General features: G+C 34.9%; 1 pseudogene; it reads left to right on the top strand.

The window, feature by feature from the left end:
- The first annotated feature begins 22,429 nt into the window (after positions 1–22,429).
- LOC150020820 (N-acetylaspartylglutamate synthase A pseudogene) lies at positions 22,430–24,366 on the top strand (annotated as a pseudogene).
- The last annotated feature ends 119,813 nt before the right edge of the window (positions 24,367–144,179 follow it).

Below are 144,179 nucleotides of genomic sequence, written 5' to 3'. Positions count from 1 at the left end.
AAAACAAACAAATAAGCATCTTTATTCTGCAGCCATTGAAATACATACATACTGAAAGAGGCAAAAGTAGGTTTACAGTTCTGAGTATGCAAAACAATGTTTATTCTTGTTATTATGTATTAATCATTGTATTATTTTTCCATACAAACAATGGTAAACTTACTTTGCACCACTCTGCATATAGATAGATAAAGTAGATAGATATATTGATTGATTGATGATAGATCTGCTTTCCTGAAAAAAATGCACACAAATATTATAATGCATAATATTCTATGTCTGTCCAGAAAGTATCTAGCCATGCAATATGAAAAATAGAGACATTTCTTGAAGAAGATATAAGATACAAGAAACATTGTACATAAGAAAATGATGCCTCAGGCCCCTTTAAAGTAGGCACCTTGGGACCTCACACAGTTCTCCCAGCATCATTAGCAACTGCAACCTTATGTTCCTTCTCCTCTGGTAGCAGAAGCCACAGTACCAATTTTACCATGACATGTTTCATACTGCCAAGATTCTGCATGAAAATCTCAGACATAGTCGTGTTTGGAATCCCCGGTTATGCTTGTAGTTCTCACACTGTCAGTCGCTGATCTTTGTTGATTGCAGCCTGTACACATTCAACATTCTCAGGTGTTCTGCTTGTTGCAGACCTTGCAGAGTATGGATCACTTTCAACAGATCCTTGACCATCTTTGAAGTGTTTGAACCACACTTTTACTTACACTGCACTCATTGCATCAACCCTGGCTGGTTTGGCTCAGTGGATTGAGCGTCGGCCTGCGAGCTAAGTGTCGCTGGTTCGATCTTCCAGTCAGGGCACATCAGAGAAGGAAAACTCTGACTCCAAAAAACCTCCGCTGCCTTGCGGCATACCTCTTCAGGGGAAAGGCTAAGGGAGTAAACCCCGACAGAAAATCCGGAGCCGGAGTCCCTAAGGCGGTTTGACGTTGTAGTCAACACCGGCAACTCCTGCGGCGCACCTAAAGCCAAGCTGTATTGACTCCGTCTTTCCCTTGGACCCTTCAGCTGCGAAGAGAGGGGGGATCTGCTGCATGGGCAACAGCAGACCCTCCATATCACTCTGCCCAGGCTCTGTAGCTTCAGCTTCACTGGAGAGGACACTCCAGCGCCATCGCAAGATGTCGATTCAACACGGGAGGAGACAGATACCGTGTCACTCCCGAGTCGGACTGCACAACCATTCTCGGCGGTGCAGATAGACTCTTAAGAAGCTACACCATCGTCTCTCGAGACGGACGGCTGCCGACGACGACTCATTGCATCACCCCCAAAAGCCTTCTGAATTATCTGATCAGTTTCCATGGAGGAAAATTCAAGCTTAATGCAAAATTTGATGCAGATTTGTTCCTGTACTCACTCAGTCATTTTCAATGTGATAGCCACACAGAACACTTGCTTACTCAATGGCCTCCACCACCCCTCCTATAACTGTTCTCATTATATTAATAATGACTGGACTTTTTCCAGAGAAACTTTGTATATTGGTCTATTGTATTATTTCATAAAGAAATAAATTTGGGAGTTCAATGGCACTTTTAAAGTGCAGCAAATTATATATATATATATATATATGTATATATATATATATATAATATATATATGGCACAATATTTCCACTGCCAGAGTAACTTAATTTTTTTATCTTAAAAAAAAATTTGTTGTATTTTTTCCATCATCATTTAGTACCCCCACAATCACCACACTGTTGTCCATGTCCATGAGTCCTTTTTCCTTTTTGCTCCATCTCTCAATCCCCTAACCTGCCATGCTCTTAGCTGTTACTCTGCTATTTATGCATCTGTCCCTATTGTCCTCATTAGATCATTTTGTTCATTTGATTCCATACAAAGTAATGTTACATTAAAAAAAATCTTCAGTGAATTCAGGTTTACCACTATGTGACTGAATCTATAATATTTTCTATCTGGTGGTCCTCTTTGGTTTCTGGTTTCCTGTTAAGATTTCAATGTTCTTTTTTTACTTCCTGTTAATTTCTTTGTCCACCTGTATTCCAGAACTATAATCTGCTTATGACTATTCAGTATTAAGTCTATTTATCTATCTCTTGCATATTTATTCAGTTTCTTTAGCAGGAAGAAATATCAGGGATAATATTGACAGAAGAGATCAAGTGTTTTTGTCTTTCTTTTGTCACATCTTTTCTACCTCACCAAGAGTCAGGCTTCCCAAATGCATTCAGAATTTGAAAGAAAATATGTCTGTGAAATATAAAGCATATGTGTTAGGTAATTTTTATACTTTGCTTTCTTTTATAGCATGGTTTGATGGGTAATCTAAGATAGATTTAGGGTACCATTTCAGTTAGTGGCCTAAGGGAAATATATGCAGCCTCAATCAAGTTCATAATTTTTATACCATTCAACCAGGAAAAAGAAAATTGTGTGACCTTATGTATGTATGACCATAAGGAAACATGAATTTTTTAACAGAGGTGCCTTCAGAATTATATGACCTAGAGTGATGATGGACAGATAGACTGAGGAAATTAAATAAATTATTGTTAAAAAGATAGAAATAAAAGAAGCGAGAAAAAAGGCAAGAAGAAGGAATGGAGAGAGCAATAAAGGGGAAAGCACGATTGTGGAAGTGGGTTTCAAAAAGCTTCTAACCAAGTGGCATTCTTTTCTTCTTGCCCCTTGTTGGAATGACTTATTCATAATAATTTTTCTCCTCCAATTATGCCTATTGTGGTAACTGGCTGTGGCTTTCATTACCTTCTCAGTTCCTGTTACTGGCTCTGCTCTTCTGACCACAAATTTATTCTGTAGGTTGTACCAGTTTCCTGGAATTCCAGGATTTCAGTTTTATCTTTATACACTTACAAATATGATTATTCAAGCCAATAACATCCCTTACAATTGGTCTAAATTTTGAAATATTGACTCTGCTGAAATAGGATATAGTAGAAATAATAATTCCCAGTACATTTTGGTTCACATACACAGAATATGAAAAGTTAAGATTCTGATTTATACAACTCTAATATCTTATTGAAATTGTTTCACCATTTATTTCAATTTCATTGTTATTTGTTCAGAACTAGATCACAGATCAATGCAATGAAATAGAGAAATTAAATAAATAGTAAATCATGTGCATCATATTAAAGTTTATATTATGATAAAGCTAAAATTTTAATAAACGATTACATAAGTTAGTATGCTTTTTCAATTGGTTTTTAATGTGACAAAATTTGTTAGAAGAGTTGGTATTGCTGTTCAGGAAGATCTCCTTTTAAATAAACTAAAAGCTTTTCCTATTTTAACATTTTGCCTTCTTAAGTAGAAAATTCAGTGAATGTTTCTTATTATATTAAAGACAACTTTTTTTGAAATTTATGAAATGTCAAAAATTAAAATAACACACACACAGCCAGTATTAACACGGTGTGTTATTTCTTTCCAGTCTCTAACTTTACATATCTGGCTATAATTTTTGAAATTGAAACTGAGCCAATAGATATGTAATTATTGTTTTATATTTTTAACTCAGAATTCTAATTTGAGTGCTTTTTCTTTAAAATGATGATTTTCAAGTTCTTAGTTAACCTATATAATTTCTCTTCAGAATTTGACGTTATCACTGTTTTTTAGTATTAGTCATTATAAATAATTATCTTTTGATTTTTCTTCTACCATTTTGAATGTCTGTATTCATTCACTTTTGCATTTGCTTCCTTCTCCATCCATTTAAGTATTGTAGTCCTTCTGGGTTTCGTGTTTGTTTCTTTGTACATATCACTTTAGAATCTTTCCTTGAATGACTTTATCTAGCATCCTGCCTTTAATTACCACATATATGCTACTGAGTAGCTCCATATATGTCTTCTGTATACTTGTCTAAAACTAACTCAGGTTTTCTGAAAAGCAATTATTGACTTCCTTCTTAAGATTCCCCACTGTCTTCAGATGTTTATATTATTCAGTATATCACATAAAGCCTTTCAAAATCTTATCTGCCTACTTTCCCAATTTCCATTCTTACCCTCTCCATTCTCCCTCTGTGTACCAGTCTACTTCAAGTTCCCAGGATTTTTACACTTCTATATCTTTGAACATTTCCCCCCATGAAATGTTTCCCTCCCACTAATTGACTGCCTCAGTAATACTCTTATAACAAGTACTTCAGTTAAATTTCTCTAATCATTAGATCCTGAACCAAATATGACAATACTCCAAGAATGAGTTCCAAGTTAATTCTTTCTGCTTCCATAATAGGCTTCTGTTATATTTATCTTAAGTACTATAATACGTTGATAATACTATGTATTTATCACATATTATTTTATTTGTTGGCCTCATCACTAAAATTGTACTTGGCAGAGAATAAACACAATATTTTTGTGGTTGAATAAAGGGATCAATGAATGTTTTCTTATTTTCACTAACTAAAAATATCTTAATGATAAATTAACAGTTTTTTAAACCATTGACCAAAAATTGAATATTAATTAATTTTAAACTTACCAAATGCGCTCCAAAATATTTTTAAGTTATAGTCATTATCCCATTAAAACAAATTCATTTTAGACAAAATAATATGTATATAATTTGAACCAAATTTTTTTTTGGTGGGAATAGAAAACAAGTAACTTAATCAAACTTAGTCTTAGACAGTCTAGAAATACTTTCTGGAAAAAAAAAAGACTTTATTTACAACGATATTTGTTTTATTTACTTTTAGTTCCAACTCTCTGTTGGAAACATTGAGAGAGTTTAGAGCAGATGACTTAGCACGTACCCAATAAATTAGTGCTTAATCAAAGAAGTACTCTTTTACTTTCAATCTGTGGTGGAGAAACTTTAGAAAAGACTCCAACAGAAGAAATTAATCAAAGCCATTACATATCAAAATCAATATCAGGAAGATAATGGTAAGCAACTGTGTTCCATTTTCCATTAAGTGGTAGAAAAAAACAATTTATAGCACAAGGAATTTGAAGTCCTCATAAAAAGCAATTGTTTATCAATCAATATTAAAGCTATATTGAGAAATATTACTGTGTAGACATAAGCATTAGCATTTTAAGAAATAAAGTTACTTTAACAATAGACTTTTCAGTTCAATTTCAGAATAAAATGAATAGATTAAATAATCACTTCATTCTTTTTATGTGTATAGTTCCACATTCTCATAATTCTCCATATAGGCTTATAATTAAATATTGTACATAGAGTAGAATACACTTTTAAATCAAACTGTTCTTTTTTTCTTGCCATGGTGGATTACCTTTATTTTTTATTAAATAACTCAGTTGTGTTCTAAATCAAATCAACATATATTCTCTTATTTTGTTGTCTTAAAAGAGCATTGTGTTATACAATATCTACTCATTGTCAGTAAAGGAAACCTGAATTCTTAACATTTTTGTCACTGCAAATTTAAGTGTTTTTGTTTTTTGTTGACATGTGTAAGATAAATCTTAACTGTATCACTATTTTTTTTAGTACTAGAACTCTAATCTATGTAAATTAATTTATTCACATTCCAATAAAGTTTTCAAGAAACCTCTTAATAACATATTTTGAAGTTTTTAAGAGTAAGAAATATATATTCATTTAATCTTGATTTAAAAAAAGGCATATGCATTATTATTTGGTATGTGAATAAAAACTCTTTCTAGAGTTAAAAACTTCCTCTAACTCAGCAAGTAGTAAGAAATCAGGATGTGAACTCAAGACATTTAAAACACATTCAGAGGACTTCCGGCCAAGATGGAGGCTTAGACGGACACGCTAGGTCTCCCTCTACAACTAGAGAGGAATACAACTACTTCAAAACAAAGGATAACTAGAAATTCCAGAAAATAAAACTACACGGAAGCCCAACATATGAAGTTATAAACCAGCGGTGCCATTTGGGCAGGTAAGAGTTAAAGAGGGCAGTGCTGTTTGCGGTCGCACCTGGAGCGGCGGGGCGCGAGGAATCCCGGCTGCGGTCAAGCCCCTGGCGGTGCGCGACCCCGGCGCTGGGGAGAGCGGCCGCCGCATCGCCTTGAACAGTGAGGCCCAGGGGGGCGGGAGGACGGATCCCGGTCTCCTAGCTGAATAACTGTGTGAATCCATCTTGGACCCCTGCCCCCAAAGAAAGCACCACAGGGCTGCGAAATAGGTCGCAGACAGGCGCCGGTCGCTGACTTGTGATGCGTACACAGGCACTGCTCCTTACAGCCGGCCCAAGAAAACAAAACGCATCTGTCAAAATGAGGCAGACAACTATAGAAATCCCAGTGGCACAGCTCACCAGACAACAGATAGACAACCTGACAGATGAACAGATAAGAAACCTGTCAGAGGCTCAGTTCTGGGCCATTGTTATCAGGTGGCTTACAGAATTCACAAAAGAGCAGGAAAAAGATAAGAAAGAAGCGAAAAACATTCATAACGAAAGGAACAAAACCACATACGAGACAGATGGTGAGGAAAAAAAATCCAGAGTTCATTTCAACAAACTGGAATATGGAGAAGGAACAAGCAGTCAACCAATGCAGAGAGAGGAAATGGGAAGCAACAATGAGAGGATCAGAAACCTCTGGGACAGCTATAAAAGGCCCAACATAAGAATCATTGGTTTGCCAGAGAGCGAGGAAGATGAACTAGAACTTGAAAAATTGAGTGAAAATATAATAAAGGAGAACTTCCCAGACTTGGGGAAGGGAATAGACTTGCAGGTCCAGGAAGCAAGGAGAGTTCCCAAGAGACTGGACCCAGGGAGAACCACTCCAAGACACATCATAATCAAAATGTCAAAAATTAAAGATAAAGAGAGAATCTTAAAAGCAGCAAGAGAGAAGAAAAGAATTATGTACAAAGGGGTCCCAATTAGACTATCAGCTGACTTCTCAAGAGAGACCCTACAGGCAAGAAGGGACTGGCAAGAAATATTCAAAGTAATGAAAATCCAAAACCTACAACCACGAATACTCTATCCAGCGAAATTGTCATTCAGAATAGAAGGACAGAGAAAGTGTTTCCAGGACAAAATAAAACTGAAAGAGTTCATTAGATCCAAACCACTGTTATATGAGATGTTAAAGGGACTGGTTTAAAAAACAGAAGCTAGGGAGATGAAACAAAGGCAAACTAAACAGGCAACGAGAGTGGAAAAGGAACTGTGGGTATGGGAAGCATATTGGGGGGAGGTCAACAGGGAGGGGGAGTGGGGAGAAGGAGGGAGATGATATAGGAATTGGGAATCATGGTAGGAGGGAATGGAATAGACGGAGAGAGGTTGGGAGGAACTGTATGCACAACTAATGGACATAATCTAAAAGGGGGGGACAACTGGAGGGAGGGGGGCCACCGGGTGGAGGGGAGCAGAGGGAAGGGAAATTGGCACAAATGTAATATTTTAATCAATAAAACACATTAAATCTGAAAAAAAATAAATAAATAAAACACATTCACTTTTCAGTTTATAAAACAAAACTCAATGCTTTTCACTGTTTCAAAATTCTGTGATTTTATTATATGCTAACATTTTTGCTTTTTATGTTATCTATTTATTTTTTATATCAGTAATAATATTATAATAATACAAGATTTCTAATTATAATTTCCCAACTATACTCATTATTAACTGAGTTATTATCCATAAAGGTATATTTTGAGAAGTCCAAGGAACTCTTGGTATGGCCTCTGCTTTTTGTTTTTTTAATTTCTAATTTTGTGTGTGAGAATATCCTCCTAGCATTTCAGTGCACTCAGTTCTCTAAATCTCTGCATAAATGTTCACAGGAAAATAGCTGTCACCTTTCTTATTCTTTAATGTCAGTGAGTTCAGCTTCTTAATCTCCATTCATCCAATGTGTTCAATTAAAAAAAAAATTTCACTATTTTACTGAAAAGAACAGGAATTTTCATTGATATCAGTGCATTGTACAAATTATACAAATCATAAAAGCAAGTGAGAAATTTCTCATGTAATTGTGAAAAATCTTGCCTTCTAAGTAGCATATTGCTTAAGAAACAATACAACATTACTTTCCAATGTGTTTTCTCTCTTTTTAAATTTATTTTTATTGTATTTTTCCATTATCATTTATCCTCCTTATCCCTGCTCCGCCAGTAACCCCCACACTGTAGTCCATGTCCATGTTTTCTCAATCACAGGTATACTGCATCCCTGTTGCCCTGTTGATTACAAATAAGTACATTTCATTGTTTAACTGCCAGACAACTGATGTTTAAAGCTTATGTTTTAATTGGAAACTCTAAATATATAAAAATTCAAGAAAAGAAAAAATGTATATCATCTTTGAGACTTAACTGAGATCATTAATAAGTATATTTATTTTAATGATATTGTATGGAGAACATCAGCTCATAATTGACTGAATCACAAGAAACATGTAATAGCTAAATCTATCTTCAAAATGTACACATTTAAGTAAAACAAGTATGTATGTATAAATAATATTTTCACCCAGAGAATGAGCAAGATATTTTTTAAAAAACCAAATGATAAAAATAACTGGCCTTTTTACAAATATTCCCTCTGTCCCAAAAATTAGTCCTTTGGGGTTTGTGTGTGTGTGTTTGTTGGCAGTTGGGGGCACAAATTATATTTGTGAAATAAAATAGCTCTTAATAGCTTATTAATCATATAAACATACTAGTGTGGTAAAACAGCTCATTGTGATTGATTTACATAATTACATGGATATTTGCATGTTAATACCCATGTTACATGATATAGTTTAAAAATATATATTCTAAAAGGGCAAAAATACAAATAAATTAAAAATTAACTTACTCAGATATATTAAAATATACTTTATTTTCACAGACATTTACCTTGATTGCTTGATCCCTTATTTAAATTTATATATCTATAATAAATAACTCCATAAAACACGATTTATTAAACTACTTTTTATTTTATTAACCATAAATAAATTACCATGATTTGAATGTTTTAATAATCTAATACATATCTTATCTATATAAAATCATATTAGTGTTTAGGAAAATATTTAGAATCAAACCTTAAACTATTTTTCTTATTACAAAGCATGCCTAGATTATCAGTCATAATTGAACCAAGTGAATATATATGACATATGGGTTTGATGCAGTTGCATGCAGATCTTAAAAATCAATATTTTTAATCCAGCTTAGTAGTATTTTAAGCAGTCTACCTCAAATGTCAAATAATATATAAATTTGTGGTTTCCCTAAATACCACATTTTCCTTTTTGGAAACACAAACAATATTGCTAAGTGGTTTAAAAATATGTAAATGTAAAGCCACAAAATAAGACAATTTCTGATTAAATATAAGAAACCACCACTAATATTTCTGAAAAAGTCATGGTATGAATTTCAAACTATTATATTTTGCAAAGTTGTCCATTTTATTGCGAATTTTTAAAACAATGAGTACATTGTACTTTATTATAGGGTGTATTTGAATAATTTATGGCCATCAATCCTTTAGGTGTTATACAACACATTTGATTTAAGTATTATAAAAACCAATCTTTAAAAGTGAGAATTTTATTTGGGTTGCATTTACTTTATAAGATTGTATTTTCCTGACAGCTAAAGGCCTTTTCTTTTTTCTTTTTCTTTTTTCTTTCTTTGCAACACATTTTATTTTATTTAGGTGTTTATCAGGCTTTTCTGTGCTTAACCTCAAAAACTTTAAAACACCAAAGCAGTCAACATTGACTAAGACATAAAACATGCTATTGTTTGTCTTTGCTTTTCAAGTTCTTGTGTTTTTAATCTGTGATTTCCTGAAGATAATTTCAAAGGCCCTATAATTTGAAGGCACTAAAATTCTCTTTCAGAAGAACAAGCTATAATTAATTAATTAAATTCTAAAATGATTTGATAAAATAAAGCACTTGTTTTAATAATTAAAAATAAATATATGTGGTAGGTGGTTGTTTCAGAGTTTTGTACACAGCAAATTAGGCTCTCTTATTTTTGGCTGTATTTCCATCACACAGTTATCTATATGAGTTTTTATATTGTTGGTCTTAATAAGTATTATTTGCTTTACCTTCATCAACAGAATATCTTAAAAGCTCATAAAATATACATCTTAAAAAAGATAATAGATTGCACTATATCCTTGTGGTTTCCTTTTCGAATTGTGGATAGCCAGAGGCTCAGGAAATGTGGGAATGACATCCATCTGCTATATTTTAGACACTGAGATATTTTGAAAAATGAGGAAATGCCAATAGATCAAGCTAAGAAGGTCAAAAGAACAAGGAAACCAACACCACTAACCTATTATAATTTGCTTTTGTAATGTATATTTAAGAGTCAAAGATGTTTGTTGCATGGAATAATATACAATAATAAAAATTCCTATGCCTACAAATTTTTTATGATCCACCCACCAAGAGATCACCAAATGTATACTATTGCATGACGAAGGGAAAACCGAACTCCTTTGTGTTTATACTAAAAGATGTTGAAGATATCTTGCTACTTTTACATTCTGAAAAGTGAATAAACAATGGAGCTCTAGGCAGGATACAATAGAAGTGAAGTGCCATTAGGAGAAGGATCTTGCAATTTGGGGCTGTACATTAGCAATTAGGAGCCACTGTGGTAACATTTCTCATGTTGGAAGAGGTCATTTACTAAATAGACTGTGAACTGAAAGAGCAAATACACATTCCAAATGTTAGCTGGTATTCCCTTCTCTCAATGAGGATCAAGAACAGTTTGAACACATTTCAACTACTTGTAATTTACAATTTACTTTTAATGTTATGTTTCTTTTTTTAAGAACATTTATCTTCGTAACCTGCATGAAACATTTTGATTTCAGTAGGTAGGTAAAAAATAAAAGAACAATTACATTTTAAACTTAACAAAAATGATTGTGTGTTTTCATATAGTACAGATTTAAAGTAATAATCTAACAATATAATGTGGAATGTTATAAATAAAACTTTTGTAGGAGCCTAATTTACAAATTTTAGAATAACTTTTCTTTGAAAAATGAATAATAGTAAATAAATTCTCTTTGAAAATATATTTAATGATATTTACAGTTTTATTACCTCCACTATACAAAAGAGAAAATTGAATCTCAAAACCCTCCAGTAATGTCGACATAATATTCTATCATAACTTACTAAAAAGGCAGATAGCTTTTGGTTTTATGATAATTTTTCACAGATGATTCAAAAGAAAATACATTTTTAGACCAATAGATAAATATATTTCTTGTTATATACTTATTTCTGAGGTATTAGAGAAGGTAGGAAAAATCTTGGGTGTATTCCTTGGCAACTGATTACCTAAAAATATTTAGAAAAAAAAATTTGCAATAGCTCTATTACTTTATTTTTTTTTAATGTTTTTTATTGATTATATTGTTACAACAGTTCCAATTTTCTCCCCCTTGTTCCCCTCCCCCCAGCACCCCCCTCCCCCAGCGATCCCCCCCAAGTCCATACCCCTGGTTCGTAAAAATTAACTATCCCCCCCCTCTCAAATATTAGGACCCTTTGTAATCTTGTAAAGGACAATGGGCGAAGGTCTCAAGCTCCTCTAGCTGCTTCAAGCTGGACATGGTCGTCGTCCTACCTACTCTTGGGTCCAGAAAACCCTAATATGAGTGGGGGTGTGGAGGGGAGGGTGGCCTTCCCAAATGGGGAAGGATCGTGCAGACTCCAGGTCAGTTGGCTGCCTCCGGTCAACGGCGTGCTTGGTTCAACAGGCTGGTGTCCTTGTTGTGTTCGTTGAGTCTCAGGAGGCAGCGCTGCAGAGAGGATTAAGTGAGGCTTATGCGTACAGATAATCACTCAGGTAATGCGATCATAGGCTTATGTCCTCTGGTTCAATTTTGCTCATTTGTTTGTGTTGTTCATTAGTTTCCTGTAATAGGTGACAACATAAGGTATTTTTCTTTTGTTGCCTGGCTTATTTCACTAAGCATAATTTTCTCTAGTTCCATCCATGTTGTTGCAAATGGTAGAAGTTCCTTCTTTCTTTCTGCTACATAGAATTCCATTGTGTAAATGTACCACAGTTTTTTGATCCACTCATCTACAGATGGGCACTTAGGTTGTTTCCAGCACTTGGCTATTGTAAATAGTGCTGCTATGAACATTGGAGTGCATAGGTTCTTTTGAATTGGTGTTTCGGGATTTTTTGGATATAATCCTAGCAATGGAATTGCTGGTTCAAAAGGCAGTTCCATTTTTAGTTTTTTAAGGAAATTCCAAACTGTTTTCCACAGTGGCTGCACCAATCTGCATTCCCACCAGCAATGCACCAGGGTTCCCGTTTCTCCGCATCCTCTCCAGCACAAGTTGTTTGTTGATTTGTTGATGATTGCCATTTTGACTGGTGTGAGGTGGTATCTCATTGTGGTTTTAATTTGCATCTCTCTGATGGCTAGTGATGTTGAGCATACTTTCATATGTCTATGGGCCCTCTGTATGTCTTCTTTGGAGAAGTGTTTGTTCAGGTCCTTTGCCCATTTTTTAATTGGGTTGTCTGTCTTCTTGGTGTTGAGTCGTATGAGTTCTTTATATATTTTGGAGATCAATCCTTTGTCTGAGATGTCATTGGCAAATATATTTTCCCATATGGTTGGTTTCCTTTGCATCTTGCTGATGTTTTCTTTAGCTGAGCAGAAACTTTTTAGTTTGATGTAGTCCCATTTGTTTATTCTTTCCTTTATTTCCCTTGCCTTAGGAGATATATCAGTGAAAATGTTGCTACGTGGGATATCTGAAATTTTCCTGCCTATTTTTTCCTCTAGGACTTTTATGGTGTCACGGCTTACATTTAAGTCTTTGATCCATTTTGAGTTTATTCTGGTGTATGGTGTGAGCTGGTGGTCTAGTTTCATTTTTTTGCATGTCCCTGTCCAGTTCTCCCAACACCATTTGTTGAAGAGGCTCTTTTCATTCCATTTGATGTTCTTTCCCCCTTTGTCAAATATTAGTTGACCATATGAACCTGGGCTTATTTCTGGGCTCTCTATTCTGTTCCATTGATCTATATGTCTGTTTTTATGCCAGTACCAGACTGTTTTGATTACCGTGGCCTTGTAGTATAGTTTGATATCGGGTATTGTGATTCCTCCTACTGTGTTCTGCCTCAAAATTGTTGTGGCTATTCGGGCTCTTTTTTGGTTCCATATAAATTTTTGAAGTATTTGTTCTAGGTCTGCGAGATATGTTGCTGGTATTTTAATAGGGATTGCATTGAATCTATAAATTGCTTTGGGTAGTATGGACATTTTAATGATGTTGATTCTTCCCATCCATGAGCATGGTATACGGTTCCATTTATTTGTATCTTCTTTAATTTCTTTCTTCAGTGTTATGTAGTTTTCTGTGTACAGGTCTTTTACCTCTTTGGTTAAATTTATTCCTAGGTATTTTATTTTTCTTGTTGCTATGGTAAATGGGATTTTTCTTTCAGTTTCTATTTCTGAGTTTTTATTGTTGGTGTATAAAAATGCCTTCGATTTCTTAATATTGACTTTGTATCCTGCTATTTTGCCGAATTCACTTATTAGATTGAGTAGTTTTTTTGTGGAGTCTAAAGGATTTTCTATGTACACTATCATGTCATCTGCAAATAATGACAGTTTTACTTCCTCTTTTCCAATTTGGATGCCTTTTATTTCTCTTTCTTGTCTGATTGCTGTGGCTAGAACTTCCAAGACTATGTTGAATAGGAGTGGAGAGAGCGGACATCCTTGTCTTGTTCCTGATTTCAGGGGGAATGCTCTCAGTTTTTGCCCATTGAGTATGATGTTGGCTTCAGGTTTCTCATATATGGCCTTTATTATGTTGAGGTATGCTCCCTCTATTCCCATTTTGCTGAGAGTTTTTATCATAAATGGGTGTTGTACTTTATCAAATGCTTTTTCCGCATCTATTGATATGATCATGTGGTTTTTGTCTTTCATTTTGTTTATGTGGTGTATCACGTTTATTGATTTGCGAATATTAAACCATCCTTGCATCCCTGGGATGAATCCTACTTGATCGTGGTGTATGATCTTTCTAATGTGTTGCTGGATCCGGTTTGCCAATATTTTGTTGAGGATTTTAGCATCTATGTTCATCAGCGATATTGGTCTGTAGTTTTCTTTCTTTGTTGTGTCCTGACCTGGTTTTGGAATTAGGGTTATACTGGCTTCATAGAACGAGTTTGGGAGTCTTCCCTCTTCTTGTATCTTTTGGAATAGTCTGAGGAGGATAGGAGTTAGTTCTTTCCTAAATGTTTTGTAGAATTCACTTGTGAAGTCATCTGGTCCTGGGCTTTTGTGTGCTGGGAGTTTTTTGATTACTGCTTCAATTTTGCTAGCTGTTATTGGTCTATTCAGACTTTCTGCTTCTTCTTGATTCAGTTTGGGCAGACTATAGTTTTCCAGGAATCTGTCCATTTCTTCTAGGTTGTCAAATTTCTTGCCATACAGTTGTTCATAATAATTTCTTATAATTCTTTGTATTTCTGTGGTATCAGTTGTGATTTCTCCTCTTTCATTTCTGATTTTATTTATTTGGGTTCTCTCTCTTTTTTTCTTGATGAGCCTGGCTAAAGGCTTGTCAATTTTGTTTATCTTTTCAAAGAACCAGCTCCTACTCTTGTTGATCTTTTGAATTGTTACTTTAGACTCTATGTCATTTAATTCTGCTTTGATCTTGATGATTTCCTTCCTTCTACTTGATCTGGGTTTTGCTTGTTGTTCTTCCTCTAGTTCTTGTAGCTGTAGGGTTAAATTTTTTATTAGAGATTCTTCTAGCTTTTTTAGGTAGGCTTGTATTGCTATGAACTTTCCTCTTAAGACTGCTTTCGCTGTATCCCATAGGTTTTGGGTTGTTGTGTGTTCATTATCATTGGTTTCCAGGAACTTTTTGATTTCTTCCTTGATGTCATTGTTAACCCATTCATTATTTAATAGCATGTTATTCATTCTCCATGAGTTTGAATGTTTTTGAGTTTTTTCCTTGAGGTTGATTTCCAATTTTAAGGCATTGTGATCTGAGAAGATGCTTGATATAATTTCAATTTTCTTGAATTTATTGAGGCTTGTTTTGTGTCCTACCATGTGGTCTATCTTTGAAAATGTTCCATGTGCACTTGAGAAATATGTATATTTTGCTTCTTTGGGGTGTAAACTTCTATATATATCGACTAAGTCCATTTGATCTAAAGTGTTGTTCAGTGCCTCAGTATCTTTGGTGTTTCTTTGCTTTGATGATCTGTCCATTGTTGACAATGGGGTGTTAAAGTCCCCTACGATGAGTGTGTTGCTGCCTATATCTTTCTTGGAGTCTTTCAAAAATTTCCTTACATATTTGGGTGCTCCTAAGTTGGGTGCATATATATTTATAAGGGTTATATCTTCTTGATGGATTTTTCCCTTAAGTATTATGAAATGCCCTTCTTTGTCTCTTTTTATGGACTTTGCTGTGAAATCTGTTTTGTCTGATATAAGTATTGCTACCCCGGCTTTTTTTTCATGTCCATTTGCTTGGAATACATTTTTCCATCCCTTTACTTTCAGTCTGTGTAGATCTTTTGTTCTAAGGTGGGTCTCTTGTAGACAGCATATATGTGGGTCATTCTTTCTAATCCATTCAGCTACCCTATGTCTTTTAATTGGAGCGTTTAATCCATTTACGTTTAAGGTTATTACTGATAAGTACTTATTCATTGTCATTTTCCCCCTTTGTACTCGTGTTCTTCTCTGTTTCTCTCTGTTTCTTTATCTTTTTAGAGCAGACCCTTTAGCATCTCTTGCATTGCTGGTTTGGTGGAGATGTATTCTTTTAGTCTTCCTTTGTCTGAGAAACTCCTTATTTCGCCTTCCATTTTGAATGAGAGCCTTGCTGGGTAGAGTATTCTTGGTTGTAGGCCTTTGTTTTTCATTGCTTGGAATATTTTTTGCCATTCCCTTCTTGCTTGTAGTGTTTCTGCTGAGAAATCTGAGGATAGCCTTATTGGAGTTCCCTTGTATGTTATTAGTTGTTTCTCTCTTGCTGCTTTTAGGATTCTCTCTTTGTCTTTGGATGTTGCCATTTTAATTATGATGTGTCTTGAGGTGGGCCTGTTGGGGTTCATCTTCATTGGGACCCTCTGTGCCTCCTGGATTTGCGTGACTCTTTCTCTCCTCATGTGAGGGAAGTTTTCTGTCATTAGTTTTTCAAAGAGGTTTTCTATCCCTTGCTCTTCTTCTTCTCCTTCTGGAATTCCAATGATACGGATATTGTTACATTTCATGTTGTCCTGCAGCTGTCTTAGAACCTCTTCAGTCTTGTTCAGTCTTTTTTCATTTTGTTGCATTGTCTGGGAGTTTTTGTGTACGTTGTCCTCCAGCTCGCTGATCCGATCTTCTGCTTCCTCTAGCCTGCTTTTAATTCCTTCTACTGTGTTCTTCAATTCAGAGATCGTATTCTTCATTTCCTCCTGGCTCTTATTGATAGCTTCCATGTCTTTTTTGATGCTGGTATAATTCTCAGTAAGTTCCTTATAGTTCTTCTGGAGTTCACTGTAGTTTTTCTGGAGTTCTTTGTAGTTTCCGCTGAGCTCATTTAGCTTCTCCATAATCCATGTTTTAAATTCTGTATCTGATATGTTGCTCCCCTCTATTTCATTTAGCACTCTTTCTGGGGATTCTACCTTTCCTTTTGATGGGGGGTTGTTTCTCTGTCTCCCCATTTTTGTGATTCCTTTTGTTTGTTGGTGCTTCTTAGAATGATCAGTTCTTCCTGGATCTGCCTCTGGTAGCGTCAGATCATGTACCAGACTGGCCCTAGGCAGCCTGTTGGAGACTTCCAGGGATCTACTGCCTTTGTCTCTCTTCTTTAGTTGTTACTATACTCAATCTGTGATCAGCCGTCAGGCTTAAGGACCGTGGGTGTGGCAACTTAATTCCTGTAGGCAGGGCTTTTATTTCCCCTTAGTATGACACCACTTGGAGGGGGATGGTCTGCTGCTGTACTGGGGCTGAGTCAGCACTGGCTGGTCCCTGGAGGAGGTTAGTGTAGCTTCCACTTACTCCTCCACCCTCCTGGATCTCCGTCTGTGTTGTCCTTGATGATATTTCTTTAATCTGTCTGGTTGTATTTCAGCTACTTTTTGGTGGATCTTTTTCTCTGGTTAGTTGATTGAGAGTCACTCTGCCCACCTTGTCTTGAGATCTTTTGTGAAGGTGCTGCTAAAACATAATTACACAACCCAGGCAAGAAACCCACACCCTCCAATGTCTCCCCCAAATACAATCCCTCTATAGGCTGCAAATGAGCCCGTGTTAATATACTTGTGGAGATACTGGGACTCTTATTTCGTAGGAGAAACAGAAAGGAGTTGTTTTAAATGAAGGAAGGGTAATTTTTGAGCTGGAAGTTGATAGAGTATTAATATTAGCAATTGGGATCAAGGTTATGTAAGAGAGCAATTAACACTTACACTGTCTGTTTGAAAAGGAGGGGAGGGTTACAGTGTGGAGAGAGAAAGTGGAAGTGTATAGTATTAGGATTATATAATCGGTATATACTATATGATTAGCGTGGGAGGTAGGGTAGACACAACAGACATCCAGGTAGACAGACAGCCAGAAATTGAAAGAGAGGGCTGGGGAGGTTAGAAGGTAGGAAATAGATTGAGAGAGAATTTTTTAAGGATAAAAATACAGAGTAGAAGATAGCAAGACAGGAAGGGAGAGAGGAAAGAGAGAGAGAAAGTAGAGAAGAGAAGGGTAGGAGAGAGAACAGAAGAAGAAGGGGAGGTAGAAGAGAGGGGACTGGATTAAAATTCTTTTTTAAATTATATGTTATAAAAAAGATTAGGAGATTAAAACATGATATAAAGTTGCAAGATAGAGAGAAAAGGTGAATATAGAGAGAGAGGAATAGGAGATAGGAAAGCAAGAGGATTTGGGAGGAAAAGAGCTCAGAGGAGGGAAGGAAATCAGGAGGAAGAGGAGATATTAGGGAGGGGAGGATTGAAATTGAAGAGTTGGCAAAAGATAGGATGAAGGAGAGAAATACAAGAGGTAGGGAAAGAAGTGGGGGGGGGGGGTAGAAAAAGAGAAGGGGTAAGAATAGGAGAGTAAAGGAAGAGGGTGATAGATTAGAATTATAATTTGAATATTAAGAGATTAGAATATAAAGTGTAATAGGGAGAGAGAGAGATTATGTATAGGGAGAGAAGGAAAATAAGGACAAGAGATGAAATAAAAATGAATGTAGACTGAAGGGGGACAAAATAAAGAAAGAAATTTAATAAAGTTGAAGGTGAGTAGCGCAGAGAAAGGAGAGGGTGAGAAAGGGAGAGAACTTAAAATTATAAAATTAACTGAGAATAGGATGCAGGGGAGAATGCTAAGGGGAGAGAAGGGGGGAAGGGGAGGGGAGAAAAGGAGCGAGAATAAGAAGGGACTGACAGTAGGGGTAGTTAGAGAGAGAGTGAGAGATAAAAGAATGAGGATTTTAACTCAATTCAACTTTTATGCACAGTCTCTGGGTGTTTTTGGTTTGTTTGTTTTTTGGTTTTTCCTTGCTTCCTTCCTGAGTCTGCTCCTATTCAAAATTCCATGAGTTTCAAATCTTTTCTGGTTGGTTGGCTGGCTGTGGGAGGGTTCTGCTTGATTCTGGGGTTGCTAGTCTTTTTTTCGTAGGCCTACCACCGCTCTGCTGTGAGCTGCCTTTAGTAGTCCCCTCCTGAGGCAGCCTCAGCCCTCCTCAGGCTTGTCCAGCTACTCCTTCCCTCTGTTGGTCCAGCCTGTGCCTGCCAGCAATCCCCGCCCTGCCTCCGGTCCTGTCTCTATTCCCAGGCTACAGCTTCTGCTCTCTTTCCTGTCTATATGCCTGCGCACCCCACCTCTCTCCCTGTCTCAGGATCGTCCTTTTGTTCTGCAGGACTCTGGCACAGTCGGTCAAAGTGCTGGGCCCAGTGGCCCTTTCCTGCCCAGGGCCTCTCCCCTAGTCTGGAGCTTTGCAGTGGCTTTCCCGCATGGGCTCTTCTCCTTGCCCCAAAACTGTCTCTATTCCGACTACAGCTTCCGCTGGCTTCCCTGTCTATCGGCCTGCGCGCTCTATCTTTCTTCCCGCCACAGCACCGTCCCTTTGTTCTGTGGGACTCTAGTGTGGTCGGTCGGCGCAGCACTCTCCTACCCCGGAGCTCTCTGCCGGTCTGGAGCTCCGCAGCAGCCCTTCCCTGCGGGCCCTTCTCCCCGCCCTAAAACCGTCTCCCCTCCAGAACCTCCGCCTCCGCCCTCTTCCCTACCTACACACCCTGCGCGTCCCACCTCTCTCTTAGCCCCAAACCTGCCCTTTGTTCTGTGGGATTCTAGCGCGACTAAAGAGCAAACACTGATTTCAAGACCACAGTTCTCCCCCGGTCCGGAGTTCCAAAACAGCTTTTCTGTGCGGCCCGTCTCCTAGCCCCAAAACTGCTCCTTTGTTCTGTAGGGCCCTAGCGCTAGTGCTGGGCGCGCCCGGGATGCCGAGCTTTCCGTCGGAGGTTGCAGCTGAGGATGTTTCTCTCTAGACTCAGGTCACACAGTTTCTCCCAGTCCTGGTTGTTCACTGTTCTCTCCCTCCTCTGGCTTTTTCGGCCAAATCCTCTCCCTAACTCCCTACAAGAACCCACTCCCGGCTAGTGAGCTCTCCGGCTTGATACTGCTAACGCACGGAGTCTCAGAATGACTCAGCCTGCAGTTTGTGACAAACCCCTCCACCCTCCTCCATGCTGCTCCCACGATCTCCTCCCCGTTCACGTTATCAGATATTCCCACTCACTCAGTCATTCCTCCCCGAGTTTGTTCCTCCTGGATTGTCTCCTTAACAGGAGCGAGCTGAGAACACTGTTCCTACTCCACGGCCATCTTGGTCCCCCACAGCTCTATTACTTTAAATTGCTGTCTGCCTTAATATTTCAATTCTATGTGAACAAATTTTGTCCCCTTTGTTCTGGCCATCACCACACTGTTGTCTGTGTTTATGAGTTATGCATATATGTTCTTTGGCTAATCCTTCACCTTCTTTTATCCAGTCCTCCCTATCACCTCCCCTCTGACAGCTGTTTGTTCCATGTTTCCATGCCTTTGTTCTTATTTTGTTCATCAGTTTATTTTGTTCAGCACCCTTATCTTCATATCAACATTATTTACAATAGCCAAGATCTGGAAACAGCCCAATGGCCCATAGTAGATGAGTGGATTAAGAAATAGCCTATGGTACATTTACACAATAGTATACAATGCAGCCATAAAAAAGAAGACACTCTTACCTGTTGCAACAGCATTGATGGAACTAGAGATTATTATGCTAAGTGTAATAAACCAGTCAGAAAAAAACAATAACCCACTGTGATTTAATTTATATTTTTCTTTTGACTAGTGATGTTGAATATATTTTATCAGTTTATTTGCCATCTGTAAAAGTGTTTTCATAAATTGTTCAAATATTTTGCCCATTTTTATTTGAGTTTTATTATTGAGTTTTAGGAGTATTCTCTGTGTTTGTATACAAGTTCTGATAAGATATATGATTTACAAAATTGTTTCCCAATTCTTATTTTGAAGGGCAATATTTTTAGTTTCCATGAAGTCAACTTACCAACTTTTCTTTATTGATCATGTTATTGATGACACAGCTAAGAAGTTTTTGGCTAAGACAAAGCCAAAAATGTTGTCTTCTCTGATTTCTTCTGGAAATTTTATAGCTTTATGCTTTACATTTGGGTCTATGATTCACTTAAAATCAATATTTGTATATTGTATGAGGAATGTATCAAAGTTTATTCATGTATGGATGTCCAATTATTACAGTACTCTTTGTTGGAAAGATTATAATTTTTCCACTAAATTGTCTTCACTGTTTTATCAAAATCATTTGTTTGTATATTGTAAATTTATTTCTGAACTTTATTTTGTTCTATTGGTCTATTCATCTATATATATCTATCTATGTCACCTAGAAAATTAAAATACACTATCTTAAAGATGTAAATAAAGTCATTGCATAGCTTAAAAATGTGTCCATTAGCATTATTAAAACAAAATTGAAATTTTAATATCAAAATAATAGTGTTTGAAGCAATGCTTAGTAACAACTTTAAAGCATTGAAACAATTATAGAGCATTTGTTACAAATTAGGTATTCAAGTCTTTTTTATTGCTATGATTTTCCATGAAATTTCTACTTAATTTCAAACAAAATTCAGAAGCTTATTCTTCTGGTCAGTTTTATTTCTGTTCACCTGAACACAGACTCTCTAAAATATTTTGCATTGATTTTTAAATGATTTTGCTCTCATAGAAGATACTTAATGGCTATGGCCTTGTGCTTTCATGGGAGACCTTTTGTCACTGCATGTACCTTGTTGTTCCCTTAGACCTGAATCTGCTGTTTTTCTTTTTAATGTGTTCTAATCATAACCTTCAGACAATATGAGCAAAAATGTTTGCTAATTAGGTCCCTCAATAGGAAGTAAGTTCCATGCTGAACTTCCAAATGACTACCCTATTATAATTTTGTAAAGCTTGCTTGAAATAATACCTTAGTAAGCACCACTTTGAACTATTTTTTATTTTCAAAGATTTAAATTTAGTTTTAAAATTCCCAATATATTTTAAATCTCAGCATTCTAAGACACTTTACTAGGAGAGTTGAGAAGTAAAGTTAATAATTGTATATAGTGATGTTTCAAGATATGTGGTAAGTGGTTACATGGCAATATAACAGCAATAATATATTCCCATAAGAAAAAAACAAGAAATAATCATTACTCTATATGTCATCCATATGCTGGCAACAACAAATAGGAATATATACATATTAATCCCACCACTAACTTTGTAATCTCCTTATGAAATACTCCTTATTTTTTGAATGAATGAATACCTAGATAAAAACCAAATTTTATAAAATTTGTTTTTATTATGTAACAAGAAAACTGATTAATTTTAATAACATAACATAGGTTTGATGACAATGCACATATATAATTGTAGAGAATCTTTTACCTTTCTACTATTATATATTTTTACTTAAACCTGTATAAATGAATATATATGTATACATATACCCTTTTGATATATGTAATCAAAAGCTTCTCATATTTTCTGCAAACTTTTACTTAATAGCTGTAAATATCTCTAATTTTCATTTGGAAAATAATTTGCAAGTTAAATCTTTATCTATATTTAGAAATTATGTAGCTAGACATTTACTACATTTGTCAAATTATGCTAAGTGAAATACGCCAGTCAGAGAAAGACAAATATTGTATGATTTCACTCATATATGGAATCTAATGAATAACTTGAACAAGGAAAATAGAGACAGACTCTAGATACAGAGCAGGATGATGGCTAAGGAGGAAGGGGAGTTTAGGGGGTGGAGGGATCAGGCAAAAAGGAAAAAGAAATTATGGACATGAACAGCAGTAGAGTGAGTACTAGAAGAGGGGGATATAAGGAGACTAATGGCAATGAAAAAAACAATTAAAAAATATAACTCTATAGCATCACTAAAACCAAACTCATCTATTGTTAAATTATAATCTTATTATTTATAATTTAACAATAGATGTGAAACAGAGATCAACAGTTTAAGCTTGACTCAGCCACTTTGAAGCTTTTATTTTTTAGCTAAGGCAGATCATTATATCTCTCCGTGTTTTTGTTTTAATGAAGCTGATCATGTGTAAGGCTCAAATTTGAAATCTTCAAGATTTATGCCGTTAATTGAAATGTTATTTCTTGCTGTTTCTCCCATTGTTCTTAATAATATGTTGAGAAAATAATGTTATCCATGTCAGTTTCTACAATTAAAAATAGAAGCAAAACTTCTTAAATTGTTTATGATCAAATTACGAATGTAAATAGCTGAGCAAAAAGTGATGATTTTATTAAGTGATGAGATATTTTGGTTGATCTTTATTTTTAATTTGTAAAAATTTCTCCTTTAAAAGATGAGTAAGTATGTTTCTTAAAATTAATTTAAATATTATATGTAAAACTTCAAGGGATATCATCTGATATGTTTAACGATTAATAACTAGTTCATTTTAATGCACTTGGTTTATTTTACGTTTTTTTGACATTTTGTTTCTAGAGTTTCAGGCTATACCAATCTATCCTGCCAGCCAGAGCGAGTGGCCAGGGGAGCCAAGGGGATCCGCGCCCGCCGGGCACCTCTGTCCCAGCCGCCACGTGCTCCCAGCTCTGGATCCTGGGGGACCGGTGCATCGGTGAGGACTACCCGTAGGTGCAGATCCTGCGCGCCCTCCAGCAGCGCTGCTCGGAGCAGAGTATGCACTTTCGAGCAGTGTTCATGGACCAGATCGCTGTCGCCGTTGTTGGTGGCCACCTCGGCCTCCAGCTGAACCAGAAGGCACTCACCACCTTCCCAGATGTGGTGCTTGTTCGGGTGTCCACACCCTCACTGCAGTCAGACAGTGACATCACGGCCCTGCGACACCTGGAGAAGTTGGGCCGCCACACACAGAGCATTTTAAATTGCATCAACAAACCTTGGACATCCCAAGAGCTGACCGGACACCTTCTCCTATGGTGGGCATGAAGACTTTTCAAAGATGATTGCTGAAGCTGAGCCCCTGGGCTCCCCAGTCGTGGTGAAGAGCACATGAGGACACCAGGGAAAAGCTGTTTTTCTTACAAGAGATAAATGTCACCTCTCAGACATCTGCCATCTGATCCTCCACTCCATGATGTGCCCTACCTGTTCCATAAGTATGTGAAGGAGTCACACAGCAAAGATACCCGGGTGGTGGCGGTCGGGGGCCAGGTGATAGGCTCGACGCTTCGCTGCTCCACAGATGGACGGATGCAGAGCACCTGCTCTCTCGTTGGTGTGGGCGCCATGTGCCCGCTGACGGAACAGGGCAAGCAGCTGGCCATTCAGGTGTCCAACATCCTGGGCATGGAATTCTGTGGCATTGATCTCCTCATCATGGACGACAGCTCCGTCGTGGTGTGTGAGGTAAACGCCAACGTTGGTTTCCTCGCTTTCAACCAGGCACGCAACTTAGACGTGGCTGGGATCATTGCAGACTATGTCATGTCCTCGCTGCCAAATATGCAGACTGGGAAGATGGCCATCTTCCCAGGACTGTCTAGTCCCAGGGAGAAGAAAGAGCCAGATGGCTGTGCGTCAGCTCAGGGGGTTGCAGAGAGCATCTACACCATCAACAATGGGTCTACCTCTAGTGAGAGTGAGCCTGAACTGGGAGAGACTGGGAGAGGTCCGGGGTTCCTCCGCAAGCACCACAGGCCCCCCCGCCGCCCACGCTGTCCGAACCCAGCTACAACATTAACAACAGGATTGCTTCCGAATTAAAACGGAAGTGAATTCCTGCATTTAAAGCATTTAAAGCAAATCCTACTGTTTTCTTAGTAGTTTTGAATGAATAAAATCTGGGCTAATGTGATTTCATTTGCACAGAAACTAGAAATCAAAAAAAAAAAAAAAAAAAAGGGTACTAGTTTTGAGTTCTTTAACAAAAAAGATCATTTATCTCAATATTTCTTTACATTACTTTGGACACACACTACACTTTAGTGAGAGATTAACAAATGGGTTGGAAGCAGGGATAAGAAAGGCTCATAGATATAGGAATACTTGCTTTTTTTGTAGCAATTTAAGAATAATTCTAACTTATAGTACACAATTTAATTTCATTGAAGATATTAGTCTTATTTGTTTGCTTTGCTTTGTTTTTCATAGAATAAATTCAAAAGAAAAGGTATTGATTAAAATAACTTATACCCTTCATGAATGAAAACAATGATTAAAGTGTATTGTAATAATATGACATGGTCGCCGATCTTTTAGCTAAATAGAAATAAAAAGAGTCCCAACTTTATGTAATTTAGCAGTGAGTAAAATATCTCTCAAGGTAACACTGTAAGTAAAAAAGTAAACTATGAATTATCATAATACAAATGCAAATTTATTTCCAAAATTTTTTAGCAGTTTTGATTCTACATTTGCAAGGAGTTCCAAAAATAAAAAAGACATAAAGTTGAAAAAATATAGCTCTTCATTAAAGTTTTCTTTTATAAGTTTACAACTTAAATTTATTCCTAATACTGTGTTTTATACTTATTTATAGATATACTTATTTTAAACCATGATGAAAAGTGTGTTTTAAAAATTTTTACTTAAATATGTTTCATCAGAATAATTTTTATTTGTTCCAGTATAATAAGAGTTACCCGGAGAGGGTTAAGTTACAAGTTGTACAAATTACATCACATGTATTTTTGACAACTTGGATTAAATATTTGTTTAATTTTAAAAAATTAAGGAATACTCAATTGACTCAATTAAATCACCTCTCTTATTCTGTGTATGAATCTACTGCCTATATAAGTCAGTTAGTTGTACTTTCCTTTGGGGTTGTTAGCCTCAATTACCTACTTAATTCTAAGGCAATAACCTGGGGCTAGGTGTGTTACTTTAAAAGCACAATTCCATTTCTTCATTATTTCTATAAAATTTTGCTTAAAAACTTCCCAGTTCTGTTTTTGAAACTATTTTTATTGAAAGTCCAGCCAAAATAATTTTTATGATCTTATTTCATAATTTAAAAATATCAGTGACAATATAATATGTTGGGGGAAAATTAATTTTTCTAAAGAAATGTATCTTTTCCCAATCATAACAGATTATTTCATATAGGGTTTATACCAAATAGCACATTTTTATACACTTTTACATTATGTAAAAAAAAGAAGCCCCATAAAAGAGTTTTCTAGTAAATATAATAAAGAGTACAGTATAAATATAAATACCATAGGAGAATTCTAAACATGCTGAAATATATGTATTGTATATATACATGTATATATGTACATATATATGGTATACCTGAAAGCCATTATACTTCGTAAATTTATAAATGGTACCATGGTCATAACTATATGTAACTAATTATATGTCATTATCTGTCAGATATATATGGAAAAAAGTTAATGAAAATAAACACAATTTATATAATTTTCTGAATTATTCAAAATTAACTGAGATGTTACAAACTGTCAGATTCTTTTCATGGTGTGGCTACTACATCATGAACAATAAATAGATGTTGTTCTTAACTTTAAACCAAAAATTATTAAAGAAGCATAATGTTGGTTGGTGCCATCATTTATGCAAACATGCACTCAATGTGCTTTGTATTGTGAAAGAAAATACAATTTCATAATCCTGCAGTTTTAGACGATGGAATGCATGAAACATTGCATGTAGAGAACTGTTGCCTTAAGAAAGAAAAGTAAATAGTTTCTCAAATATTTGATTTAAAAAATCACAGATTTGGCAATTTATTATCTGATTTATTTTCATCAAGCCCATTCAGAAAAGAAATAAACAATGAGCATTACTTTCTATACCAAATCTCCATAATGGAAAGTTTACCACCTATCTTGACAATTTATACAGATTTCTAAAACTAAATATGATTCCATTTATCTTGCTCATTAAGCTTTCTTGGTCAGTCTCCATATTTCCAATTTACAACTTTGAAAGGAACATTTATATTTGATATCAATTTTTAAAGAGCTTGGGATATGCTGCACTGATAAATCATGACATTGTATAACTAACATCACTTTGAATATTATGAAAAGTTAAATTTAAATTTATGTATGAAAATAGATTTAAATTTAATCTTTTAAATTCCTTAAATGTTTTATTTGACTTGTGAGGTTTAGTAGATTCAAACATTTTATCATAGTTTAATAATGTTAATGAAACAATAATCTGTCAGGTAAATGAAAGCATTTTCAGTAAAAGTCAAATAACTAATCTGTCAATTAAAAACACAGAAATGTCACCTTTCCAAACAGAAATGCAAGAAAGGAAGTAAAGGTATACAATTTAAGTACTAACAATAGAGAGTTATTGGTTGTATTTGTTTGTAGATGGTCATTCCCTAAATATTTTGGGTCCTTAGTTACTGTTCCTCTCTCCAAACCTACTTCTATTATAATTCTGGTAATTTCAATTTCTATGCAGATGATCTTTCCAAAAACCAGAAGCTTCTCTCCTCCAATGAATTAGCCCTCCATCTTGACAGGGCCAATAAATCCCATGAATATTCCACTAATCTTGTCATTGCCACCTGCATCTTTATAATCTCAGCTTTGAATTTCACTCTGTGCACCATCTCTTATTTTTGCATCTCACTGCCTGTACTACCCTTTGTCTTATGTGTGTTGAAGAATTTCAATCCATCTCCTCCCACTCTCACTCAGAAACTTATTTCTTTTCTTACCTTAGAGTCCAGATCCCATCATTATAAACATTTCTCTCACAGGTATACTCAACTCCTTTGCCCTTTATTTTACAATTTTTCTAGAAATAACTAGGCCTAGTTCAGTCTTTGTTTTCTTTGTTATGTTATTGAACAGATGAATGTGGTTGGAGAGAAACACATAGTCATGCTGATTACTGTCACTTTAAATTTAAAAGTCTTCATATGATACCTGGTAATGATTTTTATGAATCATACTATATTTTCTTTTTTCACTCATTATCTCATTCCTTTTATAACTCCCAGAATTTTTATTCATAAGCAAATTTACAAAACTGTGAAAACTAAAAAAATTTTATACCTTATCTGGTTACAAAATTTGACCTGACCTGAACTAAATTCATTTAGCAAAACTTGACTGAAATGGCAGTATAACCATTTATACTCTTCTTATTCTAATTAATGTGAATATTCATTTATTTCCTTGCAGACCTCTTAATATTTTGATTACAGGGTGTTACTTAATACTTCACTGGAGATTTTCCTAATACATGAAAAATATATCACAGCATTACTTGTCCATAATCCAAAAAAGTTTATATTTTATAACATATCTGGCTACAAAGGTCTTCGATAAGAGATTATGGACTCATATTTGCTTCCACATTACATTCTATCTCTATGAAGGAAATCGCACTCCTATATAAAATCTGTATCTGCTTCTGTATACTCTAGAGGCAAATACAAATTAAAAATGAGAGGTTTTATTTTTCATATTGAAAATAAAGAAAGAACACTTCTCCTTTTTTTAGGGCATTTACTTTAGGACACATGTAATTTTTTTCTGTGTCTTTAAAATGCATGTAAATCTTTCAAAAGCTAAATAAATCTCTTGCCAGCTTTAAGATTCAGTAATCTCTTTCTCAAGGACCTGGAAGCCATGTCTTCGAAATGTAATCACTGAGGAAGATATGCTGGAGGGTACAAGCCTAACTTCAGTGGGCACCACACTCTAAGTTGCCCAGGTTCCTCCTTCCATAAAGATATGAAAAGTTTACTTTCCTTTGGAAAAAGCCAATTAGCAGACACAGATGGCCACCCCAATCACAAGGTGACTCTGGGATGAACTATGTGTGACAAATGGTGCTGTCAAGTCCTCTTATTTGAGGACTAGTTATTGTTTATTTTGAGAACACCTATGTCAATGATTTTTAGAAAGAAAAACAGCAAAATGGAATTAATATTGTCAAGAGAGCAATCTAAAATGGAGCTGGGAGGCCTTTGGGAAACTGGGCTAACTCACCCCTCCATGTAAAACTAAACTTTTGAACTGGGCTAAGCCAAAAGTGTACATCTTGATATAGTTCCTGGAACTGGCTCTACATCCCTGAGCTCTCTATTAAACAATAAAATTTTCACTTAATTATAGACAAAAGCAATTAATCATGTGTAACCTAGTGTAAGTCCACTTTCCAGCACAACCTACAACTCTATCAAAGCAGCTTTGTATAGTCGTTTTGAAAACTCCTTCTGCCTTTAAAAACTCAGTCACTTTCTCACTCAGGACACAGCTGGGGTTTCTACCCAAGTCTGTGTCTTCTGGGTTGCAACTCAAAATACAAACAAACAAACAAACCAAAACTCTCCAAAGAAAGCCTTTGTTTGCCTTGCAATTGTTAATCAAAATTTATTGACAGATCTACCTCTTTGGCTATGTAAAAGGGTAAGATTTCTTTCTTGTTTAAAACTTATTCAATAGTAGAAGTGTTTTCTTTCTCATACATTTTTGGAGAGTTTTTCTGGGTCAGTTCAAGATTTTGTTTTACTGATATTGTCTGAAAGTAATTCCACCTAATTTAAAGACATTACTCCAGAAAGTCTTCCCTTTCTTTCATGACTTTTAAAAATATTTTATTTCTTAGTCGATCTTTGTCATTAGCTACAATTTCTTCCTCCTTGATCTTGCAGTTCCTCTAACAATGATCCCATCTTTCTATTATATTTTGAATGAATTTTCTCCTTTCAAAATTAGACATGCTTCTCCTGGTGTGTCATTCCTGGTAAACACTCTTATTGGGCTTTTGAAGGCACCACTAACCAAAATTATTTTTTTAACATTAGCAATAATCACCAACGACAAAACTTTAGTCTTCACATTTCTTTGCTATTAGCAATATTTGACAGTGACCACTTCCTCTAGCTTAAAGTCCTATCTTTTTGCTTTAAGACATCACTTGACTCATTTCTACTACTGTATTTATCTGATGTTATTCACTCTCCTTTTTAAATTCCTCCTATATCACAAACTTGAAACTGTGGACTGCCCCTAGGCTCAGCCTTGGTTTTTTTATTACCTTGGTCTACTCCACTTTTTCTTTTTCTTTTTTTTTTTAAATTTTAAGTTTTATTTTTTTATTTTTGGTTTTTCAATTACAATTGTCCCCTTTTCCCCCAATAACTCTCCCCCACCCAACCCACACCCTCTCCCGCAATCATATCCCTCCCCGTTGTCCATGTCCATGAGTCTTTTATACGGGTTCTTTGACTAAACCCTCCCCTTACTTATCCCCCTTCTCTTCCTCTCCACTTTTTCTGATGGTTGCATTCAAACTCATAGCTTTGTATATAAACTTATACTGATACCTTCTAAATGCATTTCTTCAGTTTGGACCACTCTCCTAAAATCCAGGCACATTTCCAACTGTTTATTTGACATCTCTTAAATTAATGAATTTTGTAAGAGAGATACCTAAAACTAAATATTTGAACTAAATGTGTGTGTGTATATATATATATATATATATATATATATATATATATATATATATATATGTTACTATTCTTATTCAGAGAAAGAAAACTCTGATTCCAAAAAACCTCCGCTGCCTTGCGGCATACCTCATCAGGGGAAAGGCTAAGGGAGTAAACCCCGACAGAAAATCCGGAGCCGGAGTCCCTAAGGCGGTTTGACGTTGTAGTCAACACCGGCAACTCCTGCGGCGCACCTGAAGCCAAGCTGTATTGACTCTGTCTTTCCCCTTGGATCCTTCAGCTGCGAAGAGAGGGGGGGTCTGCTGCATGGGCAACAGCTGGCCCTCCATATCACCCTGCCCAGGCTTTGTAGCTTCACTGGAGAGGACACTCCAGCGTCATCGCAAGATGTCACTCAACATGGGAGGAGACAGATACCGGTTATAAGCTCATCCGATTGGCGAAGGAAACGAGCGCCAGGGGTCTCCTCTGACGGTGGGAGAGGTCATCGCACCTCACTGGACAGCTACCGCCCGCCTCAAGCTGGGAAGCCCCCAGCCAATTAGGTGCTGTCTCGCCATGGCTCGCCTGCCCCACTGGGTGCGTGGGGATCAGAGAGGCGTCTCTCGAAAAGTGGGCCACAAAACACTCGCACCAGGCAATTCCAAGCAAACAACAAGAAAGAAGCCTCCGGCTCTTCGCCTCGCTAGCTGGAACATCAGGACCATGTGTCCCGGACTTACTGCAGACCTTCCGTGGATCAATGGTGCCAGGAAAACCGCCATCATCGACAGGGAACTGGCACGACTAAACATCAACATTGCGGCACTACAGGAGACCCGGTTGGCTGACAACGGAACTATCAGAGAAACCAACTACACCTTCTACTGGCAAGGGAAGACTCCGGACCAACCAAGACAGCACAGTGTTGGGTTCGCTGTGAAGAACACACCTGTTAACTCCACAGAGCCACCCACAGGAGGCACAGAGAGATTACTTACCCTCCGATTGTCAACAACTTTCGGCCCAGTCAGCATTCTTAGTGCGTATGCCCCAACCCTCTGCACCACCACCGAAGAGAAAGAACTGTTCTACCATGCACTGGACGAAGCGTTATCCAAGATCCCCAGAAGTAACGCTCTTTATCTCCTTGGAGACTTCAACGCAAGAGTAGGAGCCGACCACATGGCCTGGCCCAACTGCCTCGGAAACTTTGGGAGAGGAAAGATCAATGAGAATGGTCAGCGACTGCTTGAGCTTTCCTGTCACCACGGCCTGTGCGTGACAAACACATTCTTCAAGTGCAAAGAGATCCACCAGGTGTCATGGAGGCACCCCCACTCCCGCCACTGGCACCAGCTTGACCTCGTCATCACCAGAAGAACGGATATTGGCAGCACCCTCCTCACCCGCAGCTACCACAGTGCAGACTGCGACACGGGCCATGCCCTCGTGGTAAGCAAGGTGCGCATAACGCCGAAGAGGTTGCACCACTCCAAGATGAAGGGTCGCCCACGCATCAACACCAGTTGTGCCAGCAACCCAGTTAAGACCCAGCAATTCATCAACAGGATGGAAGATGCACTCGGCGAGGGAGTGGCGGCAGATGACATTATCGAATCCAATTGGCCACGTCTCCGCGACGCCATATACAACTCCGCCATTATTGCTTACGGGAAGAAAGAGCGGAAGAACGCTGACTGGTACGAGGCTCACTGGGAAGAAATGGAACCCGTGATCGAGGCTAAGAGGAAGGCCCTACTGGCTTACAAGGTCACGCCCACTCCCAGTACACTTCAAGCTCTACGGGCTGCCAGGAACAAAGTCCAGAAGACCGCCCGCCACTGTGCCAACACCTATTGGCTAAACCTGTGCAGAAGCATCCAGGAAGCCGCCGATATAGGCAACGCACGAGGAATGTATGAGGGTATCAAGAAGGCAACAGGCCCAATCCCCTCCAAGATCGCCCCCCTTAAGTCCAAGACAGGTGAGGTCATCACTGACCAGGAATAGCAAATGCGGCGGTGGACCGAGCACTACCTCGAGCTGTACGCGACGAGGAACACCGTAACAGACACTGCTCTTAACGCCATCCCAGACCTACCAGTCATGGAGGAGCTAGACACCCCACCTACTGCGGCAGAGCTCGGCAAAGCCATCGACCGCCTCGCTTGCGGGAAAGCACCAGGAAGCGACGGAATCCCTCCAGAAATCCTAAAGAGCAGGAAACCAGTCCTGCTACAGCCGCTCCACCATCTACTCTGTCTCTGCTGGAAGGAGGGTTACATCCCCCAGGATATGAGAGACGCCAACATTATCACCATGTACAAGAACAAAGGAGACCGCAGCGACTGCAACAACTACCGGGGCATCTCTCTCCTCAGCGTCGTCGGCAAAGTATTCACCCGGGTCGCTCTTGCCTGCCTGCAGACCCTTGCTTCCCGCGTCTACCCAGAGTCCCAGTGTGGCTTCAGAGCTGGCCGATCAACAGTGGACATGATCTTCTCCCTACGCCAGCTGCAGGAGAAGTGTCACGAGCAGCATAAACCACTCTACCTCGCCTTTATCGACCTCACGAAGGCATTTGATCTGGTCAGTCGAAGCGGACTCTTCAGCTTGCTACGGAAGATTGGCTGTCCACCACATCTGCTTGCTGTGGTCATGTCCTTTCACGACAACATGCACAGCACGGTGTCCTACAACGGCGCAACCTCTGAGGCCTTCCCAGTCAGCAGCGGAGTAAAGCAGGGCTGCGTCCTCGCGCCTACGCTGTTCGGAATCTTCTTCTCCATGCTCCTCCAATACGCCTTTAAGGACTGCAGCGACGGTGTCTTCATTCACACCAGATCCGATGGCAAGCTCTACAACCTGGCCTGTCTACGAGCCAAGACCAAAGTCAAAGAGGTGCTCATCCATGAGATGCTCTTCGCCGATGACGCAGCCTTGACATCACACTCTGAAGAGGGACTCCAGCAGCTAGTCACTTGCCTTTCCCATGCATGCAAGGAGTTCGGACTAGCCATCAGCCTGACGAAGACGAACGTTATGGCTCAAGGCACGGGGACTCCCCCATGCATCACCATCGACGGATACACCCTGGAGGTTGTCAACGATTTCACTTACCTCGGGTCCACCATCTCGAGCTCTCTGTCAGTTGACTTGGAGGTCAACCGGAGAATCGCCAGGGCAGCCACAGTTATGGCCAAACTGAACCGGCGAGCGTGGAACAATTCCAGCCTCACTGAGAAAACCAGACTGCGCATCTACCAAGCCTGCGTACTCAGCGCTCTCCTCTATGGCAGCGAGACGTGGACCACCTACGCAAGGCACGAAAGGAAACTCAACAGCTTCCACATGAGGTGCCTGCGACGCGTCCTGCATGTCACCTGGCAGGATAAGGTCCCCAACACCGAGGTGCTGAAGCGAGCCAACATGAGCAGTTTGCATGCAGTTCTTAGTGAGAGACGCCTCAGGTGGCTTGGCCATGTCAAAAGAATGGATGCAGGCCGTATTCCCAAAGACCTCCTCTACGGCGAGCTAGCAGAAGGCCAGAGGATGACAGGGCGCCCCAAACTGCGGTTCAAAGACATCTGCAAAAAGGACATGACACAATGCTCCATCAATCTCAGCACATGGGAAGTTCAAGCAGACGACCACCTAGCCTGGAGGCTCGCGGTCAGGCAAGGTACGTCACGCGCAGAGGCTGCGCGCAACGAGGAGGCGGCCCAGAAAAGATCGAGGCGGAAGCAGCGTCAACAGCAGCAACAACAGCCATCTGCCTTCACCTGTAACAAGCGCGGCAGGGATTGTCACTCCCGAGTCGGACTGCACAGCCATTCTTGGCGGTGCAGATAGACTCTCAAGAAGCTACGCCTTCATCTCTCGAGACGGACGGCTGCCGACGACGATATATATAGTATATTGTATATATCTAAAATCTACGAATCTAAATTTCTGAAATCTAAAATCTAACCACTTGCACCACCTCTGTTTTGTTATTATCCTGTACCAAGGTATCACCTCCAACATGGATTATTACTTTCACTGTGGAAGTATGATGTTGGTATATCACTGTTAACTATAGACTATAGACCTTACTCAGTTGTCACCATTTTAACCTACATTTTTGTGCAACATATATAGTTCTTCTAAGCAATTTTATTCCATTTAATGATTTGTGCAACTACCACAAATATCAGCTGTTTTATGACCACAAAGTACTCCTTCTTGTTATGCCTCTCCCATGACAGCCATTAATCTGTCTTACATCTCTGTAGTTTTGTTCTTTTGAGAAAGTTATGTAAATTGAATCATACATAATGCCATGTCTTTTAATTGCTTTGAAAGACTCTTGAAAGCAGGTGGAAGCGGATGGCAAAATAAATGAAAATTTTAACCATGAGATGCTAATTGTCCAGGCTAGGTACAATATACACAAAAATTCATTATACTGCATTCTGTATTTTGAAATACTTTTGATATTTCCCTTAGTAATAACTTTTTTAAGTTATAAAAAATGAGATAAAAATGTTAAAAGCAATGGATATTGAGAACAGGAGAAAGTAAAAAAAAATGCTGTCAAATCCAAGAAACATATCAGAGAGGAAAAATCATTTCAAGGCTGAAATAACAATAAAGGGCATGCATGATGATTAACTTCAAGTAGTTATTTTTAAAAGGAGATGGAAATCAGTGATATAGTTATAAAATTCATTATGTATGGAAAACAAGTAAAATACATTAAATAAGTTCAATTGGTAATCTTGAAAAAACAATGAAAAAATAAATTTTGTCATATGTATGTAATAGATTCCAAGGTTTTCCATAGGAAGATCACTTAAAAGTAGAATTGCAGTTAAATTTACTCTTAAAAACAATAATTATTATAGATCAGGGAACGATTAAAACAAATAAAATTAGATGATGATGTAAGAAATATTTAGGAAAAATTAGCCAGTACTGTATTGAGGAGTACTGAAAATAAACCAAGGTTACTCAAAAATAATACTCTTTTGAAGTGTAACTTTAAGCCAACTGGGCAGGAATTTTTAGCTTAGTGATGGCAGCTAAAGCTTGGATTTGTGACTCAATGGGACCAAATATTGAGGAATAATTTCCTTTAGTGTCATTACTCTAGAGCAGCTTATTCCAGTAGAATTTTCTATAATGGTAAATTTTTTCTATATCTGGGCTGCCCAGAATTTTAACCATTAGGCACATATGGTCATTTAGAACTTGAAATATTAACTAGTGTGAATGAGAAACTGGATTTTAATTTAGTTTAACTAATTTAAATAACTACTTGTACCTAGTAACTACAATATTAAGCAAGACAAGTATGGAGAAATTCATAAATTCCTTCCTTTAATCAACCCATTTCAACCACCCAGAGTCTGAAATTAGTCATGGGCCTGACTTAATATCCTACTCCAACATACCTTAGAAATCTGTCCTGTTATACAAAAGGGATTATTATATAAGCATATTTCCTATTTCTTCCTCCCATAGGCCCTGATTAGTTTATATTTATATTACCCAATTATTGCCTAAAAGGCATGTCAATGGCAAAACCTATTTAGCTGTGCTCCTAAGTTACATATAGTCATAGGGAGAAAAAAAAGAAATTAATGAACAAAACTTTACTTGAGTCTTTTCTTGAAGGGGGAAGAATATCCATGCTCATTCACTCTAAACAACTGATTTAAAAAAATACATATTTTAATAATGACTCTAATTCTACTTAAGTATAGCTCCTGGCATCTAAGCCAAGAAATTGGCTTATGTTCTTTATTGATATATTAAGGCACTCTTGAACCAACCTGATCCAATTTGGCTGAAGGAAGACATTCAACCATGGGGATTTTGAAGTAGCTTAAGCAAGCAAAACTTACATTCTGCTATTATCTGCATTTTAAAAAAGTGCTCATTACTTAGCTTCTGGGAAAATATAGGAGGCTAATTACAATACTCCAAGAAATGTATGGTTAAGTTTCAACTTTCCAGTCTACCTGCATCATCAAATGGAAACTTGATTAAACAGATGGGCCTCACCACATGACCCTCAAAATCAGAAAAGAGATTTTGGAGAAACAATAAAAGAAAGTGCCGAAAGGTGTTCTTTTGTCATGGAAAAAGCCCTAAGGCACATAAATATGCTAAAGCTGAATCAGCATAACACTTTGAACTTGGCAAAGTCAAAAGAAACAACCCTGCAAAGAAACTTCATTATGGTTCTTCAAATCATAAAATATAAAAACTAAAGCTATTTATTTTAACACACCAATGAGTTAGATAAATTTAAAACCACATGGATCTACATTGCCCTGAAAGTTTTTTTCATTATTGAGGTATATTACAAACTAAGATGAGGCATTGATATAAACCATACTTAATGTAACAATTTAAAAACCTGAAAAATATAGTCATGGGGATGTAAAGTACAGTGTCAGAAATATAGCCAATAATATTGTAATAACTATGTATGGTGCCATTTGGCTACTGGAAATATGAAGGAGAATTTATGAAGTACATGATTGTCTAACCACTATGCCATACACCTGAAACTGAAGAAAACAGTATGAAATGTAAACTGTTGTTGAATTTTTTTAAATAAATAAACAAAAATAGAAATAAAAATCTGAAGACAGCTTAAGATAAAAAACAAATAATGGAGATATCATACAACATGTCTTGCATTTCAGTTTATACATGGCTTAAAATTAGCATCAATAGCAGCTTAATTTTATGTGGACAAATATTTCACAGGCTGGAGTAGGCCTTCTAATATTATCAGTTTCCAAAACCAAACTTGAAAATATATCATCTAAGAGAGTTTAAAGAACTTAAAATATATATCTTAAATTACTAAATTCTCAATAATTTTTATTGAAGAAAAAAATATTAGAGCTACAATAACCTTATAACATTATTATATTATCAACCTCCAAACACAATAAATAAATAAATAAATAATACTTGTGTGTATATACATGTTTATCTAGATAGGTTGTTTTGAGTGATAAGACTAAAGGACACAGAGTAGGATATTTTTTGATATATAAACCAGAACTCCAACGGTTGTTACATATTTTTCTCTCAGCCATGCATTCATCCTTTCTTTCAGAAATTCATTTATGCATTTATTTATTTAACACATGATTATTAAATATTTTCTGTGTTAGGTATAGGTGAGGCCCTAGAAATAGATTAAAATAAATACTATCACTTACTACAAACAGAATGATGTGTTACGTACCTTGGATGGTAACAAGAGATGCATACGCAAGTATGAACTTTCTTCTTACAAGGAAGTTATATACTAAATAAGTTGCTCATATAAATTTTACATTACTCTTCTTTAAATGACTTTCATGAGTTTTCAAGTTATGTTTGAGTCTCATTAAATGTTGTTGCAACACAAAATATGAAACCTGAAAACACAAATACTATAGAGAGAAAGTGTAAGACACAGAAATGGAGACATAGAGATCACTTAATTTAATAATCTTACTTTGTTTCTCTGAGAAAAAAGTCATACCTTGAATAGAATATTTATTTGTAAAATTTATATTCACAAGCACCAGCTAATGAATCTTTCTAAGTTGTTTATCTTAGAGAGAATATAATTCTATTGCATTGCCAGTTGATCACTTGTTAAATATCACATATTTAATATTGTGATCAAGAACATTGTTGCTACACCTGATGGAAGCAGACAGAAAGCAATAACTAACCTGACACTTCGATTGTCACAAACAGCTTGCTATTACTTAGTGCTTCGGGTGTGATAGAAGCCCAGAGGATTGGGACAACGACTAGTGCACTGTTAGTGGCAGCTTTTTGTCTTAAACTCAATGTATTCTTTAAGTAATCTGCACTACAGAAAAATTTGAAATATAAGGTGTAGGGGAAATTTTAAAAGTTTACCTCTGTCCTCTACGGGTTCTTTGGCTGGGCCTGAGAATTAGACTATCATAAAAAAATAAAAAAATTAACAGGAAAAGAGTGTAGACATGTATATAAGCTTTACATGACTTGTGAGCCCTTACAAAGAAATGAAGACTCAAACCAATAATGACATCTACTTGCTTTTATATTAGGTTGAACAAAGAGTGGCAATTGTGGTACAGTTAAATATGTCAGGAGGCTAAAGGAAGATAAGAGTCATTTGAACAAGGTCTATTTGTACAGAATTCTCTTAGCTTTCCCTCACCATTGAAGAAGTTCCTCCTTTCCTGGTACATGAAGGGCATCTTCCTTATGAGAGTTTTACCCCCTGTTATCAGAAAGAAAGGGGGAGATTAGAATGTTCCTTTCATATCTGTCATTTTTTAAATGTCTTTAGCAAAAAATAATTCTTATAACAAAAGGGCATATTTTGGGGTGACATATTCTGCCATGTTTCAAAGGTCTTTTAAAAAAAAAAAACGAAGCCAGAAATACAGCCTAGTTAAAAACCCAAATCAATAGCCTACCTCTCTCTCTCCCTTCCTGAAATCACAATGTAGCTTCAAATCTATAGTTACTTATCATGAATTCAACCAACTTTTAAAATAGCTACTATTTACCTCTACAGACATTGAATAATAGGTCAAACTGTTATCAATTAAAGTGGGGTTCTTGCAATATCTAAAGGAAAATAATTTCCTGAGACCCACACAGGAAGATGTGGCTCTTTGGAATGATTTATTGGTGATATACAAACAATGGGGTACCCATCCTGACTTCCCAATATTCCACCTCCATCCATCTCACTATGGAAAAAGTTCAATCTTGTTTTTAGTAGGGCCAGGATGAAGGCCACTGCTAAGAGTTTATGCACCATATTAAAGTACAGCCCAGCCAGCATCCAGCTAGCTTAGCATGTGTTTCCAGCTGTAGTCTATTTCAGGCTTCCTCCTGGATCCGATATGTGAAGTTGCATGGCCATGGCCACATGGCTGCTAGGGCCACACAGCAATAGGAGAGAATAGAGGAGTGCATATGAGAGAGCAGGTTATGCACGCGCGCGCATGAGCGAGCGAGAGAGAGAGCTTCTTTGTTCCTTCCTCTAGGGTTATAACCAGGAGCTTAGATTTGGGATGAACCAGGTACTTTCTTAAAATGACCAATCAATTCCCCCAAATTCACAGGCTTTGAGTGGGTTTACACTCCTTAATTAGACTGACAGAACTACATAGTCCAACACCTCCGAGACACCACAACACTTTCATACCAGAGGTGGGGAAGAAGAACTGTTAATCCTTTTGATGGAACACAATGCTCTGGTCCCTGAAGCTGGAGCTTCCTGGTGAAGCCAACAGGCTCATGATTCCCATTTTATTAAGCTCAATGTCTAAGTTCCCTTTAGCTCCCCTTTTCAATATCTAGTTGAATACTGGTGTTAACAAAACATCTCTCACATGATGTATTTAGGTAGTGGATGCCTCTCAAAATGGCAGACATAGAACAGAAAAACAAACTCAGAGAAACCTCACTAGAACTGCAGGTGACCTGCCTTCCAAGAAGGAGCAACTTTTAGGTTGTCCTATTTCCACCAACTTTGCCATGTGACCTGCAAAACAGGAAACACCACAGTAAACCAAATTCAAGGAATTTCAATTGTTTCAGGCCTCTCAAGATGCTAGGTCAAAGTTTGAGATAGTTTTCCTTACTGCCTAAAAAGTACGAATACCTAGCACTTCGAACCCATGGCACATATCAATTCTTATCTCAGAATGAATTAAAAGGAGAGACATAGAATGATGAGAATCTTCAGGTCTTTCCAGATACCAAATTCAGTAAATGCAAACTGTGACTTTTTAAAGGAATTATAAGCATTATAAAAATAGTATTAAATATATGATACATAAAATAAGGTGACACAAAAAATATACTGGTCTTTTGAACCAGCGACTCCACTACTAGGATTATACCCGAAGAATCTTGAAACACCAATTCAAAAGAACTTATGCACCCCTATGTTCATTGCAGCACTGTTTACAATAGCTAAGTGCTGGAAACAACCTAAGTGCCCATCTATAGATGAGTGGATCAAAAAACTGTGGTACATTTACACAATGGAATACTATGCAGCAGAAAGAAAGAAGGAACTCCTGCCATTTGCAACAACATGGATGGAACTAGAGAGAATTATGCTTAGTGAAATAAGCCAGGCAAAGAAAGAAAAATACCATATGATATCACCTAATACAGGAAACTAAAGAACAACACAAACAAAGGAACTAAATAGAACAAAGAGCAGAATAGCAGTCAATAGGGTGGAGGGGAGAGGGAGAGAAGGGGGATAAGTAAGGGAAGGGTTTAGTCAAAGAACCCGTATAAAAGACTCATGGACATGGACAACGGGGAGGGATATGATTGCGGGAGAGGGGGTGGGTTGGGTGGGGGAGAGAAATTAGGGGAAAAGGGGACAACTGTAATTGAAAAACCAAAATAAAAAAAAAAAAGAATACTGGTGATTGTTGTTACTCTAAACTCAAATTTATATATATACATATATGTATATATATGTATATATATAACAATCTACTATTGCCAATGAGAGAGATTAAAAATTTTTAAATATATTTTATTGGTTATGCTATTACAGTTGTAGCAATTATCCCCCTTTACCCACCTCTGCCTAATACCTCCTTTTATTCCAGCAATACTCCCTCCCTTAGTTCATGTCCATGAATCATGTTTATAAGTTCTTTAACTTCTCCATTTCCTATACTATCCTTAACATCCCCCTGCTTATTTTGTACATAGTTATGTTACTTGATCCCTGCCCCTTTTTCCCATTATCCCCCATCCCCCGCCCCACTGACAATCCTCCACATGATCTCCATATCTATGGTTCTGTTCCTGTTCTAGTTGTTTACTTAATTTGTTTCTGTTTTTATTTTAGATTCATTTGTTGAAAGTTGTGAGTTTGTTGTCATTTTAGTGTTCATAATTTTGATCTTTTTCTTAAATATATCCTTTTAACATTTCATATAATAAGGGCTTGGTGATAATAAACTCTTTTAGCTTTACCTTATCTAGGAAACACTTTATCTGCCCTTCCATTCTAAATGGTAGCTTTGCTGGATAAAGTAATCTTGGTTGTAGGTCCTTGCTTTCCATCACATTGAATACTTCTTGCCAGTCTCTTCTTGCCTGCAAAGTTTCTTTTGAGAAATCAGCTGACAGTCTTATGGGAACTCCTTTGTAAATAACTTTCTTTTTTCTCTTGCTGCTTTTAAGATTCTCTCTTTAGCTTTAACCTTTGACATTTTAATTATGATATGTCTTATTGTGGTTCTCTTTGGGTCTAGCTTGTTTGAGACCCTGTGCTTTCTGGACTTGTGTGTGTATTCCCTTTGCCAAATGAAGAAAGCTTTCTTCATTATTTTTTCATAAACGTTATCTATTACTTGCTCTTCCTCTTCTCTTTCTGCCACCCCTATGATTCAGATGTTGGCATGTTTAAAGTTGTCCCAGAGGCCCCTAAGCCTCTCCTCATTTTTTTTCAATTCTTGTCTCTTCATTGTGTACTGGCTGACTATTTATTTCTTCCTTATGTTCCAAATTGTTGACTTAAACCCCAGTTTCCCTCCCTTAACCACTGGTTGTAAGTGAATTTTTCTTCACTTCACTTAGCATAGCCTTCATTTCTTCCCTTATGTGTTTTGTGTATTCAATCACATCTATCAAGTATGTAAGCATTGTTATCACCAATATTTTGAACTCTGCATCTATTAGGCTGTCTATCACCTCATTGCTTAGTTATCCCATTGGAGCTTTGATCTGGTCCCTGTTTTGGGCTGTACTTCTCTGTCTCCTCAATTTGACAGGCTCCTGTATTTGCCTCTATGTCTTAGGTAGAGCTGTCACACCTACCTGAATGAGTATTGCTTCTTTATATCTTTGTTTGTTGGACTTGCATGCAGTTCGGTTTTCTGACAGTTCTGGTTGTTTTCAGTTTTAAGGTATATGTAATCCTTCTTATGGTTGTGGAAGGAGCAAAGTGTGTCTACCTATACCTCCATCTTGGCTTGAGGTCCTGAGAGACTAAAATTTAAAAGAAAATTAAAATAGGCCCTATTATATTTCTCTTTCTCTTGCACTGACCACTTAGAATTACAGGTAATTATCTACAACATCACATATTAATATAATAAATTTCTATCATAAATTCTATATCTAAATCTATATGTTTTTCTGTCCTATTATTAATGCATAGTCATTTTTGAAAGCATCACCATATGGTAAATAAAGATTATTAAATATTGGCATCTTTTAATTGCTATGTGTTTCACAAAAAAACATTTTTTCTTATCTGTCTTTGTTACCTAGTCTTTCTTCTCAATCTCCAGATGTTTGTAGCCTAAACTCTACTTTTACTCTATACATATTAAGAATATTCTCTTACTCTTGTTTGTTTTATATTTTTAAAAATTATCAGAAATGTCCATGATTTAAACAAGAGTATTTCACACTACTTGGAAGTTATACAACAAAGTTTGCAGAAATATGACTAGCATTTTCAGTAAAATAGGACTGAATCTCAAAATTTCCATCATTGTCCTGTTGCTATTCCTGCTTATAGTACTAAGCACTCTATTGGTACATTACTGAGTTCCTTTTTAATGTTCTATTGAATTAACAAAGTTACCTGTATATCTCCTATATGCTTTCTTATATTGTCTTTGAGCAAGCTTATGTAACCTCCTTATATAAGTTCTTATTATCCAGGTAATCACATTCTTCTATTTTATTTCCTTAACTTATGCAATATGTTACCATTTAGCTAGACTATGGGGTCCCTAAGAGTAGAGATTGCTTTTGACTTCTCTCCCATAGCCTCTAAAGCTCTCCTTGATTTTCTGAGCAAACAATAGTTAATTAATCAAGAGAAGGTTAATAAAATATAGTTATATAGATATAAAATAGTACATGTTTGTTCTAAAAATACTTTATATGTGGTAATATTTCCAAAATATATTTTAGTTATTTTTTTGCAAATAATTTTATTAGATGGAAAAGGAATAATATAGTATGATAGGCTCCAATATGGTACTCAAAAGTTCAACAGAATAAACATTTTATGAAATAGCTATCAAATTATTAAATATACATGTATATTCCACATTACAATTTATAATATAGTTTACATCTGCAAATAAAATTGTCTTTCTTGATATTAACCACTCCATTGTGAGTGAAAGTGACAAAAGTTATTGATATCATTAAGAAACACAACACCTCAGTGAATTTTATAGAAGAAAAAAATAAATCAGAAGCCAAAAGATTTCCCTTGGATTTTAAACTGGTTTCCAATTCAGTGTATCCTACTTATTCAAAATTCTCATTCTTATATATTAGTCCTTTGAATGGCATATGAACTGAATGTCTGAGGGATTGATTTAAATCTACTTCCTCACAGAATCTCCACTGGATGGACACAAAATATCATTCTGTTCTGACAACATAAGATACGTCCAAACCCATATGAATTTTTATGAGTTTATTTGAGCCAAGCTCACAATTGCCTGGATTTTGCTCCAGAGAATAACAGTTTTGCACCTAACTTTATACATTACAACCAAAGAAGAATGCTTAAGTGGGTTACATTAAATACATTGGTGTAGGCCCAAGAAAGCAAATGGGAAATTAGGGGAACCACTGTGGCTGTATTAAATGTACAATGAATGAATCAACACTTACTTCTTTTACATGGATGAGCATAGAATAGTTAACAATTAACAATTAACAAGATAACTATAACAATGAAGGGCTCTGTGGTCTCCTGCTCTGGTGGGAGGTTGTGCCAAGAAGGGTCTGTAAACAGGAAATTACCCTGACATTCCAAACGTATGTTATCTTAGATGCAGAAAGACAATAGACAGGCTCAGTTAAGGTAAAGGTTGACTTTTGCAAGAAAGATACCAGCCCAGGACATTATTATCTGACATAACCTTATTTTAGTTAGGAATTTTTAATTTTTGAACATCCTATGTGATTATTTTCTGTCTCAAAGTTTGTGCCCACCATGCAGGCCTCCCCTGAGCTTGTCAGGTGTAATCTGTGGCCCCTTGTTTGTCCACGGTTCTCAGGATTGCTGAGCAAGAATATACAAAAGGCCTCTCTTAAGAGTAAAATTCCCATTTGAATGGAGTCCATCATAGATACATTAAGAGAAAGATATTGGATGCATAACTTGATAAAATCCATCAGTGTAGTCTTTGCTGAACTTCTCAAGATTCTCAAGGGACTAACCTGGAGAGGGAACACAAATGCAACATATTATTAATTCAACCTTTTGCTAAACTGTAAAAGGAAGTAGGTAAATGTGTGTAAAAATATATAAAGAACTATAATCCATACTAATTAAATTAAGAAAGGCATTGGTGTATATGTATCTACTACAGAAACCACATTTTGAAAAACATTATCATTGTCATTTCATTGCATATGTATTAAATAAAACTATAACTAAACAAACAGGTTAAAATATTCCTTTATCTGCCTTCACATGCAAGAGACCAAACGTTACAACTACTTCTCAATTCAGAGTCATAGATGGTAAAGTTTTTCACCTTGATAATTCCTCTGTGTCGTCTTCAGGAGCACTGGATAAAAAAATCTATAAAACAATTTGAAGCCATTGGTACTAGACTTTTAAACTGGCTTTGCATTTAAGCACAACTAGTGCACTTCTCCTACTTCAAGAATGTATGTTCGCGATCTTGTCCTGCCTCTAAAAACAAACAAAATATCCGAAAAACGTTCCTAAAGTCTAAGAGTGCTCCACTGTTCACTTCCAGATTACTTTAGTAATTGTAAAACCTCATTAATTCCATAATAAATCTCAATTTTAGAGATGTTAAAATATGAAAAAAAAAATAGAATTAAGAACTATGATATTTGATTCCAGGACATTTCTTGTGCCAATAACCACAACGCAAATCTTTTGCTACATAATTCTTAAATCTGCTTTATTTCCTTACCCACCTGATTTAATGCTGCCTATGTCAAATCATCCGAAACAACAGATTTGTTAGAAAGCAAAACACTTAATAGCATCCTTTGCTTATGCAACAAGGCTGAGTCTTTATTAACTAAAAAGTCTTGTTCTCTTGTCTTTCTAAACACCTTTTAATCATGTTTGCTACCGTTTATGGTCCAGAAGCACTTGATTGGTCCTATACACTGAGTCCTTTAATGTCTGTTTAGAAATAAACTTTTTTCTAAGCATATTTATTTTTCTGTAATAACTTGCTAAAAGCAGAAAGTAAGTGTAAACACAAATTGATATTCTAGCATTTTCCAACTCCTTATCATAGAGATATAGTAGGAAATTCAAAATCTGTTTTCCAAGTTAAAACAGGAGGCAGTTTTACCAAATGTTTGCCACAGGATAACATAACTCAATTTTTTCACATCACAATATTCTCCCTGATTCCTGCTGCAAAACTGTCAACACAGTGCCCCATATTTGTTTCTTTTATATTTAGTTATTATTTATTTATTTTTATTTTTTATTGTATTGCTTTCATTATCATTCAGTTTCTCTATACCCCCTGCAATCATTACGCTGTTGTCCATGTTCATGAATCCTTTTTCTTTTTTAATTTTATTTTTTGTTTTTTTAATTACAGTTGTCCCATTTTTTTCCCCATTGCTTCCCCCACCACCCAGCCCACCCCTCTTCCGCAATCATATCCCTCCCCGTTGTCCATGTCCATTAGTCATTTATACACGTTCCTTGACTAGACCCTTCCCTTACTTATCTCCCTTCTCTCCCTCCCCCTCCCTCCTATTGACTGCTATTCTGCTCCTTGTCCTATTTAGTTCGTTTGTTTATGTTGTTCTTTAGTTTCCTGTATTAGGTGATATCATATGGTATTTTTCTTTCTTTGCCTGGCTTATTTCACTAAGCATAATTCTCTCTAGTTCCATCCATGTTGTCCTTTTCTTTTTGCTCAATCCCTCCAACCCCCTAACCTCACCTTCTCTTTGCTGTCATCCTGCTCCTGAGTGTCTCTTAGTTCAGTTTGTACATTTAATGGTTTAGTTTCTTGTTAAAGCATTACTCTACTAACGGGTACAACTAGATGTATTGGTCAAAAAGTTTATTTAGTTTTTTCTGTAAAATAAAAGACGAATTTTTCATTTTTAACAATACCTTTACTGATTTGAATATTTTGAGTATCTTGGCTATCTCCTGCGTGGTATAACAGTGATCTCAATTAATGTCTCAGTTTGATTGCTATCAATTTCCACTGATCTACCTGATCATGGAGCATCATCCAGCAAGAAATCTCCAGCACAAAACTTGCAAACCACTTTCGACATGTTTGATCAGTTACAGCACGTTTCCAATATATCATGCAAAACCTTTTTTTTTGTTTGTTTGTTTAAGTTGTGTTTTTAACTTTCTTGGAATAACAAAGCATAATATGCCAAAAATGTTGCATATTTTCTTTCATCCTCAATATTAAAATGGCTACACAAAAATTCACCAATTTGATGTTTTGTGTTTTATTTTTTAACTGCACACTGATGTGACAGCTGTCACAATGTAATCTAACAAAATTGTTTCAAATAAACTTAAAGACAACTAAGCACTACCAGAATCATCTCATGGGAAAAAACAACAAATGAACTTTTTGGCCAACCCAGTAATAAAATGTGCAGAATTATTTTTAATAATTAGCTCAAGAAAGGGCTTGATATAATACATGTTTGTCCTTTGCTCACAAAAGTATACAAGGTAGTGTCATATTGGTTGGTTGGGGTACAAGGTGAAGGTCAGAGTAATAGACTCTGTACCACAGTGATCCAGAATGATGGAGACTCTATTATCTTCAACATGTTACTGGGTCCCAATATTTGAGTCTACCTGCCTGCATGTACAGTCCAAAATAAATACATGAACAGGAATTTGCAGCATTAAAAATATATGAATATTGAACTAGCTAATTTGGGGTGGAGAGAACTAATGTTCTAAAGACTTGACTTCCTGATGGCATGTAGGTTACAGATTATATACGGCAAAATCACAAGACTTGATTGGTCAGAGGTCAAGTAAGGGTAATAAATTACTTCTTGAGGTCTCAAGAACACCTCTGAGGTCTTTTCTGGTATCTCTCTGCATGGTTTTATAGGACAGTAGCCAGGGGGTTATGCAACCTTAGGACTCAGGAATTAAAAATAACAGGTCAATAGCCAGAGTTGAAGACCTTGTGACCATAGTCAGGTTCAAGCTATTTTCTTCTGCTGCCTCTGGGGTTGCTGATTATCTGGATGATAAGGGTAGAAAAAGAGAGAAATAATTTCTAAGTCCAGAATTTAATGTTAAATGTAATAAAAATCATAAGGACCGTTGGCCTCAGGGAGCCATTTGAGCACTGACATTCTGATATGGAGAGAACTGATCAGATTACTAGGGAGGAGAAGAGAGGGCCCAGTAGGAGGAGCTTGCCCAAGGCCATGGTCTGTTTTAGGATGGGACTGACTGAGAAGCTGAAAGCCTCCAATGCACAGTAATTATGAGACAGAGGATTTAAACAGAAGGAAGACAAAGAGTCTTGCTCTTCCTCAAGGATGCCTGGATGATTGAGCTGTAGCCACCTGAATTTTCCAAAGATATTTTAAATGAAAGAAGAAACTCTGGGCACAGCCTAGGATCGGGCTGGCCTGGCAGAGGGTGGCAGCATTATTTTTCTTTGGGTGTTCTAAAGGTGATGAGCTCGGAGGCAGAATGAGGACATTCTTCCAGAATTGTGTAGGTTTTGTATCTCATGTTGTTTTAGTTTGTAAAATAATATTATAAAAATAAGGTTATTAAAAACTAGCAAGAAAAATGACAAGGAAAGTCAAGAGTAAAAGATTTTAACCTTAATTGATAAGCGTTAGTGATTGAAGCTGAAACTCAAGAGTTAAAAAGATTTCAGCCTAAGTTGATAGGCTTAAGTGGCTAAAGCATGTGGAAAATTGTTATTCCAAAATTGGGTAGCTTTTGAATAAAGAATCCTTTCCTATTTTCACCAAACCTCTGCCTCCAGAATTTTGTCTAGAGGGTGGTGGTAGGCAGTAGGACCTCACTTGCTGTTCGACAACAATTTCTACCAGTGGGGTGACTGAATAAAAAAGACGGAGAAGCAGGAATGGGAAGTTTTGAAATTTACACACATAATTTGCACTCATCTCCTTTTGCTTAGAACTCAGTCATATTAGGTTATAAGAAAGCTTATGAGATGACATCTAATTGTGTTTCCAAGATGAAAAGGAGGATAAAATTCAATGGAAACCCCCCAGCCTTTACAAAGAAATACAATTTTGATATCTATTACTTGAGCCTGACTTTTTTTAAATTGGAAGTGATTTTCTCAGTGTAACATTTATATAATTCTGAGAATTAAAATGATAATATGTCTTAGAGTACTTTATAAACTATGAAGCATTAACAAATGTTAGGTATTATTAAATAGTGACCGTATTAGGTATAGTACAATTTTTACATTGCCAAAATATATACAGTCTCTACAATATTTTATTCTCTTTTATAACATTTCTCAGAATATCCTGGTTATATAATTTTTAAAGAAAAATTATATCTGGCATTTTCTATAAGGTACCTAGCCTTCTCACACTAAATAATTAAAATTACTTTATAATATATAAGACATATAATGGTTTTGGTCAAGGATGTTTTCCAAAACAGATGAAACTTATGACCTCCATTTCCAGGAAAATAATTGTGTATAAATGAATACAAATCAACATTTGCAAAATCTATATATTAATGTATTTGAAGTATATTTTATTCACAGAAACCAAAAAATTCAACTAAATTCATGTCAATTTTACTTACATATTTTTTCTTGCAAAATTAACATACTATTTTCAAAACAATTAATTAGAAATAAAAAATCAAAGCATAATTCTCTACAAAGTACTATGTAATAAAAATGTGCCACAACTGTTTAAGAAATGGTCTTTAATATGACAAAGCACAACACCTTTGATTTTATTATTCATTTTAAACTTTTTAATTTTTTCCAGCAGTTGTTATAAAGGAAATTTACTAAGTTAACCAGTTGCATGGAAGTTACAACTCTATTAGTTTTCTTTGGTAGATTATTGTGGTCTCTTGTCAAGGAACACCAAAATTCTCTGAATTTTATATCAAGCCCTCAATTTTATTATTTTTTTATTTTGTCAAATCAATAAAGTAATCCTTGGCAAATTTGAAAAATATTTCTCTGTATCTACTAACAATGTGTAAAAAGTTACAGAACTATATATTTTTTAAGCGTGTCAGTGTAGGTGCTACATGAGAAGTCTACAATGTCTCCACATGTCTTCTCAGTTCTGCTTTCACAGAAATGGGCAAGTATTTATCTTTTCCAATTACAGCTAGCAAAAGTATTTCCCTCAACACTGGAAACTTTGCAGTGTCAGGCTCTTCTTCCAGAATGGCAGCACACACAATGATGACCCCAAAGTCCTTAATTGAAAGATATTTCTCATTCTATCAATAAAAAATATCTTCCAATTCATTTTGAATGTCAGATATCCATTTGACATTCTAGTATTGAATATTAAATTTCCTGAGCTGAAATTTCCTTCACTCACAAAAGAAATAATATCTGTGCAAAAGTTGAAGCAAGAGAGCTCTACCTGAAACAATGAAATCCAGAATAACTTTTTGCTCACATTGCTTAACAAAATGTCTTGAAATAGAATGAATGGTTCAAAGAATTAGTTAAGAAGAATCAGACAACAATCTGTTCAGACTTTTGGAACAGTCTTCAAGTGTAGTGAGTTCCTACATAGAAAACACAAGTCATAGGTATGTGTAAAGATTCTTTCTAATCCATAAAGTAGAATTCAGGTTATTTCCAACAATAGATATGCTCAAACTATGTAGACAATTTCAATTGACATTTTTCCAGGCAAAGACATATTTTGTAATTTTGAAGGTACAGATATTTTTCAGCATTCTTATTGTAGTTTACACAGTAGGATTTCCTAGTTCACATGATTCAGTGGCCCAATAACAAGCCAAAACCCAAGTCTAGCTGTAATGACAAACATCAATGGTTTTGTCTAGTTGTACACTAATCACAAATCCAGTACCTGCCAGGAACAACTTTGAAATCTTAAAATAAATTTTATCTATTTTGAAGTTAACAATGGCATCAGTGGAGTTGTTGATGCTTTGACTCTTACTGCTTTTACAAAACAAATCTATAATATTCAAAATTTCTTTATTATAACTTAAGTCAATTAATTTTTTAAATTTTTTTGACTCAGCAATATATCATAGAAACAATTTTTAAGACCCTCCTGTTCAATTCTTTTATGTTAGTGACAATTTCAAGTTTATTTTTTTATTTTAATTTTTTATTTTATTTATTTATTGTTAAAGATTTTATTTATTTATTTTTAGAGAGAGAGAGGAAGGAAAGGAGAAAGAGAGGGAGAGAAACATTAATGTGTGGTTGCCTCTCACATATCCCTAACTAGGGACCTGGCCCACAACCCAGGCATGTGTCCTGACTGGGAATTGAACCTGCAACTCTTTGGTTCGCAGGCTGGTGCTTAATCCACTGAGTCACATCAGCCAGGTCAAGTTTATTTTTTAATTTGTGACATTTCAAAAACAAGTTATGTGCTGATGTTGCCCTTTTACTGCCGATGGAGTTTTGATATAGACATAAGGTGGGTTTTTTTTCTTGCTTGTATTAGTAAGAACTCTGCCACACTAGAATGCCTGGGCCTTATTTGTCTTTTTAAAGTCAACAAAAAAAATAAAAGTATAAGGATCTTTATCATGTTTTCCATTTTTTGACATTCTCTTTTTTAGGCCAGGGACTGATACAAACAAAAAACAAATATGCATAATGTTAATGGAGCACTACATTTTCTTTAATTTCTATCAATAAAAAGTCTTTGACCATAGTATATAGTGTATGCCTCTTTAAAATAGCTTTCTGTAAAAGAACTTCATCAACTGACATACACATAGTTATTTCAATGCAGAATATTATCAAACAAGGTGAGGGATAAAATGTTTTATGTGACTCTTTCATGTAGAAACAAAACTAATAGAAATAAAAATTTAACAATTTGTACTCCAGAAAAATATCAAAATTATAAACTTCAAGGACCTGTACTTTTTTAGATACTAAAATATTTATTTATAACAGCTTAAATTTCTCTTTTATTTTAATGAATAATTAATGTTTCTATATTTACAATTATCAAAAATGCAGACATTTAAAAATTTAACATTTGAGAACTTTATTAGGCTATTTAAGATTTCTCAGAATGGCAATGATCATAGTTTTTAAAAAGTGCCTCAATCAAATATTTTGTTGTTGCTTTATCAGCTTTTAGTTTTACATGTGGTATTTCTTCAGTAGCTAATGTGCTTTTGGCAAATGTGTACAGATTATTTTCCTTAATGGTATGAGTACAGAGATTTTAATATTCTAAAATTAGTTTAAGTATTTCCCTTACAGACAATTATTGTACTTCCATTTGGAGAAAAATGTTTTTGCTAAGATTCATAAATGTAGTTTATCTTGATGAATCCTTTATATATTAGAGAAAAGAATGAATATGGGCATGCCAGTGATTAAATCCACATCCTTTAGTTTTAGCTTATTTGGTGAAATGTTTATTTAATGTACCTATGGGAAGGGACTATGTTCTTTTTACTTCCCTCTCTAGTAGTACAGAGTTGGGACCACCATATCCACAGAATATATATTTAGTGAGTACATTTATTTACTTATTTTAATTACCTCTTTGTCATTTGTCATCCCTCAGTCCTGAATATTTTAAAACTATTACATATTTTAAAATGGTAATGATTTTGCAACCATGTAATTTTTCCAGCAAAACAATATGTAGTATATTTATATATGAATCATTATTGTTACTTATTCAAATTATAGACTTGGTTTAAATAAGGCAGCTCCATCGTAATGGAAATAACACATGGTTTGAAGCTAGAGGGCTTGAGCCTAAATTCTATCCATTCCTGCACTAATTCTTGTGGCTCTGGGAAATAATATATATATTGTATCAAGGGAGTACATTATATCAAGAATATTAATGAACCAAAATGTCAGGAAGACATTATCAAATTCCATTTTATTCAAACTCATGAGTAATGATGATTTTGGGAATTTTTATAAACAACTTAATTTTACTTTATCTCCAAATATGGATAATAACACCCACATTATAGTAAAAATGAGTTGAGGTAAATATAAATGAATCATCAAATAACAGAAACAATGAGATCTCAACAGAGGTTCTTTATCATTCAACACTGTGTTTCATTCCATCTTTGAAACTTAGTAAAGCATAGGTTATGAAACCTTTGAAATTTAGAGGACTAAGTTAATTTCTGCAAATCTCCTAGAATTGTCATATATTTTATAAGATCTGAGTATTTTCTATTTTGTTTTAAAAGACATATTGCAGGAAAAAATCAGATGCCTAACCTGACTAAAAAAATAATCCATGCACAAATTTAATAGGTGTTTATTAGAAGCCTATCAACTGCCAGATACCCTATTAAGGAAAGAAAATTGTGATAAACAAGAAAGATACATTTGCTGTGCTTCATGTATCTTTAAATAGTATGAACATATTAAATACAAGTAAAAAAATGAAAAATAAACAAATTACACTTAAGTTGTGATGGGCTATGAAATGAAGCAGAGAGAACAGAAACTGGAAATAAAAGAATGTGCCATATTATGGTTAGATGGGCTTCATAGAAATTCGTAGTCAGAAACTCCTTGAAATGAAGAAAAACTAATGATGCAAAGAATGGGAAAAAGAGCAATGCAGGCAAAAAGAACACCATGTGAAGAAGCTATGAAAAAAAATGTAGAGTTTGACATCTTTAAGGAACTGAAAGAATGCCAGTGTGCCATGGTTTAATGTGCCAAAAAGGATTAAAAATACAAACTTGAAGAACTAGGGAGAAAATACTGTGGGACTTGTATACTATAGAAAGATTTCTAGATTTTACTTCAAGGGCAATGGTATGCCAGTTAAGGACTTCAAGTGAGAAAATGACAGAATCTGTTTTGTATTTGAAGGTTTCCTTGCCAATAAATGCAGTGAAGGGAAGCAGAAAAGTTAGAATGCTCTTTCACTAGTCCAGCAACAACAACAAAAGGATAGTGGCCTAGACCAGGATGTTAGCAATGCAGATAGAATAAATGGTACTTGTTTATGAATTAGCAAAAGAGAATAGGGGAAAGGAAGATTCCAATGTTCCCACCATGGACAATCTCATTCATTGAGATGAGAAACTAATAGGGATGGAGTAGAGAGTACATTTTGATTGCTAAAACTAGACATTATTAAAAAACTAATTCCAAAAAGAGATTTCAGATAGTTAACTATTTCCTTTAAAAATAAAGTTTGTAGTGAATACCATATTTATGAATTATTCCTAATTTACTAGCTAGTGCATTTTTATTATATTTCAAATAAATTATATATATAAGAAAATACCTATAATATTCTGAGGAGTATTATTTATTTAAACATTTTATATTGAGTTTTACACAATATAATGGGGTTCATGAAACTTTTGTTTTTTACCCATTTCTGTTTCTAAATTTGCTTGTGACTTAAGCTATTTTATCTATAACATTTTTAGATCCTTGAATTGAGGTTCTTGTACTAAATGTATTGCAATTAACTTCCCTTCCTGCTCCCATATCCTGAGCACATGATATTATATGTCTGCCTATCTATCTATCTATCCACCCACCCCACACACAATGTACTACAATTAAAGTATATATAATTGCATAAACCATGTGATTGGTACATTGATAGTGTACTAAGTATTCATAATGCAAAATTTAGTATAAAGAGAATATGTCTGAGAACATAACAAAGAAAACTAAGACAACAAAATATTGAGTTTTTTAATACCATTTAATTCCAGAAAAGAAGGTTAGAAAAATTAGGTAAATTGCCTAATGTTATAAAAATTTTAGAGACAGAATTGTCTTCTTAATTAATTTAATTCTAAAATCTATGCTATTAACCATTGTACACTACTGAATTTATAGTATTCAGATAAAATTAGATTTGCAGTGATTTCTATTTTTTGTATTATATGTGTGTGTGCTATAGGCCTATGTGTGTTTGTGTGTGTGTGTGTGTGTACCTATCGTATGCACTAAATAAACTTATTTTACAAATATTGGATCCATTTCAAACTCTAACCAAGGAACATAATGACTGGTAAATCAAGCCTTATCAGTGAATACAGTTTTAAGTCTTAACTTTCTTATCTAAACTTTAAAAGAAAAAATATATACATACGTACATAATTTGGATAAAATCTAAGTCATCTTGTAACTACATATACATTTTTATACAAGTGTATGTAGACACATTATACTTTTATTCAAACGTAGGCAGATATAATAGGCCATATAGAATGTATCCAAGTGGGTATAACTTTTGAGTCACTGGTTATTGCAAATCGACTCTAATTTATACTTACTAGATTAAAATACTTTCTTCAACAGAGAGTAAATTGAACATTCTATAGGACCCGGTATATACGCTCTTTTCACCATGGATTAATGAGCAGGTAATTAATTAATTTCTTTTCAGGTTTTTTATTTTTTCAACATCATAAAAAGAAAACAATTAGCTCAGCATAAACCATAAATTCAAGTAGAAAAGGTTTAACTTGTAATAGAAAGAAAGCCAGTAGCATAGGGAAAACCACACTTTTAATAATGGCATATGCAAACCAAAGTGTTATATAAATGTATAGACAAAATCTACTTATCCAAAAGTTTTATGAATGCAGAAATTTAAATGTCACTGAATTATATATTTTTAACACTTAAAAATGTTAAATTGCATAAAATATCAGTAGAATTAATCTTGAAAAATGTGTACTATATCTTCACTATGCCTATGGCAAATCATTGATATTTGGTCTACCAAAAGCTTTTAGCTTCCTCCTTCCCTTCCTTTAGAAATATAGTTATGTTTACTTTATTCATAGTTATGTTTATTTTCTTTATTTATTCATAGTTAGGTATATTATATTGTAAAATGTATGGCACAAAGTTTCTAATCTTAAGACCTTAGACCACACCTTGACTGCTGTGACTCAGTAGGTTGGGTGTTGACCTGCAAACAGGAAGGTCACCGGTTCTATTCCTGGTCAGGACACATGCCTGAGTTGCTGGCCAGGCTTCTGGTTCGGGGCATGTGAGAGGCAACTGATAGATGTTTCTCTCACACATCGATGTTTCTCCTCCTCTCTTCCTCACTCCATTCCCCTCTCTCTTAAAAAAAAGGAAAGAAAAACACAGTTAATATGTAAGTCACCTGTGTTATGTTGGCTAAGTAATGAGGAGACAGAGAATAGTTTCTAAAGTGTTTCACAAAATGTTCCTACAATTTAATGGCATGGATAAGGTTTAAGGGCTTATCTTTACCTTTCTTTTCTTTTTATTTTTATTTTAAGACACACATTAAAGAACGGTCATCTCCTTAACAGATAAAAGTAATGTTGGATATCATTCCTTGTTAGTTGCAACCATTGCTTTTTTTTGTAAAGGTTCATTTATAGCTAACTCCTTGCATCTTTCTCCTTATTTAGAGTTACGAAAACACTGGAAAGATTTATTATTTTTGGTTTGTTCAGAAAAGAAATGGTAACTTTTAAATATTTTCTCAAGTTTTATGTGGTATTAGTACCACAAGAAAGAAAAGTGTTATCAACATTAATGGAGAGCCTACTTTGTGTAAGATACTGTGCTAGAAATTTTCACAATCCTTTCCATAACTCAGTGTTTTTAAGTATAAGTTTTATAATAAGGAAATCTAGAATGAAAATGGAAAACTTTCTCAAGATCATATAGGAAATATCAAACATGGTTTCCTGACTTCAAACCCATCTTTCCTATCTCACTACTTCATATTTTAGGAAAATTTGTTCAAGTAATTATTTCAAACAATTAAGGCATTAATAATAAATTATTCATGTTAAAATATGCTTTTCATTTAATAACCTCCATGAAAACCCTGATAAGTCTTTTCTATACCCAAGGGTTTGTTAGTCTTTCAGTGCTAAGCTTTTGGCTCCCTAAAGTTAGAGAATAGAATGCTGAGTGGCCAAGACTGAGCTAGCCTATAACAATGTTAATTTTTTATTTTTATTTTTTAAATTTAATCTTTATTGTATTCTTTCCATTACCATTTAGTCCCCTTACATTCCCCCTCCCTTGAGCAGTCACCACACTGTTGTCCACGTCCACGAGTCCTTTTTTCCTTTTTGCTCTACCCCCCTGACCCCCCCCCACTAACTGTCATCTGTTCTCCATCTATGAGTCTGTCAGTTTCATTTGTTAGTTCAGTTTATTCATTAGATTCCACACATGAGTGAAATCATATAGTATTTGTCTTTTTCTGACTGGCTTATTTCACTGAGCATAATGTTCTCCAGGTCCATGCATACTGTTGCAAAGGGTAAAATTTTCTTCTTTTTAACAGCTGAGTTTGGCCCTGGCTGGTTTGGCTCAGTGGATTGAGCGTCGGCCTGCGAGCTAAGTGTCGCTGGTTCGATCTTCCAGTCAGGGCACATCAGAGAAGGAAAACTCTGACTCCAAAAAACCTCCGCTGCCTTGCGGCATACCTCTTCAGGGGAAAGGCTAAGGGAGTAAACCCCGACAGAAAATCCGGAGCCGGAGTCCCTAAGGCGGTTTGACGTTGTAGTCAACACCGGCAACTCCTGCGGCGCACCTGAAGCCAAGCTGTATTGACTCCGTCTTTCCCTTGGACCCTTCAGCTGCGAAGAGAGGGGGGGTCTGCTGCATGGGCAACAGCAGACCCTCCATATCACCCTGCCCAGGCTCTGTAGCTTCAGCTTCACTGGAGAGGACACTCCAGCGTCATCGCAAGATGTCGATTCAACACGGGAGGAGACAGATACCGTGTCACTCCCGAGTCGGACTGCACAACCATTCTCGGCGGTGCAGATAGACTCTTAAGAAGCTACACCATCGTCTCTCGAGACAGACGGCTGCCGACGAACAGCTGAGTAGAATTCTATTGTGTAAATGCCCCATAGTTGTTTTATTCACTCATTTATTGATGGACACTTGGGCTGCTTCCATATCTTGGTGACTGTAAATAATGCTGTAATGAACACAGGGGTGCTTATGTTCTTTCGAATTAATGATTTAAGTTCCTTCAGATAAATGAAGTATTATCATTTTTCAAAAGTAAAGAACTTGATATTATCTTTAGTTAAATTTAGCTAATAAAAAAACTGTATTCTCAAAATTCATAACTAGGATCTGCTTTCACAAAAGTTACCTTAAAGCAAAAATGTGCTCCAGGTGATTCAAGATTATAACGAACAACAGTGAAACCAAACTGGATTAATAACAGCTTTTTAAAAGGCAAAACATCTTTATTTAATAGATGAAAAAATATACATCCATAAAGGTTATGTGATTTATTCAGTGTGACAAAGCTAATGCCAAGTGGAGACTTCATTTAAACTAGTTTTTAAATTTTATAAATATTACTTTTTACCTATATGTACAGACTGAAGACATTTAGCATAGGGCACAGTTTAAGACCTAAAATCATAGGCTAGAATAAAATAAAGTATTAAAATCTCATTAATTAGCCTTTTTTATTCAATCTGTGCAATCAATGGGTTATGCAAAAATACATTTGCAATTTCATCTTTACGTAGTTTATACAACTATTTTATCTTGTATACTACTTTACATGATGCCTTAAATAATGTTCTGCAAGCATCAGTTGGGTGCTATGTTCTCAAATTAGACCGAGTTTCCCTGGTCATTGTCAACTCCATTAGCAGTGGTCAATGTGCAACTTCAAGTCTTGTGGAACTCCAAGTAATTTTTCCAGTCCTCCAACAAGGGTCAAAATCAAGTCCCACAAACACCATATGTTTTCACTTATATGTGAAACCTAATGAACACAATAAACTAAGGAATAAAATAGGAACAGAAGCTTAGATACACTAAACAGACTGACAACTGCTGGAATGGGGGGTGGGATGGGCTGAAAGATGGTGGAGGAAATAACCAAAGAACATTTATGTACAACCCATGGACAGGGATAACAATATAGGGTTTGACTTAGGGATGGGAGAGGCTGTGACTGGGTAGAGGTCGGGAAAGAGAGAAAAATTGGGAACAACTGTAATGGAATAAACAATAAAAATATATTTAAAAAATCAAACCCTATATACTGGATCAAACATGACAGCTACCTAGTTCTTGTAGTAAACATTGACGACATTTCACCTAGTCAAAGGGAGCTCATTCACCCAGAACAACACTCATCTTCCCAAAAGCTATCTCTTTGCTTCAATTGCCAGGGTTCAAGAGAAAATTTCAACTACCCAATTCCCCTATTTCTTAATAGTACTCGACATACTGTTAGCACTACCTTCCTTCAGTCATCTAATGTGAATTGCACTCTGTCTTTAGCACTATAGATCTAGTCACCATATAAAAGTTTCAAGACTCCAAAGTCATGTCTTCATGTCTTGAATTCTAATGTTATACTGTACTTGCACTTAGCACAAAATCATACTGTGTATTAAGAAAACAACACATAAAGCAACATAGTAAGCGGGGTTCAGTACTCATCTGCTTCAAACCATCAAATTGCTTTCAGATAGATGCAAAAGAAGCTGGGGTAGCATGAGCATGGAGGAGAATGGTAGAAGGTGATGTCAGAGATATAATGGAAGGCTCAATTGTAAACCTATTGTAAACCACAAGAACTTTGCTCAATGTTGTCTCCTTGCTGATTTTAAAATGCATGAGCTACTTTCCCATCTCAGAGCCTTTAAACAATTTACCCACTTCTTAGAGTGCTCTTTCCAAGGAGGTGATTCAATTATCTCTGCAATTCTCCTTTAAAAGGCCACCTCTTTAATGAGGACTAGCCTCACTTAAATTTGCAAGTAAATTTTCTAATGAAATACAAAATAAGGAATAGGCTTTAAGACAACATGGTTGAGTTATATTCATATCTCTTCTACGCCACCTCAAAACCATGTGACAATTAACAAGTCAATTAATTTTTTAAACTGCATCTGATGCTATTTTATTGATAGTGTGTTTGTGATCACTGCTTTATGCTTTCATTTCAATAGTTCCTATTTGCACAGAGAAATGTAGTACTTCTCTGTAAAAATGTAGCAAAATGTCATGGTGTTAACAATGCTTAATTTTAGATGAAAGGAACACAGATGATTACTATTTTATTTTATACTTTTAAATGTTATTTAAAATATGTAATTGCAAAGCTTTGTGTGACTATATAAATGCTTAAATAAAGCTTAACTCCAAGTCTTGTGTTCTTGTCCTAATTCTGTGACATAGATATTATTAATTTTAAGCAGTTGTTTCAACTTTCATAGGGAACTTTTCTTCATCTGTAAAACGGGGTGGTTTGATTGATACCCTCTTGTTTCCCCTAGGTCTGAGTTCCAAGTTGAGGATCTTGCTAGGTATACTGCACATAAATGAAAATGTAAATGAAAGTGAATGATTCAAAGTATTAACATTGGTGGTATTAAATGAGATTGATCTCTTCAGATAATTACTCTAACTTACTGGGAATTTACTCAGTAATAATTTTTTGACCATTTGTAATAAATTATTGGAAAGTGATGGACTTATAGTTTCAGGTGTCATGACTCCAACACTTAGTCATGAATAGAAAGTCATGCATTTCTATCATTCTTAATTTTACAAAACAAAAACAAAGTAAAAAATATGTACACATACCATAGGTTATACTTATAACAAGAAAACACTTCACTTAATAATTGCTATTAGAGAGGAATAACATTTCCCCAATTTTCTTTGTTACTTGCCCCTATATTGAACTATTACACACAAAATTGAGAGACGTAAAAATACCACTTTGAAATAAGTTAAAAAAATATCACTTTCTATACTCAGGTACCTGAGTTTTGTTTGCTTGCTTTTTGTGGGTGTTGTTTTTCTGGGAGGAGGTGGTTTCAATCAGTAATTGCCCAAAGAGACATGAAATCTGAGACTATACACCTATATTCAGTTTCTATTTCTAGGTAACAAATTGCCTCAAATTTAGTGACTTAAAAGAACACACATTATCTCTGTTTGTGGGTCAGGCCTCTCAGCATGGTTTAGCAGGGTTCTCTGCTCAGGGTCTAACAAGGCTCTAATTAAGATGTCAGCCAGGCTACATTATCACTTGGAGCTTCATTAGTGAAGAATTTTCTTCTAAGCTTATTGAGGTTGTTGGCAGAATGCATTTCTTTGTAGCTCTGCAACTGAGAGCCCAGCCTCTGAATTACTGTTGAATAAAGGATGTCCGTAGGTCCTGTAGGTCCCCCACCATTTCCAGCCATGTGACCCTCTCCACAGCAATTTCACAACATGGCTGTTTGGTTCTTCAAGGCTAACAGAAGAATCTCACATTCTACCCTGCTAATATGAAGTTATGCAACGTAATATAATCATGGAAGTGATATCCTATCACTTTGCCATTTCCTACTGGTTAAAACAGGTCAAAGATTCCAAATGCACTTAAAGGGGTGGAATTAGACAAGCATCTCACTCATTGGAGGATCACCATACACTACAATTCTCTAAAATGCCACAGACCATAATTTTGATTTGAAGAATATTAGAGAATTAAAGAGGTCAAGCCCATATAGGATCCCTAGTCTAAATGCTAATATTTCAAAAATTGGGAAACAGGCTCAAGGACATAAACAATAAATTTAATGCATTTAGGTGGAAGAGTTGATTTGAAACCATAGTTGTCCTGACCCTACTCTGTCCACTCCTTGGATGAGGGCAGTAATTAAATTACCCCTGAATCAATGGTAATGCATCACTAATTATTAAATATGTATTAATAAAAAATAAAGGTTTTCACATATAGCATTTTATTTCTAAACAAATTTTAGAACCCAGTAAATAAGTTAGCAGTAATTTGTACTGCTGAAGAATTTTATTCTAGCCTGAACCTGAGCAGTGAACATTTTAGCTATTATTGAAGATAAAGCTTAAACACTGACAGTAACCATAGTTTAATCCTTCTGCATTTGACTCTTAAACAGATGCTCATTATTCAAATATAATGTTGTAAGAAGTAAATATAGTTAATCCATAGTAAGTATATTGTTAAAAGAAATGAGGTTTTGGGTTATGTATTTAAAATCTTATTTTTATGCCTTTTGAAATAGAAGTCACTAATAATATTCAACAAGCAACAGATATAGCGACTTTTACATTAATATTACCAGCTAAAAAGTGACATTTTAAATTCTCCAGTGCTTTATTTTTTTCTATCAGCCCAGGCTGATGTGGCTCAGTGGATTGAGTGCTGGTCTGAGAACCAAAGGATCGCCAATTTGATTCCCAGTCAGGGCACATGCCTGGGTTTCAGGCCAGGTCCCCAAGTGGGGGTGTGCAAGAGGCAACCACACATTGATGTTTCTCTCCCTCTCTTTATCCCCTTGCCCCCTCTCTCTAAAAATAAATAAATAAAATATTTAAAAAATAGATATTAAAAAAGTTTCTTTTAAAAATTTATTGATTGATTTTAGAGAGAAAAGAAGAGTGGGAGGGAGGGAGAAAGAATGAATCTGTTTGATTGAGGATCAAACCGACAGCCTTGGCATATCAGGTTGATACTCAAGTCAACTGAGCTACCCAGCCTGGGCCAAAATCTGTTTGTTTTTATATATCAACTGTTGTGCAACAGGGCAAGAAGTCGCCACAATGATAATTAGTCTCCAGGAAACAGCTTTATTCTGCATTATAGCAGAAAGATAAACTTTCATAACAAAAAAAGTAGTTCATAGCAAAATGAACAAGGAATACAGTCTTAAAAAGTCAAATTTAAATTTCCCTATATCAATAAGCCATATGACTTGCTCAGATTTAGAGATATTTATAACTACAGTGTTGTCTCTGGAACAGCGTCTTGTTTAGCTCAGTGGTCATCTAGAGAAGTTCTATATTTACCTAAGATTGTGACAATAATTTTGTCAAAGAATGAGAATGCACAAACTTTTAACTTTCCTTTCTGCATGGCCTAAGAGAATAAAATTTATGTTGCTTCACAATAATTTAATCTGTCATGTTCTTTACTCTCAATCATATTCTGAAATAACTATTAAATTTTATGCAGCATATTCAAACAATTCTTAAAATAAAATTAAAAGTTTAAAAATTAGTTTAAAAATGTTAGACATGTGTCAAAAATAGCCACACATCTGATTTATAATGTAATGGAAAACTTGGCGTGAGTAAAAGATTTTCACGATTCTTTTCACTGGTATTGATTTGAATATTTGAGTACCTTTTCTCCTTTAATGTATATGTTTTCTGTCAGATGTTAAGACTTTAGTGCATTTGTTGGTGTAAATAAATAATAAAAATTATAATTGTATTATAATTCTAAATATGAAAACAGAATGAGTTATATGACTCATTAATTTTATCAGTTAAAATTTTATATCAAGAACTATAAAAATAGCAGGCTATTTAAAGTGGGTTAACATAAACATTTTATATAACATTTCATGCTATTGGAATAGAAATAATACCTATTTTATGAAAATACCCAAAAAAGTCAAATATTCAATTTTTAATTAATTTTAACAATATATTTTTATCATATCAGTTTATTTTCAGTTTAATACAGTAAAACATGCATGTCTAGGATGTGAACTAAGGTATAACAAAGATGTATTAAACAAAGCTATTCATTGTTTCCCTATATCCTACCATCCATGTTTCCAACCTCTGATTTAACCAACTTTACACCACATAGTGCATTTACTTTTACAACTTGTTTTTAGCTGTATGTGTGTTCTTGTGTGTACACAGAAAAAACTTAGAATTTATCTTTTAATGAATGGACAACTGCCATATATTATTTCCTCATTCATGAATAGATTATTTTGTCATTATAAGTTCTATGGTTTTAAGATAATAGAAATATATACAATAAAAATATGAATGAAAATTAAATTTCATGTAAATAATATTAATAATTTTAGCTAGATTTTATATGGTAATAAATACATATATATATGTATATATATATATATATAATAAGAGGCAATAAATGTGAATTTAAAATAAAGTTGGGAACTGTTTCTATTATATAGAACCTGAAGAACTAATTAAGGGTGGAGACTATATTTTGTGACTAAACTGATCATATGTCTTTAAAAATTCTATAAATATCGTAAACAAGATTTTCTATTGTCACTGTCTTTGAAAAAGTCATACTATAAGCCAAGAAATAGAGATAGTTGCCTGAAAGAAAATCATTATTCTTAGAAATATTTTAATAGTTATTACTAAAATACTTTTTATAATAATTTCACAATTTTTTTCTTAGTATATATCTTACTTTTTAATTGTATATGTAATGTATCTCCATTTTAGGGAAAAAAAAACAACAAATAAAAAATACAAGTAAAAATGACAACTAAAATAAAATTTAAATCCCTTGCAATCCCAAAATTTAATTACCATTTAATATTTGATGAAATATCACTTACTGAGTCAAGTATATGAAAACCAATACATCTAGAAAGGTAGTACATTGCTCTCCTGCATTAGTACCGTCCTCCTGATTTGCATTCAGATTTTAGTTTTATGCAGGATATCACATTCTCTGTTTACTCATAGGTGATGCAATTTAATACAGTTATCTATTACATATATTTAAATAATTTAATTATTTGAATCAGTCCTTATTTGTCAGTGTCTAAAATGGAATTTTTTAAATTTAGTTCATTACCTATATAATTAAAAGCATGCATGCTATGATTTAACTTTGGATTGGAACAAACCAGATGAAGTTACTAAAACATTATTTATCTGTGCGAATACACTTATAAATATAAAATAAAAGTGTTTTTACTTTCAGGTATAAGTTATATAACTTACTTATTGTTCATCTTCAACTTTACTAAAGCTCTTTTTCTTTTCTTTATCAGGTGTCCCTCTGAGTTTCAAGAGGTCCTATATATTCTTCCGTGGTAGAGCAGTAATAAAACTGTATTGAAATATATATATATGGGGGACCCCCCAAAATGGAATTATTTTCTCAAGGGGGGGGGTTCTCGTAGTACAGGCATCTCCCTATAAGTCAGTCTGTATCAGTGTACCAGCTGGTATTATTGTGAGAGGCTGCATTTGGCTCCAGTAAATTTTTTCGAAGACTCTTTCAATGCTTTTGCCTATTTCAAATGGGTGATTTACGAGTGCACCTACACACACTGCACTGTGTTCAGCAGTTTTTTACCCAAAATGACATTACCCCATTGTCCCACCCTTTTTATTCATCCGATCTCAGCCCAAGAAACTTTTATTGTTTGTTTGTTTCCCAAGATGAGAAAAGTCCTCTAAGGGAAATGTTTTGCAAATGTGGAAGAGGTGAAACAAAAAATTGCAGAAGCACTAAAGGTGTCAAAATCAAGTTCAAAAACTGTTTTGAGCAATGGAAAATGTCTCAAAAGATATATCAAATAGAGACTACTTTGAAAGTGATTGAAATTTAACCCCATAAGAATAAATACACAATTTTTTATCAATAAATTTCAGGGGTTTTTTGGTTCCCCCTTGTATATCTCATTTTGTATATAGTAAGTGACCTTATTCCTCAATAGATTGTAGCATTCTCTTTGAAGCCTCATCACCCATCTGTCTATTAAATAATAGATTGTAAGAGACTATAGAATTAGGGTTTAACCATAGAAAATATATATATTTTTAAAACCTTTAAGGTTATTTAAAAATATATGTATAATATAAATTTATGTTGGTTTTATTGAAAATTTCAATTAAAATCAATTTCTCTCCATGAAATAATTATATATAAAAGAAATATGAGCTTTGTTGTTAATTAAGTTTTCTTGGAAGCAATTTTTAAAAGCTGTTGATTTCTTTTTTATTTAAGAAAAATAAAACCTTACTTGAATTTTATTTTTACTTATGAAAGAGGTTATCTAAGTCACAGTTTTCTGACAACTCTCAGGGTACATGTGTGGAGGTATATAGTAAGTGTATTCATCTCAACTCTAAAGGTGGAAAAAAATGTCAAGTCTAAAACAAAGATTTAAGAGGAATGTGCAGCTTGTTGGTGTTGTTATAGTGTAAGATAGAGGAAAAGGAAAATAGACAACAGAATTTTTTGCAAAAGAAGAGCATTTATCTTTTGCATAACTTGTGCCAACATAGATAAGTGAACAAAAGAAATAAAAGTAATGTTTGGGACTGAGAAAACTAAAAATTAATGTCTCTAATCCCACTTGATGATAAGTACTTAGCATAATAATTAAAATGAATTCATTAAAGATTGGCAGTAGTAAGTTTTTAATATATCACTATAAAGCTTTAATAATTAATTTCAAAGCAATTCTAGTTTTAACTTGAATTAATTTTAATCGTATTTTAATTCATCTTATTAAGAGAGTTGTTGCCTTTGGTAGGTTGAATATTTTAACCTGGATTCTGGAATATGAAGACTACCTGGAAATATTAAAAGAGTAGATGTTTCTCTCATAAATGAGGTTCTTGCTTAATATCTTGAATATGACCAGCTCTACAAATAGGACATGTAACTTTCTCAAAAGGAACTATGTTTCTGGGGTTATAAACTATTGCTGATCTTATAAAATTATATTGATTAGGTAACAACTACATAAGATATGCATTAAGTTAATAGTGGGAGACTGAAAATAGATTGCATGACAAGAAGTAATAAACACCCTCACCCTCTTCATATCTAATATTAATTTAAAATTTTCTAGGTTAATATTACCTATATTTCAAAGACTATATATTGTTCGCAAACTTTATCCAAAGTACTATGAATTATCATTTTACTCTATCATTAATTACACAAAATATAGGGTTTAAAAGTAGTAAAATGGTCTTAATATACATTATTAACTAGCCAATTAATTTTCCTTTGAATAATAAGAATGATAATAATTATTAGTTTAGACACTTATCAATAACCTATACCTTAACACTTTCCTTTTTAATTCCTACAACATAGTTTTAGTGACCCTATTATCTGAACATCAGTTTGTTTAATAACTTATTTTATGTGCTGTTGATGGTAATCCATTTCATTCTAATGGACTTTCATTGCTTCCTCATTAAAATATAGCACTACAGCCCTGACTGTAGTAGCCCAAAGGGTAGCAGGTTAGATTTCCAATCAGGGCACATGCCTGGGTTGAGGGCCAGATCCCCAGTTGAGGACTCATGAGAGGCAACCACACATTTATTTCTCCCTCTCTTAATCCCTCCCTTCCTCTCTCTCTGAAAACAAATTTAAAAGATCTTTAAAATTTTTTTTTAATATATATAACATTACAGATCCATTACATTCCAATGGCTAATCATTGATTTCCTTCTTTCTTGCTCACCTTCAACAGGAAGTTTATTCAGGATGAATCATCTCATCCTCTACAAAATGAAATGGACTATTCCCAAATGTATTTTGTACTTGAAGAACACAATGTACCATTTAATGGACTTATAATAAAATGTATTTTTTTCTTTCTAAAGATAGATACGTTTGGGTATAAAAACAGATTTGCATGATAATGGTTCCCATCTCTCCTTGTGAAATTGATATTCTAATGGCCAGTGAAAAGACACAATTCAGATTTTATTGATTTTACTGTTGTGTATCGAATATATTCTAATTACTGTTTCTGCGCAATATTGACTTTATGGTTTATATAGTCAAAACAAATACTCTTTTTCTTACCTCAGAATCTATTCTTCTACTAAACACTATATATACATATGTTTATATATTTAGTGATCATATATAGTGTTTGTATACAATGTTTATATATGTAAATTATGTATGTCTATGTATGTATATTTATACACACACAACTGCATTACTCTTAAAGAATTTTTTTAAATTATCATACAAAGTTTATCAATCATGAGTACCACCAGAAACTAAATCTCTAGTTTAGAAAATATTACTTGTGAGTTTTTGGTCTGATAGTGGAAACTAGCGACAGCTAGAGCTGCTGCATGCAGTTGTTACTACTTCATAAATTTTGATCTATAGCATAAGAAGGTAAAAATATATTGTTTTTTGACTTGTATAAGAGAAATAGATGACTAGATCATATAATCTTAAGTGCACAGTGATTTTAAATTCTCTTTCTCTGTTAATTTCAACATTTGTGTCAAGTCTTAGTCTGCGTCTTGCTTTCTTCTTTAGGCTATGTCTTTAACTGCTCTTGTCATGCTTTGCCTTTTTTTTTTTAAGATATTGAAAGCTTTGTGTGATATATAGGTAATAGAAATTGAGGTAAATAAGTATTCTGTGTGAGATTTATGTAAATCTGTCAAGCAGTTGGGTTGTGTGTTTAATGTTTGTTCTAGCTACAGGTGCCAGTCTTAAAACTTCTCTAGTGTTTAGGGATATTTTAAATTCTTCCTCTGTTGATTTTAAGCTAAGGCCTGCTACTGTGAGAATCTGTGTTTTATAACTCTTTCAAGGGGACCCCTGGTGACATGGTGGTAAAGTACAGGAGAGAGGAGCCATTTACTGTTCTTCTGAGTTTTGACTTTCACAAGTGTTCCTTAACTCTCTTTACTCATGCTCCTAAGATAAAACAGAAAACCCAGAAGTTTGAAATGGACAAATTTTTATTTACCCAGGTGTAATAAGCTCTACAAGAGTATTTACCCTGGAAAGTAGGCCTTTGTTATAGAGACCTCTGCAGGGGTCTTTAAGAAAGGTTCATTTACTCCTCCCCCTGCTGAGACACCAGATTTCTTTGGTTCTTCACTATGAGAACATGGTAGGTTCTTGCCAACAAAACACATGAAATTGTTGGGGTCCCCTAAGACTGTGGATCTGAGCAGTTTTTCACTCTCATGATAGTCCACACTCACCCTCCAGCAAGTCATTAAATTTGCCATTTGGTTTTCCTAATCAGTTTATGGCTCCAATAGCTTCTGCTCCTGGCTGTAACTCTGTGGATTTCTGTTTCTTCATATTTTCAGTTGATGGTTTGCCCTTTACTCTCAGTTCTTTGATGAATCAGAAAAAGAAAGAAAGTAAAGTCACTACTTTTCAGTGTGTTCAGCTTTTTGTTGCTGTTGTAAGGACAAAAGTGACAATACTGAGTTGAAGCAATTACTGGAAGTCACATTTGACTACATATTAAGCACACAGTTCTCTGTCAAATTCCCTTTTTAAAGATATTTTTGTCCCCTAAATATTTGAAACAGGTGACTGAAATGAATGTTTTGCAAATATATAAATAAGAAATACCAAGCTATTTTCCTTCTTTCTCTTCTATCTTCAGAAAATGAAGACAATATTCAAAATTTGAAATAAAAACACGATTTGGATTTCATTTAGAATCAAATATTTAAAAAATATTTTAAAAATAGATACAAGTAAAGAACTATTGTTTTTTTCATAGCTCTAATCAAATAATGTCTATAAATTTAATATCAATGGGTCACCTTCAGATCTATTTCATGGTCAAATTTTTCTCTTTTTCTTTTCTATTTGTATACCTTTGTAATCTTTACTGGCAGATATTTTGTATTAAAATTTGAATATTGTTCTGATCAAGGTGACTCAGTTGGCTTGAGAATCATCTTGTGCACAAAAAGGTTGGGGTCCAATCCCTGGTCAGGGCACATACTTAGGTAGCTGGTTCAATACCCTGTCAGAGCACATATGGGAGGCAAATGAATGATGTTTCTCTTTTACGTTGATGTCTCTTCCTTTCTCTCTCTCTCTCTTCTTCCCTCTCTAAATGTAATGGATATATCCTCAAGTGAGGATTTTAAAATATAAAAACATTTATATTTTTATAAATGGGCTTTTCCTATAGAGAGATAATCTTATTTCCTGATAGGTGGCCTACGAGCAGGCATATTACTTTAATCCAATCAAGGGCAGCCTCACTTGAGGTTGGGTTGTTAGCTTTGTAATGCTCAATGGACTTTTGTTTTACTCTGTGATGTTTCTGTATGTCTTGTGTCAGCCTTTGTTCCAAACTATCTTCTTAAGTATGTTTGTAGAACTAACAGCCTTGGCAGATAAAGATAGTATTTCTCCATGCGTAAAAGGCAGAGCTTTTTGATCTCCAAGATAATATTGATAATGCTTCCATCAGGGACAAAAGTTTCCCAGAATTGGTAACAGGCCCATTATGAGACGGGCAGGGTTCTAAACTCAAAGCGTCTGCACCGTGACCCAGACTCACCATGTGTGCAGCGTCCCCTGACCTGATTTTACATCTCCCCTATGGCACTTGAGGGGCAAGGAGAACCAGGGCAAATGTGCTGCCTGCTGTGCTTTTAGTAATAAAGACCTTTGCCTCTGACTCAGGAGTCTTCTGTGTTCTGCCAGCTTGTGAAAGTGGAGCAGGCTAGCTTTTAAGGTAAAATTTCAGACCCCTCACCTTTCTTGACATTTTTCAGATTAAGTCTTCATAGGTCCCAAGTGGGAATTTGGCAATTGTAGTACAGACCCACCTCCTGAACTTTAATTTTAATCTTCTTAGCAATGTGAGACTGCAGAAAATTTTGCCCTGCTTTTCATTGACTTTCTGTTTAACTTCTTAACCTCTGGCCCCGAGTATCTTAAGAGATCAGCTAATGCTTTGAGGGGAAAATCCTGCTGAGGAAGAGTTCCTCTGTTCTCTCTGGATTTTGTCCCCTCAAGTCTTGTTACCTAAAAATCTCTCAAAGCCAATTTTTATTCTATCACAATAAACTTTCTCTAAATTCTCTTGGCTTAGTTATCTTTTAAATGTAATCTTCTGCCTGAGTTTTCTGACTTGTACTGATAGAGGAACTCAAGAGTTAAAGATTTTAGCCTTAGCTGTAGTTGAAAGGCTTAAGTGATTAATGCATGTGGAAAATTATTCCAGGAACTGGAATGCATGACCTATAGGAGGTCAGCAAGCAATTCAACCTATGTTCCTCAGGGGGTCTGCAAGTGATGGGCATGGTAGCTGGGCCATTGCGTTCTAAGGAGGCAAAGCAGATAAAGAATTGTTGACCAACAGATAAAACTAAGAAAATCCCACAGGACTGCAACTCTTATCCCATGAACCTTTTTTTCAAACCCGCTACCTACCCTTTATTCTCCTTATAAAAATACTGGGTTGAAATGAAATGTTAATGTTACAGAACCCCATGAGCTGTTCAGTGATGAGGGGCCCAATGGCCCGCCACCGGAAGCATAACTCTCAACACTAGAGTTTGGTGAAAAGAAAAAAGATTGTTTATTTAAAAATTATGCAGATTTATATCTGTGGAGTTCCTAGTTTCCTTGCAAAGAAAGCATGGATGTCTCCTCTATCTCTCTGCAATACTGTGTGATTCTCTTTCTCTCCCTTTCTCTTTGTAAACTGCCTAATTCTCCTCCTCTGCCAGCTGCATGGAACTCTCTTCTTCTCTTCCTCTCTTCTTGTCTTCCTCCCACAGCTCTTTTCTTTCTCTCCAAACATCTGCCGCCCTCTCCTTAAATCCCTGACTGTGGCCTATGATGCAATAGGTGTGGTAACTGGTTCTGACCATTCATAGAACCTTCCTCAGGCCTTGCTTATTCACTGCTCATTATTCCTTGGAGCCATAGAAGAACCAAAGCCATTTACATAATTAAGACCCTAGCTACCAGCCATAGACATGCAAAGGCATCTCGAAAGCTGTTTGCCTTCCCCCATCCTCCAAACCACAGGCTCTTGGGTTTTTCTGGGGGACCCCACTCTGTAACATTAAGATAGTTTTTGAGGATACATAATGCACCATCTTTTCAAATCACCAGCATTTGAATAAAGTTCACATAAAGTTTCAATCCTTGTCTCTACTTACTAGTTCAGGGTGTGACAGGCTGCACAATGCTAACTTTTCTGGTTTTAGTACCTTACACAAAATTAAGTACAATCCCTGATAAAAATACCTACGCATAGAATATTGGTTCACATCTATTGCTCTATTCTCTCCAGGCTCTAGGGTCAAGTCCTCTTTAACTATGAGGTGCTTTCTAAACAATTGTTTTTTTCATTTTTTTGTTTGTTTGTTTTTTTTAACTTTTCTTCATTTTTTTGTTTGTTTGTTTTTTTTTAACTTTTCTTCTTTTCTTTTATGTTTTCTCCTCCTTTTTTCTCTCTCCTTTCTTATGTCCCTCTATTCCTCTCTATCTTATTACTTTTCTAGTTTTGAGGTAGGTGAGTAAGCCAGGACAAGTAGAATAGAGAAACTGAGACAGAGAGTTAAACAACCGGTTTACAGCCACCTAGTAAATCACAAAATCTTATCTTCCCCAACAAAGGACACTTAAGAGTAAATGGGTTATACTCCTCCTCCCAAACCAGATGGCAAATAGCTTAAATCACCCTCCTCTCTGAGATAGACACAAAAATTCAATTAGTGCAATTTGTGCCAAACACACCCAAAGACAGATGAAGTTAAATCTCATTTTGGCACTAAAGTTGATGAATATTCTATTGAGCCCTTCGCCTAAGAATAAAACCCCTCAAAACAAAGAAAATATCCAGTGCTCTTCATGGAACACACCCACTCAAATCTCCATTTTGAGTAAATTTTTTTTCTCCTAAACCCTAAGGGTCTCCAGGAGACTTGCTACCAGGGGACCAATGGGTGGTACAGCTTGTCCCAGGTTAACCCGCTGGAACTGTCTCCAAGGTCCCCTTTTCTCTGACTTTTCAGTAAGCCAACAGAGCCCTGCCTCAGCTCACTTTTGTCACTGTGACTTTTACTCCCCAGTGAGCCAACAGCAGCCCTGCCTCGGCTCACTTCTTTCCCATAATATCTCTAGAGAGACAAAATGTTACAGGGTGGGGGTCTCAAAAAATCCCCAGAGCATGTGAGTTGGGGGATGGGGAAAGGGGAACAGCTTTTAAGATGCCTTTGCATGTCTATGGCTAGTAGCTAGTGTCATAGTTATGCAAATGGCTTTGGTTCTTCCAAGGCCCCAAGGAGCTGGGAGGGAATTTGACTATGAAATAGTGAGGAAAGAGCACACAGAGCTTGTGCAAGATTCTGTGAATGGTCAGAACTGGTTACCACACCCACTGCATCACAAGATGCAGTCAGGGATTTTAAAATAAGGTGGCAACCATTTTAGATGAGGAGAGGAGATCCACATGGTTTGCAGGAAGGAAGAGAACCCCGTGTGGATTTGAAAGGGAGAGAGAACTCCATGCTGCTTTGAAAGGACAAAGAAAGAACCATGTGTGATCCAGTGCAACATGGCACATGTTTTCCTGGACTGTTGTATGAAGGCTGATGATATCGTACCCCAGATCCTGAAAAACAGAGCTGACGACAGATAAGGATGGGGAACGTCTGGGAATGTTTTTGACTTCTAGCCTTTTGGGGTGCAAGGGAAGTACTGGGTCCTGTGGGAGAACAGGGCTCTGAGCTGAAGTGCTCACTGCCCTCCCCAGGTTGGAATACTGTAAATAAAGGCCTGTTTCTGTCTACACTAGTTGTTGGGTTTTACATCAAGGTGTCACGTGCAAAAACCCCCTTTCGCTCTGTAAAAGTTTCGGCGACCCCAGATGGGATTAATGGAACCTGTAGCCAGGTTCGCTCTGTAACAAAAGCATAGACTCTCTCCTGTTGCTTTTCTATATTAAGCTCTTTTTTTGTATCACTGTCTTTGGCTTTAATAAACATACTCTCAAAATCACATGGACTTGTATTATAAAATTTTTCCTGCATGAAGTCAAGAACCCAAACTCTATAGGCTAGCCCAAGGCAGACCTGCTCCAGGCCTGTTTCCTGCCCACTAACAGTTCCACTGTAACAATGCAGAATTGTAGCCCACCCCACCATTATTTTAACATTGTTTCTCTAAGTACTGGCTGACTAATATGTGCCTTATAGATGAACAGCATGTTTGTATAAGAATCCTGAAACCGGAAAAACTGGTGTTCATGCTGCCTGTCATCCACAAGATCCCATAAGCAGAGACAAGGATTGAATCTTTATGGGCACTTTATTCAGATGGTCGGCGATCTGAGAAGACAGTGGGTTTGTACCCTAACAGACTGTCTTAAATTCCATTATAAACGGACCCTTTTTATAAGGAGAAGAAAAGTGTAGGTAAGGGGTTTGGAATCAGGGAAAAGATTACTCAGATAAAAGCTGCAGCATTTTTTCATCTGTGTCCTGGGTAGTGGTCTTTGTGCCCTGGGCGGTGGTTGGTGGTCTCACTCTGGAGCACAGTGGCTCAGATACAACTTTGATTGCTTGCAGTCCTCCTGAGGCATGAAGGTGGGACTGTTTATGGTTTCCTGGAGTTGAGGTGAGTCATACCTCCAGTTCCTGAAACAATAGCTTTTTACATACATTGATTACTAAGGTTATTGGGTGTTACCGGAAACTAAAATTTTCCAACATTTGAGTCACTCATCAATTTTTTAGTATAATTTCTCTATTGTTGATAATATTTAAAATTAGAACTTCTGACTGATACAGTTATTCATTATGAATTCAGGCTTGCATCAAAAGAAATGAATCTAAGAGTAGCTTTGATCAGCCAGGTTCAAATGAAAAAGGATAAGAAGTCAATAACACAAAGAGACACTGATCTTTAATATTTAACAGTTATTAATCCTTTATTCTTTCAGTTCTTTCATACTCTTACTTCTAGGAACTGTATCCCTGATTTAGAGTGCAATTTCAGTAAGATGGGGAGATAGAAGGTTTTGAAAAGAGATTAATGTGAAGGAAATTTGCTGCTAGAAGGGAGAATTTCAACAGAAATGTTAGAAAATATTAGGGTATCATTAATGGTTCATTAAATTATCCATTCACTCAGTAAGTAACGTTATTTCTCTCAGGTAGCAAACGCCATGAAAAGTGCAGAAAATATAAGGTGATTAAATCATTGTTTCTACCTTCAAGGGATCTTATAATCTAGAGATGGAAACCAAAAATGTAAAGAACCAGTTAACATACTAGACGATAAATGTTTATTTAATGTGAGCTGTAGGAGGACATATGCTAATGGAATTGAATTTAGAGTTAAGGGAAATAAGAAGTGCTAAAAGGGATGTTAGAGAAATTTATCAAGAAAGAAGTGATGTGAATTGAACCTGGGAATACAAAATAGGAAATGTTCAAAAGATGTATGGAAGCCAGGTTTGAAGCGACATGAAAAATGTACTGGATGCATGAGCCCACACAGTTATACCCACAATTGATAGGTCCATGGATCCAGTAAGCCTACTGTGAACTGAACCTTAGCTTGGCCAATTGACAATGAACTTACTAGATCCAGTACTAGATCCTAGATTTAAGCACTAGGAATGTATGCAAGGTAGCTACTAAGAATCTGGGTCATGGGGGGTAGGTAGCTGCTAAGAGCTGAAATGAAGGGAATTAACCACAATTTACTGTTCAAGGAAAGCCTGGGAGTTCCAATTCTTCAATAAACTTCAGAGTTGCAAAATAGGTACAATTTGTGCCAGTGCAATTGTTGTCTAGGTGAAAAGACAACAAAATGATCTTGTTACAGAGTGGGGGTCTCCAGAGCCTGCAGGTTGGGGGATGGGGAAAGGGAAACAGCTTTTAAGATGCCTTCACATGTCTGTGGCTAGTGGCTAGTGTCTTTGTTACACATATGGCTTTGATACTTCCAAGGTCCCAAGAAGATGGAAGGGGTTGGGACACAAAGAGCCTGCACAAGGTTCTGTGAATGGTCAGAACTGGTTACCACACCCACTATGTCAGAGGACACAGTCAGGGGTTGGTCAGGGGTTTAAAAATAAGTGGCAGACATTTTAGCTAGGTTCTCCGTTTGGTTTTGAGAAGGGAGCATCTCCTTGTGGCTTTGAAAGGGCAAAGGGAGAACCATGCGTGACCAAGTACAACATGGCACATGTTTTCCTGGACTGTTATATAGAGGCTCCCGTGTTGCCACAGCCACAGAGGAGGAGACAGATACCGTGTCACTCCCGAGTCGGACTGCACAGCCATTCTCGGCGGTGCAGATAGACTCTTAAGAAGCTACACCATCGTCTCTCCAGACGGACGGCTGCCGACTATATAGAGGCTGATAATACTGTACCCCAAATCCTGAAGGAGACAGCTGACAGATAAGGGATGGGGAACTTCTGGGCATGTTTTTGGCTTCTAGCCTTTTGGGGAGCAAGAGAAGTGCTGGGTCCCGTGGAAGAACAGGGCTCTGAGCTGAAGTGCTCACTGTCCTCCGCAGGTTGGAATATTGTAAATAAAGGACTGTTTTCATCAACACTAGTTGTTGGGTTTTACACCAAGATGCCATGTGAAAGAACCCCTTTCGCTCTGTAACAGTTTCTTAGACTCCAAAGCTTCTAACCTTGCATTGTCACATTCTGCTTTTCTGGTAAAAATGCCTCATGCCACAAAACTATAATCTAGAAAAAAATAAAATTTTGACCTAGATAGTAAAAAAAAGTTATTAAGATCACTAAAGAGAACTAAAAGGTAACACCTTTCTTTGCATTCAAATTTGAATAAAGCATTAATAATTAACTGTGTAACAGTAATAATACTGATCACTTGGATTGAGATAAAAAGAAATTTACATTTAAACTACTGAGTTAGAAATAGGCCTCATCACCACCAAGAAGAAAACAATGCACACATAATGCAAATCTTCAACATCCTATCAGTTCTCTTACAGATGTTTATTTTTCAAATATTTAATATATATCACATTCTAATTTGAGTGTTTCATTTTTGTCCTCTAGCAGGTTTTTTTTGTCATGATTCAGCTCTCTGTACTCTATATAAAATTTTTAATCTAAAGTAAAATACATTAAATAAATAAACTAAATGTATCTTATTTAAAATTAAATGTTCTTTTATTATAGAAAAAAATCACACCTAAATTTTCAAAATTATTCTTCTAAAATTGTTTAAAATATTCTAGTGGCAATGACATGCAATTAATAATAATGAAACTGCATGAAAGGGATCTCTGAATTCATAAATTGCTCAGCAGAATCATTCATTTTGATAGGATTCTAGGAACAGTTTCTAAAGTAATTTCACACTATGATGCAAAATTTTTACTAAGTTTGTAAATTGCCTTATAAGACATGATAATGAAGAAGAAAATATAAAGAACTAAATCTTTTATAAAGACTGAGAAAGTATTTTGGTCACTGCTTAACAACATATGTGATTGTTATTTAAATATGACAAAGATGAAAACAGCCTCTCCTTTGAAATCAATTGATGGTATAAATTCTAAACAATACGCTTTTTATTCCTTTGTGTCACAAGTATTGATTAAATTACTTTGTATTTAAGAATTTTGAGTACTATAAGATGACAAGGATTTATCACCTTTTTTTGTGTAGATCATGATTTGAGCTCAGTTTTCACGCCTAAAAATATATCTAATATAATGGGGTTGACTTAACTTGATCAACGTGTGACTTAATATGTTTTTCAGTCTACTTCAAATTATATTTAACATTTTAAACAAAGGAGAACATAGTAATTTATAGTTATATTTTTATTAGTGTTAAACTAATGAACTATATATGCAAATATTTAATTTACTTATAAACTCTTCAGAAATACTATTTCAGGTAAAATATGGAAATATATACAATGATTCTATAGCATAAGGAGTACAGCATTTATGTGTAATAAAAAATGGATATTTTTATTCTTCTAGAACTGGATACTTGACATTATTTTGAAAACTGATAAAGGAAGGTCTACATATTTTTATCATTTGCATATTGAGACTTTACTATATTTGCTAAGCTCATAAACAGTCATAATTTTGGCAAATATGTGAATAAGATTGCAAAATAATAATAAAATATGAACTTACATAGACACCCTGAAGTAATTTATTTGCTGGTTTAATAATATAAATATGTCAGAAAGCAAAAATGTTTGCCAAACAATAGTTTCTGCTAAGAAGTAAAATAACTACTTTATTTAAAGAAATTGGGACATATATTTATTTACTTTGACATTAAAATTTTTGAGTAGATTAAAACAGATATTTATAAGAGTAAATGATAAACTTCAATCATATTTATTGATTTAGGATATAAAAATTTTAAGGTTTTACTCCAGACATTTGGTTCATAGCAGATTTCATATAGTACTCTTTAAATTTAGAAAACAATTTCTAAGATACCAAGAGATTTAAGAAAAAAATAATAGTTTCAGCTACTAAAAAAAAAAAAGAAAAATAGAAAACTTGTTGAGAAGTTAAGGATTCTAGGTTATTTTTGGTTGTTGTTTTCGTTGTTTGTTTGTTTGTTTTTATGCTAACAAGAATTTGATAGAGGCAAGTTACCTGACTTCTCTGGACCTAATGTCCCTAGTCTGTAAACTTAGTTTATTAAAGCACATAACATCTAAGTTTATTTAGGATTTAAATTCTATAATTTAAGTGTCAAACTATAAATTTTATAAAGCTTTATAAGTGACTTTTATAGCTACTTTCCTAAAGACCTAAATATATAGGCTATATTTATTGAATAATTAATATTCTTATTCATTAATTTTTAAAAATAAAACTTCGTGACCAAACAAAACAAATGAAATCTAACAAAATCCTTTGTTTCAAAATGGCAGCCATGGTGCAGCAAGCATGTTTTGTATGCTCTTTAGCAGTGTATATATAAGCAAAATTGTGATACCAGGTCAAATTAATACAGCTTCTCTCCCTCATTTAGTCATTAATTATTTCTTCCAGCAAACATTAACTTAGTGCTTATTATTTGCCACTAACTCTGCTTACTCTGAAAATAAAAGAAGAAAGTGTAGGCAAATATACTCAAGGTAAAACACATGGAAAGAAAGAAAAGAAGAAAGGAAGGAAGAAAAAAAGAAAGGAAAGAAGGAAGGGAAAAAAGAAGGGAGAAAGGAAGAGAAAGAAAGAAAGAAAGAGAAATATGGTCACAATGTCTCTCTTAGGAATTGTGGTAAATTAAGGTTAGATAACTTCACTTAGTATATGACCTAAACTTCTTTCAGCACTGGCTTAATATTATTTCAGGAGGATGTCCATATCCTTCTTCCTGAAACCTGTGATTATATTATGTCACAAGGCAAATATGAATTAAGGCTGTTGATAAAATGTAGGTTGCTAATCAGGTAACAGTAAACTAGTGAGATTAACCTGAGTGAGTGCGTCTGACATACTCAGAAGAGTCTTTGCATGTAGGATCAGGAGGCAGAATGAGTCAGAGTCAGTAATGCAATGTGATAAATACTTGGCCAACTATTGCTGGCTTTGAAAATGGAAGGGGCCATGGACCAAGGAATGCAGATGGCCTCTAGGATTGTTAACTGTAAGGAATGGATTCTCCTTTAGAGCCCCTTGAAGGAACAAAGCCCTACTGATTCCTTGACTTCTGTTCAGTAAGACATTTCAGATTCCTCACCTCCAGAACTGTAAGATAATAAATTGTGTTGTTTATCTCACCAGAAAGTTTTGGGTAATTTGTTACAGTAGCTATAGAAAACTGATACATATTTTGTTACTGGAATACTGATATAACAGATACATGCAAATGTACAGATGGTTTTGGAATTGAATAATGGACAGATGCTGGACAAATTTCAAAGAACATGAAAGAAAAAAAGCTTAGTGTGCCCTTAAACAGCCTGAGTAGATATAGATGTCAAGAACTTTTCTAGTGAGGACACAGAAGAAACTTAGGATCATGGCAGAGAAAACACATATTGCCTTAGAAAATACTTTAAATCATCATGAATAGACTGTCGGTATTGATACAACCATTAAAGGGGCTGCTGGAGAAAGATCAGAAGAATTGAGGGATGTATTACAGGAAATTGGAGGAAAGGAAATTCTTGTTATATAGTGGCAGAACACATCAAAATTGTGCCCTGCAGTTATTTGAAAAGAACTCATAAAGAATGAAATTGAACATTTAGCCAAGGAGACTTCCAAACAGTGTTGAAGATAGGCCCAGTTACTTCTTTCTGCTTATAGTAAAATACAGTGGAAAGACATAAACTGAGGACAGATATGTTAAACAAGGATAAAATAGGGTTTGATGATTAGAAAACTCTCATATAGATTGTAAACAATACTAATTAATGTTAAGATACAGTCATGCACTACACAATGACATTTTGGTGAATGATGAACCACATATAGCATAGTGATCACTTAGGTTATAATTGAGTTAAAAAATTCCTGTCACCTAGGGACATCATAGCCGTAGTAATGTTGTAGCACAACACTAACTCATGTTCATGGTGATGGTGATGTAAAGTAACATACTGTTGTGCCAGTTCTATAATTACAGGCTGTATCACCAAGGTTTGTATAAGTACACACTGTGATGTTCACACAATGACAAAATCACCTAATGATACATTTCTCAGAATGTAGCCCAGTTTTTAAGTGATTGGTGACTGTATTCACTGCTTGAAGATAATTCTTTGTTTAAAAAAAAAAAAAGTTAATGCATGTGGCTGGAATATCTTTTGCTAATTCTTAAGAAAGATTAAAGAGCAGAAGATTGAGTTACATAAAAAGCTCTTTGGAAAGATTAATCATATGACTCAGATCCTTTTAACCCCCTAAGCAGAGGTCAAAATATAGGTAGGATTATGTAAGAGCATCATGTCTAAAGGAATGAAGTACTGTGATAACAAAGGAGATTTATGAGGCTCTTGAGAATGTTATACAGACAAAAATACTGTTAATTTTGACTGAAAAGTACAGAAATAACACATTGAAAGAAGGCTGTCATGCCCAAAATTTTATAGTCAAGAGCACGCTGATAAGATCACTTACACGGTGGAGTCGTGCAACACCAACAGTCATTCTCTGGCCTTGACACTGAATGGAGTTTCCCCCAGCTGGATTTTAACCTTGTGTGGAACAGTTAACACCTTCTTCCCTTCCATGTTCTCACTTGGGGATAGAAATGTTTATAATTGGTTCCTATGCTTGTTCCACCATTTTATTTTAGATGTAGGTATGAGGTTTCTTGAATTTTACAATTCACAGAGAGAAATTTTACCCCTAAGAAATATACCTATAGTCTCTGATTTATATGATTAAATTTAAGATTTTTGAAATGATGAATTTTAGATAATTTAGGACTTTAAGTTGCTGCTATCATGGATGAAATTTTGGAGATGTTGGAATGAGGTGAATGTATTTTACATGTGGGAAGGATGTAAATCTTTGGAGGGAAAAGGACAAACTGTGGTAGACAGAATAATTCTCTCACAAAAAGGTCCCCATTCTACTCCTAATGTTACAGAGTGGGGTCCCCCAGAAAAACCCAAGAGCCTGTGGTTTGGAGGATGGGGGAAGGGAAACAGCTTTCAAGATGCCTTTGCATATCTATGGCTGGTAGCTAGGGTCTTAATTATGTAAATGGCTTTGGTTCTTCCATAACTCCAAGAAATCGTCATCGGCAGCCGTCCGTCTCGAGAGATGATGGTGTAGCTTCTTAAGAGTCTATCTGCACCGCCGAGAATGGTTGTGCAGTCCGACTCGGGAGTGACACGGTATCTGTCTCCTCCCGTGTTGAATCGACATCTTGCGATGACGCTGGAGTGTCCTCTCCAGTGAAGCTGAAGCTACAGAGCCTGGGCAGGGTGATATGGAGGGTCTGCTGTTGCCCATGCAGCAGACCCCCCCTCTCTTCGCAGCTGAAGGGTCCAAGGGAAAGACAGAGTCAATACAGCTTGGCTTCAGGTGCGCCGCAGGAGTTGCCGGTGTTGACTACAACGTCGAACCGCCTTAGGGACTCCGGCTCCGGATTTTCTGTCGGGGTTTACTCCCTTAGCCTTTCCCCTGAAGAGGTATGCCGCAAGGCAGCGGAGGTTTTTTGGAGTCAGAGTTTTCCTTCTCTGATGTGCCCTGACTGGAAGATCGAACCAGCGACACTTAGCTCGCAGGCCCACGCTCAATCCACTGAGCCAAACCAGCCAGGGCTACTCCAAGAAATAATGAGCAGCAAATAAGCAAGGCCTGTGGAAGGTTCTGTGAATGGTCAGAACCAGTTACCACACCTATTCCATCACAGGCCACAGTCAGGGATTTAAGGAGAGGCCCTGGCAGACGTTTGAAGAGGAAGAAAAGAGGGGAGAAAGAAAAGAAGAGAGTTCCACGTGGCTGGCAGAGGAGGAGAATTAGGCGGTTTACAAAGAGAAAGGGAGAGAAAGAGAATCACGCGGTATTGCAAAGAGGTAGAGAAGAGATCCATGCTTTCTTTGCAAGGAGGCTGGGAACTCCACAGATCTAAATCTGCATATTTTTTAAATAAACAATCCTTTTTCTTTTCACCAAACTCTGGTGTTGAGAGTTATGCTTCTGGCAGTGGGCATTGGGCCCCTCATCACTGAACAGCCCACGGGGTTCTGTAACACTCAGAATCTGTGATATGTTATTGTACATGGTAAAAGAAAACTAGGCTGTGTATGGATTTAAGATAACTGATCAGCTGACAGTAAGAAATTACTCTGACCCAAGAATGCTGCCAGCTTATAAAAACTAGCAGGAAAAAATAAAAAATAAAAAGGGAATACAGTGTAGGGGAAAAGTAGGTTTGTTATGTAGGCAAAATTCCAGAGGCTAAGGCTTGGTGGTAAAGGAATAGTCTTTATTCAAATGCTACACAATTTTGACCCTGGCTGTTGTGCTCAGTGGATTGAGTGCCAACCTATGATCCAAAGGGTTTCCAGTTCACTTCTTGGTAGGGCACATGCCTAGGTTGATGGCAGGTTCCCTGTTGGAGGCTTGGAAGAAACAATAAATTGATGTTTCTCTCCCTCTCTTCCTCCCCCCCTTCCCTTCTCTCCAAAAATATATACATAAATACATACATACATACATACAAATTCTTTTAAAGACTGCACAATTTTGGGATAACAGATTTCCACATGCATTAGTCACGTAAGCCCATTAATTAAGGCTAAACTCTTTAACTCTTTAGTTAAAGCTTAATCTAACTTAAGTCTATCAATTAAGGCTAAACTCTTTAACTCCTTAGTTATAGCTTTAATCACTTAAGCCTATCAATTAAGGCAAAAATCTTTAATACCTGAGTTTCCCTATCCTTTCCCCCTGTTAGTTTTTAATTATCTTATTTCTACAGGATTGTTTTGCAAACTAAAACAACAGAAAATACAAAAAGCTACACAATTTTGGAAGAATGGCAGACCTCTGCCTCAGAGATTGTCCCTTCTAGAACCCACAAAGAAGAATAACCCTGCCACCCTCTGCCAGGCCAGCCTGATCCTAGGCTCTGCCCTGAGTTCCTTCTACCATCCTTTGGGAAATGCTGGCAGCTGCAGCACTATTATGCAGGCATCATAGAGAAAGAGAGCCAGTCTCTGCCCTCCTTTTATTTTAAACATTCTGGCCCATAATTCTATGTGTTCTGGAGGTGTTCAGCTTCTCAGCCAATCCTGTCTTAGGCTGCTTACCATTGCCTTGAGCAACCTCCTCCTACAACCCCACCCTTCTCCTCCCCAGTGATCTGATCAGATCTCTCTATCAGTTTTACAGTTATGAGTACACAAAACACAGTTTATCTTGTATTATTATTTATTAATTATTATATTTTTTACTTGTAAACCTAAATTTTGCCCCACCCAATGAGACATATTTCTTATTTCTAACCTCAGAATTCATATTATTTTAAACCAGTAAGTTTGTGTGGTAATTTTCTATAGCAGCCATTAAATATAGCATTTTACCCCAATAAAAGATCTTCTGAAAGTCAAAACTAGAGTTTTTTACTTTTGTACAATAAATTACTGTTGGTGGATTTCTTATATTATCTGTCTTTAACTGAGAAATCAAATTAATTAATCATTGTATACTTCTCTATCTCCTTAAAATTAGGTGTCAGCTTCAAATAATTTAAATATATATTTTCCCCATGATTGCTTCAGACATAAACCACAGAAACTATGAAGTATATAGTAATCATATTAAATGTGAGTTATTATGACCAGACTGGTTAATTAGTTTATCTGTGTTATGAGTTTCTACAGAGAAAAAGCAAAAGGCTGACACTAGAATTGAACTAAGCTTACCATTATTTCATGTTTAAGGAGATATCAAGTAGGTAAGATTAATGAAGCAGAGAAATAAAGAGGTAGACCATTTTATAAACCCCTGATTTTTCTAAACATCACCACATTTTTTGTGTTCTATAAATAAACATTCCTATGGAAAGGATCTTCTAGCTTGAAGCAGGTAGGAAATATATAACAACTACTTAGAAAAAGACGATGGTGATTAATATAGTAAAAATGTCAACAAAAGGCTTTGGAGAAATATAAATGAAGGATAAATATTTAGAATTTATAGATTTAGGAATTTATGTTAAGTTTACATAGGTCACCTAGTTGCTATAATCTTACACATATATACAGGGAATAATTATATTTTGAAATGGATAAAATTATTATTATTATTTTTAAATATCTTCTCTGGAAGAATTAGATTTTTTCATACATTTTAAAATAATTTAGATAGAATAACTTCTGCACATCCTCTTCCTCAACAATTTACATTATTAACTACTGTAGGGAACCACTCCTCATTGTTTAGGGAATTGTAGCCCTGGTCTGAGCATGACTGCTGCCGGCATCCCGGCTGTGCTTGTCTTTAAGTCTCAACATAAGGCTGCATGTCAAACAACCAAAAGCCACTCAGAAGGTTGCCAAGGGAATTAGATTTAAAGAATGCTTATTATGCTTTAGAATTTGCTCTGCTTTCTTTATCTATAATATAACATAAACAATCTCTAGCAAGGAATGTATGAAACCTTGCACCTACTGCCAGTGTGGCGTCAAGATGTTTGATAGACCCTGACGCAGACTGGTCACTGTACCCTCTGTACTAGTGCATGTAATCTGTTACTGTCAACTGTAATCCTAATGCCTCCAAGCTATTGATGATTCATGAATCTTGACCTTGTATCTCTCATGTGTATCCTCCTCAATAAAAGGCATGAGGGAAGAAGGTCTCATTGCTGTTCCCCACTAGAGAGAACAGTCACCTTCCTTCCCACAGACATAATGAAATGTCCTGGGTAAAAGTTTGTTCATTAGACATAATAAAGTGTCCTAGGTAAGAGTTTGTTCTGTTGTGGTCACGAAGACTCTGCTGGACAGAGCAGATTCCTACTGAGCCTAGGGTGTGTGAGGCACATCCACCTCAAACTACTAAATCTCTTTCAAGTTTCTAATAATTCTGGTTTCATCTCTGCTAGGAAGCTTTCTTACAACCCTTTGTGAATAACCATTGGAATAATCACCGGAATGCCCTTCATGGTCTTAGGACCATATCCTGGACTACCAGACAGAGGATTTATGGCCTTTCCTTAACTCTTAAGTTTTGGAGCTCAAGAGCAAAATATTGCTAGAACAGCTCACTCAGGAACAAACTACAATAGTCGAACATTTTTGTTGTTTGTTTTTGGATACTCTAGAATACTTCATTAATGTTCTAAGTGCCATTAATATCACCAGATAGTGAAAGACTCATTTGGTTTTAGTTGTCTGTTGGTATCCAGGAATCAGGATGTGGAAGCGATATTAAGAGTTACACAACTACATTGCATAGATGAAGATTCATGCAATTCATTTTCTCTCTTTCTTCCTCTTCTTTTACACACACTAAACATCCTCAAGCAGTTGGGAAGTCTAGACTGCATCTCCTGTCAGAACGTACACTAGATGGAAATTGACTTTGGCACCAGCCACCCAGCTAATTGTTGGTGGCTTATCAAGCTGGAGCCATGCCCGTCATCTTTGCTTCATTAAATTCTGTTTAAATGAAATTTACATACAATAAAATATATAGATCCTAAGTATAATTTGGATACATTTGACAAATATCTTTTCTGTTTTCTTCTGGAATTTCTACTTTCTGTTTTAAATACAAACTTTGAGATTCAGAACTTTTACCCTACTTCAATAAATTTTGTATATGGTGTAAGAAAGATGCAAAAGTTCCTTCTACTTTTTTTTAAATGTATACTTAATTAATTTGTTTAAAAATGTTCTTTTCTACATTGGATTACCAATAAGAACTTATTAAAAGCTAACTGAGCAACTAAATATGGCTCTTTTTTCTCTAGTCTATAATCCCTTCCATTAATCTTATTATATTTCCATAGGCTAAAACAATACTATCTTTATTAATAAAATTTTATACAAATAAATTTAATAACATGAGTCTTCCATATTTTTCCTTATTATTATTATTTTGTTTTTGCTTGGTTTTCCTTTTTTAATACTGGTATAACTTTTGTATAGATCTTTGGGATTTCTATGTAAGATTTTAGTCAACTTTGACACTTCTATCAAAAAAAAGTCTGTTGAGATTTTGAATGAATTTTTTGGAGTATATAGATTAATTCAGGGAAAACTGGCATCTAAACAATATTAATTCTGACTCTGTGACCATATCTTCCATGACTATATGACTATATATATCTTCTCTCTATCCATTCATTTAGTGCTTTAATTTCCTTTGACATTGTTTTGGAATTTATTGTGGAGAGGCTTGACACATCTTTTCTTGGATTTAGTCCTAAGAACAATATATTCTTACATTATAATGAATGGTGTTTTTTCTAAATTAATTTCTGAATTGTTTCATGATTATATACAAAACTACAATAGATTTTAAAGAAAAATTTTATTTTATTAAGATGTAATTGACATACAATATTGTATAAGTTTAAAGAGCACAAGAGAACATCATAATTTTATATATGTATATATTATAAAATGATTGCTACAATGTTGTACCTCTAATCAACTTCACCTAATTATCCACCCCTCTCCCCTTGCCTCTGGACATCACAAATATAATCTCTGTTTCTATGAGTTTGTTTGTTTGTTTGTTTAGATTCCACATATAAGTGAGGCCACACAATATTTCTCTTTCTCTGGCTCATTTATTTTACTTAGCATATGCCCTCAATGTCTGTCCATGTATTCACAAAGGGCATGATTTCCTTCTTATTATCGCTAAATGAGATTGGAGCGTATATATACACCACATTTTCTATATCCATTTATCCATGGATAGACACACAGGTTGTCTTCCTGTCATGACTATTGTAAATAATGCTGCAATAAACATGGGGGTGGTGCAGACATCTCCTTGGGATACTTTTTTTTCCTTTAGATAGAAGGAAACTCTACAGGAGTAGAATTGTTGGCTCATCGGGTAGGTTGTTTTTAATTTTTGAGGAACCTTCATACTGTTTTCCATAATAACTTGCCTCAACTTACATTCCCACTAACAAAGGACATGGTTCCTATTTCTCTACTTTCCCACCAACATTTGTTCCCTAGTGTTTTTGATGATAGCCATTCCAAGAAATCTCACTACCATTTTGATTTGAGTTTCTTTAATACTTTCTGATGCTGAGCACCTTTTCATGTATTGTTGGCCAATTGAATAGCAGTTAACTGCTGTAGATAATACTAGTAGATGAGTAAATGCTTTCTCCCATGCAATTTAAACACCTTGCAATGGAAGCGTAAAGATGTCTTTCCAGATTCTAATGTTTGGTCCTGACAGACCATTGTATACTGCCTAAAATGTTGAAGCACTGCACTTCTGCCATTTTCTATGCTATTCTCTTAATAAACTTAGAGCCTTTTGCCTTCTATGTGGGCTGCTTGGTCACTCCATTGTCATTTGCTTGAGAAGAACTCTGGTTCTTTTGTTTGTTTGTTTTAGATTTTACTTATTTTTAGATGGGAGAAGGGAGGAAGGAAGACAGGGAGAGAAACATCACTGTGTGGTTGCCTCTCTCACGCACCAACTGGGACCTGGCCTACAAGGCAGGCGTGCGCCCTGACTAGGTATCAAACCAGCAACGCTTTGGTTTGCAGGCTGGTGCTCAATCCACTGAGCCACACCAGCCAGGGCAGAACTTTGCTTCTTATTCTAGAATATCTTTTTACGATATTCTCATAAAGTTAAAGAAAAATGATGCATATTTGGTTAAATATTTCACCTCTCCTGAACCCAGTCTTAAATAATAATGATGGTACATGCTAAAAATACATGGCATTACAAATGTAGCACAGATAAGTAGACTGTAATACAATATTCAAATAATCAAAATAACACACATTCTTATACTCAAAAAAATCCAGTAATATTCACAGGGCATCAATTTTATATATCAAGTGAATCCCCAAGAGACTCATGGCCATTGTTTAATAAAAGAAAATGTTTTAAACATAATTTCTCTTTTTGTAAGAGAATCATTTATAATACCTATAAGACTATGATAACCATTAAGTTTTATGCTGTTGAGTATGATTTCATCCCATTTTGAAAGAATATTGGTTTTGAACATAGACCCTAATCTTTACTTCTAATGTCCACTTTTGCTTGGAAAGTAAATTATCACATTTCTTTAAAGAATATTATTGTTTCATATTCCTTTTCTTATGCCATAATGCTTGATAGAAACTGAAATGTCAAGAATATTACAAAACTACCTTACTCTTGTTTCAGTTCTACAGTTAGCGATTCACATAATTATGATTATATTAGTCATAAAAACCTCCATGTTTCTTATATAAACTTTAAAGTATATAGTAAGGTAGGCAGCTTAAGCTCTTATGATGCAGGTTTATTCTGTGCCCTGTGGATAAACATAAAACTCCTACACCAAGACTTATTATTTAATTAGCCTTAGAGGCTCATTATGCTTTTAGTATAAAATGTCTGTGCATCATAAAATGTAATTAGTTGTAATAATAGCAGCTTTTTTGTTGTTTTCTTATCTAAACATATTTCTTGTCATTAGACAATATCAAAATTAGTATGTACAGACAATATTAGAAAGCAAAATGTAAGTACATAGAAAAACTTTAACTAATACAAGGCAAGTAAATGTGCTAGTTTAAAAAAAACAGTCGAATACTTATGATGCCAATAGATTCTATATGAAATTATTGTATAAATATTTAGGAGGTGAGAGTAAAATTTAACATTTAAAGAAAAATATTTTTAAATTTGCTATATTCATGTAAATAAAGTAGTGAAAAAATGTATACATTTTTAAGAATTTGGAAAGGAAACTTTATCACATACTTCTAAGAATTTTGTTCTATGAAGCACCTAATTTATTTATACAAAATGCCAGTTTTCTTTTAAAAAAGAAATGTATCTATATTGACATTATATCTCAGTAAATATTTTTTTTAAATTTTCTAACTCTTTGTATGTATTTGTAAATATATTTATATTTTTTATGTGTGTTATTAGAAAGCCAGTTCATCAAGACAAGAAACCATTGGCTTCTTTTTCAGGATCCAGGTTAAAATTGCACTGTTTTTAAATTAATTTTATAACTGTATAATTTTATAATTAATTTATTATTAATATTTAGCTTATATGCCACGTTTTTACAAATACATTTAATGAATAAATTATTGGCATTTAACATATACTAAGAACATGTGGTGTATTAGTCACTGCTTAAGCCTATAGAGTTTCATACCTAATTTACATCTCATAACCATCTTTAAAGTTATGCATCGCTTTCCAGATTTACTCATTTGAAACCTGGAATTCAGACTGATTAAGTACATATCATACAGCAAGTTGACAATCTAGTTCCAATCATAGTCTCTGAATCTCAGGCCTTCTAATGTAGAAGAGGTAAGTAACAAGAGTCATCCTGTAGATATTTATAAACATGCGGCTACCACTTAAGTCATTGATGGAGAGAAAAAATTTTACTCTACCTTTCTAGGTTCTTCTGGCTGGTCTAAAAATTAAATGAACAGGAAACAGATCAACAGAAGAAAATAAAATTTGATTTTGTGTATACAGAGGTCTCAGAAATATGGGATGTAAGAAGTGACCAAAGCAAACTGTTTATATACTTTTTATACAAAAAGCAAAACAAAACAAAATAAAAGCAAACAAACAAACAAAAACAATTAATTTGTGTTTGTAAGGGACCGACAAAAAGGAACTTAGGCTCTGATACCAATTAGTGAAGAAACTAAGCGGAGTTTGTTCATATTTCCTTCTAGTCCCTGAATTCCTATCGTTGGTGATAAGGACATCTACCTCCTGGAGCAGGAAGACATGGAGACTTATTTCCACTTTCAGGGATACAATGAAGTGGGCCACTGTCCTTTTTTTACTGCATGTTTTTCAAGTAACTTTAATTCAAAATCAATATGCTCTTTTGGTTCATTTTGGGCTGACCTTCCCTGGCATCCCAGTATCATCTGGGTCTAGGACAACAGAATTATTTGATCCAAATTTAAATATTGGTCTTTGCTATATAATTAAATGTCATTAATTCTCATTTTAATTCCAACCTTCTTCTCTAAAGAACACAAGCAAGCAAGAAAAACTAATCATATGATACTTTGCTCTGGGCACTAACCCTCATTAACTCAATATTCTACGAGAGAAAACTTCTATATTTTATCCTGGCAAGCCCTGCGCGCACTGCTTTACAACCCTCCATTATAAACTAAACCAGCTCTTTAAGTTAATTATCCTTTTGCTGATATTTTCTGTGGACTGGAAATTTTTACCTAAATTTCTTCTAACAGAATTCAGGCCATCCTTATACTTCACTAGAGTCCTGTATTGGTTTGCTTTTCCCACCTGTCACCCCTCCATTTTGCAGGCCCCAGGGATCCCCATTTCTACAGGTTAGGCTGAAATAACTCTTGCTTCCGTATAGGACTCATATGGAGGCCACAGACAGACTGCTTTTTCATCTCCTTTATAAAACCATTTGAAGACAATATTTCTTTAAAACAGGAGGAAGAGCTGACCTAAAAAGTGTTAATTCAGAATATAATAAATGACCTAATTGAAGATGGCTACATGTCATTCTCAGGCACAGTGTGAAGTCTTACCAAATTTACAGCCTTAATTTTTCTATAGAGGCTTCAATAGGGTTAGCCAAATTAGGATGCGTGCATATATGAATGAATGCATTTACCGTATTACTTAGCACAAATCACCTAGACTCAAAGAATCAAGTATTTGGTACTCTCTAAACAGGAAAAGACTTTGCTTTTGTCTCCTCCCAGTCTCAGGGGGATTGATTTTTGATTAATGAAAAACTTCAATTTATTGCTCATCTTTTATGATTACCAAACTCTGATGCATATATATATATGTATATATATAACCAAAGGCTTTTTTATCATGACTTTCCTGGAAACAAAGCTGATATTTAATTAGAATTGTTCTAAAAGCCTGTGGGTTAAATTTGTATTTTTCCCTTTAGCACTGCTTTATAGGTGATCTGACTTATAGGACACATTTGTTTTATTTTATTCATTAAATTATATTCAAATGTTTTTCTGAAAATACTAAAGAACCCTATGGTGAAACAGTAAATACAATACATAATCTAATATATCTTTTGAGTAATTAAAAGTTCAAGTTCACATTTGGTTTAATTAAATTGAAAGATACTTGCAAAATTCCTATTATTTTTGGCTTAATGGTAAACCATTGTTTTTGTTATGTAAATTTAGAGATAATGATACTGGTACACCGGTAGCAGATTCCCTGTCCCTGAGCAAGATGGCAAAAGAGGGAGGCATTACGCCGAGCATGTGCAAAGCTAGCAAAAATAATTGGGTAAGGGAAAAGCTCTCCTACACCATTCTGGTCCTTGATTCGGGGTGAGATAAAGGGAAGGCAGGCATATGTGCCATAGATGTCAAAATGGCAGCAGGGTGAGGTGCTGTGCTGGAAAACCTGTAAGTCTAACTTGCAGAAAAGAATGACTTAGTTGGGGGACAGACCCTCCAGGAAGGCATGGAACTTTGGGTTGAGAAAAACCATCTGGCCAGCCCACACAGGTAATTTACATGAACACAGGTGAAGGAAGAGAGGGCTCTTGACTCACCTTGGGAATGTACTGGCTGGTGCATTTGCAAGATCTTATTACCCTGGAGCCATGTGGCCAATGGCGGCAATAACAACACATGCAGACTCCAGGGGGGAGCCTGAAACCAGCAGCCACCCACTTAGCTGCCTTGGGCTCCAAAGGACAGATAAGCATGTATCTGGAATTCTGTGCACTATCTTGGATATTGGTCTTGCTGGAACAGCCAGGTTTTGCCTGTGTTTTGCAGCAGAGATGAGCATGATGAACCTGGAAATGGGGAATCCCTCATCTTCCCAACTTATGCAGTATTTGAATAAAGACCTCTTTCCCTTCTCAACAACCTCTGCCTCCTGAATTTGCCTATTGGTGGCAGCAAGCAGCTAAAAGCCACTTAAGTTTGGTAATGATAAGGTATACTAATACTACCTACAAAACTTTTCATAAATATCAAATAATACAAAACAATACTGTCAATCTAAAAATCTCTTCCTTTTTATATTTTTTTAGATTTTTGCAAATTTATCTTCTTTGAAAACTCAAAATTAGATATTTCTACTTGTTTAATCCAGCTTTCCCTTGGTATAAGATAAAGATATGTTAACATTATTTAATTTTCTTACTTATTTTTTTATCCTCTTTTACAAAGACTATTCCCCATTTCTCATTTTCATAGATTTCATTAGTATTCTCCAAAACAATATCTTCTAATTCTTTTATTTCTTTTTCTGTGTTATCCTCCCTTCATGGAATGGATTCTTCCTCTTTTCTGGAAGTTAAATGTTTACTTTATTAAAAATGTAGCTGAAAAGTCACTTTCTCTTATTTGTTTTCTCTGTTTCTTATCTCTAAAATTATTTAATCTTTCTTCTACTCTTTTTGTATAGATAGCATCTATCACATCATAATTTATTATATATGCATTTGTCTATTAATTTACAACAGTATCTGGAAAATGTCACACTATGCCACAGCATCTGAAAACTTAGTTAAAAATACAGACTTAGGAGCCTAACCACAGAACTACCTAATCAAAAGGTGATGGGTGGTAGTAACTGAATTGTAAATAAGTATCCAAATAATTCTTATGTACATCGAAAACTGAGAACCACTGCCCTAGATGGTAAGCTGCCTATAGACAGAGAAAATAGTATTCAGGCTGTAGAGGAAAAACCTCACTCTTCCTCCTGTGCATCTCTTATTTTCGCACTACAGCCATACTCACAACACTTCTGACACCAAATATGTGGGAGGTTTCCCACACCAAGCAATTCTGTGATGCCAGCTGGTGTCCTATAATTTAACTTGAATCAGACATCATTGACCTGGAAAGAGCATCAGATCTCACAGGTTAAGGGTCCATTCCCACAAGGCTGCCCCGCTTCCCATTCAGATGCCAAAAGAAAGTTCATGTTGTCACCCATACTTCTGACTGACAAGCTCTTGTTCCCAAGACCTCCTCCTCTGGTTCGATTAATTTGCTAGGACAGCTAATGGAACTCAGGAAAAACAGTTTGCTTACTGTTTATGGATTCATCATGAAAAAAAAAAAGTGATATCGAATACAAATAAGCATCCAGATAAAAGAGATGCATAGGGTAAGGTATGTGTGAAAGGCTTCCATGCTTTCCCTGAGATTAAGGCTCTCCCAGCACCTCTACCTGTTCAGCAACCCAGAAGCTTTCTGAACCTTGATTTTAGGCTTTTTATTGATGCTTCATTATAGAGGCATGATTGATCATCAACTCCAGTCTAGCCTGTCTTTCTTCTCTGGAGATTAGGGAGTGGGTTGAAAATTCTAAACTTGGTCTTATGATCAACCCCATATGGGAGCATAATAAGAGCCCACCTCCTCAGAACAAAAGACACTCAGTACTTTCTAATATATATACCTTTTTTTGTGTGTGAAAGTGCTTAAACTTATTTTTTCTACACATTCGTTCATTTTAGGGATACAAAATGTCACTGATCCTAAAGACCCTGACAGCAATTGTCTTGGGACACTTCCTTCTGGCCCCCCTCCTTTATTTTACTGATTTGCCACCTGCTAAAGAATGAAATGTGAGGATTAAATTAGTTAAGGAACTGTGTACAAAATTTAGATTGGGTATTGACCTTAAAAAATGTCTTAGATAGTAATCATTATGATCACATGGGGGGGCATGGTCTATTTTATAAATCAACATTGGGTTTATGTTGAAGTTTAGTGAGACATGATACAAAGATATGAGTGATGCAATATTATGTCAATTTTAAAATAAAATGTTACATATGGTGTGGAAGGAAAAAATATAGATGCTCTGGAAGGACGTGGAGGTTATTGTTTGATACAGAGGGTGAAACTGAAAGCTGAGATCGCAAATATTAAGTTGCTTGTCTAAAGTTCTGCGATTATTACTTCTGTGCTGCACATCTCTCCCCAGTCCCATTCCATGGACAAGAATAGAGATGTAGTAAAGAAATAGAGTCTCTATTAAACGGTCCAAATTTAAACATCCCTTCTAACACTAAAGATATTTTTTAAATGTTAGAGAGTCAATTCATTAACTCACAATTTCCTCAGTAAAACAATATTATGTTGTCTATTAAGATTGCATTGTGATTAAGTTAATATTTCAAACTCCTTGTTCAGAGCCATGCTTATAAACAGAATTCCATAATGATGGATTATGTTCCCTGGGACTTAGGTATTCTGTTGTTTTGTCATTGTATTATCCAAAATTTATCTTACACTGTTGAGTTTCCCACAAAACCATTAACTCATTCATTTCAGCCTAAATAGATGTATTAATATATAATATATGGTATCTTAATTTAATAGGATCCAGCAATACAAACATTTATGATAGTAGAAAAAGAAATAATTTATTGTAGTAGGACTGTTACTTTTGATAATAAATTTGTATTCTTCAAATCTGATATGAAATTAGTTACCTATAAAATTCTGCAGGTTCTTAAGTTAGGATACATATTGTTTATCTCTGAGTCATGAGCATTTGACATATTTGTTGCTGAGTAAAAAATTGTTAAATGAATAATCACATAAATGAAATAATCATTTGGATTTCTGCTCTGAATAGTTAGACTTAATAGGCATGGATAAATCAAGAGAAGGAGAGAAAAATAATCTAAGGTGGCAGATTAGATATGTGAAAACAAGTATGAACATGTAATATTCTGAGTTTGTTCGAAATGCCGGTTACATTCAAATAGAACTCGGTTCTTGATTATTTTAAAATTCAGATGTGTGTGTGTGCACGCGTGTGCTATTCTGGCACTAAGGTGAACAAGAAGTTCTTATTTATCTACCGCATTAGATGTTGCCTATGTTTAGGGAAAAAAGTTGTGGCCTACTTCTGACAGTGGGATATCACCCGCTGATCAGGTTGTAGAAACTCAGGCTTGATTATTCAGGTACAGGATAGTCTTTGCTGTTCTGTATTATTTAGTTGACCCTTGGCTGCAGATCACATTTTCCCAGTTAATCTGTATTTCTCTTGCAGATCAACAAAACAGGCATCAAAAGAGCATACACTGATTTCAATTCCTTTTCTAAAATGCTTATTCAAAATTCACATCAGAGATTAAATTTGAATTCATGGTATGAAAAAAACATTTGGACTATAAATCTTCATGTACCCAAAGTAATCCATGACTCAGTCTTAACTGACGTGGTAGTAGTGACAACAGCAGTTTCATGGAGCCCAAAGTCCTTTATCTTGCAGTCCTGATGGGGGAGAGACAGATGTTAACTTTGACATTAAAACTGCTTTTGCATGGTCACCAATATCCACAGTTAGTCTTCTATTTGATCACTCAGTTCTTATGTGACATAAGTTTAGAGATGCTAGTTCTAACTGGATCCTGAAGGAAATATGTTTTAGATTTTGATTTTGAAAGTCAAAGGTCATACCTCAAACGGGTGCCTAGGCAAGCACTATGTTCTTTTCCAACCATTTGGAAGTTTGAAATATACTGATAACTTCCAAAATAATTTCTTAACACCAGGCTGTTGGAAATCCAGATATATACACATGATCTCCATATTTGCATGTCTTATAAAAACCCAAAATTTAATTTGTCTAAAAATGAGCCCTGGTTTCTAAAGCCAACATTGAATCTGCCCCTCTATTCCTGCTTGTCATTCAAGCAAATGACTTCTCTATGCATACTGGTTTTAAAACCCAATGCCTGGATGTTGCAAAAGGATAAGGAAAAGAAATAATCAGAAATGAATACCAATCAATTGCTAAATTTTGTCAGTTTTATCTATAATATATACCTCTGTTATTTCATCCTTATCCATTTCCTTTGCTCGCTCCTTTAAAAACCATAATTCTCATGTGGTCTGTACACGGCTTTCTTGTTAATATCTATCTGTAATTTGTATTTTTGCCAGCATTTGATCACTACCCCCAATCTATTTTTTCATATTGGTATTTTCAAAATCTAAACTCATTGTACCACATATATACTTTGATTCTTTTAACTAGTTCCTATTGATCTTATATTAAGATCCAATTCCTTAAGTAAACATGGTAGAAATTAAAAAAAAAAAAAAAAGAAAAGAAGAGAAGGAAAGGAGGAAAGAAGGAAAGGAGGAAGAAAGTAAGAAAGGGTGAGCTTATGTGATTTTGACTTTAGTGACCAAAACAGTCCCATTCTGTCCATCTCACTTGTGCTCACTGTGTTTAAGCCATATTAGTTTTATCTAATTTCTCCCAGGCTTTCAATTACATTGTTTTTTAGATTTGGAAAGCTCCTTATTACTCTTCCCTTCAATTGGATTAATTTTACATTCTCAGAATATTTAGTTTCCTTAGAAAGGACTACTTGCCTTACTAAATTATATTTCTTTATAGAATGTCAAAGTACCATGTATACTTATCATAATTATTTTAAGTCAAATACATGATTATATGCTTAAGCTTTTTTCCCCCACACAGATTGTAAACTGTATAAAACAAAGACATTATATGTTTACTATTCTTTCTGACAAATTTTTACTGATATCTCCCACTTAGCTGACTTTGAATAAATATGATTATTGTATTACCTAGAACTACACTTTAAGATAATGGCAGTAAGTGGCAGGGGAGAGAAGTCAAGACCCAAGCTTATTTTTCTATTTATAAGCAAAGAGATAAATAGATATAAAGTGCTGGAATATTTTTCTACACAGCAAACCTCCCCAAACTATTACTATAGAACAGTTTGATACACCACAGTCCACACTCTATTAAGCAATTTTTCTGAAAGAAAAATTTAAATACCAAAATAATATGCAACATATTATACTTTATAACAGTGTTTCTGAAACTGTGGTCCCTGTAGTACCTGAATCAGAATCACCTACAGTGCTTAATAAAATACATACATCTGTGTACCATCACAAACATACTTTGTAGGACTGTCAAGTGGAGGGGAGCAAACACACTTCTGATAGGCTTTATCATTGATGATTGTTATGTTTGCAATGCTTGAGAAAAGAACAATGGTTTGCAGTTGCTGAGAATAGACCAATTAAGAAATGTCTATGTAGTTAACACATTATAAATAACTATTAGTTAATGAAGAATTGATTACCCAAACCCCTCACTAATTACCCCACAAATGAATAGAAATGGCGTGCACTGATTTTTGAAAAGACAGTTACTGAAGCTCCTTTAGAATGCCACCTTGCCGTAAGTGGGAATACTGAGATAGAAAAGAGACTATTGACTATTGATAGATTATTGACCAGAGGCAACAGAGGAAGGCAAAAGCGAATTATCTGAAAGCACACAGGACCTGCCTGTTTCCATGTCATGGAAAAGAGCTTCAATATTAACAATATTAATGAGAAATTGTCCAGTGCAATGCTTTTTCCTTTTACTGTATCAGAAGTATATTTATTTCAGATTCAGAGAGACAAGAGACAGTTTTATTATTCCTTTCATAATTATATTTGCTAGAGGGCAATAAAAGTACACTTCAGCAAGATGATTGTAAATGCAGGCACCTCCTCTTTTAGAAAGTTTGCAGAGGTCACTTAGCTTTTATAAAAGACTTATACCAGTACTTGTTTTTACTAACTGAAAAATCTTTATGAAAAAAAGCCAAAAAGCAGAAATAGCTTCAGTATTTGCAACCAGCTGTTATGGAGGCAGCAGCACCCCCTGAGCACTGGGAGTGGCCCTGCCAAGCTCCTTCCCAGGACACTGAGCTCAACACCAAGCTGCCATAGCTTTGAACTGTGCCTGTGTATCTCAATGTATTCTGTGCATCAGTTATCAAGATGTGGTCGGTATCAGAAAAGCCTAAGAGAGCTTGTAAAGGTGTTATGTTCAGTAAAACCAAATGTTATTGAGTGTATTTTATATGATTTAGTAGTTGTTTTGGGGCCTGGTGACAGTAAAAATTTTACCATATAAATTAATGCCAATTGATTCTTCTCTTTAAGTCATTCTAGCCTAGGAAAGGTTCCATAGGATGCTTTTCTTTCGGCTCATTAAGGAAACTGTTACTGAATACAGGTCTGACTGCTGCAACAGAAGTCAAACTCATGAGACAGGTGCTGGTGAGAAGGAAAAAGGTTTATTCAAGTGCCTGCCACCTGAGAAGTTGGGGGACTCTTGACCCAAAGTCCATCTCTACATCTTAGTACAGATAGAGGTTTTTATAAGGAGGGAGAAGGAAAGCAGAACAAAGAGATCAGGGAGAAGGGGTTGAGAGTTCTCCATTTAGGGGACTATGTGCAAGAAAACACATCTATTCAGATGACTGATTGAAGGTCAGCGATTCTCCTGGAGCTGGAACATCCAAAGGTCAGAGTTTGTCTCCCCTGAAATCAACTCCTAGAATTCTCAAGCAAACAATCTGCTTCTTTGTGGTCACACGTCACCCAGAGACAGTATCCACAGAATCAATATCAAAAGAATGGTGAGGTGGGATCCCCACTGTTACAAAATTTGTATAGATCTTGTGATCAATAAGGGACACTGTACTGTGAGATGTCATGGCCTTTAATTTGTGAGATAGTCCAACAGTTGAACTGTTTGGGAGTGCATTTATTTTGAGTCTGAATTCTAAGTCATTAAAAAGTTTTACCTGTGTAATTACTGTTCATTACAGAAAATAATATTAATGAAATTTAAACATTTTCATCGTAGACTCCTGCATTCAGGAGTCTAACCAGAGAAAATTACAATGCAATGAAATTGGTGGCATAACAAATTAATGGTTTACAACTTAAAGAAGACCTCTAGACTGCTCAGCATCTCTTTTCATGGTATGATAGCTAAAAAAAAAAAAAAAACACAAAAAGCAAAAATGTTGAATGTTCATGTCCACAGTACTTCTCTACATGAAATTCTTTTATCCACTTTCTAATTAATTTTTATTTCAAGATCAAACTCAAATATGATTGTTCAGTGACATTGGCTATACCACTCTTCTCTTCCCTTGAAATCAGTTAGTGGAACTTAGTTTTTGCATGTGTTATAACTTATTCTACATATTTCTACTTAGATTTTGATTTGACATCTTTAAATGAGAGCATATAAATTTTTCTCACTAGTCTTTGAGATATCAAAATCAGAAACATTGTATGAGTCAAATTTCTTTCTTCATGACCTTATGTTGCAAAACCTGGAAGATTCATTGTCTAGCTCAATAACTTGATGCATTCATGAATTAAGTAATGTTGACATAAAATACATAAAATATTTAATATAAGTGCACCAAGGCAAGTTTAACTAATGTTACAATTATAAGAAAAATCAAATTGGGTGAGATTAAATACAGAGACAATTTAGGTACCTAACTATGTTCATATCTTAGACTCTCCTGTCTTCAATAATTTTTTATTTAAACATTCTGGTATTTATGCTGAAGTTGTAATTAAATAACACTACATTTTACTTTTTTTCAGGCAAATCTCTGGCATATCTCTGATTGAGTATTAACTTAATTAAAAATATTTCATTTGGTGGGTAATGGTATCATAAAGTCCCTTTTATAAAATAGTCCAAAATACATGCCTGGGAGATGGAAGTTTTTGTTTTTTTAAACTTATTTACAGTAGAATTTGAAATAAAATAAAATAAAAATTGAAATAAAATAAAATGTAAAATAAATTAATGGTTATATCATAATCTGTTTTTCTTTCATTTCCTTTATTTGTATTGTTGAGGCTATTATGGATATCTTTCATTTTCTCCCACCTTGCCCACCTCCACCCAACTCCTGCCCTTCCTTCCATCTGGCCATCACCACACTGTTGTCTGTAACTATGGGTTATGCATATATGTTCTTTGGATGATCCCTTCACCTTCTTTCATCTAGCAATCCCCTCCCATCCCTTCTGATGGCTGTCAGTCTGTTTCGTGTCATCATAATTTGAATTAAAAATAAAAAATCCTCACCCTAGGACATGTCCATTGATTTTAGAGAGAGAGGAAAAGAGAGAGAGAAAGTGTGTGTGTGTGTGTGAGAAAGAGAGAGAGAGAGAGAGATCAATTGGTTGCCCCCCATACACTCCCTGACCAGGAGATTAAACCTGCAACCTGGGTATGTACCCTGAACATTAATAGATCTCACAACACTTTGGTGTTGGAATGACACTCCAACCAACTGAATCCACCTGGTCAGGCTAATTTGTTTTGAATATGCCTCCTTAGGATTTAATTGTAAAAGTGATGACATTGTAATAATACCTTGTATTTAAAATCTCAGCAGAAAATATAGGTCAAAGATTTGTGGCAGGATATACAGTGTTTAAGGAATCAAAAGTATGTCAGACTCAGACATAGACAGAGAACTGATGGCTGATGGTGGGGAGGGGCTTTGAGGGAATTGGTAAAAGATGGTGAGGTGGGTCAAAGAATGGGTGGAAAAAGTGAAGAGATTAAGAAGTATAAATTGGTAGTTACAGAAATTGCAATTACAACATAGGGAGTGTAGTTAATAATATAATAACTACTTGTGGTATCAGATGGGAACTAGATTTATTGGGGTGATCACTGAGAAAGTTATATAATGTCTAATTTTCAAGTTATACAACTGAAACTAATATAATACTATATGTAAACTGTCATTGAAAAATAAAAAAAATTTTTTTAAAGATGGAAATGCCCAATATTTAGAATGTTTCCTTAATATTTATGCCACATTCCCTTCTTCTCTTGTCAGACAAATGTGACACTCTTTTGTGAGCTAAACATTATATACAAAAGCAGCATCCCACCCCCCCAGGTATGTGTGTATAAGAGGAGTGTGGGTTCCAGCTCACAACTAGTAGAATGGTCCAGACATTTCTGTCTCTTGATGGTTATACTCCATGTAAGCTCCATAATTCTTTATGAAATGATTTAATTTTTTTAATTGCAAAATGTTGAGACTTTTATTGTTACAAATACATATTAGTTTTATTCGATTTTATCCTTTATTATTATCCTATATCTTTGATATTATTTTTTGCCTTTCTTAGGACAAAACCCATATGTAGTTCTTTAGTAGCATGATGAATTTCCTCCAATAAAAACCCAAATTCTCCCTAAGTTGAGCTTCCTGAGATAGGGGGTTCTCTTTTCTAGCATGAGTCAGTGCGAGTTTTAATATTGCAGATACAGTGGTATTCCTACAGGTAAACATTGCAGAATGAAAGAATATAATTTTAGAAACAAAAGTAAAGATAGCAGGGAAAAAAGTCTATAAGCAGGAGCACAGCCATAGTAAGTCAGCTGTACAAGACAAAAGGAAAAATTATTGATTTGATTCAAGCCAGAGGAGAGTGGCATAATCACAATAGTTAGCAAGAAATAATTTGGGAACTCCTTTTCAACACGCTGATTTGGAGAGAGACTAAGAAAGAGAATTTGTATGTTTGAGGAAGTACTGAGCAATGTCTGGATTACTTTGTTTAATGGCAGGAAATAAAAATAGGCTAGACTTTAATTAGGGAAGAGAGTACACAGTACAAGTGGCATGCACATAATCATGCAATACGACTTTATTGTCTTGGCGCTATGCCAGTCACCGCATGATTCTGAATCCATGCTGAGTTGGAAGATGAGAAAACTCTTGATGTACACCTTTTTAATATATTAATAACTAAGGAATATAAAAAAGGTTGAATTTTCTTGGAAGGAAATTTGGAAGGACATTTTCTAAACACTAAGGGAAAGAAAACATTGTAGCATAACAGGCTTGCGAAGTGGTTCGGAAAGAATTTTGGACATATTGATATAGATGTAAAACTGCTAAACTACTCTAGGCAATTTTTGGCTTTATTTTCTTTCTCCATAGTAGAGAATAAGTTCTATTGCTTCTCTTACAAACTGTACCCAATTTTCTGCCTCCCCACGTTACCTTTGTCATTTTTTTCATATCTATTCCCATTATGTAGATATTTTATTTACCAATATAACCCAAGTATATACAAACTTCTTAGAATATAGTAGTTACTTTATAAATATTGTATACATTAAAAGTGTTTAGTAATAATTTTCACTTCAAATTATATCTGCCAAAATATACAGTATTTCTTGTGTCTTTTCATCATGCAAAATCTTTACTGACTCTTTTTTACAGCAAAAATAAGGTGATGAACAATTTATTAAGAATTTTATACATCTACAAAAATATGGCAATACAGTGAAACCAACACCATGATGTGAGGTACTATGGTTCTTGTTTTAGCTACAAGAGGTATTAGGAATGAATGCCCTCTCACATTTAATAATAGCTTATCTAGCACATAACTCTGCAGTACAATACCCACAACAAGAGTGTTTTAAAGCAAGGTGGAGAATAAAGTAAACATTATTACAATGTAAGGTTTCCTTTGTCCTTTTCCCTCTTTTCACAATGAGAATTCAGCTCAAGTATATGCATAATGTCCTTCGGTCCACCACATTCCAAACTTATGATTTCGGATCCTGAGCCCTTAGAGCCTCAGGCTTTAGTGATGTATCTTTACTGACTCTTAAACCCATTATAAAAGAAATTTCTGAGTCCACTTTGTAAAATATGTGATTGTCTAACCACTATGTGCACACTTGAAATTAACAGAAATACTATTGAATATAAACTGTAACTGAAAAATGTTTTTTAAAAATTATTCTAAATCACATCTTTATCAATGAAGTAAAGGATTCAATGAAAAGCAATTTGATTGTCTAAGTTTACGTATTTTATATTAGTAACATATATTTTTATTTCACTAGAGATACATTATAGTAAAATTAACATCTAAGCAAGGGACCCTTGGTCTATTAGCTAGCTGTCTTATCTCCTAGATGCCATAATGCACATCCTACTTTTTAAAATGAGTCATCTGAGTGCCTGGATTTTCCAGGGAGTTACCACCCTTAGTGAAGATGACTGAAAAAGATACCAATGTCCATAAATAACCAATGAAACTGTGAAAAGCAACCAAGGAAAACCAATGCATTCCTTTGTCATAAAACATTAAGAGACCCTCATGGTAATGAGATATGTGAAAAAAGAAAAGAAAAGAAATAAAAATAATATTATTATTGCCATAGGAAAAAAATGTTCAGAAAATAAAATCACAATTCAAAAATAAATAAAACCCTTTCTGTGTGAAAGTTTAATTTTCAGAATATATAATAAGATGGTCATGGTGTACTTTAATTTGACTCTCCCTTTGGTGTGTATTTTCTGGTTCTTGTCGTAGATTTCTGTCTGAGTTCCTAAACTAGGCTGATTATGTAGGTCTTATTTTCCCTCCTCTAGATTCCTTTATTATGATCCTTTCATACTTGTGCTTCAAGTTATAGATTTTTCTTGGTTTTACTTTGACATTCTCAACTAATTAAATGTTTTGTATTTAAACAGTTCTATTTTTTAAGTTCTAATAGTTCGTTTTGCTCTATGGCTGCTCACATTTTTTTGTATAGTTTTGTTCTAGGTTTCTGCATGGATATCTATGTTGTTTTCATTGTGGAGTTTTCCTGTACTTTAATTTGTTCTCTTTAACAAATTACCTTTCTCTTAGTATTACTTTAAAAATTATTTTGTCTTTCAACTAGCCTGATATTACTTAGTTCTCAGATATCTGATGATCTTTGATGTCTATTAATAGCTTATCTTAAAGGACTACATAGACATTCCTTGGTGGCATATGGGAATTTTCTCATCTGTGGATGGTTGGTATCTGCTAATCATCTTCCCTCTGAAGAGGAAACGTGCAAGATTTGTGTGCACAGAAGAGATGCATTGACTGACAGGGTCTGGTGTAGTATTGCTACAAGGGAAGGCGGCTATTAGACTAAGAACGCTTCAGCTGTGAAATTAAGAACGGTCCACTTTTCTAGTGCCAAAAACTCCTTTCAGCATCTCTCATCGACACCGCCACTACAACAATGATTCAAATTCATTTATCTGGAATTTAGCCTATCAATTTTCAATGAATAATTTAATTGGTGAACCTATTACACACAAAAAAAGTTTATATTAAACCCCACTTGACTCTGAGCGTCCAATGCAGACCTTGATCTTGGATTCTCTAAAAGGTCACCTTAGCTTTCTCTTCAGCTGTAGACTTTCCCATATCTGTTGGGATTTTGACTAACCCCACAGGCTTAATCTCATAACATATTTCCATTATTTTTTTCATCTTCCAGAATGCAATAAACTCTTGTCTGGTATAGAATTTTATTCTTGCATTGCTAATAGGGTTCTTCTATTCTTTGGAATATTTATGTGGTTATATCAATAAGATAACAAAAAATAAAAAATAATGCTTGTACTTGGTTCACTATCATTATTATTTGGAGATAAATGAGGAAAACCATTCTTTTAAACAACTTTTAAAAGATTAAATAATTTTATATTAATAATGTCTAAAACAAAGAAAAAATTAGTCAGGGCATGTGTAAAAGGGTGAGAACTATAAAATTGTACAGTAGAATAAAGACGACTAAATAATAAGAAAAAATTCAAAGACTATTATAATCTAAACAAAGCAGTATATTTTTATTTTTTTCTTAAAAAAGAAATTTAAAAGTATATACTATGCCTTTACTGGATATCATTTTGGTTAATTATGTATTCATTTTAATTTAAAATTGAATTTCTACCATTCTAGATTATTACATTCTGTTTCTAAGTTAAACATTTAGATATCTTGTCAAATCTTGAGCTAAAGAATTCCTTGAAGACTAAATTTTGATAGATCACATGAGTCAGGTGGTTCTTTTCAGAACTTTACAAATTTTTACTCATAGAATGAAAACATATGTAAGAAGTACTCCTTATACAATGATGTATTAATAAGGCTTAGTTCAATCTTGGTGTGTAGCACTTTACTGAAAATTTCTCTCAAAAATTTAGTATATAGTTACCCAACATTAGTTAATCAATTAATTAATTAATTTTAAATAAGAGATTAATTGTAAAGAAATTAAAATTTAACTAAATATATAATAGAAACACTGATATCCTTGATTTTCATTAATTTACTTACTTTATTAATAAATACAGCTGATTAGAATATTTGAAAAGATCTTTTTAACATTATATATGATTTCCAAGTTATATTTCATTGTCTTTTAAAAGAGATTTATTGCCCTGGCCATGTAGCTCAATTGGTTAGTGCATCATCCTGATACACCAAGGTTGCAAGTTCAATTCCCAGGCAGGATACATACAAAAATCAACCAATCAATGCACAAATAAATGGAACAATAAATTGATGCTTCTCTCTCGCTCTCTTCCTCTTCCTCACTTTCTTTAAGATTACTAAAAAATAAAAATAAAAATAAAAGCAAACAGGGAAAAAAGAGCTTTATTAAGTTGATATATTCAATGAAATAAAGTAGTCAGCATCAATACATTAAGAAGCTTAGTAATCAAAAATATTTTTACTATGGGAGAAACCATATCAATGAATATAAATTCCACTTAAGGATATGGATAAAAATGATGCTAATGTAACAATATGGGCAAAAATAAGAAGCCATTAATGCTATTCAATGTTTGGTATTGACCAATAATTTGGTGGGAAAGTATTTAAATTTTTAAATGCTTTGTACCTCATTTTTGAATACACAATTGGAAACTAATCCATTTATGAAACTATTCTTTTGTCTAACAGGCAATGTCCATATTGATCTTTAAACTTATTTTCTATGATCCAGTCAAGTCAACAAATTCAAATAATCCCATATTTATTAAGGATCTACATGCAATAGAGAAAAACAGTGTGATGAAGACATTAGAAAATTTAGTCTAGTGTTTGATATAGAATTTATGAAAATTTTTATAACATCTAATGCATCAACATGGGTAAGTTCAAGGTGTCATCAAATAACCTGGCAAAGCCCTTCTTAAACTCAAGGAGTTATGTAAGGCTTTGCAGAAAAGGTAAAACTTAAAATTATTTCTGAATAGTGATTAGGTGTCAAGTTTAGGATGTATTTGGTGGTAGCCAGAGGGCATATTCAGAAGAAGTAACTGGTAAGAGGTAGAGAAGTTAATGAAGTGTGAAAATTAAGATAAATGCATTTAGATAAATTTCAATGCAGGAGCATAAAATTTTTCTGAGATAGTTATAAAGTGAGAAATGAGAGGGAAACACTATAAGCTAAATCTAGAGATAAGGAAGAAGAAAAGGTCACAGCAGGATTTTACAGAAGTTCAAGATAGCAGTTTGTCTTGTCTTAAGAGCAATTGAGAGCCTATCAAATATATTTTTTTAAGATAACGTGGATGCATTAGCAATAAATTTGGAAATTGTACTTGAAGCAGGATTACCAGTTATGAGATTCTCCCCATAAATCAAGTGAGAGATAACTTCAGAGATAATAGCGCTGCGATAGAAACAACGGCAACAATGACACGAGGCAGACTTGAGAAATGGCAAAGATGAAAAATCATAGGCCCTAATGGTGGTGTCAATGCAGGTGCAGGGAGAGGTGACAGTGGGGACTGGAAAGAAAGAAGGGCAAGTCAAATAGCCTCATTGGTGAAACCATTCAACAAGGCAAAGAGTAGAGGGGAAAAGCTCAGTTTGAACCTGTTGAATTGGAACTGCCTCTTAGGCATCCAACCTGAGTGTTTTCATAGGCTGTTAATTACACGTGTTTGGAATTTGAGAGTGATCAAGTCTGTAAATGTAAACCTGGGAGATAGCAACACATAAATGGTTGTTTAACATATGGGGATTGAAGAACTTGCCCTGGGAGAATGAAAAAAAGAACAACAGAAATATGTTTGTGAAAGACCCATAAAGAACACCGGCTTTTGTGGGACACAGGAAGAGTGTGGGGAAGGAGGCTGAAGAGAGACAGCCAGGGAGACAGAAAACTCCAGAGGGTTCTTGTCACAGAAGATGCAAATACAAGCGGTAAACATAATCAAAATCATTAGAGGTCACCTAAGTAATCATAACTAAAAACTGTCCATAGAAGTTAGAGACTCCGAGTCATCATAACCATAACGTTGGGACGAAATGCTTACAAGAAAACGGTAAGAAGAGAATTTACATTGAGACGCAAAGCAGAATAAGAAGGAAAGCTAGAAGGGGACAGCTTAACCATCTCTTTGAAGTTACCACTGCACTGGCCTACTGTTAATTGTGCAAATTAAATTACTCATGCCACTTTCCTTGCTCGGGGTATTTAGTCCACATCTCTTTCTTCATTTACTCCATAAATATCTTGTAAGAATTAATTAAATCCCATATACTCCTTAACTCCTTTCCCTGACTCCTCTGTTCATGCTACCATTTCCTTTTTGAATTGCTGTAAAAGTTTACCTCTTAATGTAAACACTGTACAGGTAACAGTTTGAGTTTGTAGTTTTAAACCGCAGATTATGACTTCGTTTATTTGACCAGAAAAAGTGAAGTTATTGAAAGAATATAGTAGAGAAGACAGGTATATCAGAATGAGATAAAGAGTTTAAAAATATAGAGAGATTTAAGTTGAAAGAATTTCAGCCAAAATCCATTCCATGAAGATACTTCAAACTGTTCAACACGAGTGATTATACCGCTACCATCTGTACCTCTATGCCTGGACAATTTTGCTAATAACAACACCACAGTTGCACCTAGAAACACCATCACTTCGATCAGGAAGCAGTCTTTACTATCCCTGCTTCTGTTAGGACACAACTCCAACTTCAAATTCCTGACATCCCTTCCTATCCCTACCACAACTACTAGTCGAGTTCAGATCCTGCGCCTAGGTCCTAAGTTCTAGGAAGCTGAATAATTGGTCTGGTGCTTTCAGTTTTATATAGGGAAGCATGATCTGCACCCCACTGAGTCACACTACGTACACAAATTGTGGAAAATTACGCAAAAGTGAGATAGGTGATCAAATCAGAAGTCACATTTATATAATATTTAATATACCTTTTTTTCCCCAGAAACAATTTGTTACCCACTGAAGCAGATTACAAACTCTTTCAGTGTATTAACCCTCTTTTATGTTTCTTGTCTCCCATTTGACCTAATTTTCAGAATATGTGAACTTTATAGATTCTTACCATGAATGATCACATTAACCTCAGCTCTTCACTTCTTCATAATTTCATATTCTCTGTCAGCTAGTTTTTCAGTTCCTCTCTTTAAGGGACAAAGCACATTCCTCTGACCCTTTGGATTTGTAATGCAGCTTATTTAGCCAACAGAATCTGGCTAAAATAATTTTTCAGCAGCTTTCTGCCTGGACTTTAAGAGGTCATGTTCATTTCCATCTGTGCCCTTGCCATGGCTGAGAGCAACATGTGTGAACTAAACATTGGGCCCAGGTTAGGAAGAAGAACTATAAAAACAAGGTGCAGCCCTGGCCAGGTGGCTCAGCTGCTTGGAGCATTGTTCTGTACACCAAAAGTTGGCAGGGTCAATACCCATTCAAGGCACATACCTGGGTTGCAGGTTTGATCCCGATGTGGGGGCATATACCAGAGACAGCTGATTGATGTCCCTCTGACGTCAATGTTTCTCTCTTTTTCTTTCTCTCCCTCTTCCTCTCACTCTAAAAATCAGTCAAACATATCCTCAGGTCAGGATTTGAAAAAAAAAAAAACAGGCTGCCACAGGAGAGTCCCACACCTCGCACCTGATCCAAATGAGCGCTAAACAAATCCCCCTCATTGTTACATGCTGCTGTTTGATGGAGTTTGTTATTTGTATGTAACTAACTGACACAAATAGGTGAGAGACATGTTTTCCGCATTAAAATAAAGGCCACATAAAAATGGCAATGTTTTGGGGTTTTAGCTTTCACACTGAAATAAAAGAGAATAAACTCACTTGTATATATTATCTTTCAAAGCTTGTTTTAAAACCTTTTTATTGAGTTTATTGGGGTGACATTTGTTAATGAAATTATTTAGGTTTCAGCGGTATAATTCTACTATACATCATATGTACATTGTATTCTATGTTTGTTATCCCAAGTCAAATCTCCTTCCTCAAAGCCTTTTCTTAAGTGGCATTTTATCTATATTGACTACCTTGTTTAGATTTCTTTGTGTGTAGAAAATTAAAAAGTTCTGTCCTTGTGTTATCTTAAGCCTACCAAGTTCAGTATTCCTATCACATCTCAACTGTGAAGGTCTCAGCTCAAAGTTATCATTAAGTGGTCAAACAAATGGTGGAAAAAACAAAAATAGTACCATGTTTGAACTTCTAGCCTCTAAAGTCCAAAGTGAAGAATATTGAACTAAATTACAAAGATCCTTTGCTCATCGTTACATGAATAAATTTATATACCTCATAGAGTCCCTTGGAGAGAGCATACCATGAAACCTATTATACAAAGTGACAGAGACCAATTTTTACAAGACAAACAATTAAGAAAAGCAGAGGTCTGAATTTAAATCATGTTGTTACTTTCCTTTTTCCTAAAAACTCAAATGAGATACAGTAGTCCCCCTCTATATCGCAGTTCACTTATCGCAGACTCACTGTATTGCGGGATTTTTAAAATATTATATTTAATTTTTTATCGTGGATTTCTTGCTACATCTTGGGATTTTGCGGTACTGTAAGGTAAATACTAAAATAAATGTAAGGTCCTTACTTCGCGGATTTTCACTTATCCTGGGAGGTCTAGAACGTAATACCTGCAATTAGTGAGGGATCACTGTATACTGATTGGGTTTTAGGCACATAGTAATTGTAAACAAATAACCACTGTGTATTTATTAATTTAATAACAAAGAAAAAAAAAGGAGAGAGAGAGAGAGAGAGAAGTCACATCGAGGTAAAATGGGCTAAAAAATTACAGTGAACAAAAAATTAGTAATAGAAAAAAATACATGGCAAGGATAAAAATGAGTATTGCCACTATTATATATATTCAGTTGGCTGTATGGAGATAATGTGTTTTAAACTCTACATGATATATAATTGGAGCTGGAATAGTTATGTAATTAAGATGGCTTCCTGGCTCCCATTATACTCCCCGCCCACTAGAGAGATGACAGATGGGTAATTTTAAGCTTTTAGCTGAGGAGAGGAAATGGGCTTATTGCTTCATCTGTCAGATAAGCCACTTTGCAGTAATCTTCAACTTCATTAGAGCTTTCCCATCTCAGATAAAATACACTTCAATATGGAAAATAGGTTGTTTGGGGATATTTATGCTTCACCTCTCTCACTGCTTCAGCTGTCCTATGTCAAATTTGTACTCAGAACTCTTCTGCAAAGTCCATAATAAATTTGGCAGTATTTCCTGCAACTGTTAGAAACAAGATAATTAGGCCTGGAACTTCAATTAGCTCTCCATATCTAAACATTTTCTTTTCTTCCAGGCTGATCCTAAACAAAGTATCAATTAAAGTTTTCACCCTCTCCCTCTTTTTATTAACTGAGAATAAGTCTTACCCTTTCTTAATATTAATCAAGTACAGGTTGATTTTGTTACAAGTTTAAGACTAGCACATTAGGCACTGAATACATTTATAGTGGTGTGGTCCTATTTCCCAGAGATTGCCAAATTAACTCAAATTACATTTAAAGCATAATTAACTATAAAATACCACACTTAATTTTTATTATCCTTCATACTGAAAAGAATTCAGAAAATAGTGTGACTTTAAATACTTTTTATTTTTATTTATTTATTTATTTATTTTTTAAATGTGTTTTATTGATTACAGTATTACATTTGTTCCAATTTCCCTTCACTCTGCTCCCCTCCACCCGGTGGCCCCCCTCCCTCCCCTTTTAGTCCATGTCCATTGGTTGTGCATATAGTTCTTCTCAACCTCTCTCTGTCTATTCCATTCCCTCCTACCATGATCCCCAATTCCTATACCATCTCCCTCCCTCTCCCCCTGCCCCTTCCCTGCTGACCTCCCCCCAATATGCTCCCCATACCTATAGTTCTTTTCCACTCTCATTGCCTATTTAGTTTGCCTTTGTTTCAATTCCCTAGCTTCTGGGTTTTTTTTGTGATTCAGTTTTCATTTTAGTGTTCATAGCTTTGATCCTCCTTTTTCTAAACCAGTCCTTTTAACATCTCATATAACAGTGGTTTGGATCTAATGAACTCCTTCAGTTTTATTTTGTCCTGGAAACACTTTCTCTGCCCTTCTATTCTGAATGACAGCTTCGCTGGATAAAGTATTCGTGGTTGTAGGTTTTGGATTTTCATTACTTTGAATATTTCTTGCCAGTCCCTTCTTGCCTGCAGGGTCTCCCTTGAGAAGTCAGCTGATAGTCTAATTGGGACCCCTTTGTACATGATTCTTTTCTTCTCTCTTGCTGCTTTTAAGATTCTCTCTTTATCTTTAACTCTTGACATTTTGATTATAATGTGTCTTGGAGTGGTTCTCCCTGGGTCCAGTTGTTTTGGAACTCTCTGTGCTTCCTGGACCTGTAAGTTTATTTCTTTCCCCAAGTTTGGGAAGTTCTGCTTTATTATATTTTCACTTAATTTTTCAAGTTCTAGTTCATCTTCTTTGCCCTCTGGCAAACCAATTATTCTTATGTTTGGTCTTTTATAGCTGTCCCAGAGGTTTCTGATCCTCTCATCATTTTCCTTGCTTCCCGTTTTTTCTCTCTGCACTGGTTGACTGTTTGTTCCTTCTCTATGTTCTGGTTTGTTGATTTGAACTCTGGTTTTTATTTCCTCACCATCTGTCTCGTATGTGGTTTTGTTCCTTTCAGTATGGGTGTTTTTCAATTCTTTCTCCTCTTTTTCCAGATCTTTTGTGAATTCTGTAAGCCACCTGATAACAATGGCCCTGAACTGAGCCTCTGACAGGTTTCTTATTTGTTCATCTGTCAGGTTCTTCATCTGTTGCCTGGTGAGCTGCGCCACCGGGATTTCTATAGTTGTCTGCCTCATTTTGACAGATGCGTTTTGTTTTCTTGGGCCGGCTATAGGGGGCAGTGCCTGTGTACTCGTCACGACCCAGCGACCGGTGGCGATCCGCAACCTTTTTCGCTGCGCTGTGGCGCTTTGTGTGGGGGCGGGGGTCCAAGATGGATTCCTGCAGTTATTCCGCTAGGAGACCGGGATCCATCCTCCTGCCCTCTGGGCCTCACTGTTCTGCGATGTGGTGGTTGCTCTTCCCAGCGTTAGGGTCGCAAGCTGCCGGGGGTTAGACTGCAGCCGAGATTGCTCTCCCTGCCGCTGTCCCTGGTGATACCGCAAACAGCACCGCCCCCTTTCGCTCTTCCTACCTGCCCAAAGGGCGCCGCTGGTTTATAACTTCATACGTTGGGCTTCGGTGTAGTTTTATTTTCTGGAATTTCTAGTTATCTTTTGTTTTGAAGTAGTTGTATTCCTCTCTAGTTGTAGAGGGAGACCGAGCGAGTCCGTCTAAGCCTCCATCTTGGCCAGAAGTTGACTTTAAATACTTTTTAAATGTTGAGTCATATTATCTGGATATGACAATTAAAAACATATATAAATACAATAATATTTAAATGGACCTAGGGGAGAGAAACTCCCAAAACTATCATATGTCAAGAAATACATTTATTCAGTTAGCAAATTGAGTAAATCATATGAAAATTTCCAAGATAGTGTGTTTGTTTCTCTAAGAGGAATTAGTTATGGATTATGCTTACATCAGTCTATTAGGGTGAGAGAATCTTGACAAGAACAGTTTTATGTATATCTAAATATGGCGAGGCAGTAAGTAAAATGTCTCAGCAAATAGTCTTCATAAGAAGTTTTCAGATGTTCTTTAAAATTTACTGAATGTTATTAAAATGATCTAGAGTTTACCTTTTAAAATATAAGTATAGCATGAAATATCAAGAAATAACAAGAAATACCTTAGTTTATTTTCAGATCAAAGATATATTATGCTTTTTAAGATAATCATTAAAGTAGAAAGACACCCATTAAGCTGAGACTTGACCATGAATCTTTCAAATCCTGACCACCAAAAATAAAAAAAAAAAAACAAAACTACTTCTCAATTTTATAAATCAAGTAATTTCTACTTCTACATATATTTGCTTTTCAATTGATTAAACTCAACTGCTTCCATATAAAAATGACTCTGTGTGTGTGTGTGCGTTTGTGTGTGTGTGTGTCTAGAATTTTACCCAATAAACACTCTATCTTTAGCATTCATCTCTTCAGATATGTAATAAGCCATTGCTTTTTTTCCTGCAGCTAAAATTACACATTTCTATTTAATTGAAATCTAAACATCATTTGATTTCACATGGGAAATATGATGTCAGCTAAGTGAATGGGTGAATTTGCTTGCATCTAACATTACAATATACTGTAGACTGAGTTCCCTTTTGGCAAAAGGCTCTAAAATTTCAAGTCTTTCATTCAAACATACAAATGTAAAAGTGTTATTTAAATAAAGGGTAAAAAATCAATGAACAAATTGTCTTGCTTCACTGTTTTATTTCATTTAAATAAGATATAACATGAGTTTCCTAATTTCGAGTCCTGTTACATATAGCACCTTCAATTTAAAAACAAAACAGACCTACACAGAACCAAAGCTAGAGTTTTTATATTATATAATGATATTTCAAACCCATATTTTTGGTTTTCATAATTTTTACTCTGTATTCAACATGATAAATATATATGAATATATATGCATCAGAAATTAAATACTCTCACTGAAAAAGATTTTATGTTTGTTTTCTGTTTTACTTACATAGATAAGCTGATTTTAAACTTATTAATATATTATGTAAATCTGACAAGTCTAATATTTTAAAAAGACAGCAAATTCTTAGCCTAATTATTAATAAGGGGAAGTGAAAGTAAAAATAAAAAGTAGCGAGCAACATATTTAACCATAAAACAGAGGAAATTGATTCTTTCAAGTGATTAGATAGTAGAGATAAAACCAGCATTCTCTTAATTTTAATTTGTGAAGTTTAATTTTGGTAATTACTGATTAAGAAACTTGTGCATTAATCATCAATATAAGGAGACACAATACCTAAAAGGAAGAGCTCCTAATTATGGAATATTTATTTTAACTGCATTCTATTGAAAAATACTAAATTTTAAGATGTTTATTAGTTGTGAAATACAAATTTTCTCATTATCCAAAAAATTATTATATCTTATTTGATATTTTTAGCACATATCATAGTATCTGGCATGAGATCAAATTTTAAAGTAGTATGGCACAAATGAAACTACGAATACATGCCAATATTTTAAAATTATTCTGTAATCTTCAATACCAAGAGTAAAAAATAATCAAAAAAAGGTTTCATGTGCTTAAACTAGGAACAGACTCTACAAATCCCATATGCACCAGAATATAAAAATGAAATGCAGCCTGGTTTGAAACATACCAAGAAAAGGGAGTTGAGATAACATCAGGCTTATCTACTGTGTTTAAAATAAGATGTGGTAAAAAAAAAAAAAAAAAAAAAAAGAAGGAGGTCATTTCCAAGAATCAAAATCTTTATCCCCTTGGAAGAATAGTGCAGGAGGTATAGTATAAATGCAGAAAGAAAACAAGAAACCTGTAAACCCATACTATCTACCAACAATATCAACTTTTAGAAGTAGATGAAAAATCTTTACAATGGTAGTTATAGAATCTATGTTCAATATCAGGCAAAGCCGGATTTTTATTACTTATAGATTCAGCTTGGATGGTAACACTATAAAAGACAAGTAAATGTTATCTTTTATATTTTCAAATTTAAGCCAGAAATTATATCTGATAGTTGGAATAAGTTTTACATGGTTAAAAAAAAGGTAAGAAGGAGGTGAAAGGTTCTTCTTGAATCTTTTGTTCCTAAAAAACAACCAGGTTAAAATAATCAACATCCTTAAAAGGTATATGTTGGAGTGGCAAACCTGCTTCCATTTAGCCTCATAGTTGTTCAAGTATAATGAGATTAAATTTTCATTTGGTCATTTCACAAAGAAAAAAAGTCCGTCACGTCATGAAATTTTATAAATGACAAATTTCAAAATTAAATATTACCAACTTAATCAGTAAGACTTCAAGATCATCGACATATTCTGAAACATTTGAAATACATATTGTGTAAATCAACTCAGGACAAGCAAAGTGACAGTGCATGTGGAATTCACTACCTGTCTTCCTTTGGTAATGAGACTGAATGATAAGTCTTCTATGCTCTTAATAACTAAACTTCACTAATGTGAACCCAAGTCTGTAAATTATATTTTATGTGTAGCTGACTGGTAAGCAAATTTGATTTCATGCAAATATTTTGAAGTGGATTAGTTGATAGAGAAACCACATCTGAATACTAATAACATGCTTCTATATATACACAGTATGAAAACTCCCTCAATCCAGAGGAAAGTGTCAGCATTAATAAAGCAATGCCATGCTCTACCTCCCCCATAGCTGGCCTATATTGACATGAAAAATTATAATGGTAGAAATACAGAACTTTTCAGATATAAATAACCTTACTGTGTTATGAAATTTTTATCAGGAAGAGGTAACTAAAGAGAAGGAAGAAATCAACTGCAAAGAATATTATTGCCATCTATCGACAATGGAATTTGTGATAAAATATAAAATCTAGTTTCTTTATACAATTTTGGATGTCCTACTAAATAATGGTATATAAGAAAAATAATCCCTGGCTGGTTTGGCTCAGTGGATTGAGCGTCGGCCTGCGAGCTAAGTGTCGCTGGTTCGATCTTCCAGTCAGGGCACATCAGAGAAGGAAAACTCTGATTCCAAAAAACCTCTGCTGCCTTGCGGCATACCTCTTCAGGGGAAAGGCTAAGGGAGTAAACCCCAACAGAAAATCCGGAGCCGGAGTCCCTAAGGCGGTTTGACGTTGTAGTCAACACCGGCAACTCCTGCGGCGCACCTGAAGCCAAGCTGTATTGACTCCGTCTTTCCCTTGGACCCTTCAGCTGCGAAGAGAGGGGGGGTCTGCTGCATGGGCAACAGCAGACCCTCCATATCACCCTGCCCAGGCTCTGTAGCTTCAGCTTCACTGGAGAGGACACTCCAGCGTCATCGCAAGATGTCGATTCAACACGGGAGGAGACAGATACTGTGTCACTCCCGAGTCGGACTGCACAGCCATTCTCGGCGGTGCAGATGGACTCTTAAGAAGCTACACCATCGTCTCTCGAGACGGACGGCTGCCGAATCGGATAAGAAAAATAATTCTGATTTAGATGGTATAGATTTAGGGATGAAAGACAGATATTTATACTACCTCCTAAACATTTTAGAAATTTTTTAGAATATATTTCTGTAGTGGTACATTTCATAGTTTAAACATTTTGTAACCTGGCTAATGAAAGCTTTCAAAAAGGTGCTAAACCTTTCAGATTGAGGGTTTTAATGTTCACATCTCCAAAAACTGACTATTATAATTCCTTTCTCAGAGCAGTTTCCAGGTAGAAAGTGGTAATTTAATATTTACTGAATTCCCAAAGATGTCTCTGTCTGTTTTCTAAGCTAAAGGATTTACTTTTAATTAAATGCTACAAATATAAAGTATGTGTGTATGCCTTGGTGTTGTTGGAGCAGAGAAACTTTTCCTTTACCCCTTTAGTTCTTCTGCCTGGTTGAATAGTTTAAATGACATACAGCAGATCAAGAGGAGAAAATGAAATTTTAATATGTGAACATGGAAAAATCACATAAGCATGAAAATTCCAAAGACAGTGAGGCAAAATGATGTATACATATAATTTTGGACTAAGTGGGGAGAATAAGGCAATTCCTAGGTAAATAAGAAAGATCATACATCTGATAAATTCTTTCAGGGCTACCCATGGACAATGAGACCCAAAAGGGAATACCAGGAACATATTTTTGCCTGGATCCTCCTTGTCTACCAAACTTAATTTATAGGTGAAAATGCTGAGGTGGATATGTCAAGGTTCCCTTTCTAAAGTAGATTTTTCTATCTGAATCTCGTTAGGAAGGTAAGAGAGAGGTAAAAAATATATATATTATTCTTGAATTTGTTAAGCTTTAATTGTTTTTGGCTTGAGAAAATGTATATACCAGGGTGGTACATCCTGGGAAGGCTCACTCCCAACCCCTATAGTGTACAGGTTAAATACTTCTACAAAAATAATTGCAAAAAGCCAACCTAATAAGGGGTCTTTCAGGGAATTCAGACTATTGCAATCTCATCTGTCTGTAAAATACATATATTCCAGTAAATAAAATTATAAAAAAAGGAACAAAAGGGGGAGATGGTGTAACAAATTAGCTTTCAGCCTAAAATCTGACTTGGTCTGAGTTCTTTAAAAGCCTGGGCACAAAGCTTAGACCATATTTTCATCCTGTTATGAAGAGCTGAGGCAGAATATGATACCCTAGGATCATTGCTCCCTCCAAATATGTATGTGTACAGCCAAGAAATAGCTGTATCCAGTTTTTCAAACTCAATACAAATTTCCAGAACAAAAGAAAACTAATTATATACATGGCATAATTTAAACAGAGTCATGGCTACCAAGAACCTTGGCTTAAAACCCTTTCATAATACAAGTGTGTATTTTTCCTTCCTCTAATACTTCAATTACAGAGAGGTGCTGGTTTCCTGTACATTGTGATGTGTTCTATTATACTGTTAAAGGAGCTGCAATTGTTAGCTTAGGTGGAGTGATAAGTAATCATGGAAACAGATGATGATTGTAAGCCATTCTAAACCTATTACAACAAAGCCATTTAAAGTAAACTCTAGCAATAAGATTAGATTCCTCTCAGACCTAGGCTAAGAACAAAGACAAAGAAAGGCAATTGAAATTGTACCTATTTTGTAAATGGATAAACTATAAACTAAAAAAAGAGTTTACACCGTGGTAGGAGGAATGTTCTCTTTCTGACATAGCTTTAAAAATAATTCAATTATTACTTTTGCTTATTTAAAAATTTGGAAATTTTTATAATATTTGCTTAAAACTTTAAATAAAATTAAATAAAAATGTAAAATAGTTTGGTATCTGTTTTCTTCCTAGACGTATAAAGAGCATGTTTTATGAGGTCCTCGTCAAAAGGAAAAGAAATATATTGCCTTGTTTATCACATTAAATGGGCTCCATTCACAGAGTGAATAGGTGCATTTCCAATGTCTGAGATTTCACCTCAGCTTCAAGGTCCCAAATGACCTCCAAACGTCCTCCCTTTCCTCTACCAAAATATCTTAAAAATAAATAGATATTCTAATTGTGGATATGTTATTCCAAACAGCAAAGGATATTACATTTTCTTTTTCTTTATGAGGTTTTAAAACTTGGCAATGATTAGAGTACAAAAGATTAAGGCAAGTTATTTTTTTGCCTTATGAAATTTAAAATTTAGTATGGGCAATTCTGTAAAGATATATATGAATATACAACATACAATTTGAAAGATAGCATTCATCTGAGCACAAGCTATGTGCCAGGTACTGTGTTATGCATAAAAACATTTGATATTTTACAGAGGAAAAAATAAAGCTCAAAAATATTGAGTAACTTGATCAAAAACAAACAGCTATAAAAGGGAATTTCATACACACAAGAAGTCATTTAATTAAAATTTCTATGTTTCTAACTACTAGTTTCTTCCGTTTTTAAGACATTTCAAATAAAAAGCACATATCTAAGGTTAACAAAGCCCTTGTCAATATATTATTTGTAACAAATAGGAGTCAGGGCAGAATCTTGAAGAAAATGATATTTACTCTCTACATAGAGGCCAGGAAGAACTGCAGGTAATGTAAGGCACAGTCAGTCCTAAACAAAAGAAACATAGTGAATGGTGGTACAGATTTCACATAAGGTGTGGTGGCTGCAGAAAATTCAATGTCCAATTTTAGGCAATTTGAGTTTAAAAGTGACAGCAGTCACAGTCACATTTGTACAAATGGCATGGCCAAATTGTGGAAATTTTGAATACTTTGACTAGAAGATTGGACTTTATAATGTGGACAAAAAAAGTGTACTGAATATTGGGCCCTTAAGAAAACGAGAGAGAGAGAGACAGGGAAAATAAAAATGCATGTTAACCATATTTTTAAATAAATAAAAAAATATTATGTACTATTATTGTTTTATTTCCAATAAAATTTGAATATAACATATGTATAATATAATTAATAATAGCATAATAATAACTAGTTCAAAGTTTTTAACTAATAGTTGAACATATGCAAAAGTAAAATTATAATTAATGATAGTATACATATAATAAAAGTAACAATCAGAAATTTGAACAAAAAAATCATAGAATTTTACTTGAAATTAAAATTACAAATGTGAAAATATTTAAACTTTTTTCTTGCTTTTCGTTTTGCAAACATTAACTATCTCATCACAATCAATAATTTTAAGTAAATTGTTTTTCTATATGTAAAATAGCCATATTATTTAGTCTTTCCTTTGACATTGAATTTCCTAGATAATTTTTTACTCTTTTTAGACAAGAAAATGAGCATTCCCCTGATGCGTTTAAAATTGGCATGGTTAACAGAATTTTCAAAATAATTTCCACATTTGGAAAAGTTGCTTTCATATCTAATGCTTTTTTGTACATATTGTTAATTGATCACTTGTCTTCTTCATCTAAAAAGATTAAAAACTGTTCCAACTCATCTTTAAAATTACTTGAATCAATGTCATCTTTATACATTTCTATTAAATTATTAACACATTTTTTTCTTTTCTTCTACACACAATGTAATTTCAACAATGGAATTAATTTTATTTTAATATATTTCAATTTACCTGAATATTTATTTGTAGGCACAGAAAACTATTTTTAAGACTGTAAATGAAACCAGTACATATCCACAAACTAATTTACATTGCTGCATATTTGTGTATATGGTAAGTCTGCACTGCAGGAGAACCTTTGTAAGTACAAAGTAGCAAATACGATTCTATTTTTCCGAAGAGTGCTAGAACAGCCCTGCGGGGCCTATGCAGCGCAGTATGTTTATAATATGCAGCGTAGTAATGAAATAATGAGAATAAGCAAATGTAAACATACTATCAGGTTTTACCGCTGATTGTAAACCTGTACATAGTTAAAATTGCACATATGAAACCAAACTTGGTGTCATTAGAAAAAGTTTTGCACGGCCCTTCAGAAATCGTGGCCTGATGCACCCACCATTAAATCCACCTCTGTCAGGAAGATTAATTTGTCAGCAATATGTTAGATGATGCTTGAGATGGCCTACATGAAAGACTTAAGTTTATTTGAAACCTTTCTGTTATGGACATGACTCGTTAGCACCATTCAAAATCATTAGCCAGATTAGTTTACCCATCATTCCTAGGTCTCTAATAACGTGAGAGGAGGAAAAGGAGGGTTAGAACTGCTAAGAAATGGAATCAAGTTGATTTGAAAATCTTGGGCTTAATGATGAAATCAGAAAACCGTCATAATACTTGGAGTTCTACTCTTTTTCCAGAGATATTAACACGCTCATCACTGCAAGAAACATAATAGATGGAATCATAATGATCCATGGCACTAGTCAAGTATTTGATTGGTATTCTTCCAAGAGGCTCACGGTTTTGGTTTGAGCAAAGAGTAAAGAACATTTGTGGTTATTGAATCAAGGTCTCTGAAATTAAATAAAACAACAAACAAACAAATAAACTTACCAATTACTACTCTGCAGCTTGCTCAACCTCAGCTTTTTTCTCTTCCTCAAGAACCTTAGAACTTATTGTTGTCTATGCATAGAATGCTCTTCTCCCAGATTGTTTTCCTTCACTTTATCATGGAGGGTAACCAATAATTTGTCACTCCCTATTGCCTTGTACATTGCTTATGTATTTATTTCTTTATTGGCTGACCTCACTATAAACTTCTAAAAATTAAATAACATATATATGAGGGTTACTTTGTATCAGGCATTATTCTAAGCACTTTATTTAGAGTAACTCATTTAACCATATGAGAGATTTAAAATTATTCCCATATTATAAACTGTTATGTTTCAGGGAGTCAACAGAGGTAGAGAAGGCCAGCAGGCAAATGTTGAACAAGATGGCTTATTGAGGATGTAACAGGGCAGGCTGGGGTCTTGGAGCCAGATGCTAGCTGCCAGAGTCAGGGCAGGTGAGTTTTGAGGAGTTCTGAGGCTCAGAATATGAAACAGCACAGGATAAGCTAAATTGTCCCCTTATACAGCCAGCAGGTTGACCATTGGCCCAGTTGCAATCTCCTGATAGCCGCCTGAGTCTGGGGCTTCAAGGGGTAGGGAGAAGAAGGTGGGCTGCCTCGTGGCAGGTTTTTGGATGGCTTTTGTTTAGAATGGCAGGCTTCAAAATGGCAGGCTTCTTCCTCATATAAATCAGGTAACTAAACAGCAAGGAGATTATGTAATTTGCTGTAAATTATAAAGCTAACAATTATAAAGGAGTGGGACTGAACCTAGGCCGAGTGGCTCCAAAATCTGTGCTTCCTTGTATTAGTGGTATAAATACAGAAATTTAACTTATTTTATTTACTACTGGATTCCCCACTCACTAGAGCCATGTCTGCCACATAAGTGATAGTATTGACAGAATGTTTGAGAGAAACAGAATGTTAGTATACACCAGACAAAATGTAAAAGTAGATCCCTTGTTTAAAGGTTTTGTATCACATGAGGACATCAAAAGTGAATGGATAAAAACTAAGGCTAAAACACCCATATATTCACAAGGGTCAAAGGGCTCTACTAATTGTTCTATGAAAAGAAAAGGGAAGATAATACTGTTACTGTAGGTAGCAGCTAGAAATGAGCAGCTGGAAGGGAAATAAAGCAGAACCCTCACTATTAAAATCTAACGAAGAACTTAAAACAAGAGGCTGGAAACAAAAGGAAGTCATGTCTCACTGATTAACTCAAGAGTCCTGAGCATGGTCAGATAAGATTGCCAGGTGTTCCAAACACCACAAGCAAAACACAGGAAGAAGGGAGTCCCTGAAACTGTACTGAAAAAGGGAATCTCTGTAACAATTTTACTAAGGCAAAGAGTCTTTACTAACTGAGAAAGAAAGCCATTGTGGCTACACATTATTCCAAGATTTAAAAGAGGGAGAACCTAGAAGCTGATTAAGGTATATGTCCCCTGAACCCTGAGAGTGCACTCAGATTAGCTGAGTTTTGTAGCCTTGGCTCAAGTTTATAGAAGAAACTTACTAATAAATATGCTAACAACTTTATCTCCTTTATACGTGGGTCATTTAGACTTGCCAGGTGCCTGCTTGAAGCTTTGTGCTAGTATTTGTTTGATAAATAAACTTGCTATTTTATTTCCACTATACATGTTTGTCTCTCACTTGAATTCTTGTCTTGCGAGAGAGACAAGAACCAAGGAACAAGCTCAGGGAGGTGGGGGAAAGGAGTCCCTGACTCAGGTCTCTCTCTCCCAGATAACAATACCAGAATCTTGAAATATGTAAGTCTAATTTATTGATTTCCTTGATATACATATTTTATTGTTTAATTATTGTATATGGTTAAATCTACTGTGATATCTTATTTTAGGTATTCTTTTGATTTTTCTTGAATCTCAAAAATAATATTCAGCTCTAAAGAAAATGTGACCAGGTATTTTTAGAAGTATCTGAGCAAGGAGAAACCAAGAATATTTAAGGTCATATTTACACTGCTCATAAGATACATTTTTATTTGCATAACTTACAAAACGATATTTGTTTTTGGTCCACCTTAGCCCTGTCAGCCTATAGATTTTTCAGCTTATGGTAGATAAAACAATATTTTCACCCAACTGTTTTTAAATATCAACACTTTCAAATAAAATTACATTAAATTTATTATATATAATATATTCCATAAGACAAATCATTTTTTTATTTAAAGGATTCATATTTTGGGAAAATTATCAAAGAAAATAGGTATATTGAATATTTTTGGTTGAATATTGTAAGAGTCCTTAGCTAAGACTATGGTATTTTTAAGTAAAAAAAAAAAAAAAAAAAAAAAAGGCATGTAGGAATCAATTTATTGAGACATTTCAATTAAATAAATTACTATTAACTGGGACCTGCTAAGCTCACTGAGAATGAAAATTTATTTTTAAATGCTTACAAAGTTTATGTACCTAAACCTGGAACTTTTATACAAAGCTGAAAGTTACCAATTTTTACAACAAAGACTTAAGGTATTCAAAGACTTAAACAGCAGTTTCTAGAAAATATGATTACATACTTTATTTTTGATTAATATAAAACTTTCAGATCACTGCACAATTATCAGGTACTTACTTTATGAAAAAAAATGTTTCTGCAGGTAGCTCTCTTCTGTAATAGAATTTCTGAGAGCCTTAAGTTTTCAAATTTACAGGAGACCTTAAAGATAAAGCTTAGCTTTTTCAATAGCTAGAGAAAACTTTACTGTTCAGAAGCTATGGTTAAGGAGAAAGCATATTATTTAGGAATCCTGGTGATAGAAACTTAGGAGTGGAGTCACCAAGATCAGTATAAAGTAGGAAGTGAAATAATGCCATAAAAACTAAGGTAGAGATATCATTTCTGAAAAGATGTTATCAGTTACAGAGCTAATGTGTTAACGTTGTGTGAGTATGGGTGGCATTTGGGAATTGGGGTGAAGACAATAAACTGTAGTGGAGGAGTCACTTTGTGTGTGTGTGTGTATACATAATACATATATATATATATATATTTGTTCTTCCTTAAGGGGAATAAAAGCTCTTTGAAACTTCAGACTGCATACCATGCTCACAGAGAAATACATAAGGTACTAGAACAAAGTAAAATTTATATTTTACATAAAGCTACAGCATTTCTTTTTTGAGCTATTCTTGTTTAACTATTTTTACCACTAAAATTATGGCAGTCTCTGATATTACTAATTATACCAATTCACAAGTGATGTTTAACAAGATACTGAAATTGTAAATATTTTTTATATCTTTTGCCTTTGCAGTAATAGGTCAATGATATATGACAGGAAAAAAAAGCTATGATATCAAAAAAATACAGAAAGGTTGGGTTCTTAAATTCTTCCCCTGGATGTAAATTAAGTTGCTGTTTGACCTTCTGCAGATAACTGCATTTTTGAACAAATTTCATCTTTGAAATGGGTATACATTAAAAAAAAATCTATCTCAAGGGGCTGTTGTTGAAGAAATTAAAGAAGTAAAAAATGTTTGCTCTTATTGTATTTTATTGCATATAAATTTTCACTTATTTCTAGTACTCCCTGTACTTTGTATCTTTTTAAATAAGATCTCTGAAATATCTTTTCCTGTTGTTCCATGAAAACAACACTTCCATCCCACTTTGGAAATTCTGTTCCCCAGTAATTCTTTGGTGAACACACTTCCCCATTTCAGTTTGTTTTCTACTTCAGTCACATATTTATCTAAAATCAGAATTTAATGATCAAACCCTAATTTAAAATGTGACCATGATTCCTTCTTTTACAAAATGAATTGGTTGAACTGTTTATCACAGCAGTTAGATTTTCTACATTTGACTCCAGCTTCTACATTAGTTATTTCATCACATTTTTGATGAAAAGAAACTGGTAGTAAGGACACCCAGACTGGGGTAAGTAAAGAAGCTACCTGCCTGCAAGGGGACTTGAACCAATCTAACCCTGAGGCTTCCTTCCCTGTAACTTAATGATATCAACAGCTCTGTGTGCTTGAAACATAGGGATGACCCCATTCCCTACAGTCCAAAGGGCCTATCTAGCAATTCTTGTAAGCTTTTTAATTTCCAGCTCATTTCTTCTCTCCAAGCTGTGCATTCTACTAGGAATGCCCTTTGAATACTACTAGTATCAAGAAAGATGAGGAATGGAGCATCATTTTTTCCCCCAAAATCATTTCCAAAATCTCTCATTTGAAATTAATTTTCTCTCCTCTCTTCCTTACTGTTTTATATTACACTTATTTTTCCTTACATTCTGACTATCCCGTGACTTTCATATTCGTCTTTTTCTCATCAAATTAAGCAAGATCTAAAGCAGAGCTCTTGTTTTATTTATCCTTTGAACTCACACAATGCCTGTAATTTTGTCCTGTTATGAAAAAAACAGTATACATTTTGTTCAATTATTTAGAAGGCAAAATAAACAAGTTTCTACACAGAACTGCTGTGAGAAAATCTCAGGCCAGCATAAGTTTTATACCATTGAAGAAAATTTTCCTTCCTGGCTTGGTTCTTGTACTATTATTTATTTTCCATTTATGTTTAGAAGTTTTACAATAAAAAGAATCAATGTACTTTTCCTTAATTTTTACTGGAAGCTAGAGAGAATTATTGATCTACACATATAAGTCACTTTTAGCTTATGGACATTATCTTCTATTAAATTTTGAATTTATTTCTGCTGCTGCATGTGCTCTGAACTTTTCTTGAATATTAAGTATTCATATATTTTTATTGATATCTAATATCTATATTTTTTACATCAAAATTCTGCAGTGTCTCTGCCACTGCTTAGCACAGTTTATGGCATATGTTCACTGCTCATATAATAGAATAAATGTGTGAATAATATATAATTAAGACTCATTAAATTTTTTAAAGAAAAGGAAAAAATTAAAGGCAATAAAAGTTATTCCTGAAAATATTAAAACTTGATTATGATAGCCCCATTGATTCAGTTTCTTTTAGAAGGCAGAAACAATTAATTTTAAAAGATTCACCTTTCAAATTATTTAAAACAATAAAATATGCATATTCTAAAATACCCACCATTAGTGAAGTGAAAACATTTAATGTTTCTGGAAGTGTTCAATCTACATTACCACAATTCGGCATAAACATTTATTGGAAAGTAAGACAATTTAAGCCTTTTTGTATTAATAAGCTTCACTAATAGGAGACTCATTCCAATATAAATTATTAATGTATTAATTAATTATCATCTATCAGCTACTATAAATGCTAATTTTAAATGAATTGGCTTCTATTTGACTAGAAGCTAGAAAAGCGTAGTGTCATAAATATTATCATCATTAAAACTTCTACTGGTAGTGTCAGCAAGGAGAGCCTGAAGAAGCCAGACTCTGAAATTGGTCACTCCAAGAGAAATTGCTCTTAGATCATGTAGGCATGTAGACAGATACAAACTCAGGATGCTGTTATGGTCCATGACAAAATCTGGTGTACTTGTAGCTATTTGTCAGTTAAACACGATACACTGACAAAATATACTTAAAGGTAACCGAAAACACCAAACACCAAAGCAATCTATAGATTCAATCCGTATATGGGACCACAAAAAACTCCAAATGGCTACTGCAATCTTGAGAAAAAAGAACAAAGTTAGAAGAATCATGCTACCTGATATCAGACTATATTACAAAGCAATGGAATCAAAACAGCATGGTACTGGCATAAAACAGACAAATAGATTAATGGAACAGAATAGAGAGCCCAGAAATAAACCCATACTTTTATGGTCAATTAATATTTGAAAAAGGAGGCAAGAACAAACAGTGGGATAAATAAAGTCTATTCAATAAATGCTGTTGGGGAAATTGGACATATACATGCAAAAAATGAAAATAGATCACTTTCTTACACCACGAAGAATGATAAACTCAAAATAGATTAAAGACTTAAATGTAAGACTCAAAACTATAAAAATCATAGAAGAAAACACAGGCAGTAAAATCTTGGATATTTCTTGTAGCAATATAATTTTCTGACAGAACATTTTGGGCAAAGGAAACAAAAAAAAAAAAAATTAAACAAGTGGGACTTTGTCAAACTAAAAGTTTTTATACAGCAGCCCTGGTCAGTGTGGCTCTATTGGTTGGAGCATCATCCTGAAACTAGTTAGGGAACATGCCTAGCTTGTATGATTCCCAGTCAGGATATGTAGAATACCAAGTCAGCGAGCATACAATCCCCAGTCCAGGTGCATATATCCCCAGTCTGGGTACATATGGGATGTAACCAATCGATGTTTCTCCCTCTTTCTTCCCCTCTAAGAGCAAAGAAAATATGTCTTCAGGTGAGGATAAAAAATTTTAAAAGAAAAGTTTTTGCAAAGCAAAGACAACCATCAACAAAATGACAAGATAATTCACTCAATGAGAGAACATATTCACCAATGATACATCTGATAAGAGGTTAATATCCAAAATGTATAAAAAACTTTACTACTTAATACCTAAAAAAAAAAAAAAAAAAAGCCCAATTAACAAATTGGCAAAGGATCTAAATAGGCACTTCTCCAAGAGGACAGACATACAGATGGCTAATAGATATGAAAAGATCCTCAATGCCACTAATCATCTGAGAAATGCAAATTTAAATGCCAATGTGATACCATCTAATACTTGTCAGAATGGCTATCATCAATAAATCAACAAACAAATAAATACTTATATTTGTGAGGATGTAGAGAAAAGGGAATGTTTGTGCACTGTTGGTGGGAATGCAGATTGGTGCAGCCACTGTGTAAAACAGTATGGAGATTCCTCAAAAAATTAAAAATGGAACTGCCTTACAACCTACTGATGCCACTTCTGGGAATACATCCAAAGAAGCCCGAAACACTAATTTGAAAGAACATATGAACCCCTATGTTCATTGCAGTGTTATTGTTGTTTGCAGTAGTCAAGATTTGGAAGCATCCTGAGTGTCTATCAATAGATGACTGAATAAAAAGCTGTGATATATTTACACAGTGGAATACTACTCAGCAGTAAAAAAGAAGTAAACCTTACTTTTTCTAACAGCATGGATGGACCTGGAGAGAATTATGCTACATGAACTAAACCAATCAGAGAAAGACAAATATATGATTTCACTTATATATGGGATCTAATAAACAAAATAAGCTAACAAGCAAAATAGAAATAGACTCATAGATACAGAGAGGTCTATCAGCTGTCAGAAGGGAGGCAGGTTGGGGTACTGGATGAAAAGGGTGAAGGGATTAAGAAAACAAAACAACCCTCATAGACACAGACAGCAGAATGATAATTACCAGAAGGAAAATGGGCTGTGGGTGGTAGAAGAGAATATGTGGGGCTAAGTGGTGATAAAAGGAGACATGACTTTAGATGGTGAACACACAGTACAATACACAGATGATGTATCATAGAATTGTACACATGAAACCTATATAATTTTATTAGCCAATGTAACCCCAATAAAAATCAATAAAAATTTTAAAAGACATACCTGAAAACAACAACAGGTATATCATTTACCAACTACTGCATAAAACAACACCACAGAACTGTGAATTAAAATAAAAACATGTAACCTATTTGTGATTTTGTGGATCATGAATTGGGATTGGACTCAGTTTAGCAGTTCTTCTGATAGTAACATCTAGCTGGTGTTACAAGGGTGCTGGCAGTTAGTCTATTCATTGGGGGATGGATCATTGGTTTTGGGGGCCTTAGCTGGTCTACTTTTCTATGTTCCATGAATCCTATCTTCCAGTAGGCAGTCAGGGTTTCCTTAAATGAAGGTTAGGGAACAAACAAACAGAATATAATCTCAATGCACAAGTATTCCTATCCCATTGACCAAAGCAAGTCAAATATCTAAGCCAGAGTCAATGTTGGAAGAGGCTATATGACGACAGATGCATAGGGAGATGTGATCCACTGGTCATTACTGTAACAACTGCCTATGGTAAGTCAGAAGTAAATTTTGGGCATATCCTATATTCTAATTTTTTAAAATAACATCTTTTGTTTTTTAAATTTTGTTATTATATGTAGGGAACCACTCCTTGTGGTTTAGGGAATTGTAGCCCTGGTCTGAGCATGACTGCTGCCGGCATCCTATATGTGCTTGTCTTTAAGTCTCAACATAAGGCTGCGTGTAAAACAACCGAAAGCCACTCAGAGAGTTTCTGTGGGAATTAGATTTAAAGAATGCTTATTATGCTTTAGAACTTGCTCTGCTTTCTTTATCATTAATGTAACATAAACAATCTCTAGCAAGGAATGTATGAAACCTTGCACCTAATGCCAATGTGGTGTCAAGATGTTTGATAGACCCTGACACAGACTGGTCACTGTACCCTCTGTACTGGTACATGTAATCTGTTACTGTCAACTGTAATCCTAACGCCTCCAAGCTATTGATGATTCATGAATCTTGACCTTGTATCTCTCATGTGTATCCTCCTCAATAAAAGGCATGAGGGAAGAAGGTTTAATTGCTGTTCTCCACTAGAGAGAGCAATCACCTTCCTTTCCCCAGACATAATAAAGTGTCCAGGGTAAAAGTTTGTTCCGCCGTGGTCACGAAGTCTCTGCTTGACAGAGCAACTTCCAACCAAGCCTAGGGTGTGTGAGGCACATCCACCTCAATTATATTTTTCCATTACCATTTAACCCCTTTTTACCACCCCCTGCAATCACCACACTGTTGTCCATGTTCATGAGTCCTTTTTCCTTGTTGCTGGAACTCTCCATACCCTAACCTCCCCCACCAATAGCTGTCAACCTGCTCTCTATCTATGAGTCTCTTTCTATTTTTGCCTGTTAGTTCAGTTTGTTCATTAGATTTCACATATGAGTGAAATCATATGGTATTATCTTTCTCTGACTGGCTTATTTCATTTAACATAATGTTCTCCAGGTCCATCCATGCTGTTGCGAAGGGTAAAATTCCCTTCTTTTTTATGGCTGGGTAGTATTCCATTGTGTAAATTCCATTGTGTAAATAATACTGTAATGACCATTGGGGTGCTTATGTCCTTTCATATTAGTGTTTTGCGTTTCTTCAGATATATTCCCAGAAGTGGAATTGTTGAATCAAAAGGCAGATCTATTTTTAACTTTTTGAGGTATCCACAAATATTATAGCTTATATGCCAGAACTACAAATTTTAAAAAAAGCATATATATGTAAACTTTTGAAATTGTATTCTGTAGATTTCTTTAGCAAAATAGTAATTAAAACGACAAAGGAGTCATTGAGTCACATATACTTTAATCACAATCTATTGCCATTGATCGCAGAATACAGTAAAGATGAGATACATATATTTATAACTAAGTTCTGTCTTAATAATCAAAGGCTCCATTTTGGTTAACTTTGTCAAACTTTCAAAAAGGTTGTTTAAAAGAAATAATCTTAACAATAATATCAGGATTTATTTTGGGGGGGATTAATGTAAGTTATCAAAATCTTAGGTAAGAATTACTAGCTATATGGAATTTGATTTAAAACATATTTTCTGCAGTTTTTTAAAAAAGTATACCTCAGGTAAGTTTGTCAGATAAAATACAGGAGGTAAAATTAAATTTGAGTTTTAGGTAAATTATATATATATATATATATATATAAATACAAATTTTAGTATTAGTCTCTTCCTAACACATTTCAGTATTAACTGGGCATCCTGTATTTTCATTTGCTAAATCTGGCAACCTTACTTCAAGGCATTATTTTTATTTTTCACATTTTTAAAATATTTTGTTTATTTATTTTTAGAGAGAGGGGAAGAGAGGGAGAAAGAGAGGGAGAGAAACATCACTGTGCAAGAGTTACATTGATTGGTTGCCTCATGCACACCCCCAGCTGGGGGCCTGACCCACATGTGCTCTGACTGGGGATCGAACTGGCAACCTCTAGGTTTGCAAACTGGCACTCAGTCCACTGAGCCACACCAGCCAAGGCTGAAGGCATTAGTTTAAAATGGTTTTATTTATCATCCTCTAAAGAGCTGCTATAATAAAAAACTATTAGTCATATATACTTGATAAAGAAAACCTGGCTAAGAGAAAATCAGATCTGCCTTATGTTTCAGAAATCTATCAATTGCATTTTGACATGACATGAGACCAAGAGGCAGCAGATATGTATGGGATGAGATTGTTGTTGGATAATATGTTTTGCAGGCGGGACAGATTGTTCATACCACTACTGATTTTCTCCATTAACTGGAAGTTAATCTTCTAAATGCCTCATATCTACTGATAAAATTTTATCTATCTGATGTTGTAAAAATCATTCAGAAAATTAATAATATTGTCTTCTATTTTACAGTGTAAATTTACTTGAGGTATTAAAATCCTAATAAAACAACTCATGCATTTGTCTAAGAAATAGAGTGTTTTAAGCTAAAATTGAATAATAGAATGTGATTTTAGGGAATATGTAAACTTCCTCAGTAGATGATTAATCAGAGGAGACAGGTAAGGAAATGAAGGAGTAGATTTGTTTCATCAATAAGATTGTAACTAGAAAGCAAGAAGTGCTTAAATACTAATCCCAAAATATTTTTCCTTTCTTCTCTCTGTCTCCCTTTTCACCCTAAATATACATATACTAAAATATATAATATTAAAATATATTACACATAATATTAAAATATAAAAGTATAATACAAAGTAAACAATCCTTTAAGACGAGTAGCAACAAGAAAAATTTTATTTGATGATTGATTATTTTTATAATACAAGAAAGAATCACATTTAGATAATCAGCTTATATTAATTTGCATAATTGACCTAAAATACTCTCAGACAATAAAACATGATAACTTTTAGTACATTTTTCTTAAGCTTATCTCAAAGATTCAGAAAAGTCCTTCCTAATGAGTTTGAAATATATCATATACTCCTTGACTAAAATAATTTTATTTTTATATGTGTATAGGTCAGCTTAGGCAACCATAGCAGATTACCATAAACAGGTGGCTTAAATGACAGAAAGGCATTTTCTAACAATTCTGTAGGCTGGAAGTCTAAGATTAGGGTGCCCCCACAGTCACGCTTTGGTAAGAGCTCTCTGACTTGCTTACAGATGGCCACTTTCTGTTGTATCCTCACGTGGCAAAGAGAGAGCAAGCTCTCTGGTGTTTCTATTTATAAGGGCTCTGATCCCATCAGACCAGGGTTCGGCCGTCACGACCTCATCTAATCCTAATTACTTCTCAAAAGTCCCATCTCCAAATACCATCACATTGGGGATTAAGATTTCAATCTCTGAATTTTGGAGAAGCATAAACATTTTATCCATAACTTAATACTATTCTTTTGGAATCCCATTTTACATGAAGACCATATATCTTTACATATTCATTCATGTGATTATCACCTCTTATGCATTTTATGTACATGTACAATAAATTCTGGGTTTATTTTGTTAAATTAAGTGTTTACCTTGGAATATTATTTTCAGTGGAGAAAAAAATTAAGTGGTGGTCAAATCTATGAGGGCTAGAACTATGTAGACTTGGTTCTACAGTGAATAACTTCAATGAAGAGAAAGCAATTCATTCCACACAACCTCAAGAAAAACACTTGATATACATTAGCGCAATTTAGGTAACATGTCTGAACTTGAACAAATCTGTTTGTCTATGGGAAGATTGTGCAGTAATTATGGAGAACTAGATCATACAGCTATATAAAGTAATTTCTACCTGAAAATGATGGCACAAAACTATCTTAGAAAAAAAACCCAATAATTTGCATAGTTAACACAGAAATCATCTACATACTGGGTACTATCTTGTATTTATTTATCCATCTTAGATTTCCTAAAACAGAGAAACTAAATTTAATTATGTAATAATTTAATTCCTTTTTGTTCTAAAAATTTAGCTTTTAAAAAAAATTTATTTACTTTTTCACTATTCTCTATATTGCTTTCTTTCTGTTTTTTAAAATTATTTTTCTATCACAGTTGTACTATTTTTCCCCATTGTTTCTCCCCACTCCACCCACCCCTTTTCCCATAGTCAGTCTCCACCCAGTTGTACATGTCCATGGTTCATATATACATGTTCCTTGACTAGACTTTTTCCCTTCTTACCCCTCTTCTCTCCCTCCCCCTTTCCCCCTTGTCACTGTTAATCTGCTCTTTGTTTACAGGTCTTGGTTCAATTTTGCTCTTTTGTTTGTGTTGTTCATTAGTTTTCTGTATTAGGTCATATCATATGGTATTTGTCTTTTGTTACCTGGCTTATTTCACTAAGCATAATTCTCTCCAGTTCCACCCATGTTGTTGCAAATGACAGGAGTTCCTTCTTTATTTCTGCTACATAGTACTCCATTGTGTAAATGTGCCACAGTTTTTTGACCCACTCATCTACAGATGGGCACTTAGATTGTTTCAAAAATTTAGCTTTTTTTATATAATATTTTATACTTTTGACTATCTTTTATAACTATTAATTTCTTATTTAAAATTATTTGTTGTGACAAATAAAGATTCAGTGGACAAAATAAAAGTGAAGTATTCCAAACTGACAGAAAACAAAAAATAAATAAAATTATTGTTATGCCATTGATTCATGGCATCATAGTAAAATGTCAAGAGCAAAATAAAACCACTTATATAGGCACTCTTAATCTAGAATATACAGAGAGATTTTATGTATCTGGATGCTTTAATACTAAAGCAGAACATGTTAATATTTTATAAGGTAACCATTATAATTTTTTCCTAGCATTTGAAATTTTGAATGTAAATTTCTAAGTCTTGTTTTTACCACCAGCAAATGGTATCAAGTTAGTAAAGATATTCATCCCTTTACCCATCAGATCTATACCTGTAAATGAAATATATCTACCTTAGTAATCTGTGAGCTCCTTCCCAGTACTAATATTGTATAATTTCAGTTCTGGTGCTACCTAAGAATGGTGGGGTTAAAAATTCTCTACAAACCTGTCACTAGCAAGAATTGAGGTAATAAATGATTCAGCAACTATTGCTGGATGTTTATGATGTGCCAAGTACATTCACATGTAATTACCACTTTGGGGTGACAGTTATAAAATTGTCCTTGTTTATTCCTCCTTTTCTCCTCAATAAAATAAAGTCAAGCCTGGTTTTCAATACTAAAATAAATTCAAATAGAAACTTAACCACATCATAGTAAATAGTAACACCACAATCCTTCCATTTTCTTTAATTCCTTAACAGGAGCCAAAAATATTGAGACTTATTTTCTTTCTTTTTTTAAATATGTTTTATTGATTATACTGTTACAGTTGCCCCAATTTCTTTTTCCTCTGCTCCCCTACACCCAGTGATCCCCCTCCCTCCAGTTGTCCCCCCTTTTAGTCCATGTTTTATTGGTTGTGCATATAGTTCTTCTCAACCTCTTCCTGTCTACTCCATTCCCTCCTACTATGCTTCTTAATTCCTGTACCATCTCCCTCCCTCTCTCCCTTCCCCCTCCCTGATGACCTCCCCCCAATATGTTCCCCATACCTATAATTCTTTTTCCACTCTCGTTGCCTACTTAGTTTGTCTTTGTTTCTATTCCCTAGCTTCTGTTGTTGGTTGTCGTGATACAGTTTTTATTTTAATGTTCATAGTATTGATCCTCTTTCTCCTAAACAAGTCCCTTTAACATTTCATATAACAGTGGTTTGGATCTGATAAACTCCTTCAGTTTTACTTTCTCCTGAAAGCACTTTCTTTGCCCTTCTATTCTGAATGACAGCTTCGCTGGGTAGAGTAATCATGGTTGTAGGTTTTTGATTTTCATTACTTTGAATATTTCTTGCCAGTGCCTTTTTGCCTGGAGAGTTTCTTTGGGGAAATCAGCTGAGAGTATTATTGGGACCCCTTTGTATGTAATTCTCTTCTTCTCTCTTGCTGCTTTTAAGATTCTCTCTTTATCTTTAATTTTTGACAATTTTATTATAATGTGGCTTGGTGTGGTTCTCCCTGAGTCCAGTTTTTCTGGAACTCTGTGCTTCCTGGACCTGTAAGTCTATTTCCTTCCCTAAGTTTGGGAAGTTCTGCTTCATTATTTTTTCACATAATTTTTCTATTTCTAGTTCTTCTTCACCCTCTGACAATCCTATAATTTGAATGTTTATTCGCTTATAGCTGTCCCAGAGGTTTCTGAGCCTCTCCTCATATTCCTCACTTTTTGTTTCCTCTTTCTGCACTGATTGACTGTTTGTTCCTTCCTTATGTTCCAATTTGTTGATTTGATCTCTGATTTTCATTTCCTCGCCACTTGTCTCGTATGTGTTTTCATTTGTTTCAGTATGACTAGCTTTCATTCCTTCCCTGTCTTGTTCCAAATCTTTTGTTAATTCTGTAAGCCACCTTATGACTATAGCTCTGAACTGAGCCTCAGGAAAATTTCCTATATGCTCATCGGTTAGGTCCCTCATCTGCTACCTGGTGAGCTGCATCACCGGAATTTCAATCATGGTCTGCTCCATAATGACAGTTTTTTGTTTACCTTTGCTTCCTTGGAGGTCTGTAGGGAGCAGAGTCCCATGCCCTCCTCACTACACAGAGACCGGCGACCTTTCTCACTGCTCTGTGGTGCTTTGTGTGGGGGCTGAGAGACCAGAAGTCTCTTCCTCCATCCCCACACCCTCTGAGCCTCACAGTCGGAGGCAATGGGGGTCTGCCTTCCCCAGTGTTAGAATCACAAGCTGACGGGTCTCACTGAAGCTGCGAGTGCTCGCCTGGCATTTCTCGCAGTCCCGCCGCTATCCCTGCTGCTAGCACAGACAGCACCGCCTGAATTTTCCGCTCCAGTTTCACCCCTCCTACCCGTCTAGACGAGCACCGCTGGTTTATAACTTCATACGTTGGGCTTCCATGTAGTTTTATTTTCTGGAATTTTTGATGATCTTTAGTTTTGAGGTAGTTGTATTCCTACTTAGTTGTGGAGGGAGACAGAGCATGTCAGTCTAAGCCTCCATCTTGGCCGGAAGTCTTGAGCTATATGAGACTTATTTTCATAATTGGACTGCCCCATTAGATAAATGAACATTTGCTAAGTTAATTTTGAAATATTTAGACATGACAAGAAATAAGATGGCTAAATGCTTTGAAAACCTGCAGAGACTGAGTATTACAAGCATTGACTCATTTATAAATCTGCTGATAGTAATATCTATTTAAAGATGATCATCAACTACTCTACCTAAAGCTAATTTGTGACTTTAAGATAGCAGATAGCAACCAAACTAAAATTAACAGATATTAGATTGTTTTACCTGTTTAAATAATAAGAATATTTAAAATATATCTTTATTTATAATGTGTGTAAGTCACATAGAATATAAACAGGATTTTTTTTTAATTTTTAGTGTATGTATATACTCTATCAAAAGTGATTTTGAATATACTGCAGAGCTTGACTATCTATATTCAAATCTTAATTCTTCTGCTTGCTAAGTATAAGATGGGTAATTTATTTAACTTCTTGCTTAAATTTTATCATCTATGAAAATAAAGAAGACAATAGCACTTCCTTAATACGGTGATGTGAGATTTATATGCAGTTGCAGAAGAAAAGTTTCTATATTAATGCCTCAAACATAGTAATCATTGTATGCATTTTCATACTCATTATTTTAAATCAGCAGTGGTGATATCATCTTCTTCATCATCATCATTATCATCATTATCATCTTCCAGTTTAACAAGGAGGAATAAAATATGCTGCAATGTTTAGGAGCATATGTTCTTGAATCAGTCTATCTTACTTCCATTTGTAATACCCCTTTTTAACATCTATCTATGTGATCTTACTAAAATTACCAAAACTCTCTAAACCTCAGGTTTTTTCTAAGGAAAATAGTTTTAATAATTAACATATCTTTCACTGAGGATCAGCAACACAATTTGCAAATCTATTGCAAAATGAAAACGCAGAGTCCCTTGTCCAAAAGCAGGAGAAATGGGTGTTATAGACACTAAAAATAAAGCATTTTTCTTTCTTTCATAGTCTTTTACTCAACTTTGGCATGGTATATTTATTTGACATTTGATATTTTGATGGAAAAAAATAAAAACAAATTATTAGCATAAACTTTCCCTTTATATTGTACATTTCCAGTTTTAGATGCAAATATCGGAACACTTAACATATATGTGGAATCACTAAAACTCTACAATCTTTATTTTATTGTCCATGCCAAAGAGTGCTCTGAGCTGACCAGAATAGGCTAACACAAGTTAAAGGCAGAAAGTTTAAAAGAAGGAATAGAGGGTGGCCCTAGGCACTGTGAGGGCCTGAGGTAGTTTTCTTGAGCATGGGATACTTGCTTATGGGAAAGTCTAGACCCTGGGAGTGGCCGGGGAGACAAGGGACACACAAATATTCTGGCTTGAAGATTGCCATGTTTACCTCCTGCCAGTCACTGAACTAAGTTTGCCACTGCCAAGGTGGGCAAGTGAGCTAGTCATCTGTCCTTCTAACGGGCCTGATGCTGGAACACAGAATAGATGGGTGACTCCCTAAGAATATTGCAACCTTTGTTCTGTAACATGCTAGTTAACTAGGTATAGGGGCCAGACGCTGCCCCACAGGACTACCACCACACTCCTTCCCCAGACTCTGTGGGGTGATTGAGCCCCACCTCACTCAACTTTCCCAGACCTAAAGCCCAGGCTGAAGACCAAAAGGGTCTTGTGACATCAGGAAATAAGAGAATGGGTAGCTGAGAACCTCTCCCAGGGAGACAAGGAGGCTGTGGGAAAGTTCACACATTAGCCTAAACTCTGAGATTCCATCCTATGCTCCATTGTTCCATCAGGCCTTACGTACAATGTACGAATTCAAAAGTAAAAATAAAATATACAATCAATTAATGTAATACACTACATTAACAAAATGAGGAATAAAAATATCACATGATCATCTCAACAGAGGCAGAAGAAGCATTTTACAAAATTCAACATCCTTTCATGGTAAAAAATTAAAACAAAACAAAACAAAACCTCATAACAAACTAGGTATAGATGAAATCTGCCTCAATATAATAAAGTCTGTGTATGAAAAGCCCCAGCTAACAATATATTCAATTATATTAAGCTGAAAGCTCTTCTTTTAAGATAAAAAAAGTCAAAGATGTCTACTCTCATCCCTTCTATTTAACATTATAATGAAAGTCCTAGCCAGAGAAATTCAGCAATAAAAAGAAAGAAATACATGGAAAGGAAGAATTAAAATTATTTCTGCTTGCAGATGATGTATATTATATGTAGGAAACCCTACAGACTCTATGAGAAAACTACAAAATCAACATGTAAAAATTAGTTGTTTCTATTCACTTACAATGAACCATCTGAAAAGAATAGTTATTTCTTAATAAGAAAACAATTCTAGTCACAATAACTCCAAAAAAAATAAAATATTTAGTGATTAACTTAACTAAAGAGTTAAAATCTTACTCACTAAAAATCACAAAGCATTGAAGAAAAATATTAAGGATGGAAAGACATCCCATGTCATGGATTAGAAAGCTTAATATTATTAAAATATCCATACTTCCCAAAGCAATTTACTGACTCAAAGTACTTTTTAATCATAATCCAGATGGCATTTTTTATAGAAAAAATAAATACTAAAATTGATATGGAACCACAAGACTTAGAATAGTGAAAGCAACCTTGAGAAAGAAGAAAGATAGAGGCATGAGGACAATTCAGTCAAGGACCAGGGGTAGGGACATCTATCTGTAAAAGCTAGCTCCCCTTTGGCTTTTTGAGCACAGTTTCCCCTTTCCAGTGAAGACTGCATTTCCCCAGATGTCTCACCAGAGCAGACCAGACCAGTCCAGGCCATAGCAGGCTGGCAGAGAGCAGAGCAGAAAAGATTAAAGCAGAAGTTCTTGTAAAGATCAGATCATGATGACCTTATATGCTCTGCTAAATAATTTAAACTTATTCTTGTATGAAATGATGTGACAGTAAATATTTTACTGATAGGAGTAATTTTGACTATTAGGAAATAAATCACTTGATAGTAGTAATGAGAATGTGCTGGAGTGCTGGGAAGGATATAGGCATTCGGAGCAATTTAAGATAGTTGCAGTAATCCAAGAGAAAAATATCAGACACATAATTTTAAACAACATGGCAAAAAATGGAGCTAAGAGAGGCAGACATGATAGTTAATTAAGTTGTTAATGTGCCTGATGATTGATTAGAAAAGAAAGAAGGGATGATATTTTACAATGATGCTGTTTGAGTCACTGTGCAAAATGACAGTGTCATTTACTGCAACAGGCAATTGAAGAAAATGTTCATGTCACAAAAGAAGAATGATAAAAAAAAATTTTTTTGGTGTATTAATTAGGAGATGCCCATGAAAATCAGATTGAAGTTGGTAAATTTTAATTGAATACTTGAATGCAGAACCCAGTAATGAGATTTAGACAATCGGTATAGATTTGAATGTCAACAGTAGATATGCTGCAGTCTATTATTTGATTGAAGGGAATAAGAAGGGGAGAACAACATAGTTAGAACCTTGATGAATGCACTATTTATGGGATAAAAGTAGAAAAAAAAAGGAGTTAAGGATATTAGAAGAAGTGTTAAGTGGAACAGTTTTCATAGAAATTAAGGGAGGGCAAACGCTTCACAGAACAAGGAATTGTGAACTATCAATATTTCTGCTTTAGAGTACTCAATCAAAATGTTTAAAATTATCTATTTGTTTTAAAAAATTACCTGTCAGTTTCCTAGAGTGGACATTTTCACCACAGTTGGGTGTGAAAATAAAATGGCAGTGAACAACTATTTTGCCAAAGTTTTTGAAGGCTGTGAATGAGATAGGGTGTAACTAAAAGGTAATTAAGGATAGAAGAAGGATGTTTCTAAGATGAAAGAAATGTGTAAGGTTAAAAAAGTTGAGAAAATAGATTATTAACCTATTGACTTCCTTAGGGAAAAGAAAGATTAGAAACAAAGCTTGAGTCAATGAACATATTTAAAAAAAAAGATACATTGTTGATTTTGGAGCAAAAGTGGGAGTGATAAAAACACTGATAAATATGGACACATAAGGACTGTAAATGAGAAAATTAAACACAATATATTTGACATAAAATTAATTAAATATGTTGTCTTGGGTTAAGAAAAGGAGTTTTGCATGGATGTTTGTAACAGTTTGCAACCATACCTTTGGGTGAGTGGAGGAAGCATGGCTCTGCAGAAGAGGAAGTTGAACTGCAATGAAGTTGCCCCCAAAACCTCAGTGAATGTAAGGAAATACTCTGGACCTCATATGGTCCTTCAGAGCTGGACTGAATCAAGGCAAGGAAGATACACTATAACGTCAGGCATTAGGTGAGGGACACCCCAGGGAGAGGGCACAATCTTGGTAAGACAGTTCCCTCTCCTGGGGAGATTCCTGGAGTGGGAACATACCTTGATATTGAATGGGGTTCTGTGTGCTACATAACACTCACTACAGGGATTTAAAATTATCCTCAAATTTCTGGGTCAAGAAAGCAGTTGAATAGCTAAATTTATTTCTTCCAAAACATCATTAAAATGAAGAGAAAAACATGTTATGAAGAACTGAAACTCATCTCTACTACTATTAAGGGAGAAATAGAAAAATTACATTTAGGGACATAGACATAAATATTTGAATTCTGGATGACTCAGTAGGTAATGTGTGGGCCTTTAAAAACTAAAATTAATTACAGAACAGAAATCATCTGGTCATGGCCTTTTTTTTTTTAAGGATAGCTATATAATTCCAACATGTCTTGAAGAATATCTCATAGAGACTAGATTGTGTGATTTAAAAAAAAAAAATTTGTGTAGCAAATTACATTTCTCCCCTAGTAGTTTAGTAGAAAATAAATACGGTCTTTACAAAACACAGATACTGATCTTTATTTGACGCACCATGACATTTATACATACCTGGGGGGCGGGGCGGGGCTGAGTTCATGACGCTTAAAGATATTGGAAAACTTGAAAAAATATGGTTCCATTTTTATGCAGTTATTCCCAGACTCAGCTAAAATTTCAAACCACATGAAGAGGAGGTGATATTGTTAGAAAGCAATTACCTCCAAATTCCCCATAGCTCATGATTTGGAGATGAGGGAAGGAGACAATACAGCTTTTAAGGTACTTTGCATCTCTAGTGCAGGTTAAAGGGTGGATGATACTGTTTAAGATACTTGGCGCATCAATGGTAAGGAGTTAGCCAAGCCTTGCCTGGAGGGGAGAGCAAGAAGGAAAGGAGCCAACCAGAAGGAAAGGGACCAGCCATAGGATGGGGGCCATGCTGTTTGAAAGGATGTATAAGGGCACCATCTGCCATGAGAAGGAGCACAATGGACAGAGCATGTTGGAGGAGCATGATGGGGCAGCAGGTTGAGCAGCAAGCAGCTGTAAATTTTAAATAAGTACATTAAATAAAATTTATAACTCTAGAGGACAAGATAATGAGCAACGTCTGTTTTATTTAAATATTTTTTCAAAGTTTTCTAAAGAATATAATTAACCATGTATAACTGACTGATATAATTTCACAGCATATATCACATGTGAATAGAAAGATCTGCTGCTAGTCCTTTAGGAGAAGACTCTGTTTTTAAATCTTGACTTCCCCTCTGCAAAAGATGTTTTGCTTCTTTTGTTAGATTTTACAGATTACAATGGTTTCTCTGGGAGTAACATCTGGAATCAGTATCCCCAATTCCCATTCCAGAGCCAGACTATCAAAATGTCAAGATTATGAAGATTAAATTTGGAACTTTGGCATTTCTAACAATTTGGCTGAAGACCAGGATATATGAACAAATAATAGTTTATAAACTTTGTGAATAATTAACAAAAAGTTGTGAAATAGCAATGTTAAAAACTAAATGTCAAATAATATTTATACTGAAAGAATTTAGATTGAGAACAAAGAAAAAAGAAAAATATAAGAATGACAGTGATTATATCAGTGGTTTCTGAACCATTTATGTGGTTAAAAAAGGAACACATTCACAAGCGCGTATCATGTATTTATACAGGCGAAAAGATTAAATAAGACAGATTAAATATAAAGTTTAATTGATGTTACAATGTGTTCATCTGTTTTAATATTTGAATTTTATATTACTTTATGTAAACATACACTATATAATAAAAACTCTTAAAATATTATTTCCACTTAATTTTACTTACAGTATAAAAAGTAGTAGAAATATCAGGTTATGAAAGAAAATAATATCTGACAAATTCTAAACACCAATCTTGGTTCATTTAAAAATTCTACCACATATTATTTTGTTCACTTCAAAATTCTCCAGTCACTCCTTTTATTTGTGTAATCTAAATCATCCCACTGATAAATGAATACACATAATATCTGGGTTTCAATAAACATGCAATCTAAAAGATAATAAAATAGAATTGTAGGTTAATTTGAGATCATTATAATTAAAGAATAATATCTCCATATAATTTAGCCCAGCTATATATTTTAATTTTCTCAATGATGTGTGTGTATTTACTTTTAACTTTTGTCAAAAGTAAATGTGTTCCCAATAAAAAAGTGTAGTTATTTCTCTCATAAAAATCATCCATTTATCAATAAAGTAATGAAAACAAGTTTCTAAAGAAAAATTCACATGCTATTAATGTTCTTTAATTTTTTTCAAAGATATAAGACTGTGTTTACATTATTGTATAGACTATTCTGTATTTGGAGATAGTTGATATAAATTAGATCAGGCTATCAAAATGTCATGTTACAAAAAGTATACTGATATCAAAAATGCTTTTCTACTGACACATGAAAGGAAGATAAAGAAGTTAGGGTTTCTTTTGGTTTGGTTTACCCTAACAAATTAATAAATAAAGTTAAAAAAGTTAATCATGATACCAAAAAATTATTTCTATTGCTTATAATGTTTGTGAAGGAATTTTTACTACTGAAGCATAGTGCTAAATAACCTTTCTTTCCCTCAGATGCAGATATAATTTTCTTAAGGTTTAACAACCAGCGTAGGAGGTTGGTAGGTTATCCTTCCTAAGCCTTACTGACTGTAGGCAACTGACTCCTTATTGTTTGATATTAAAAATTAAAAAAAAAGATAAAGACATTCAAAGATAAGAGGTTAAAGTTTAATAACAAAGACAGTGGGTCCCCCCTAGTCAAAGCCTCCAACATCAACACCACCATCAAATATCTTTATTTTTTAATCTTTATTGTATGTTTTCTTAATGAAAAACTTTTCACATATAGGCATTAACCTAGATACAATGTGGCAACCTACAAAAGAGGCCACATTTGCAATGAAGTTTATAAGCCTAACAGTTTCCACACAAATCTACTTATTAACCCAGATACAACATGTGCTCATTTCGATCCTTTGTTTAAAAGATAAAAGCTGAGTATGCATGGACAGGTTAAATACACCTCAATATGGAGCTGAACAGATATTTACATTTGAGACTTAATCATTAGCATCAAATATATACCAGACTACTTTAGCAGTTTTCAGCAATCACGGGGACTAACTTCTTGGAAATTCATCAGGACCTGATATATATTCTGAAAAACAAGATCAACAAAAATTAAATGCTGCAGGCTTCTTAAATGAAAGAGTTTGGATTACTACTTACTCCTTTTACTTAAAGGTATTTTATTGAGTCTTTGGACAGCTGAGGGAATTATTTTAAAGAAGAGGAAGAGAAAAACTTATTTTAGTTAGGGGCATAGTATAAATAAAGTTCATGATGAAGTATAGGCTATGTACTAAGATCACAACATAAAGCAGACTAGTGCAAAAACAGCTCTGCTGAGGAGAAATAGGAAATAAAATTGGATGACTTCCAAACTTTTACTCTTCCTCACTCATGTCAAAGTCCTTGTTCAGTTCCTGTTCAAAATATCATTTATAATTCTTCTCCACTTCTCTCCTTTATCCTTTTCACCTAATCATTGTGAAGTTTGGCTACTGGGTTATAGTTAGGATGATCATGTAAATTATATTTGAATTAGTCCAATTTGAGAGTCAAGGAGAGTGTTATTGATAATCATGACATGACATCAGGTATAAACCAGATTGTTCCAGGTAAACGAGTATATATGAACATTCTCAGTGTCATCAAAACTAGCCTACCAACTTGACTTAAACGATATTGTCTCTCATATTTGAACAAATATGACAAGAGACATACCCTGGATTTTGCCATCATTAAAAAACAGTCTCACACCCAAAACTTTAATCTCTAACATAAGGCTAGCTGACTAACACCTCCTATTCACCTGCCATCTCACTCCCAGGGCATCTGTTGTTTAAACACTTTAAACTCAACAATTACCAAAGCTATTTTTCCTATTTGAATTCCTTCCTCAAAGAGTCATATTTTTTTTGTATTCAGCAATAGCAGATCATCCAGAATTTCAACAACTGTCTCGCCTAAACCTTTCCCCCCTTAGATTTCCACTTTTGACATACAAGCCCTCAATATTTGTCTCATCCATAGCCAGGCCCTTATTGCTATAATGTATTTGCAAATATGTTCAATACATTTTCTTGTGATAAACTTTGGATGAATTGAGCCTCCTTTTCTCTCTTTATGTTATTTTCATTAGCATGTGCCCTGTCTTGCCCATTAGACTCTGAGTTTCAAAGACATGTGAAGTGTGTGTGTATTATAAAAAATTATGAAAATATGAATGCATATATGTTTATTTTTATAAACTTCCATAGTTTAGTCCAAAGTACAGTGGCCATTTAATACATAGATTTACAGGGTAGTTTAAGTTCATATATTCTTTAAAGTGAGACCTGAATATATTAAATAAAAATCAATTGGATAAAATTTGCAGAAACACCAAACATTATGAGTCTGTTTCTATTTTGTTAGTTGGATTATTTTGTTCATTCTATTCCATATATAAGTGAAATCATATGGTACATAATCAAAAAGAAAATCATAGACACAGACATCATTATGGTGATTACCAGAGGGAAAGGGGGTTGGGGTGTAGAAGAGGGTAAAGAGGGGATAAGTGTTAACAGACGGAGACTTGACTTGGGGTGGTAAACACAATACAAGAAACAATTGATGTATTATAGAATTGT

The sequence above is a fragment of the Furipterus horrens genome, unplaced genomic scaffold (assembly GCF_987537825.1).
Source record: "Furipterus horrens unplaced genomic scaffold, mFurHor1.1.pri manual_scaffold_1, whole genome shotgun sequence".
In the NCBI taxonomy this organism is placed as follows: domain Eukaryota; kingdom Metazoa; phylum Chordata; class Mammalia; order Chiroptera; family Furipteridae; genus Furipterus; species Furipterus horrens.
The sequence above is the reverse complement of the archived record's forward strand: the minus strand, read 5'-3'. Positions and strand labels throughout refer to the sequence as shown.